The sequence below is a fragment of the Gigantopelta aegis genome, chromosome 3 (assembly GCF_016097555.1).
Source record: "Gigantopelta aegis isolate Gae_Host chromosome 3, Gae_host_genome, whole genome shotgun sequence".
In the NCBI taxonomy this organism is placed as follows: Eukaryota; Metazoa; Mollusca; class Gastropoda; order Neomphalida; family Peltospiridae; genus Gigantopelta; species Gigantopelta aegis.
In genome coordinates this window covers 60,984,253-61,128,431 of record NC_054701.1, presented here as the reverse complement: position 1 = coordinate 61,128,431, position 144,179 = coordinate 60,984,253, and the positions used below count along the sequence as shown (strand labels likewise).

Genomic DNA, 144,179 nt, shown 5'->3' with positions numbered 1-144,179 from the left:
ACTGGCAGAGATCTCTCCAAAAACACGTGCATCCTCAGATGGTCACCCTACAATTAGTAATCGTGGCAGACCAAAGGACACATCTCAAAACGTGGCCGAGAAAAGTCAGATGATGTACAGCATGGATCGGTTTCTTGAACTCTACGATCCCACAAAGTTGAACAGAACAAACCCTCGGCACCCAATGTGGTCATGGTCTTCCCACGTAACAGGTCGAGCAGAAACGAAAACAACAACAACAAAGTGGTATGGGTTGGAAAGCCCCGAAACGGCAGAAGCATTTCTAAACGGACTATGAAAGGAACTACGTGGGTCAGATATCGTCATTTCATTTAGAGTCGTAATGCAGAGCACATGTTCAGAATGTGGTTTCACATTTTTGAGAACAGAAGCCATGTTAAGGCATTTTCAACAAAAACATGCTAAAGGTCTACCACCACCACTACACCAGTAGCAACAGCAGCCACCACCACCACAACAGCAGTAGCAACCACCACCACCACAGCAGCATCCCCAAAGATTGTTACATCCGTTCACAATGATCGTGTCGGGACCCACTTCGTGTGGAAACACATTTTTGGAATACAAACTGCTAAGTGATGATAAAATTTTCCCACCGCCTCAACGCATCATCTAGCTCTACAAACAATGGCACCCCTCTACAACATCATTGGGGCAAACGTTCGAGTGAAAATTGTTCAATGCATACCTGAGAATTTGAAAAAGGATCGTTGTTTGGATCCAAGAGTCAGAAATATCATTGTGTTGGACAAATTTATGTGTATGGTCATATACAGATATATGTTTACTTCAAACTGATCTTCATGTAAAGAAGAAGATGTCATCTTCTAAATTCTTCAAAACAAACAACGCAAACAGCCGCGTTTACTAGGTTTTTGACGTCATGCTAAGTTGTAGGTTTTCGCGTGTGACAGCTCATATATGTTTTAAAACTTCGTAAATATCAGATATTATTGATATATAAATGATAGTGAAAATAAAATAAAATAAGTAAATAAATAAAATAAGATAAATAAATAAGTAAATAAATAAATAAATACATAAATAAATAAATAATTTGTGGATAGACATGTAACATTGATTAGTAGTTGTACGACTGTCTTTTTTTAATGAAACGATAAGGGGAAAATGGAGCTGTGATAAAGGTCTGTGTGAGTTAGGGGTTTTGTTGGGGGGGTTTAGGGGAAGGGAAGGCATATTTTATTAAATTTTAAATACTGATACATGTGGAGAATTAAACATCACTGGTAAATCCGCGTGAATATTTAACTATAATTCTAATTGTTAAAAGTAGCGAACACATTCCACTAAAGTTAATTTTATTGTATGAATCTGTTAATTTTGCGCTGTTAAAATACCCTTGACAGGCGGCTCCAGAGACTTCGTATAAGTTAATCTTTCACTGCTTTGGGTCTTAAACCATTCCGATGTAAACTTTAGTAGACCGTTTTTCGCAGCCATTTTAACATCTTATACAAAATACGTACGTTAGTCGCTTGAGATTCACAACTCCTATGAAGCTACTCACGACGCTCGTGACAACTCTCGATCATGCCCCCCCAATTTGTATATAGCCTCGATGCCGTCCAATTCGGCCAGGGACGGTACTCTTCGCGCACATGCGCAATGGGAATGTGAAAGAGGTCTATTCGCTTTTGTTTTTACAATATTCCGACTTGAAAATAGCGTCCGTTAAACTTTACATATCGCAACAAAAATAAAAAAATAAAAACCGTACCGTAGGCCATGTTTATTTGACTATTCCAATGTGCGGCATGGTGTCATAATCACAACCAGTTTTACTTGACAAAAGTGCGACATGATGTCATAGCCACAACCATTTTAACTTGACAGTAGTAGACGGGCCTACCGGGGGTCATGACCTACTTTTCCGTGATCAACGGAAACCTGACGATAGAACAACCATAAAAATCACTAGAGCACATTGATTTATTAATCATCGGCTATTGGATTTTGAGAGATTTAGAGAGGAAATCCGCTTCATTTTTCAATGAGTAGCAAGGGATCTTTTATATACACCACCTGATAGACAGGCTAACACATACCATGGCCTTTGGTATACTAGTCGTGGCGCACTGGCTGGAGCGAGAAATAACCCAATAGGCCCACCGACGGGAATCGATCCTAGATCGATCGCGCATCAAGCGGTCGTTTTATCACAGGGATAATAACCTTCAAAATCTGCGACTGTCGAAATAACAAAACAAAAATTACAAAAACACACTCTACCACTTAATTAAAAAACGCCTGTAACAGTGACAAATAAACATCAATTTTGTTGTACAACACGTATATAAAATGGACACACATTGGATTAAAAATCAATGGCTACAGGTGAATGTTATTAGTGTTCATTTCTCTTCGTCATTTTCGTCAGTACTTGAATCATCATCGGTATCGTCGACCTCTACTTTGTCCAAATATTCGCTGATCCAGGAACGATACTGATTTAATTTAGAACGAATCTGTGGTCTCACTTCTCTGTTACGATCCACTGACTGCAGAATTTCCCTCGTGTTGGGGCCTTTATCGAAGTAATGTATATACGTGAGGAAGCGGGAGTACGTGTCTTTAAATAACTTCCCCCTGCGCGTGCTGTAACCTCACCGTGGTGCAGGGATGTAACATTCTCTTTGAGAATGGCCGATACAGCACAAAATTGAAATTTCGAGTAAAAGTCAGTATTTATCTGTGATATTTGTATTTTTGCACAGTTCTTTACACTGTTTTTATTTAAATCTTGAATTTTTATATTGATGTTGATCATCACCTTATTTGTTTGCATTACTATAGTTTGACACCCAATAGCCGATGTATTTTTCGTGCTTGGGTGTCGTTAAACATTCATTCATTCATTCATTAAATAACTTCCATTGTAAAGTTCTTTGGGGTTTTTCGATGGCATCTTGGGACATGCTTTTTTCTTCGTAGCGTTTCTTCTTGCTTTCGAAATATATATTCATGATTGATGTCGAATTCACGTTCCACCATGAGACGTATGCCTTCGGTTTCCAGATCGGCCCACGGCTCTTCATTTCCCTCCTCTCACTTGTTTTAAATCGCAAGTGTCGCTGCAAGTCGCTCCCGTCCTTAAATACCGGCCCACACGTATCGCAAGACTGCATCCTCTTGACTTTTTTCAGATAATGTTCTACCTCATCATCTCCTTCGTCGTCACTTTCGTAGGCAGGTATGGTATGCCTGGTAGATTTCTCTTGAATGCGTCCTTTTGCATGATTTGCATGTAGAACTCTTTCTCCGACGGTGGTTGCAACTCTTCTCTGAGATATTCGCCGTTACGTTCGTGCTTTTATACTGTTCAGTCACGTCTAGTTTTAAACCATTAGGTCGAAGGCGCCAATGTTCGGTTTCAAGTCAACCAAGAGATGCCCGTAGGGCCTGTGTGTAAGCTTCCTCAAACCGTTGCATCAAATGACGAGTGTTTTCCGGAAACATCTACCGTGCCAACGTCAGAACTTGCTGCTTGTCGACGGGGTTGTTGAACAGCGCCAGGTAATGGCAGTTTCTTCTCTGTGTCGGGTCCTTACTGTAATAGAGGTTCTGGTTGATGGCAACCACCGAGAGGTTTCTGTGGTGACTTCCTTCCGTGAACAGGTCGGTAATACGAGAATCTTTATTGACCATACACATCAAGTCGTCCAAAAACAATGATATTTCTAACTCTGGGATCCAAATAACGATCCTTTTCCAAATTCTCAGGTATGCTTTGAACAAAGTTCACTCGAACGGTTTCCCCAATGATATCATAGAGGGGTTGCCATCGTTTGTAGAGCCAGATGATGCGTTGAGGCGGTGGGAAGATGTTACCATACCTTAGCAGTTTGTATACCAAAAATGTCTTTCCACACGAAGTTGGTCCCGACACGATCATGGTGAACGGACGTAACAAACTTAGGGGATGCTGTTGCTGCTACTGCTGCTGTGGTGGTGGTGGTGGTGGTGGTGGCTGCTGCTGCTGTGGTGGTGGTGGTGATGGTGGCTGCTGCTGTTGTTGTGGTGGTGGTGGCTGCTGCTGCTGCTGTGGTGGTGGTGGTAGACCGTTACCATGTTTTTGTTGAAAATGTCTTAACATGGCGTCTCTTCTCGAGAATGTGAAACCATTCTGAACATGTGCTCTGCATGATGACTCTAAATGAAATGACGATATCTAACCAAGGTAGTTCCTTTTATAGTCTTTTTTAGAAATGTTTCTGCGGTTTCGGGGATTTCCAACCCGTATCACTTTGTTGTTGTTGTTTCCGTTTCTGCTCGACCTTGGCTGCTCCACCACCTGTTGCGTAGGGGAGACCATGACCACATTGGGTGCCGGGGGATTGTTCTGTTCCTCTTTTTCTTTTTTCCACGTGGGATCGTAGAGTTCGAGACACCGATCCATGCTGTACATCATCTGTCTTTTCCCACCACGCTGAACTGGAAAATGAGGTTGAAGTTTGCCTTCTGCTTGCAGCTTGTCAAAACGGGTCCACTTATCCACGTCGGAAACGCACAATTTGTACTGATCGACATGTTACTTCTCTAAAGGTTCTACCTCAAATGACGAGCTTTTAACACTATTTTACTTATATACCTTCTTCCACCTACAGCGTCCTGTGACTTTCACGTGTTATTTTAACATTTTAACTTGTATCTGTCTGTCACACAAAAGTACCAAAAATAAATGAACTTGCCCTCTCATCTGATTAATAAAATTCCCACTCATGACCACACTCAACCAGCCCAGGGACACACTCTGGGACACATATTTACTCTAGAGGGATACAATTTAGACTGGAGGGACACATGCAGGGACACACTTACACACTACCCTACTTTAGCTATGGATACAGGGGAAAACATCAAGTAAAATAAATGCATTCAGTGTATTCGATGGATGAAATGTCTAACTACAGTCATGCATAACTGTGTGGATGTTTGGACCATCCAAACTACATAGTCTCATAGTTGCATAAATTAAAAATGTACACAAATTATTCAACTTGATATATGTTTAGTATACCCTTAGCAAAGGTACAATAATATATTATGTCGCGGGTATTCAGGGTAGCATTGGACAACACAATCTCTGTATCATTAATAGGTTACATCCAGAGTTCTGTCAAAGCATCTACTACGTCTTTTCCCGTTTTCGACTTGAGTGGTAGAACCCACTGGTACCCGGAGAACAGGTCAATAATAACCATGAGGTATCTCACCCTGTCATTGTATTTAGCCAAACTGACCATATCCATCAGGTCGGATTGCCAGTGACTGTCTATACCTTCCACAACATAGGTATTATGTGGAAACTTTCGTCTTCTTGATGTGTCATGGTATAGGTCTCTTGACGTTTTAACCATTTCTTAATACGTGCTAGCAGGATTTTAAATCTATCCTCTGCCTTGGCAAGTTCCTTTGGTTTTTTGCCTCATATGGATTGGCCAACCGAGCATACGTCAGCATTCGGCATAAAAATGTCTCATTTGAGGATGATGACAGAACAAGTAACGTCTCGAATACCAGTCAACATCATAGGCAGCATCTGTGGCGCACTCACGAGCTGCATCTGCCCATTCGTCTTCGTCTTTAGCGTTGTAGGAAACTACAGCTTTCAGGAACTTTCCCGCTCGTTCATCTTCGCAAATGTCATATTTTTATCTCTCATTTTTGTGTTTCACATTTCCGCAGATTGTGCATTTCTTATCATATGCTGGCCTAGAATCAACTGGAGGAAATCTATGGGTTAGTTTGGACCTTGTTGCAGGGCGTTCATTACGTTCAGGGAGGAATTCTTCTTGGACGGCAGCAGATTCAGCTGGTTGCGATGCTTCTGCTACCAATTTTCGACTCAGAGTCTTCTTATGTGTGTACCATTTATAACATTTATTGTTCACATGATACACAAACTGATTATGATCAACCCTTTCTAGTCTCTCTGAAACAATGTCCTTTCGAATTTTTGCGCCTTCTATGATCTTCTTCTGCGATTCTGAATGTTGGTTCACCCGTGTCTTTTTGACAAATGATGCACTTATTCACATTAAAGTCCTCACGAAGTTCAGATCGGAGCCTCTTCAGTGAAATCCCACAAACACCATCGGAATCCTGTAAAAAAAAAAAAGGGAGAGTGTCATACGGGCCTTGAAATTGCGAGTTGTTACCAGTATAAGTGAGTCGTATGGGAAGGTTACATATAAGTGTAAACGTGCTGCAACTGAACACACAGCTTCCATGGCCTACACTCTACAGCCCTCAGTACAGTACATACAGGATCAGTTCAACCAGTGTCTAGGTCAACATGCTTACTAGTGTTATAGGGGCCTATTTGTACTTGTCATTGGATTTCACCAACTTGTAATAATGTCTTGGGATTAGGAATGGTAACAATGGATTCCTTGACCCAAAAGACCTAGGTAAAGACACAAAAATTGTCAATTTAGCCTAAGTATGTGAAAAGTTACAAAAAGAGAACAATGACGCGGCTGCCATATTGTCAACCATATTGAATTTTGCCATGTTGTAATAATGTCTTGGGATTAGGAATGGTCTCAATGGATTCCTTGTTCCTGAAAACCTGAGTAAAGACACAAAAATTATCATTTTTCAATGTGAAAAGTTACAAGGGAACAATGACGCGGCGGCCGTATTGGCAGCCATATTGGATTTCGCCATTATGTAATAATGTCTCGGGATTAAAAATGGTTTAATTGAATTCCTTGACCCTGAAATTATCCATCTAGCTCAATACCCTGGCAAGTTATACCTGATTTAATGATATGGCGGCCATCTTGGACGCCATCTTGAATTTAACCCCTTCTGCCCATGATCTGCGATGTCCACCCAAGTTTGTTTCTTTACTCTCCTATGGGTTCCCTACTAGGATCAAGAGTCAAAATAAGGATTTCACACAGGACTCACTTCAGCCCCGGACTAGATTAGCAGTAAGAGATATTTAATATGCAGCATCCCACAGACTGGTTGGTACATATCACGTCTTTGCTACACCAGTTATGGTGCACTGTCTGGAACGAGAAATAGCCCAGTGGGCCCACTGACGAAATCGACCACGCAGCAGGCGGGTGCTTTATAACAGGGCTATGTTCCGCCCCGAAAGGTACACTGGATACAATTAGGAGGTGAACTTGTTTACACCATAAAAGTAAAGAAATATAAGAACTGAAGAATTTTAACTTTCGTGATTAAACGTTTTAAACAAACGTTTCATTTCAGTACTAACCCACATTGCTACATTAAAGGGACATTCCTGAGTTTGCTGCAATTTTTAAGATGTTATCGACTAACAGATACTTTTTAACGACTGTAATTACATATCAAATATACTTTTCTGCATAATATATCAGTGGCTGTATATTAAACGTGTTTCTGATCGTTCTAATATTTGTACTAGGTCAAATTTCATTTTATTTCCTAAAATATATTTTTTCGTACGTACGAAATTATTTGACGACAAAATCCAGTTTGTGCTTCTTACAAATATTAAGACGACCAGAAACACATTAAATATACAGATAATGCTATTCTAAACAAGAAAATATATTTAATATGTAAATTTAATCGTAGAACTATTTTATGTTTCGGAAACTCAGGAATGTCCCTTTAAACAAAATCTACAAAAACTATATTTCAGTACACATTATTTCACAGTACTAGTATGCTCTTTATAACCACCTCTGTCCAACCCCCAACCCCATCGTTTTGGACGTAACACTTTATGAATGTCCCCTGTGTACGTACACCCAGAGGGCTGGTGCTTGATAATACATACTTTGCGTAATATGAACCAGTGCGGTATGAAATCCGTCACATTCTAACATTTTAGGGTGTGTATGTGCTTTGCCAATCAGCTACACGGCTTATATATCAAAGATCGTGGTATGTACTGTCTTTTCTACGGGAATGTACATATAAAAGATCCCTTGCATTGTATTCATTATGAGTAACCTATATGGCGGCAGTGAATTTCCTCTTTCTCTCTTTCGAACCAGTGTCACAATACCATATGTAACCATAGTTAAAATGTGCAGAGATGCCGTTAAAGGGACATTCCTGAGTTTGCTGCAATTTTTAAGATGTTATCGACTAACAGAGACGTTTTAACGATTCTAATTACATATTAGTGGCTGTATATTAAACGTCTTTCTAATCGTTCTACTATTTGTACTAGGTCAAATTTCATTTTATTTCCTAAAAATAAAATAAAATACAAATATTAAGACGACCAGAAACACATTGAATATACACACACTGATATTCTAAACAAGAAAATATATTTAACGTGTAAGTTTAATTGTAGAACTCTTTTATTAGTCGAAAACATCTTACAATGTATGTAAATGCCTTCTTCTTTCAGTTTTTTTTCTGTCAATAAATACATGTAACCTATATGCCCTAGAATATATTTCAAATTCATCTGGGTGATCCTTTTTGTACACTTCTTACAATATTAAGCGAAATAAACTAGCTGCAACCAGCTACAATGCAGTTTCAATAAACTCTTATATATTAATTTTGAAAACTAGAACTCCTATGTCCTCGTCCCCTTCAATATCGAGTTATCGAAGTTCGACTTTGTATGTGTGTGTGTGTGTGTGTGTGTGTGTGTGTGTGTGTGTCTTGAACAGTCACACAAGGGAGTTGAGAAAAGCGATTACATGTTGCCACATATATAGTCATTAAAACGTGTGTTGTTTCTTTTTTACCATTTGTACTGCTAAATAATGTGGAACTGAGATGGATTCATTTAACCGTTCTCAATAAGTTTGTTTTCATTTTCCATTTAATTATTTAATTCCTACTCATGCAGTGTATTATATTGTGTATTGCATGAACCTCATATGCCGTTGTATAACGGCCTGAGTCGTAATAAACATTCTGTTTCTGTTTCTGTTTCTGATTATTCATAGTAAGTGAATCTACAAATGCCAAGCTTAGTCTGTCCAGAGGCAATTAGATGCATTCCAGAATCATACTTTCTTAACTGATTCATAGTGGAGATGTCATGACTGAATGGGTATAAGTATTCCAGAAGGTGTGAAGATCCGTTGTTTGCTGCAACTTGTCGCTGTTGTTAAAATATCCCTTTTATGTAATAGTAAACCTTTACTGTGGCCGCTTAATACAGGTATTTTAGCGAATTTAGGATCCGATTTAGGTGGCCGCTGGTCACGTTAGACAGGTGGTCGCTTATTACACGTGCATTTACATTAAAAATCGTTTGGACAGGTGATCGCTAATTACAGGTGGCCGCTAGGTTTGACTCTGTGTGTGTGTGTGTGTGTGTGTGTGTGTGTGTGTGTGCGTGTGCGTGTGTGTGTGTGTACTCGTATCTATATAATAATAATAATAATAGATTTTTATTTCAGATCAGTGATCCATAGAACATATTTAAACATCACATACAAAACTGATTACATATTATACAGATTTGACGTATACATTTGTACACCGCAGGTGGGCAAGTAGGTCATTTAAAGCTGTTTTGATTCTGCTCTTCAGCGAATATGCTGTTGAGCGAAGTAAAGCGCCAAAGATTTGTACAAGATGACTGACAAACATCTTCTGGCACTGTATGGTCGTCGTTGTCCGACCATTCATCGGTATGCATTATTATAACATATGTTAAGATCCTTTATGGTATCCTGTGTAAATTACACCCATAATGTACCCGCGTACAAATTACTACAATAACTCACAAATAATTGTGTTTTAACAGAAAAAAATAAAGGAATGTTTTCTTTAACGATGCACTCAACACATTTATGATATCCGCTGCATGATTCCATTAGTTGCATCTAGTTTTCCACACATAGGAGAGAACATACGGCCTTTGATACCAGTCGTGGACCCCTGGTTGGAACGGGATAACAAAATTTAGATAATAGTAGTCAATGGCTGTGATTAAGTCAATGAAGCGCTTGACAAACTACACTGTATTGTTAACTTATTTTCCTGCCGTTCAGAAAGAAAGAAAGAAATGTTTTATTTAACGACGCACTCAACACATTTTATTTACGATTATATGGCGTCAGACATAATATGGTTAAGGACCACCCAGATTTTGATAGGAAACCCGCTGTCGCCACTACATGGGCTACTCTTTCCGATTAGCAGCAAGGGATCTTTTATTTGCGCTTCCCACAGGCAGGATAGCACAAACCATGGCCTTTGTTGAACCAGTTATGGATCACTGGTCCATGTAAGTGGTTTACACCTACCCATTGAGCCTTGCGGAGCACTCACTCAGGGTTTGGAATCGGTATCTGGATTTTTAATCCCATGTCTCGACTGGGATCCGAACCCAGTACCTACCAGCCTGTAGACCGATGGTCTAACCACGACGCCACCGAGACCGGTCCTGCCGTTCAGATGCGGGACATAGCCCAGTGGAAAAAGCGCTCGTCTGATGCACGGCTGGTCTGGGATCGATCCTTATCCGTGGAACCATTGGTCTCTTTCTCGTTCCAGCCAGTGCACCAGGATTAGTATATTAAAGGTATGTGCTATCCTGTCTGTGGTTCATATAAAATATCTCTTGCTGCTAATGGAAAAATGTAGCGGGTTTCCTCTCTAACTCTATATGTCAAAATTACCAAAATATTTGACATCCAATAGCCGATGATTAACAAACCAATGTGCTCTAGTGGTGTCGTTAACCCAAACAAACAAACTGTTTCTGCCGTTCAGGGTGACATGTTTATATGTTATAGTCAAATGTCAAGACCTCAGTCTTGCCGACTACAAAGGCAATATTCCCCATCACAAATAATCCACAAACCTCTGTTTTGCTACTGCCGGTTTTTTTGCACAAGCTAGTCGCCAGTTGTCACATCATTTGTGATGCATATCTGGAGGGGACTAACAGTTCTGCGTTTATGTAAAATTCACGAAGGATGTCACGAACATGAGTATACCATTGTTACTGCATTTGCTGTTGCTCCATAGACGTTCATTCATAAGAAGCCAGCGTCCGTATTATGTGACCGATTCTGGAATATCGCTTTTAAAACATGTAAGTATATACAGTGCTGGATTTATAAGGTGGCAAAGGGGGCAATTGCCCCGGGCCCCCTGCCAGAAGCCCCCCCCCCCCCCCCGACTAAGGACTTCCTTTATAAAAAAAATGTAATAATTATAAAATCCGACACCTTGGCATTAATGGTACTACTTCATATATGAGGGACATATTTCAACTCTACTACCTAGATTGTGAACGATAAACACCCTGTGAGCAACTAAAGGGGTCATTGTTAAATTGTTTTGAGAAAAAATATGTGCCTTTACAACAAGCGACAGAAAGTCATATTTACAAAACTAACATAAAAGTGTGAAAAACCCATAATTACTTTGCAGGCAGTCAACAGATCCTTACACACTGCCAGTAACAATTTGAAAATCGTTTACCTTTGCTTTAGAAATAGTGATACCAATACCCCAGGACCCATACCACCTAGTGTTGAGGGTAATGCATGTAGTTGTATCATCCCCACTATTACTAGATGTATTTTTTTTTAAATAAAAGAAATGAAATATATAGAAAAACTTATTGAGGAACAATGCTGCAATGACTATTGTGGGTCTTACCATCGTTTTGCTTTTGTATCATTCTATTCTCATAAAATAGTGGAAAATGTTTGTCCATTGCCTTAGGTTTCAACTTTTAATAGGGACCACTTGTCTAAGATGCATTATGATGGCAATCGTGGATTTCCAAGATGGCCGCCATACAATAGCTATTAGTACCAATATCTCAGAATCCTTGCCACCTATACTCTCAATTTTGAGGTCTAACTTTGAGTTTTGAGGTAATTAATGCAGTTATAAAAATTAAAATATCACTAGATGGATTTTGATTTTTATAGAAATAACTAAATATACAGTCGAATTACTCAGGGAGAACGTCAACGTCACTTGTGAATCTTTCCATCTTTTTACTTTGGTATCATTCTGTTAATGCAAGAAGTTTATATTGAACAATTTACTTCGAAGGGATCTGTTTGCATGACTATCTAGTGCCACATCCACTCAGACTCTTGTAACAATACTTAACCAATTCAGTGCAGGCTTTGAAAGCCAAAGTTAGGGTATTCCAATATCTCAGTACTCATCCCACCTAGAGTCACAGCTTGACCTTTAGTCTAACTTAGAGTTTTGAAGGTAATGAATGCAGTAATATCATGCAAATTATCACTAGATGGGTGGTTTATAAAAGGAAAGAAATATTTCGACAAATTATTCAGGAAAAAAGCTGCAATGTATTTGGGGAGTCTTAGTTTACCATCGTTTTGCAGCAGGTTTTGGAAGCTAAATTTAGCTTAAGGCTATTCCACACAGGAACCTTGCGCTGGTCATCAAACGTCCTTCCCCGTCCCTCGGGAGTGGGTGCATGCTGTTAATAGTGTTTACTGGTGACTACTCATATTATTAGCTTGGTAAGCACACCTTTTTGAGTGCTGCAATGGGGCATACTGGGTGAGTGGAATGGTTTCCATTGTCTTCCTATTCTGGCATTACAACATATTCCTTTCTTCGTCAACATCTTCCAGGTCACTGGTCTTATCGTGAGAGTTACTGGTGTAAGAGTTGAGTGCCATTTAGATAAAGGCACGAGTTACACCAGAGTAGCAGTTCCATGCACTCCCAAGACGTCCTTTTATCTTTTTTTCCTCAGAGAAAGCAGGCGTTATGTCATATTATAAGACGCCATATATATAATAGTGCCTATTTCCTCGAATACCTTTATCTTACTAATCTTCTCTAATTATTTGATGCTACTCATAATGCATGTATCCCATACAACATCATCTTTTGGAATGTTCTATGTTATATGAAACAAATACACGGTCGGCATACTCATCAACTGTCAGGTATTTTGTAACCAGGTAGGTTTAACTGATATGATTTTTTTTTTTTTTTTGTGATCGTTCATCACCAAGATTGCAAACTGCCATGAAGTAAATAATCATTATATCTGGTGTCACTGTTATTCGTCGACGACCCAATAGTTCAATGCCACCATGTGACCATGAGAAGGCAGACAATAGACTTTTAATTCATGTGCCTTCCTTAGAAATGAATAATATACTCTAGGTAGATGCGGCATAGATTAACTTAATTGCGACTTAAAATATATAGAGGTATATATATCATTCAAGATGCTTCGCTGGTTCCATACTTCACTGCACATGAAATACGTTTCTATTGAATATTTTACTTCTCACAAACGCACAGTTCAATGTGCTCCGATGGGCCTTTGTGCATGAATATCTAGTCCTACATCCACTCACACTCTTGTAAGCATGTTTAACCAATTCACTGTAGATTCTCGTCTCATAGGTACCGTCCCACATAAGAACTCAGCATTGGCTGCCCCCCCCCCCCCCCTCATCATGGGTGGGTGAAATAGTTTCCATTCTCTTCTTCTTCTTCGTCTTCTTCAGTACAACACCTTCCTCCTTCGCCAAAACATTCCTGGTCGCTAGTCTTAGCATACAAGATAACTGTCAAACGTTTCAATAGAGGAAGTGTAGAGCATCTGCATCTACTAAGAAGAATAACTGCACTAGATCCAATGGTTATTTACATGTGTTCGGGGCAGTCTACGATAGCATTTGTGATGCAAAAAGTGCGTGATTATTCGTTGGATCACAAAAAACAAAACGTCCGCCCAGTTTTCTGGAATGTTGTTGTTACCAGATAACGGACATGCGATGAGTATGTCATACAGTATACAACGTTCTAAAAGACATGCACCATGTGTAACATCACATCATTTTAAGAGAAAGTGAGAAAAGGGTATTCGAGGAAGGAAGGAAGCAAGGAAGGAAATGTTTTATTTAACGACGCACTCAACACATTTTATTTACGGTTATATGGCGTCAGACATATGGTTAAGGACCACACAGATATTAAGAGAGGAAACCTGCTGTCGCCATTCATGGGCTGCTCTTTTCGATTAGCACCATATGCACCATCCCACAGACAGGATAGTACATACCACAGTCTTTGTTACACCAGTTGTGGAGCACTGGCTGGAACGAGAAATAGCCCAATTGGTCCACCGACGGGGATCGATCCTAGACCGACCGCGCATCAAGCGAACGTTGTATCACTGGGCTACGTCCCGCCCCTTCGAGGAAGGAGGCATCATGGTATATAATATGACGTCTTGTATAAAGAAAAACCTCTGGCACTGCATATGTTCCACAACTCTGCTTTTACTGGAAAAGGTAAAAGGTCAGCTTAAAACTGCTACCCTGATGTGACTTGTGTATTTACCAACATGGTACTCAACCCATATACCAAAGTAATAACTGTTAATGCTCCCACTTTTAGCTAATAAAACATGTCACAGTTATCTTGTAAATTAAGACCAGTGACGTGGAACGTGTTGATGAAGCAAGGAAATGGTTGTATTACCAGAATGGGATAACAATGGAAACCATTCCGCCCATAGAATATGCCCTGCTGCTAGTGTTGGAAATTGGTTGGAATTCCATCATCGATTATCAGTTATACTTGGTTCTCACCAACCAATCAACTTTAGATTACATAATCGATTAAAATTATATGAACATGATAAATAATTTGAATTACAAGGACAATGCACCTGTTGTCATGCTCATTGAAATACACCATAAGCGAGTCTACCTTTAATAACTAATTAATAACGTTTTTGTATGTAGACATGTAAACAAACACATACTCCAACATATTTACATCAATTACATCATCTAGACTAGAGGAATAATTACAGTTAACATTTCCCAACACAATCTGTTATAGACTTTTATAATCGGTCATAACACCGACACAGCCAAACCGATCAATTTCCGATTATAATCGATTAATGGAACATCACTGCCTAGAAACTGCATCACTCAAACTGGTTTACCTATCAAGCTAACACCATGTTCCACCAGTGAAAAAAAAATGCACCCACTCCAAAGAGATGGGACGTATCTTTGATAAAGATGGCTAGGTCTACGTTCTTTTGTGGAATACCCTAACTTTTGCTTCCAAAGACTGCAGTGAATTGGTTAAGTGTTGTTACCGAGTGGATGTGGCACTAGATGGGTGTGTAAATAGGTCCCACCAAAATACACTGGAAACTGTATTTGTTACTGTCAGAAGTAACTTGTTCAATAGAAACGTCTTGCATGAACAAAAACAATGGTAAGCACGCAGTTGACATTGCACCTTTTTTCCCCTGAATAATTCGACTGTATAGTTTGTTATTTTTAAGAAAATCCATCTGATTGATTGATTGATATAACTGCATTAATTGCCTCAAAGTGAGTATAGGTGGCAAGGATTCTGAGATATTGGTACTAATACCTATTGTATGGCGGCCATCTTGGAAATTCACGAGTTCCACCACAATGTGTCTTGGACACGTGGTCCCTATCAAAAGTTAAAAACTAAGGCAATGGACAAACATTATCCACTTTTAAATAACAGAATGATACAAAAGCAAGACGATGGTAAGACTTACAATAGTAATTGCAGCATTGTTCTTCAATAAAAAAAAAAGAAGTAAAGTTTGTTTTATTTAACGACGCCACTAGAGCACATTGATTTTTTATCTTATCATCGGCTATTGGACGTCAAACATATGGTCATTCTGACACTGTTTTTTAGAGGAAACCCGCTGTCGCCACATAGGTCACTCTTTTACGACAGGCAGCAAGGGATCTTTTATTTGCGCTTCCCACAGGCAGTATAGCACAAACCATGGCCTTTGTTGAACCAGTTATGGATCACTGGTCGGTGCAAGTGGTTTACACCTACCCATTGAGTCTTGCGGAACACTCACTCAGGGTTTGGAGTCGGTATCTGGATTAAAAATCCCATGCCTCGACTGGGATCCGAACCCAGTATCTACCAGCCTGTAGACCGATGGCCTAACCACGACGCCACCGAGGCCGGTGTACTTCAATAAGTTGTCTATATATTTCATTTCTTTTATTTAAAAACGTTTCCTGGTGTATATTGGCATTATGCTGCAAAATATTTAAAACTTATTTCAATCTACAGTGAAACCTGTCAAGACTGGACTCTCTGTATACTGGAATTCCCTCAAAACCGGACGTTTCACAGAGTCTCTTTTAGAAAACCAGGACAGAACTTAACCTCTGTAAATCGGATTCCTCTTACAACCGCACATTTGTCTTGGTCTAAAGGGTGCCCGGTTTAGAGGGGTTTCACTGTATTTTACAAATATTTTGCACTGTATCATATTTTGTTGATATATTTTAGACCTATGTTTTTATTTTTATTCTTGTTTAAATTCGGGCACTATGTTCATTATGGTTCTCCCTTTTTTCTCATTAATTTTCGTTTTGGTTTTTTGTTTTGGTTTTTTTGTTGGCTTTTTTTTTAGCTGCATATTACCAACCGTGTGCTGTTTTATGACATTCAGCCTCTGTATTTACTCAAGACTTTCTGCCAATTACAGGCGACCTTTTCGGTTTAACGAAGTATGTTGCAAACAAGCAATGTCGGTCATGTAGAATTTCCAGTGTGTATCACTTCGAAAAAGCTTGACAGATCAACAGTTTAAAGGGACATTCCCGAGTTTGCTGCATTGTAAGATGTTTCTGACTAATAAAATATTTCTACGATTAAACTTACATATTAAATATATTTTCTTGTTTAGAATATCAGTATCTGTATATTCAATGTGTTTCTGGTCGTCTTAATATTTGTAAGAAGCCCAAACTGAATTTTGTCTTCAAATAATTTCGTACGTACGAAAAAATCTTTTTTTAGGAAATAAAATGAAATTTAACCTAGTACAAATATTAGAACGATCAGAAACACGTTTAATATACAGCCACTAATATTGTATGCAGAAAAATATATTTGATATGTAATTACAGTCGTCAAACAGGTCTTTGTTAGTCTGGGATACATCTGAAAATTGCAGCAAACTCAAAAATGTCCCTTTAACATTTTCTTATTGCCAGTAATAGGTTATGCGCTGATAACGTCCTGAGAGAGAGAGAGAGAGAGAGAGAGAGAGAGAGAGAGAGAGAGAGAGAGAGAGAGAGAGAGAGAGAGAGAGAGGGGGGGTGAAGGGAGTAGTAGAGAATGGACGATAATGCATTACTAATTCTATTAAAGGTGTATCTAAAAGATTAGAAGTGTTACATATAGTCTGTGAGATTTATTCGTTTACACCGCAGATATAGTCGCAATCGTTATTACAATGATAGTTTTTTTTATTATTATAATTTAACGACACCACTAGAGCACATTGATTTTTAATTATCGGCTATTGGATGTGAAACATTTGGTAATTTTGACATATAGTCTTAGAGAGGAAACTCGTTATATTTTTCCATTAGTAGCAAGGAATCTTTTATATGCACCATCACACAGACATGATAGTACATACCACGGACTGTGATAAATTAATCCTGGTGTACTGGCTGGAACCAGAAAGAGACCAATGGGTCCACGGACGGGGATCGATCCTAGACCGACCGCGCATCAGCCGAGCGCTTTACCACTGGGCTACGTCCCGCCTTACATTAATAGAAAGAAAGAAATGTTTTATTTAACGACTCACTCAACACATTTTATTTACGGTTATATGGCGTCAGACATATGGTTAAGGACCACACAGATATTGAGAGCGGAAACCCGCTGTCGCCACTTCATGGGCTACTCTTTTCGATTAGCAGCAAGGGATCTTTTATATGCACCATCCCACAGACAGGGTAGTACATACCACGGCCTTTGATATACCAGTCGTGGTGCACTGGCTGGAACGAGAATAGCCCAATGGGCCCATCGACGGGGATCGATCCCAGACCGCCCGCGCATCGAGCGAGCGCTTTACAACTGGGCTACGTCCCGCCGGCAAGACGGCAAGAGTAGTGTACGTATGTACATACACTTACACTACACACAGAAAGGCTAATATATTCAAACCTTTGCATTTGAGATACGTGTACGGGTAATAGCCCAGTATATTCAGTGAGGTCAACCAGTCCCGGCGGGTGGTGTAGTGGTTAAGCCATCGGGCATAGGGCTGGTAGGTACTGGGTTCGCCTTCCGTTATCGACTCCCACCCAGTGCGAGTTTAACGACTTAATGGGTAGGTGTAAGGCCACTACACCGACTTCTCTCTCACTAACAACTAACAACCCTCTGTTCTAGACAGCTGAGTTGTATGTGTGTGTGTTCCCAGGACAGCGTGCTTAAACCATAATTGGATATAAGCATGCAAATTAATATAAACAAATAAACTGAGGTCAATCGGTCCTTCTCGTCCCAGCCAATGCACCATGACTGGTATATCAAAGGCCGTGGTATGTGCTATCCTGTCTGTGTGATGGTGCATATAAAAGATCCCTTGCTACTAATGGAAAAAAAAGTAGCACGTTTCCGCTCTTAGACTATATGTCAAAATTACTAAATGTTTGACATTTAATAGCCGATGATTAATAAATCAATGTGTTCTAGTGGTGTCGTTAAACTAAACAAACTGAGGTGTGTGTGCCCATGACTGCGTGCCTGAACCTTAATTGGATATAAGAACGAAAACAAGTTCAAATGAATTAATGAAGGAAGGACATGTTTTATTTAACGACGCACTCAACACATTTTATTTACGTCAGACATATGGTTAAGGACCACACAGATATAGAGGAAACCCGCTGTCGCTACTTCATGGGCTACTCTTTTAGATTAGTAGCAAGGGATCTTTTATATGCACCATCTCACAGACAGGATAGTACATACCACGGCCTTTGTTACACCAGTTGTGGAGCACTGGCTTGAACCAGAAATAGCTCAATGGGGCCACCGACGGGGATCAATCCTAGACGGACCGCGCATCAAGGGAGCGCTTTTACCACTGGGCTACGTACCGCCTCATAAATGAATGAATACAATAAATACACTCGTCACTGACGGCGCTTTGAAAAGCTTCGGTATAACGTCTTAATTACAAGAAAAACTTTGAATGCAACAATAGTTAAACAAATTGCACGGAAGCGTCTGTTGACAGTTCCGTTTGTGTATACATATTTTGACGCCTGGTTATCTCCATTTCACCTGTGTCAAACAGTTTCGACACTTGACATTAAACATGGCCTGCACATGACCTTGACCGGCGCATTAAATCGTCGACCTGTTTCATGAAACTTCCAAATGTGGGCGTCATTATTCAAGCCAAGAATACCATGCAACACCTACAGTTAATCGTAACTTTGTTTCCTGTGATTTTCCTATTAAATGTGAAAGGGAAACAAACGAAGCTTTCCGAAGGCGGAGAAAATGGTGGAATCTTTGGAGATTGGTTTGGTCAAAATATCAGAGGTCTTTTGAATCTGAATCCAGTTTTCCTCGTACCTATCGCTGTGGATTATCGCTCCGAGAAAGCTGTAGTGAGTTAATTATTACAGAACTGTCATTTCAATTCATTTTAACTTATTTTCGTGGTTATAGCCAATTAAGATTCAAGCACGCTGTCCTGGGTACACACCTCAGCTATCTGGGCTATCTGTCCAGGACAGTGGGTTAGTTATTAGTTGTTAGTGGTTAATGAGATAAAAAGAGGATGTAGTGATCTTGCACCTACCCAATGAGTCGTTAAAACTCGTTCTGGGCTGCGAACCCTGTACCTACCAGCCTGTAGTCCGATGGCTTAACCACGACATCACCGAGGCCGGCATAAAACTGTCATGTTAACTGGAATTCAAAAGGACTGTCCTAAATTTGTAGCCATTGTAAGATGTTTGTGATAACAGTTGGCGACTACTAATTCATACTAAATACATTTTCTTGTTTAGAATACCAGTGTGTGTATATCGAATGTGTTTGCGGTCGTATACTAATGTTTGTACCATTCAGTTTTTACTTAAAATTCGTGATATATATTTTATTAGGAGGTAAAATTCGGTTTGGGCAATAGGACAACAACAAACACCTTGTAGATACAAACACTGACATTTTAAACAAGAAAATGTATTTAATTTGTATGTTACGTCATCGAAATGGCTCTATTGGTCGGAAACATTTGACAATGGTTGTAAACTCAGGACTGTCCCTTTAAGATGTGAGGGGTCTTTGCAATGGCAATGACATTTTAATAGCAGAAAATTCATTTTAATACCCTTAGGTGTGATATGTTGTAGGATTTAGCAAAAGTTATAAAGGTGGGGGGTTTTAATGACACGACTAGCGCACTTTGATTTATTGGATATCAAACATTTCGTAATTCTGACTCGTAGTCTTAGATGAACCACGCTACATTTTTCCATTAACAGCTTTTATATGCACGTTCCCCACAGACAGGACAGCACATACCACGGTCTTTGATATACCAGTCGTGGTGCACTGGTTGGAACGGGGGGAGGGGAACAATCAGAGAATGGGTCCACTGAGGTGGTTCGATCCTACAACGCAAGTACCTCGGGCGAGCGCTACAGATACCGACTGAGCTATAGTCTGTTCGCAAGGATTTAGCAATTCAAACATCCCTTCTTTTTAGTTAAAAGTTGATTTTTTTTTTTAATATATTGATGTTGATTATGCATTCATTTATTCATTTATATTTACCATAGTTTGACACCCATTAGCCGATGTATTTGTCGTGCTGGGGTGTCTTTAAACATTCATTCATGGGGCGAGATTTAGCTCAGTCAGTTGAGTACTCGATAAATGTGTTTGCATCGCAGGATCGAACTACCTCTATCGGGTTTTTTTCTAGTTCCAACCAGTGCACTACAACTGGTCAAAGGCCGTGATATGTGCTTTCCTGTCTGTGGGAAAGTGCATATAAAAGATCCCTTGCAGCATTAGGAAAAATGTAGTGGGTTTCCTTTGATGACTATATGTTATAATTACCAATGTTTGACATCCAATAGCCGATGATTAATTAATCAATGTGCTCTAGTGGTGTCATTAAACAAAACAAACTTTAACTTTCATTCATTCGTTCTTGATACTTTTAAAAGTATATAGCCAAATATTAACAATTGTCTCATTGAAGTTTCATTCCCTCTTTTCATTTTTCCTCGATTGGATTTTGTTTTCATCGTGTTAAACGTTTCTGGTGAGCTATATTTCAAATAATGTACAATCTAATTAAAATTAACTCCACTATTACATGTGGATCTAACACCAGCCAGTTGGAGCTCATGTCCACCAATCAAAACCTTACTTGCAGAATCCTGCCAGTGATTTAAAAATAATTTGAAAACATTCCGAATTATCCTGAGGGTATACGACATGTTTCGTGTGAATTACGAATGCCTGAAAACATGTTTTATTTTCTAAAACAAATAATTTGTAATGTAAAACTGAAGACTGATTTAGCTGGGGGGTTTTATAAATAAATAAATAATTTTAAATGTAAAATTGAAGACTGATAACCCACCCCGTACGTATTGGTATGGTTCGCTGTACTGCGGCCACTAAAATAGACTCGCCCGATATTTTTTGAATTTGTATGCTCCCAAATAACGTTATAAAAGGCGAAGTGTGATTGGTCAATATTTAAATTATTATTTACAGACGAAATGTTACCTGGACATTGGGGACTACGCAGTGTTGTTAGTTTTAAATCACTGGCAGGATTCTGCAAGTAAGGTTTTGATTGGTGGACATGAGCTCCAACTGACTGGTGTTAGATCCACATGTAATTGTGGAGCTAATTTTAATTAGATTGAATAATGTACAACTTCATTCAGTGTATTGGACAGAGGTTCTGTTTTGCAGGAATATCTCAAGTTCTACGGGTATTTACCAAAAGATTCCAAGACATCTGACAAGTCGCTTGGCAAAGCCCTCAAAGTGTTTCAGCAATGGGCCCACGTGAACGAAACTGGTAAAATATATATGGATGGATGTATAATGCTTGTACGGACGCATGGAGGGATGTGTATATATTATATATGAGTGTCTGTACCTAATAATTATGTATTTTATGTATGTATGTATTGCTGTATGAATAATATATATATATTATATGTATGTCGGGTTTGTTTATTACATACATAGATATTAACGCACTGGCGCAGGGGATAACTAAATCCTTTCTGACCTCACAAATTGTCTCATGCTGTTACTGTGTGCCGTGTGGCACCGAATCACCCGCAATTTCTAGACTTGCCACTATACATTCTGAGCAATCGAGTCATCCTTAAAGGAACATTCCCGAGTTTGCTGCATTGTAAAATGTTTCCGACTAATAAAATATTTCTACGATTAAACTTACATATTAAATATATTTTCTTGTTTAGAATATCAGGTTCTGTATATTCAATGTGTTTCTGGTCGTCTTAATATTTGTAAGAAGCCCAAACTGGATTTTGCCTTCAAATAAATTTAACCTAGTACAAATATTAGAACAACCAGAAACACGTTTAATATACAGCCACTAATAATGTATGCAGAAAAATATATATGATATGTAATTACAGTCGTCAAAACGTCTCTGTTAGTCGATAACATCTGAAACATTGCAGCAAACTCAGGAATGCCCCTTTAAAACGAATGCTCTTTAACTCAATCATATGCATGGGGCCTACAAGCTATGTATGTATGTATGTATGTATGTATGTATGTGAGTATGTGTGTATGTATGTATGTACGCATGTATGTACGCACGTATACATGTATATGTTGTATTTATGGAAAGACTGACGGAAGAGTCTGTTCGCACGCGCATGTGTATGTAACACACATGGATTCATAGTAAGACTGTGTTATATTTGTGTTAAAACAAAACGACCTGCTTATATGCACAGAAAACAATATTATTTTGAAGAGCACCGTTTAAAACTTCGCATATACATGTACGTCGGCGTCTGTGTATCTAATACTAATGTTTTGGCCGTCGTTTGTATCTCTAATACTAATGTTTTGGTCGGCGTTTGTATCTCTAATACTAATGTTTTGGTCGTCGTTTGTATCTCTAATACTAATGTTTTGGACGTCGTTTGTATCTCTAATACTAATGTTTTGGTCGGCGTTTGTATCTCTAATACTAATGTTTTGGTCGGCGTTTCTATCTCTAATACTAATGTTTTGGTCGGCATTATTTGTATCTCTAATACTAATGTTTTGGTCGGCATTATTTGTATCTCTAATACTAATGTTTTGGTCGGCGTTTGTATATATAATACTAATGTTTTGGTCGTCGTTTGTATCTCTAATACTAATGTTTTTGTCGTCGTTTCTAGCTCAAATACTAATGTTTTGGACGTCGTTTGTATCTCTAATACTAATGTTTTGGTCGGCGTTTGTATCTCTAATATTAATGTTTTGGTCGTCGTTTGTATCTCTAATACTAATGTTTTGGTCGTCGTTTGTATCTCTAATACTAATGTTTTGGTCGTCGTTTGTATCTCTAATACTAATGTTTTGGTCGTCGTTTGTATCTCTAATACTAATGCTTTGGTCGTCGTTTGTATCTCTAATACTAATGTTTTGGTCGTCGTTTGTATCTCTAATACTAATGTTTTGGTCGTCGTTTGTATCTCTAATATTAATGTTTTGGTCGGCGTTTGTATCTCTAATACATGCGCGGATGCAGGATTTCTGAAGGGTGGGGGGGGGGGGGTCCAAATGTGATGACTGATCTCTCCTTTTACACAGAACAGTTGATATAATCACGTTTCCCCTTAAAGGTTATGGTCAGTTTTCAAAAAATGGGGGTTCCGGTTCCGCTAGTGTAATACTAATTTTTTGGTCGTCGTTTGTATCTCTAACACTAATGTTTTGGTCGGCGTTTTGCTAGGTGAACTGGACAACGCAACATGGACCATGATGCACGAGGAAAGATGTGGCATGCCGGATATCATCACAGTCTCGCCTAGACGACGTCGATACGCATTGCATGGTGGGTACTAATGTTAACATTAGTTATAAACCAAGGGCATAGAAATCAAAGCTCAAATATGTTTAAATGTACGAACGAAATGTGCAGAATATAAAATATCAGTACGAGATAGGGGTCAACTACTCCCCAAAAAAACATCCCACGACCCCTACCACACCGCAACCGCCACCCCACCAAATCATCGAATTCGGGCAAAAACTGTGGAGACATTTGAGTGAAATGAGCTCACAATATTAGTTGTAATCCATGTGGAAAAAAAAAATGTAGTGATTCTTGTGCAACTTTATATAGCTGTTTGGTAGTAATTATAACATAAATAAACGTTGTTATCCATCCATATTCGATCATTTTCGATTAATTTGGGCGATGTCTCTCTCTCTCTCTCTCTCTCTCTCTCTCTCTCTCTCTCTCTCTCTCTCTCTCTCTCTCTCTCTCTCTCTCTCTCTCTCTCTCTCTCTCTCTCTCTCTTATTATTATTATTATTATTATTCAGCCCGCCCCATACAAAATGGGATCCCGTACGCCTATGGTCAATTCGAACGTTTATTACATATTAGAAGTAATATTAATTATTATTTCTTTGACACAGAAACTCACTGGAATAAAAGACTGATATCCTATTGTCTCAAGTCTTACCCCGACGAGTTGAGCTTTCCTAAAGATGACGTGCACAGGACTCTTGACAAGGCATTCAAGGTGAACTCATATTTAATATCATATTACGATTTTTCAATGGCGAGATGCGTGAATCCACGCTTGTTTTAGCGCATGTTTTTAACTTAAAGTTAAGAAACGTTTTGTTACATTTTCTCCATCCCAACTGATATATTAAAGTCCGTCTTTTTACGGAAAAGGGGTGAGACGTAGCCTAGTGGTAAAACGCTCCCTTGATGCGCGGTTGGCTTGGGATCGATCCCAGTTAGTGGGTCCATTGGGATATTTCTCGTTCCAGCCAGTGCACCACGACTGGTATATCAAAGGCCGTGACATGTGCTCTCCTGTCTGTGGGATGGTGCTATTACGAGTTTCCTCTCTAAGACTATGTCAAAATTATCGAATGTTTGACATCCAATAGCCGATGATTGATAAATCAATGTTCTCTGGTGGTGTTGTTAAACAAACAAACTGTTTTTTTACGGAAAAGTGGTGAGGTTTTCTTAAAATAAAACATCAGTACTGACCCATAATGAGAATGTCGTCTGCTCATGGAGTTTTAGATTAGGCCTACATTTATAGTCTATTCTACTAAATAATATACTTGATTATTCTATTGTTATTCTGTCTCTACTAGTTTGGAGATCCGTTTTGTATGTATGTATGTATGTATTATAGACAAAATTAGAAATTATAATTTTTAATTCCATGAGCAGATGACATCTTCACTACGGTAGGGTATCAACTGATGTTTTATTTATATACTGACCATGTTTTTAAAAAGTGCACGTAAAATTTAAAAAAAAAGAAATGTTGTTTTCCTTTTCATTCTACATCAGACTTAACTGGAATTACAAACAAAAGAAATATTTTATTGAATTTACTGGAATGAGGGTATAAACAGGCACGGTGGAAGCATGTACACTTCTTTTCTTTCTTTTTTGGAAGGGGGGGGCTGAGATTTTGGGCGCAAAATAAAATGTATAGGGCCCCACCCCCCTCCACAGCTCCTGCTCCTGCTCAGCCGTGCCTGATACATGGTATAATTATATACTGTCCGTTTCTGAGCAATCGTTAGAGTTTTTCAATTATCAGTAAAATGTTGTTCCACTTACAGCCTTTTCATAAATGTTTGTAATGGTATAGGAGGGCGGGGCGTAGCCCAGTGGGAAAACGCTCGCTTGATGCGCGGTCGGTCTAGGATCGATCCCCGTCAGTGGGCCTATTGTGCTCGCTCTAGCCAGTGCACCACGACTGGTATATCAAAAGCCGTGGTATGTGCTATCCTGTTTGTGGGATGGTGCATATAACAGATGCCTTGCTACTAATGGGAAAATGTAGCGGGTTTCATCTCTAGGACTGTATCAAAATGACCATACGTAAGACATCCAATAGCCGATGATTAATAAATCAATGTGCTCTAATGGTGTCGTTAAACAAAACAAACTTCTTTCTTTGATTCTTCTTATGGTATAGGTATGGGCATCCGTGAGTTCGCTATCTTTTCAACGTTTCAAAAAATGTCCGGCCGATATCGTCATAGAGTTTCAGGAAGGGGAACATGGCGACGGCGTGCCCTTTGACGGACGCGGAGGCACCCTTGCTCATGCGTATTTCCCAGGAAATGATGGAAGAGGTATCCATGGAGACATACACTTTGATGATGCCGAGTTGTGGACAATGGCAAAGCACAGACGTGGTTGTAAGTATATGCAATGTATCGGATGATTCATAAATAAATAAATAAGAAAGAAATAGTGTAAAACTTGATATAGGACCAACCTGGCAGTGTCCCCTATTGGCCAGGTGACGTCGCAATTCAAAATGGCCGCCAATTAACTATTTCTCACTCTATTTGTATCACATTTAGAAGTATAAGCTTTTACATATCCTATAACACATTTTAGACAATTTTGTTAATTTTTATTTGTTGCTGTCCCACTTTTAAAGGTTAAATAGCATTACACGTATGCCAGGTAGAACATTATAAGTCTTCACAAAACCAGCTACTTATGTTGTCTATGGGTTCTAAAAGTTTCACATTTATACAAAGTTTATTTTTTAAATGGTGCTTGATATAAAACGAAATGTCAAAAAGCGTGTTAAAAACAATGGTCGATTGGCCAATCACAGAGCCGGTTTAAGGATCCGCGGGGCCTGTAGCACAAATGACAGCGGTACCTTCTTCCCAGGATATATATTTTGCAACCCCCTCGGGGAGAGGGGAAAAATTACCTGCGGAAAATAAATGTGCACATCACCGCGGGGATCCCTGAATCGTGGGGACCGTAGCATGTGCTACATGTGCTCAGTGGCGGATCCAGAAAATCCATTTAGGAGGGGGCAATGACATGAGGTGGAATGCCAATGGAATTTTGGGGGAGGTTTGGAAGGAATCGTAAAAAAAAATTAAATTAATATATAACATTATAACTTCCGCAAAATTTAGGGCCCCCCCCCCCCCCCCCCCCCCCAGATCCGCCTCTGGTGCTACTAGGATAAACCGGCTCTGGCCAACTCCTCGTTTTATGTTTTATCAGGATGAAATGTACTTTCTTACATCTTCGAGAGTTGCTACCAACCCTCATTCAACAATTCAAGATATTCTCTTTTTTTAAGTTCGTTCTATCGTAAACCTGGACTTTAAAAGGAAAGATGATGTTAGTATTTTATTTGCAAAATGAACATTTTATTTATATTTACCATACAGTTGACGGCTGAACATTTTTTTTTTTTTTTGTTTAATGATTTATTCATTCAGACCTACCTTTCCTACCAACAACGCATGTATGCTACGTAAACATACATTCATCCAGGGAACATATTTGTTTTTTTTCCAGTCTCTCTGACCTTTAGCTAATTATAATTATACTTTTATCTCATTATAATATTATCTGATTATATCATATCATATTGTAATAAAAATTTATATTATTTTATTTCAGTTGAAAACCTGTTTTGTACTGCAGTTCATGAAATAGGTCACAGCCTCGGTTTGAGACACACTAGGAAAAAGGGTGCAGTCATGTGGCCATGGGCTCAGTCTTGTAAAGATGGCCCTCTTAGTCACGATGACATCAGTGGAATACAGGCCTTATATGGTCAGTTAAAGGGACATTCCTGAGTTTGCTGCATTTTAAGATGTTTTCGACTAATAAATTATTTCTACGACTAAACTTACATATTAAATATATTTTCTTGTTTAAAATATCAATGTCTGTATATTCAATGTGTTTCTGGTCGTCTTAATATTTGCAAGAAGCCCAAACTGGATTTTGTCTTCAAATAATTTCGTACGTACGAAAAAAATTACGATTAGAACGATCAAAAACACGTTTAATATACAGCCACTAATATTTTATGCAGAAAAATATATTTGATATGTAATTACAGTCGTTTAGAAGTCTCTGTTAGTCGATAACATCTTTATAATTGTAGCAAACTCAGGAATGTCCCTTTAAGAAAGACATACAAATACACAAAACACAACAAAAACAGCACACATACATATGCAAAATCAGATTGGAAAAACACACACAACCCCATCCTCACCCTACTCATATATGTATGGCAATCCTCACCTTACCCTTTTTACGAAAAAAAAAAAAAAAAAGAAGCTCCTTAGAACACATTATATTACACCGTTATCTAAAGTGTTATTTAAAACATACCTGTACTAGTAATTGTCTCTTTAAGACAAAGGGTTGTGAGATCAGTTTGTAGCATACTGTATACTAGTAATGTATATCTATCTTTGTCCAAATCAGTAATAAAATTATAAAATGACACGAAAACTCTAATTTAGAGATGTCTCAGATTGCATGTAAACTGTCTATGATTCACAATCTTAGCAGAACAGTCCAAATCAGTAATAAAATTATAAAATGACACAAAAGCTTTAATTTAGAGATGTCTCAAATTGCATGTAAACTATCTAGGATTCAAAATCTTAGCAGGACAGTAGTATTCGATCTAGTCCTAGACCCCTTGATGTAACTGGCAGCATTCTATTTTTTAAATTACTATACATTTACTTATCAATCCTACCCCTGTCATCACATAGGTACCAAAATTATCACTTGGCTTCCAACTATACTTGACGCTAAGTTCTTACAATCTTACAGGGCCGCCTAAACGCTATTCAGTGCCAACTACATTTGATAGGAGACCTTTTCGACCATCGACTCAACTGAGAGTCGAACCGACGTCTGTTCTGTCGACCTACGACGACAGTGCGACCGATACCATCCCTGCTGTACATCCAAGAGACGTCCCCACGACTCCACCAACAGAACAGACGACAGTGTCTTCAGACCAGGCAGATCCTTGTGATGGAATAATTGATGCCATCACAGTGGCCGCTGATGGAAATACTTATGGTTTTAGAGGCAAGCATTTGTGGGAAAAGGGGCGGGCGTAGCCCAGTAGTAAAGCGCTCGCTTGATGCGCGGTCGGCGTGGGATCGATCCCCGTCGATGAGCCCATTGGGCTATTTCTCGTTCCAGCCAGTGCACCACGACTGGTATATCAAAGGCCGTGGCATGTGTTACCTTGTATGTAGGAAAATGCATATAAAAGATCCCTTGCTGCATTAGGAAAGATGTAGCGGGTTTCCTCTGATGACTACGAGTCAGAATTACCAAATGTTTGACATCCAAAAGCCGATGATTGATTAATCGATGTGCTCAATTGGTGTCGTTAAACAAAACAAACATTTGTGTCTGGTAAAAGATCAGAAACAAGACTACATGTCTAATCACCAGTTCTGAATGACAAAACCATTACCATATTCAAAAATTGTGTCGGCACAATCAATGTTAAAGGGACGTTTTGACAAGGCCTTAATTGTTAACAGGAAATAAGTGTTTTTGCATTGCTCAGATTAACAATAACAAACATCTCCGTATATCTGTCTGTCTGTCTGTGTCTGTGTGTGTGTGTGTGTGTGTGTGTGTGTGTGTGTCTCTCTCTCTCTCTCTCTCTCTCTCTCTCTCTCTCTCTCGGTCGGTCGGTCGCATTGTATATGCGTGTTCAGTATTAAGTTATTACAAACATCAACAATTACTTTAGTTTGACAACACAAATAGTGTTTAAATCATATCTTCATTTATAATTTCACCGTAACCTGCAATCTATCAAATTATGTAACTAAATATTTAACTCGCTTAGTCTTAGCTGCATACATTGCATTTGAATCTAGCATGCACTTCAAAAGCGCATGGTTTCAAAAAGACATGAAGATATAACAATAATGGTGAGAAGTGTTATCTTTGTCTCGCACCAATATGACTAACCGCAACCATCATGAACGTCGCAGTGGCGGATCCAGAAAATCCATTTTTGGGGGGGGGGGGGGGGGACAATGACATGAGGTGGAATGCCAAGGGGACTTTTGGGGAGGTTAAGATCCGCCTCTGCGTTGTCTTCATTTTTAATATTGTTCATATACACGGAGTTGATCGCCATCTCTCTCTTACTTTTGCGTAAACTATGTAGATATATTTACAAATTGTCATTGAGGGGTAGGGGTCAGTCTTCTGGGCTAATAATAAATTATTAATAACCAACTACAACGTCTAGTACCACTAGAGAAAACACTTTGTAAATTATGTTTGTTTATATTTTCTTCATAGGAGAATAAAATTCGTATCTTGTCTTACAGGGTCACAGGTATTTCTCTTCACCTTTACTGCAATTGCAAGTGGCTATCCACGACCGATATCGTCCGTGTTCCCCAAGGGACCAGCAAGTGTGGACGCTGCGTTGACTGTGACACACAGAACATCTTGGTTTCCCTTCAGAATTACCTATTTGTTTAGGGTATGAATTGTGACCACAAAACGTAAACTGGATGTGTAGCGATTTAAACCTTGAGCTTTTGTTATTCAGAATTTATGAAACGAGTTGCAAAGTATTTTATTTTCCGAGCGAGAGCGTGGGGAATAATACAACGGATGTGTATAAATAGAGAATGATAGATAAGTGGCCGTTATATACGTACATGTGTGTGTCAACAACTATGTGTTATCAAAAATGACGCATGGTGTTCTAACCAACGAGTGAATGAATGAATGAATGAATGAATGTTTAACGACACCCTAGCACGAAAAATACACCGGCAGTTGGGTGTCAAACTATGGTAATGCAAACAAATAAAGTGATGATCAACATCAATATAAAAATTCAAGATTTAAATAAAAACACAGTGTAAAGAACTGTGCAAAAATACAAATATCACAGATAGATACTGACTTTTACTCAAAATTTCAATTGTATCTCGAAGAAAACAAGGGGATTTGTGCTGTATTACACCCCTGCACCACGGTGAGGTTGCAGCACGCGCAGGGGTAATCAACGAGTTTATCAGAAACAAATATGTTTTTTACACACCCATTGGTGAGGACATCATTCGTCATTTTTGATAACACGTAATGTACTTGTTAACACATATACGTGCGATAACATCTTAAAGACATACGACTGGCTGCTCCTTGGTGATGACCAGGTCACCAGTGCTATACCATCCAATGGAGGGAAAAAAAGAACGGTCGAATCGATCACCCCGTGACGTACAAGTTAACCTGAAATTGGCTTGTCTGTGACGCACAAGTTAACTATAAGCGCGAAGGCTGTATATAGGGTTTCGTTGGAAAAGACATTTAAATTTATTTTTAAACTGTTTTTATTTTTCAGGACATGTAAGAAATAAAATACAACATTCGTGTCCATTAGATATTATTTATCTTACAACTCGTTGTTTAAAAATGTATTTAATTCGCTTTTGCTCGTCAGATACGTTTTAAAACAATTTCTTGTAAGATAAATGGTATCTAACGGCCACGCATGTAGTATTCTCTATGATAACCACGAAGGCATGAGACACCTGTAACACATCGATGTTATCAAGTTTATCAAACCTTAGAGATATCTGTGATGTTTCAAAAAGGATACATCCATATTTATGAATACAGTGGAATCTGCTGTAAACTATTTAAAAATAATATTGGGTTGGGGAGAATAAAAAAGTACGAATTTGTTATCAAAATGTTCAAGAAAACGATTTTTATTATTTTACTACATTCAGGGTCCATCTGTCTGGGCATATACATACGATCATGGAACGTTCGCCCTATACAAGAAGCCTACCTCCATCATGAACGAGTTTACAGTGGACACAAACAGAGTCGATGCCGCATTCTACCTGTACCGAAATGATCGTTTTTATCTCACCACAGGTAAATGGTTATCTGAAACAAGATGTTCAGCTTTACAAACATATTCCAAAACATGTTTCCCGGCGGAATGTAACGTAATTAACACACGCAGACTTATGTGGCGTGGGTGCAGTGTAATAATAATAAAATTCTACCTGTACAATAATGATCGTTTTTGTCTTAACACAAGTAAATGTTTATCTGAAGGTGTTCAGGTTGGAAAATAATCATTATATATACTCTTCAAAAAAAGAAACGCAAAAGGGTACAAATGGGTTATAACTCCGATTTTATGTTTCCTACCGGTTCATGCTTTGTGAATATAAGGTCATTGCATGTCCCAAACACATTCCCACGGTTACATTCGATAAAACGCAGCTACTGTACAATAAAGTTCCAAAATGTGAATATTCGCAAAAACGCAGCCACGTGCAAACCATGTCACCACTGCACGTGCGTTGTCTGCACGTGCAACATGAACACCGACAGTATAAAAGTGCAGGGTGTTCGCTTGCCTGGCCTCTGTATCTGGCCGACAGTTGACAATCCAGGACATGCCACGTCTCAGTGAACCGCAGAGAAACAATGCCATCGGCCGACTAGACGCAGGCGAATCCAGAACGGCCGTTGCCAGGGCATTCCATGTGTCCCCAAGCACCATCTCCAGACTGTGGGACCGTTACCAGCAACATGGATCAACACGTGACCTCCCTAGATCCGGTCGACCACGGGTCACTACCCCCGGGCAGGACCGCTACATCCGGGTACGTCACCTTCGGAAACGATTGACTACTGCCACCTCCACAGCCGCAGCAATACCAGGTTTGCGCAGGATATCCGACCAGACCGTACGGAACCGCCTACGTGAGGTAGGAATTCGTGCCAGACGTCCAGTTCGAGGTGTCATCTTAACACCACAACACCGTCGACTCCGACTGCAGTGGTGCCAGATTCATCGACAATGGCCTCAACTGCGATGGAGACAGGTGTGGTTCAGTGACGAGTCCCGATTTCTGCTCCGACGTCATGATGGAAGATGTCGCGTGTATAGGCGTCGTGGTGAACGTTATGCGGCAAACTGCGTGCAGGAAGTGGACAGATTCGGCGGGGGTAGTGTCATGGTGTGGGCAGCCATCTCACACACTGGCAGAACTGACCTGGTCCACGTGCAGGGCAACCTGAATGCACAGGGCTACATTGACCAGATCCTCCGGCCACACATCGTTCCAGTTATGGCCAACGCCAACGCAGTGTTCCAACATGACAACGCCAGGCCTCACACAGCACGTCTCACAACGGCTTTCCTACAGAACAACAACATTAATGTCCTTCCTTGGCCATCGATATCACCGGATTTGAACCCAATTGAGCATCTATGGGACGAGTTGGACCGACGCCTCCGACAGCGACAACCACAGCCCCAGACCCTGCCCGAGCTGGCAGCAGCCTTGCAGGCCGAGTGGGCCACCATCCCCCGGGACGTCATCCGTACTCTGGTTGCTTCAATGGGCAGGCGGTGCCAGGCAGTTGTCAACACACGCGGAGGCCACACCCGGTATTGACTCCAGATGACCTTGACCTTGGTGGTGTGTCCTATCACTTACTCACAATGGACTAGAGTGAATTGTGAACAATCCTGCAACATTTGGTAATTATCGGACTCACCATTCAATAATTAAATCAATTCTCCAAATGTTACGACAATGTGGTTTTGCGTTTCTTCTTTTGAAGAGTATATACGCTGATAATAAGGATCATGAAATATGGATTCTTAAATTGCTATAATATGACAAATCGTTTATTTGATTTGTTTGTTTGTTGTTGTTTGGGGTGGGGGGGGGGGGGGGTGTTGTTTTGAGTTTTTGTTGCTTTTGTTGTTTTTGTTGGGTTTTTTTTTTTTTTTTTTTAGGGGAGTATTTTTTTATTTATTAAAAAAAAATTGGGAGTGGACTGGGAGTGCGTCTTTGGGTTGGTAGTATTTGTTTAGGAATTTGAAATGTCTTCTGTGCAAAAATTGAAAGGTAGCTACCTCTAAACACCAATAATTTTAAAAGATTAGTAAGCTCAAAAGTGAAATATTTTATATGAACTAAGAATGTGCATCTGCATTTTTATTGAATTATCATTTTTTGTCTAGTCTAAATTCACAGGTACAATCATGTAATAGCAAAAATGCGGCTTTAATCATTTATGTATTATATTAGACCACAGACACTGTGATTATATATGCATAACCACCATTTATTTCAACTTATTTTCGTGCATATATCCAATTAAGGTTCAAGGACGCTGTCCTGGGCACATACCTCAGCTATCTGTTCAGGACAGTGGGCTAGTTGTTAGTGGTCAGTGAGAGAGAAGATGGTGTAGTGGTCTTACACCTACCTATCGAGTCGTTAAAACTCGCTCTGGGTGGGAGCCGGTACCGGACTGCGAACCCTATGTCTACCTATACCGATGGCTTAATCACGACACCACCACGTTAAATTGCTATAATAGGCCAAATCGTTTATTTGATTTGTTTGTTTGTTGTTGTTGGGGGGGGGGGGGGGGGTTGGAGTTTTTGTTGTTGTTGGGGTTTTTTGGGGTTTTTTTTGTTGGTTTTTTTTTTTGGGTTTTTTAGGGGAGTATTTTTTTATTTATTAAAAAAAAATTGGGAGTGGGGTGGGAGTGCGTCTTAGGGTTGGTGGTATTTGTAGGAATTTGAAATGTCTTCTGTGCAAAACTTGAAAGGTAGGTACCTCTAAACACCAATGATTTTAAAAGATTAGTAACCACCATTTATCGTTACTCTTTTTTTTAATATACAATCGCAGGAAATAGCATTTGGGAGGTGGCCCTGGATACAAACTTTGCACGACTGACAACTGGAAAGCCGCAATCGAAGAATGAACTCGCAGAACTGAAGGATCTACCGAATTTCACCGCAGCAGTTCGCTGGATAAACGACAAGATCTACTTCTTTGAAAAAACAACTTACTACAGACTGGAACGCTGGCTCTGGTTCCTGAAAGTGTCTGGGCCTAAAAACACAGCACGATATTGGTTTGGTTGTATCAACCAAGACTAAAGTTGACAGAATTTGTAGTTTTGATTTGTTTAAATAATCAGTATGGGATATATGCGACATTCATGTACCTGTGTGAACGCTGCATAGCACAGACATATTGGACATATTAGCTGTGGAATAGTTTGAAATTGTTGTAGCCTATTCAGTAGTGGAACCACTGAACATAGCTTTTTGACATCTTCCCCAAAAACAACAAATAGGTTCATTATTTTCTCCCATAAAACCCTGTATATTTGGGCCACTTTGAAGTGTTGTAAAGGCTCCACAATATGACATACACATGGCTGTTAACAAAAGTAAAATGTTGTGACTGAAATTTCAAGGTACAGGGCATTGCCCTGGTTGGGGGTTTAGATGGCGGATGTCAGTGCCATGATTATATCACCATTCAAAATGGTAGTGTTTTACATGACAATTGTAGTCCACTTTAAACATGTATTTCTCCCAACCCAAACCTTGTTTTTTGTTTTTTTATTGGACAAAAACATTAATTTGATGGGTCCTGCAGTGAACCTATATTAATAAAAATAGTCCTATTAGGCTGACATTTGCTGGGGTGTTCTTTCACAAGCTACGGACATTTTTTTTTAAAGTTTGCATTATTACTTGATATTATTTATTTAGGCTTGACCGCCAGCTAATGGACGGCAAATCAAATATTCAAATACATTTACATCGGGTCGCCATAGTCTTATCGCAAATTCATTATGGTCGTTAAAAATTGGGGTAAAAGCCAATGTCTGATACTGCATTACGCTAACGTTGAATAGTTCTCTGTTGATCTCTGTGTCCATTTAACAATACGTAACGCAAAATCTTGCAGTTTTAATACCCCTCTCGCTCGTGTAACGTTTTGTGACCATGTCATATTTTACTTTGGGGTCTTTAGTAATACATATATGTTAAAATAAAACGGCAATGACTGGTTGCATACTTTATTAATTAACATTACGTTGCACAATAACACACACACACACACCCCCCCCCCCCCCCCCCCCCCAATTACGTTTTGTCACACATCCCATAATTCCTACTTGCCTTAGTGCACGTTGAGTAGTTCTCGAATGACCCCATTATTCAATCGTAAATAATAAAGAAGTAACATACCGCTGGTCGGTAAATGTAAATTTTTCACCGAATCAATTTTATTAAGTCTCAATATCTATAACACGCAATCTAATAATCGCCCAGCAGAACTATTACATTATAACAGTGTTCAAACTCGCACGTGCTGTTCGTCACATGGTGTGACATCGGGTACGGCCATTCAAAGGGAGTGAGTAGCACATTTAAATTAGGGGGGGGGGGGGGGGGTCACTTAATTTACTACTACTTTAGTAACGTGTTTTTTTTAGGGGGGTTTAATTACAAAAACGTACCAAACATGATTTTAATTTTTTTTAAATAATAATAAAATATCTGGAAAAAAAGTACGAAATATATGTACACCTTTTTACAAAATAAGATTGTCTGCTTAAAATAGCACAGCAAGTAGTAGTGCAGGATACACATTAAGTCAATACTTTTACTTTCTACGTCCGTAAATAGCGGATTGGACGTGTTGCGATAGATCCCAAATATGTGTTAACGCAAATGGATGGATTAAAACATAAAAGTTATATTCTTCTACCAAAAATATATTATATCAGACAATGTGGCATTATTACTAAAAACTACGATACAACGGACTGTATCAAAACAGGATACACCTAATTTGCATATCCAGGTCAGAGTTGTTCATCACGTGTTCATAATTGATCGGAAAACCAAAACGAAACTTTTTCGATGTCATTTTAAAAAAATATATACAATTAGCTAAATTTGTAAACATTTTTATGAGTTCAAGTGTCCACGATAAGAACAACTTTGGGAATCTTTATTGGGAAACTGTTGGGTTGAAGGGTCTAATTGGGGAAAAGTTTGATATTGGATTGGGAATTTACGTTAGGGGAATGGGGCCGTTCACCGGCCCCAAAATGTATAGTAGTTTATACCCTGGGATGGGTCCCTAAAGGGGGTCAGTGGGGCAAAGAAAACGTCCGAAGCGATCGGGTTGACATTACGGAAACCGAAAACGGCCGAAGTGATTCTCATTTTAAAAAAAACAAAACAAAAAAACCCGACTGAAAAAATAATTTCCACAATTTCTCTCACGACGGAAATCCGTCTCACGACGGACAGTTAACAGCCATGCATACATGTTTGCACTTGGTGATGCAAGGGATGCATATAATTGATGAGCAGTTATTGCTCAAAGTTCCAATAAAGAATTAAAATTAAAATACATGGTCCGCTTTTTAACTGAATATAGCTTCTTTTATATTAGGATTTGTTTGTTTTGTTTAACAACACTACTGGAGCACATTGACAAATCAATCATCAGCTATTGGATGTCAAACATATGGTTATTCCGACTTGTAGTCATCAGAGGAAACCCACTACATTGTTCCTAATGCAGCAAGGGATCTTTTATATGCACTTTCCCACAGACAGGAAAGCACATACCACGGCCTTTGTCCAATTGTGGTACACTGGTTGGAGTGAGAAAAAAAACCAATCAACTGAATGGATCCACCGAGGTGGTTCGATCCTGTAACTTTTATGTTAGAAATGCTAACAAACTGGTTACATGACCTGCCTAAAGAGAGATTCACACCAGATAAAGAATGGTCTTCAAATGTTTATCATATACATGTAGTCCATAAACAAAAAACAAACATTTATTGATATGAATTATTTATTACTGCTTTAGTACTCAAAAAAGCTCTATATTTTTGGCAAATGACACAAATTTCCATTCACAAGGACGTTTTGATTGATGCATGCAAATAAAAATTGATCAGAATTCAAAATATACAAAATTGTCTTCAAGTTCCTGTTAGCACAATGTTAGAAGAAATAATAATAATAATAATAATGATAATAATAACGAAATAAATAATAATTTTTAAAAATCAGCATTTCAAATGGGTGGGGATTTACATATTTTCTTTTTTTACAAACACACTTAAGATGTCTGTATGTATATCTATATAACACATCACATCTAGAATATACTGACTACAGATTATGTGATAGTACATATAATGGACTTTGTGCCTCTGCAATTATGGTAAAGATACCACCAATAAATATATGGGTAACCACTCACTGTACTGTATTCCAGTCACAATTTGTATTGCATTAATTTCACAATGGCCTCAATGCTATTCTGAGAAATGGTGACACGATAGGGAAAGTTGAATGTCCACACCATGTAATATTAGTGTTAACTGAACAGACCCACCTCTTCCTCTCACTGATTAGCAGAAAGGCCTCACCCAATACTTCTCCAATGTAGATAAGCACAAACTCCACCCCACCACCTTTCCAATACTGATCACAAAATGTTCACCTCACAGAGTACCGGTGCTGACCCGCAAAAGGTTCATCCCATCACCTTTCAAATACTGACAAGCGAAAGGTCTATCACATCACCTTTGAGAAATTTCACATCACGTTTTCCACACCATGTTTCTAATATTTTTAAATGGTTGAAAATCTATCCTTTCATGTTTCACATATTGAATGGCAGAAAATCTACCCCATCATATTTCAAATATTGAATCGCCAAAAATCCACCCCCATCGTCATATATCAATATTGATCATTCCACAAATCTTGTGGTGATAACTGATTTTCAGAAGAGACAGCAAAATCTTGTAACAGTAATTGTAAGATCTTTCACACACAAAAAAAAAGAGAGAAACACTTTCAAGCCCTGATACATTAGGTCAATGGAAAACAATAGTTGCTTGCTGTAAATATCTAGTGATCAAACCACTACCAAATTATTAGAAGAAAATGATTTTGGTTAAAGAATCTTTTTCATCAAAGAACAAGGCAGGAAGGCTTTTCGTTTGGTACTAAAATCCTAAATTAAAAAAACCCACACATTCAGTTTTTATTCCTTTGAAATGACAGGATGGGTACCAGTATGGTGAAAACAGTTTGAATGATGATCTTGATATCCATATGCATGTATTTATACATTGAACTATACTGTGTTCATGGAACATTCAGCCCCCATTTGGGTTTTTTAAAATAACCCCTATACAATACTCCCAACACCAAATGTACACCATAACAGAGACAAAATATATACTTAATTAGTGGAGCATTTACAACCAGTATCAATACACCCAAAACAAACATATTTTGGCAACTAATGTAGAAGTACGTTGTTTGGTGGTAAATGTCTTTTTTTCATGTTACAGGCCTGGACCCAGTTGTTCAATGCATGATTAAGCATAACCGTGTGATCGTATATTATTTATTTTACAAATACTTTCAGTCTGATTACATATGGTTACCTTAGATTATTGTAAATGTACATGTAGTTCCCACATCTTGTTAATTGCTGTTTGGGTGGGCGGGTGGGTGGGTTGTTGCTGGGTTTTTTTTAATGTATATCAACAGCTGGTTAAGCTAATGCAGGGCTAGCTCTGCCACTCGCCAAATTTGCAAATTTCAAGAACAATTGGCGAAATTTTATTTTGATTTGGCGAAAACATTTCATGTAATAATCGGTATTCTGTTGAAAAATAACAGTGGAATTTTGCATATTTAAAGATAATTTGGCAAATTGTTTTGCTAAACAACTGACCTCTTTAAGTTAAACAGCATTTAGTACTTCCAAGTTATTTGTAGCTAACATACACGTACAATGTATATATCATTAGGAAAACAAATAGACCATTACTTGGCAACAAGCATAAAATCTGGTGTAAAGTTCCTCACAGTAATTACTAAGACAACTTCGTATCCTTAGAAACAAACAGTCCTTTCCTTTGTGCTCATCACTCAAAGCTAAATATGATTGGATACTTTTAGGCTTTCGGTGTTCACTGTGAACCATAATGTGAGGCTAGACTTAAAGGATCTTGGCGTGGTTTCCCTAAAACTAATTAATGCAAACTGGAGTTGCCCACAGGGTGGGGTTTTCCTTAATACTAGTATCTAACTAAAAAGGTTTTATTAGTTAATTAATTAAAACGGAGGATTTAGTTGTTTTTTCCAGTCTTACAAGCTCTAAAACATTTTTCAGACACTCAGGTAGTATTGATTTTATTTAGTTCATTGTAAACACTTCTCTTTGCCATCACAATTTTTGACATTTAATAACAGCATTCTTTTTTAGATTGATATGGAAATTATAAATAAATTAGAAGGATGGATGGACAAACTGAACAAAGCAACACAAATTTTAAATATAATACAGACTTCACTGTGGATTTCAAATGAGTAGAAGCATGATATTATTAATGCTTGCAAAAAAAAAGAAAAGAAAAAAAGACAAGAAAAACAAAACGACTTGCTATGATATAAATACTACCACCTCAAATTATTTTTGTAAAACTTCATAAGAAACATGAACCAGTGAACAGATACATACATAATAATTGTTTGAAGCAATTGCAAGACCAGCTATACAAGAGTGAAATATTTCCAGTTCCCAGTAGTAAATTTGGGAATGCCACGTAACATTTATACATCGACATAGGTATAAAATTAAATTGTGGTGCGTGTAATGATATATGATGTATATACATTATCTACATGACTTTGTTTCTTTGTGCGGCAGCATACTAATTTTTTTTTTAAAAGAAAAAAGAAGAGAAAAAAGTTAAACACTCTTCTTCTTCGTCCTATATGCATTTGATAGCTCAATTAAAAAGTTCTGATGGCAATATACTCATAGGACCAGGGCAAATCTTTCTTTTTTTCTCAAGGAAGGAAATGTTTTATTTAACGACACACTCAACACATTTTTATTTATGGTTATATATCCGTCGGACCCCAGAAAAAAAGAACCCTACAGCATTAAGTGATATACCGGAAAAGTTGTCTAATTAAATGCAAAATATCCTATAACCAGACACTTTCATGGTTTTTGTTGTGTGGTTGTTTTTTTTTTTTAATGGGTTTCAAGTGGGCACCCTCAAAAATAAAAAACCTTGAAAATATCTGAAAATATCAACAAAATATTAATTGTGATCATCATAATAAATTGACTATTTACTACAATATTTTGTTTGCTTCCATACTAGCAAAGCTAGCAAGGGAATAGTGTATTATTGAGAGAGGAAACCCGCTGTCACCACTTCATAGGCTACTCTTTTCAATTAGCAGCAAGGGATCTTTTATACGCACCATCCCACAGACAGGATAGTACATACCATGGCCTTTGTTACACCAGTTGTGGAGCACTGGCTGGAACCAGAAATAGCCAAATGGGTTAGTGTATTCAAGTCACCAAGATATTATACAGTAAAATGCATATGTGTGCTATGCTGCTATACCAAGCCAGCTTACTATATGAGTATGAGTGGAACGTGTCAAGCTCAGATTAAACACTTGGAAAACTTCTCACACAAATTTTACTCAACTTTACATAAAATCAAATACTTATCAGTTGTCACGCTAATAGCATACCTTATTTAATTGCAAATAAGTGCTCTACTGTTTAACTTTAAGCACTGACGATATCATGCAAATGGAAGCTGACGTGAAACTTTTAATGTTGATTACATATAGAACAGAATATTTAATATGCTAAACCTAAACAATAAAAACAGTCATTTTAGAGTTGCCAAATATTGAAAGTGAGAAACCTTGAAATGTTTTTAGCCCTGAAACCACGAACATTCTAGACCACAAATATGTCCAGTTATACGGTATTGATATAAAACTGACCTATTTAACACCAAGTATCTAAAAGGAATTGTTAATCATTTGACATATACAGATAATATGATAAATTATTATTCACATAGTTCAAGATATTCAGTGAAATAGAACCAGTATGACACACGTGTCATAATGATTTCACGTGCACAACGAATGACGTCATTTCGGGACACAACGTCATAACATAATGCGGTTTCCCTTGTCTTAGCTCTGTGTAAACGCTCACCAAAATGACATCGTTTCATAGTCTCCTCTGTTAGTTGGAAACGTTCTGACATGGTCCTAGCTTTTTATTCATAAAAATAATATTATGAATAATAAAGAAATTATTACACTCGCGTGTGAATCAACTGATTTTAAAAAACTAATGTCAGGATTCATGTATTACCCTTGCTCTGGCACTCATTTTGTAAAATCAATATAATTATTTCTATTTATGAGTATTTGGTACATAATATATTTAGAGCATAGTTATAGTGGAGGATGTTTTAAAAGTTAGATCTGCTAAATTATTTGCTTTTATATACGGAATGAACTAAAATATGGGGAGGGTATCCCACCTCCCCACCCAGAAAAAAATACCAGTTTCGTATTAGTGTTTTGTTAATTGTTAAATAATTACCCTGATACATCTGTTTTAACTTTTTTATGTACCTATTAACATTTTCATTTCTGCAACGTTTTACATTTAGTAACAAATTATACATCTTTAATATAATGTCTTTAATCGAAGTCCAATCATTTTAGCTACATGTAGTTTCAATTTATGACCAGGGACCAATTTTTGAACATGCAGTAAGCCAGGTTTTGCATGTAAATGTAAATCATAATAAATTTCTAAATACACTGTACATATAATTTTCTTTCGTGATCCGCCTTTTCTAGTGGCGCAATATTTTACGTGAAATAGATTTTTAAATATATCAAGGTACCACAGGTGTTAAAAAGGCTAACCATATACCGTACATAAACTTACAACCTTTTGTGAAATTGGCTCGAGGTCGATAAAGGTTTTGCAAACATCAGTTACAGTATCTTTTTAACACTATACATCAAGCTAAGGGAAGATGATGCAGATATGTGACACAGATGTGGTATATTATACTTGTCAAGAGAACGCTGCGCTGATACACAATTTCTTCATACAAAATTAAGATGCTTAATGTTGATATGAATAATATCGGCAATATGAGATATGGCACCATATACCAGTTATACACGTGTGCATTCATCAAATTTGTGTGAGCATACAGGTACCAAGTATACAACAGTGACTATATATTACACACACATATATGTGTATATATTGTTATCTACGTTACACGTCATCCATTATTTTCTTTTTCTTGTTACAAGACCTACCCGTTTATTATAGATATAAGAAAACAGGGACTATCCAGCATCTCATTGTCTCAGCAAACAATGCTCATTTGTAAAAATGATAGCAACAAACCAACGCCTTCTCATGGTTAGGCAATTTCTGTCATTAAATCTACTTCTGCACACAACAAATGTGTGTATAAGTCACATGTTTCATTCAGAATGTTGTGGGTTTTAAAAGAAAACCTGATACAAAAAAAATTAAAGTTTGGAAAAAAACCTAGCAATTTCACATATACACTCAGTATCATTCATGTTGTGCACAATGTTTAAAAGTCAGTGGGATTGTTCGGTTGCTTTTTTACCCCCTTTTATATTTTTTTTTTTTTTTTTTGGGGGGGGGGGGTTGAAGAGGGTGCTTTTGTCATTTAATATTTAGCTGAAAACACGGTATTCTAAAGAAGCTATGTAAAGTGTCATAAACTACAGATTCTCCATACTGTAAGCAGCTTAATAACATTCATATCTAACACATTGATATCTAGTATCTCATGTTCACACTCATTACATTATAACAATATTTGTTTTATACTGCAAACACTGTCAATGAGCAAATAAAACACCTTGAATTTACATGTGGCAATAAATAAAAACAGACAAAATAATAATAATAAAAACAAGTAATTATTCCTCTGCGGAATGATGCCAACAACATGGTACTGTATTCACTACAAATAAATACAACAGACTCAAACAAAAGTATGTAAAACTACAACTCCTAAATTCAAATAAATAGGGGGCAATTTTACATAAATAAACTAACATGTACACGGTACATCATATCACAATATGTGTGGGATGTAATAATTCACTAGTATCCTTAAAAAAAATATAACAAGCCGTTCACAACTGTCACCATTTTCACAAATAAACACAAACCCCCAACTAAAAGCATACACCAAGGCCTACATTAAAAATGTTAGGTTTCGGAGTGTGGTTTTTTTTTGAAGCGTAAGCTTGTTTTTAATATATCAACTGTTGAATGTCATACAGTAGTGCACATTGAACATTATGTGTGCACATACTATACGATTTATTTAAAGTACTAATATTTCAAATGCGAAATGTGGTTTTCTTCGTTTGTCCTGTCATTTGTAAGTGACAATTTTAATATTAATTTTCAACTTGCCATTCATTTAAAAGAAACCCCACATTATATTGATACTATAAAACAATTCTTTTGAATGAGTGAAATGCTTTTACGTAACTATGAACATGGAGTACCATTTAAGAAGACTGTTAAAATAATTTGAGTTTTTGTAATCACAAGTCAATACCCCCAAACATGACGTTAGCCTTGGGTTGTCAGAGTTATCTACTCTTGAATACAACACCCATAGAAATATTTTATTTTGCCTCTGCCAATTTGTCAGTTTGATACTTCTAACATGATATTTAGCTCCATTCCTTCTCATTGTGGTATAATTTAATACTATAAATCTTTTGAATCTGTGAAATATCTATCATCCCCATTCTACCATTTGTCGTTCGGGATAACATTCAGATCATTTTCAGTTCTTACTCCTCATATAGATCTTTCAACAAATATTGATATTACAAACAAAAAAAACTAAAAAAATGCAAATGTGTAAAATGCTTTTTAAAATTGTTTGTCCTATCATTTTTCCATTAATGACAACTTGAGTATCATTTCTAACTCTTCTTCTTCCTGTTTCCGCTGTCTCTCGGCATCGTCCTGCTCTTGCTGGGACATCTCTAGCACCAGACGCATTTGGTCCTCTTCGGACAAAGAGCGACTCGGTTGTAGTATATCTGTCGGAATTATTTCGGCTGGTTCCATCTTGCCCAGGCTCTCTGCTATTGCTCTGTGTACAGAATAAAGACAATCTAATCAATATCTAAATTTCAATTACAGTGTTTAAAAATTTATATTTTGCATAATGAAGGAAGGAAGGAGATATTTTATTTAATGACGCACTCTAACACATTTTTTATTGACGGTTATATGGTGTCGGACATATGGTTAAGGACCACACAGGTATTGAGAGAGGAAACCCACTGTCGCCACTTCATGGGCTACTCTTTTCGATTAACAGCAAAGGATCTTTTATATGCACCATCCCACAGACAGGATAGTACATACCACGGCCTTTGTTACACCAGTTGTGGAGCACTGGCTGGAACGAGTGTACAGAATAAAGACAATTTAATCAATATCTAAATTTCAATTACTGTGTTAAAAAAAAATATATTTTGCATAATGATACCCAGTAAATGAAAAAAAAGAAAAAAAAACTATTCAAGAATGCCCAAGCTGAGTGAAATGAAACATTATTAGATGGCAGTGACAGGGAAATATCCTTGTGTTGGGAAAGTAAAGGAATGAAAGATTGTTTAATTTCATCAATTAATCATTGGCTATTGGACAGTGAACGTTTTGGTCAACATTGCATTGCGATTCCCTACGCAAGGTTTAGAGGTCGCTACGCAATTTAAAAATATTGAACAGCAGTTGCTAATTAATTTTCAGTTGACGAGAAATATTGCTAATCAAGATTTTGAAAACCAAATATTCCCTGTTGGGTGTTGAATACCTGGTAAAAATGACAGGTAGTCGTCAGAGGAAACTTGCAACATTAGCAGCAAGGAATGTTTTTTCTCTCATCCTCAGGTTATATGGAACAGAGCTATCCCATGAAAGAAAGCCATGTAAGAAATTTCTATCTTACATGGGATATCACGCGCTTACGTTTAACATGAAGTCGTTGGTAAAATATGACGTCATATTAATGGGAGGTGGTGACGTGAGGTCATTAGACACAGTTTTAAATTAATGTTTTGTTATTAAAACCTTCTATCTAGTTAATTTGTAGTGTTAAATTTTATTTAACACATGAAACAAACACGGTAAATACGACAGTGTAGTTTATTTATGATAAAATGGTCAAATAAACAAGTTACTTGTTCAGCCATCATTGACTGTTTGTGTAAAATAATGGTTTATTTACCGAATGAATGAGAGAAAAAGACTCCATCATATGTGGTCATGTGGGATAGAAAAAGTACACCCTCGGTGGTGAAAATTTCGACCTTGGGATATCTCGGCAAGCCTCATCCCAGGTCGAAATTTCCACCACCTCGGGTGTACTTTTTCTATCCCATATGACCACACATGATGGAGTCTTATAAGCTTCCCACAGTAAGACCAACGGTCATGGGACATCAGAAAATAAATCTGCCATTGGTGGCTGCCAATTTCCATCACACAGGTGATGCGCAACTGACCCAGGTGATAGTTCATCAATCACAGTCCATGATATTACCTAACTGTGACTAACTGATGAAACATTAAAATAATTTGTATGTTTTCAATGGTACATGTATGTCCTCTGGCGACATTTTCCTCTTCGACATTTTTGAATTTTGTGTACTTACTTTTTTCTTACTCACCCATTGGTGAGAACATCATGCATTATTTTTGATAACACATGGGTTGTTTACACACGTATGTGTGTTAACAATTTCAAGACATACAACTGGCTGCTCCTAGGTGATGACCAGGGCATCAGTGTCATGCATCCAATGAAAAACAACACAGTGAATATAGATGAAAGACTGATCCTGTCAAACAAAGATCAGTGGTTGCAAAACAAGGCGTCGCATGTCACATGCGATGTTTACTACCCTCATTTCCGACGTCTATTTTCGCCAAAGTTGCTCAGACTCCAGTTCATATTTTCTTGGCTCTTGTCTGAATGTATAGCTCTGCTTCAGAGTTCTATGGGTTAATTTCTTCAGGAAAACTGAGTTTCCCACAAATACAGCGTCCATTACTGCTCATTGCCTTTGTTATTAAAATATATTTTGTTTTGATTCATGAGCATAGTAGACCCAGTGATTTTCCGCGATCGCGGAAAACAGACGGAATTCCCATTGTGAAACGGAATTTACATTTGGAAACGGAATTACGATTTTCCGCAAAGTTAAAAAAATTAATACTATTTTACTATTGCCTCACTGTAATCTGACGATTGACCCATGCACAGTACTATTGGCAAATGCTAGACTGGATTATACGCTTCACAGTAAACCAAATGGTGACATTGGGAACCAATCAAATACTTCGCGAACGTTAGCGAAACATTTGCTAGCTGAACTTGGGGCTGGTTTACTGCTTAGTCTGTTGTGCCTATGCAGATGGGACAGGGTTTTTTTTTTCCAGGAGTAAGTTTAGCCAGCGGTTTGTCGCTAACGCTTGTCTTGAAAGACAGATTTTTACGCTACACATTAAACCGAATGACCATTTCTGGAACCACCAGTCAAAATGTGTTTGCAAACGTTTAGCAAAAAACAGCTGCCTGAACGTTGCAATGTTACTTTATTTCCGCTGTGTCATGCGCATACTTCAATTTGCAGATGACGTTAGACTGTCACAGAGATGAAAATATAAATGTTTATGTTTTGTGAACCCTAAGTGCAGTGTACTTAATTGTTAGACAATCATGCTTTATGTAGTTATTATAATTGTAGCCTTTGCTTTGATTTTTCGCTACTAATATGTAGGGTTACTTTGATTTAATGACAAATAACGACGTCATATTAAATTTATTATTATTATTATTTAATGATGCCACTAGAGATCATTGATTTTATATTAATTATGACACATACTTTGGAGGCTTTCACCCCTCTTGAAGAGTATTCCATAAAGAAACAAAATGGCAGACAGCAGAAAACTGCATGTATTTTGCCCTATGCTATATCAGCGAAGTCAACACTGGCAACATCATTACAGTCTCGTATGTGGAATCTGTATCACTGTAATGGGTTTTTCGCAACTGGTGTCTAAACAACATTTGGGGGAAATGTATCGGCAATTAAAGGTAGGAGAGTAATTTATTGTAGTTGTTAACAATTTGGTTCGGACTTTAATTTGTCACAACTTGTGTTAGTTCAATTGTTAATTGCATATTGTAGTCTGAAATGGAAATGAAACAGAATTTACAAAAACATGAAACAGAAAATAGCTTGTTTTTAAAACGGAAAACCACTGTCATACTTGTTCTATTCTTGGGCCAACAATTTCACCAACTATATGCATTACAAGTGGACTACATCGCACACTTCTGTGGTAACAGACTCCGGCCCATAGAGCCCCCCCCCCCATCCCCCCATTACTGAGTGTGTAGCTCTCGATAAACCCCCAACTCCTACTCTGTCAGTTCCAACGTCTACTAGTACTTTGTTTTGCAACCGCTGAAGATGGCGGACCATTGGAAAGAACACGGGTGTTTAATTTATACTGTGATTTATAATAATAATAATAATAATAAATTCTTTATTTAGTGAGGGTAACACAGTTAGCAAAAGCTAATCTTCCCTGAGGCCCTCAGGTACAAACAATACAGAATTACAATGCATACATTTATGAACAAATAGAAAATACATATATGGCAATAAACATATGTACAAATGATATTATTTTAGAAAATATTTCTTGAGTCTATATTTAAAAACAGCAGTATTTGGCGATGATCGTATAGCTTTAGGCAATTTATTCCAAAGTACTGGTCCAGAGTAACTGAAAGCATGTTTAAATAAAGACATTTTAGGTTTTGGAATTAATAGATTTCTATCCTCTACATTTCGAAGGTTGTAGGGATTGTTTTCTCCAACATATATTAATAAGTTTGAAAGATAGTTTGGGGCTTCATTGTATAGACATTTATAAATTTGTAAACATTTGTGATAGTGGATTCGTGTTTCCATTGTCATCCATTTTAACTGTTTAAATAGTGGGGCAGATGGAGTAATAGGATCTACATCTAATATCATCCTTGCAGCTCTCTTTTGCAGTTTTAGTAAACGTTCTAATCCATCCTGATTACAGCTTCCCCAAATTACACAGCAGTAATCGATGAGTGGTAAAATATACCCATTGTAGAAAAGTTTTCTTGCATCTAATTTAAATACCTAATGATTTTTGATAACAGATACAGACGTTTAGAGATCAGGGAACACACATGTTTAACCTGATTTGTCCATTTTAAATTATTATCAACTTTAATTCCTAAAAGTTTTTCGCATTCAGTGTGTTGCAGACGTTCTGAATTTATTATAAGAGAAATATCATTTTGGATTGTAACTTTTTGTCTTGTTCCTATAGTCATATATTTGGTCTTTTTTGTGTTTATGAACATTTTATTATAGGAACACCATTTTTCTACACTATTCAGATCTTGCTGTAGTTCATCTTGAATTTGAGTAACAGTTTTCCCTGACATGAACATTGTTGAATCATCTGCATACATACTTGTGGTACAATGTTCAATGTTCAATGTATAGTGGAAGATCATTTATGTACAGTATAAATAGAAGAGGTCCTAGTATGGAACCCTGTGGAACACCATAAATAATGGATTTAGGTTCTGATGTTGCCATTCCTATAGTGACTTGCTGTGTCCTGTTAGTTAAATAAGATTGGAACAAGTTAAGAGAATTCCCTTTGCTGCTATAAATGTTTAACTTTTGAATCAGAATTGAATGGTCCACAACATCAAAAGCTTTTTTGAAATCAAGAAATATGACTCCATTTAGATTTCCTTCATTCATTTCATGTAACCATTTATCAGTTATATCAATAAGTGCTGTTTTGGCATGAGTGTTTTGGTCTAAAACCTGATTGAGATGAGTGTAAAAGGTTAAATTTTGTTAAGTAATCATAAAATTGCATGGAGATATGTTTTTCTATTAATTTGGACAGTGTTGGCAATACAGATATTGGCCTATAATTTGTAGCTTCAGTTTTGTCACCAGTCTTGAAAATTGGAGTAACTTTAGCATTTTTAAAACATTGTGGATAAATACCACTGTCTATTATTTTGTTAAAAATAAATGTTAACGAAGAAGCACATTGCCAAGGCACCTAACTTAAGTATTCGTGGACCTAAGTTGTCATCTCCAGATGATTTATTGACATTTAAGTTCTTAAGCTCATTATAAAGATAATTTATTTGTACAGGAGCTATCTTAAACTTTTCCTCATTTGGGAGTCTCTCTTTTACAAAACGTTCCACTTTCTCGAGATTTGGCATATCATATCCAGAATTAGTTCTCAAATTTTCAATACAAGAAGTAAAGAAGTCATTAAATTTGTTTGCTATGTCGGTCTTATTCTTAAGTGTTGTTCCATTGTCAGATTTCAGCTCTGCTGGACTTGATACATGTGGAGGATTTAGCTCATGGATACATTTCCATAATGATTTTGGATCCCTAGAGTCATTCACCACAGCAGAATAGTAGTTTTGTTTATACAAGAAGAAAAGAGTACTGTGATTTATACAAGAAGAAAAGAGTATGATGGGGTGTTATTTATACTGTAATGGGGTGTTTTATATATAATGTGCTGTGAAAGTCTTTAAAGGTCAGAACAAATTTTATAAGTCGCGGTCGGGAGTGTTTTCGATCAAGATTTTATTAACCAATTTGTTGCCTCTGTGAATAAGCCGACTCTCTTCTTTCGGAAAGTATTTATAGACTAAAACACGGCAATATACAGTATTTGATAGATCCTTGAGTTATTTTTGTTACTGTTACCTGTGATTGTTTACATTTATATTTATGTTTGTGCTATGTACATCTTATACTCAACTTGCTTTCTGTAGAACACTAATCACTTGTCTGATATTTATAACACCACTAAAGCACATTGATTTATTAATCATCGGCTATTGGATGTCAAACATTTGATCATTATGACATACAGTCTTAGAGAAAGAAAGAAATGTTTTATTTAACGACGCACTCAACACATTTTATTTATGGTTACAGTCTTAAAGAGAAAAAAAGAAATGTTTGATTTAACGACACTCAACACATTTTATTTATGGTTATATGGCGTCAAACGTATGGTTATAGACCACACAGATAATAATAGAGGAAACTCGCTGTCACCACTTCATGAACTACTCTTTTCGATTAGCAGCAAGGGATCTTTTATATGCACCATACCACAGACAGGATAGTACATACCACAGCCTTTGATTTACCAGTCGTGGTGCACTGGCTGGATTGAGAAATAGCCCAATAAGCCTGATATTTTGAAATGAGAAGGCTTGTTGTACACAGGCTTACCTTTGAAGCTGTCGGTCTTCATCCTCTCCGAAACCGGTCGCAGACGGCTGGGTCCTATTCAAGGCTTCCCAAAACGTCACCTGGTCATTCTCCGAGCCTGCGTCTACTAGACTTTGCTGTATTGCAAACTGCAAGAGTTCGTCGTCCTCATCATGCAGGCGTTCATGGTGCGCATCACCTGGAAACATAACAAACTCAGAGTAGAGTCACGTGGCTCTGTAGCTCAGTGGAAAGGAAGGAAATGTTGCTGCCAATGTGCAATTGTTCCAATTAGCATCAAGGGATGTTTTATATGCAGTATCCCATAGACACGACAGTACATGTACATACACAGACATGATTGTGCACCCTTCCAAAAAAAAACCTGATTTTACTCGAACATAGCGATGTTAATGCAAACTGAGAGATGGCCACTCGTTAAAAATTATAACAGACGGAAAATAAAAATAGATAATGGAATATTTAAAAAGCAGAAAATAATCATGTCTGATACATTCGTACCATGTAACCATGGCCATTGTTACACAATTAGTTTTTTTTAGCAAACCTGCTGTCGCCACATAGGCTACTCTTTTATGACAGGCAGCAAGGGATCTTTTATTTGCACTTCCCACAGGCAGGATAGCACAAACCATGGTCTTTGTTGAACCAGTTATGGATCACTGGTCGATGCAAGTGGTTTACACCTACCCATTGAGCTTTGCTGAACACTCACTCAGGGTTTGGAGTCGGTATCTGGATTAAAAATTCCATGCCTCGACTGGGATCCAAACCCAGTATCTACCAGCCTGTAGACCGATGACGTCTAGGCTGTAAACGCAGGCCATAGGATTTCAAATTTCATGGGCAACACTTTTTCAGTTCCGTGTCTTGTCATCATGGAAACCCATCGGTAAATGTTTTTAAAAAATTATTATATATACAGTAGAATCTTGTTGGGTCGAACTCGAAAGGGTTGAATACATCGCAACGCTCGAACCAAAAACAGTCCCAAGTTACACTTACATGTTGTTGACTGATTGGTTAGCTTGAACTACCCGATGGGTCGAACACTTTCTCGAGCACCGACGGGGTTCGAGCCAACGGGATTCAATTGTATATTATTTTTGTTGAATAATCGTACTCAATATAATAATCATGGGAAACGAAATTTCGGTTCTGTGATTTTATTAACACAGTACCAGAAATGACCATTTCTGTGAAATCCGAGGGCCTGTAAATGTAAAAAAATAACCAAAAAAATGCCTACCTAACCGTCCGTAAGTGGGTGGTACCTCGAAGCAAGCCTCATTGACGACACATGACATCTTCCCCTCCTCCCCAACACACGTGACCATCTCCACGGGCTGGTTCATCGCAAATATGTTGCCAAACGTTATTCTTGCATTGAGGACGTGGAATATTGGAATTTCTGCAATAATACAAAGTTACATAATATACAGTCGAACCTGTTGTAATTTAGTACATGCATGACAATCACCTGAAAGTGTATACAACTGGTACATAACACAAACATTTACCAAGAATTCAAAGGAATTATATATCTCATCTACCATAAACTTACGTCATTTCATTAACAGAGCTACACATTTACAAATGCAGATTTCAATGTGTATTTATAAAAAAAAGAAGAAAAAAAAAAGAAGACAATAATAATAATAATAATAAAAACATTTGATAAAATAAATGTAATTAATTTTATTTTTTATTTCTTGCCACATGCATTGTGATGAACACCCATAGGTGCAACTATAAATATATAGTTTGAGAGAAATGGAGCTAGACAAGAAAATGTAATGTTCAGCTAAACACAAAAGTTTGCTGTCCCAACTGCCGTTGATTAAAATAGTACCTACATCTTGCCTTTTTAATTTGTAAAGACAAAACCCACATGATGATTCCTTAACATTCATCTTCTACACAATATGATTAAAAGGCAGGGTCACATAAAAGTTGACCTACCTGTACTGAAGGCAGGGTCACACAGATTACAAAACTTGGAATCTACACTGTGTGTATTTTTTCTTCATCTAACACTCACAACAATAAGCCACAACTTTTAAACTGCTAGCATTTAGCTTAAAACAAACCAACTGGGCTATTTCTCATTCCTTCAGTGCACCATGACTAGTATATCAAAGGCCATGGTATGTGCTATCCTGTCTGTGGAATAGTGCATATAAAAGATCCCTGCTACTAATGAAAAAATATAGTTTCCTCTCTAAGACCTAACTACCAAATGTTTGACATCCAAACACCGGTGATTAATAAATCAATGTGCTCTAGTGGTGTTGTTAAACAATAAAATAAAGAATATGATATGAAAGGTAGCTGGTAGAACAAAATACTTTTCCTGAAAAATTAATGTATTCAGATTTTACGGCAAATATTGTATTGGCTCATGGAGGTTAAAAACATATGTTGATAATCGGCTACCTATTTTAACTGGAAAACCTGCCGGGATCTGCAGGGTGATGAAATCTCGCAGCTTCTTGAAGTGTGCATTGCTAGCTGCCATGAGGTCTATGATGGGGATAACCTGCTCCTGGAGGGACAAGGGGAATGCTTCGCACAGCCATAACGTGCCCCGGAACTTCTGTGTCTTCGTCGTCTGCTCTTTAGGCCGACCAATGTCTCGGCCTTCCAGATCAACGTATTTATTAAAATAGTCCTCCGCAGAAATATCACAAGGGTTGTAAGACACTGATGTAATAGACTGTGCAAACAGAAGAAAAGAAAATGATAATTTAGAGGGAGAAAAAAAAAAAGAAAAAAAAAGAGAGAAGAGAAAACATTATTTAATAAAAACAAAAAATGAAATCTGAAAAAATCCATAATAATTTCGAATTTTAAATTACCAAGTAGGAAATTGTCCACTATTAACTTAAAATTATCTACCATGTTTCATTACATAGTTGTTAGAGCATTTAAGTAACTTGTTGCCAAATAGTTATCTTAAAAGAAATCTGGTAATTGTTTTTAGTTAATAATTTAGCATTAAAGGACACTAACTTCCAAATATTATCACAATTTGCTACTGTACTTGCATTTATAAAGAAAAGTTCACTTTGTTTACACATGACATAAAAAGACAATATATATTTACAAACCCATCAGAGACAACAATGTGTGAGACTTATGGTATATACATTTTGGAGTTCAATTTAAAGACATCTGATTGATCTCTTCATGGTGATGACCCAAATGTTAAACCCAAACCGACCAATAAAATGAACACTAGTGATGTTTCTGCTATCAGTTAGAATCAAAAATCAATTGCTTTGGCTCTACCGATGTGCTGATCATCAATAAAAAAACACATAATCCATTGTGTAATTGTTTAGTTTCGATTATGGTATAGATATAAATATGTTGGGATTGGTGTTAATTTTTCATACATAAAGAAAAAAAAGAAGAGATTAAATAGGTAAAGATAAAATTAGTAATTTGTAGGGTCTATCACTGTGACCACAACAGGTGCATGGTATTTATAATTCAAATTCTTCTTATATTCATATAATTCTAACACTTATGTTCATTAGATACCATTTATTTTACAACCTTCAGTTTTCACTCATTAGATAATACGTGAGGCCATTTTAACAGGTTAAGAATCAGATCATTCTGATCACTTCTTTTCTTTTGACATGCACTGCCAACAGCCTTTCTTTGTACTTACCCAATACCCAATGCCAAGCTTCACAAGGATATTTTTGCATTCAGGTCCAGTCAACTATCGTAAACACATCATGCTAAATATTATTTACAAAGATGAATTCCATAAATACAACAGCAATGAATGCTGCCATCTTTGTCATTTAACATAGAAGTGGCTATGTATGTGATGGGCATGTATACAGCGTCGGCTAATGAGGACTGGCTACCTATATGGAGGTTGTATTTTGGGTGTAAAGCCCAGTTTAAGGCCACCCCATCGAAACGTTTCAATGTGAAGCAGGGGTTACCTCTAGTGATATATAGAGGATACTCCCTGAGTGTCTTGTTATATCATAATTTATCAGCAAGAGTTGATAAAAGTATGAAATTCGAGGCTTGCAGAGGATTTGTATACTTTTATCAATGAGTGCTGATAAATTACATTATCACAAGACACGAGGGGGGTATTCTTTTTATCACTAATGATAGGTTCAGCAATGAAACATACACAGTGACATAACAAAAAGAAGCAATATCTCTTAGGAGAATATCGCAAATTATACTGCCAGCAATATCTCCTACAAAAGCCTTTAATGCATGATAAATAATATTAACGGCCACTAGAATAGTATTCTCTATTGACATAATCTAAACACAACCCACATTCTCACCCCATTTGACATACTGTTAGTTTTAGTATGTTCTTCAGCTACTCCGAGAAACGACTCCAGTGGTGTCTTGATGACTTTCTTGCATTTCTCTTTGTCTTGCTGCGATAAATGTTCGGTCCTCGTCTTGGTGACCAGTTCCACATTACTTGCACTAAATACCTAGCAAAAACATTACGGATCCACATTACCTTCACTAAATACCTAGTAAAAACATTATGGATCCACATTACCTTCACTAAACACCTAGCAAAAACATTATGGATCCACATTACTTGCACTAAATACCTAGCAAAAACATTACGGATCCACATTACCTTCACTAAATACCTAGTGAACATTTTAAAAGTTCCACATGAAAATTATTATATGCAAAAATAAAGAGAGCAAAATCACATCCCTGACATTACTTTCACTAAATACTAAAGGAAATGAAAAATCAGCTACCTAGCAAAAATCTCATAGCTACACTATACTATTTACTAAATGCTTAACAGCAACACACATTACATTCACTAAATACTTAGTGAACATTTTAAAAGTTCCACCTGACTACATATCCAGTGAAAATTAAAGATTCACATTACAGGGATGCGATACAATTTAACAATAATCTTTAAAACGGTGTCAGATCACATTAAAATATATTTTTGAAAATGATTTTATGCAAAAATAGAGACTGCAAAATCACATCCCTGATATTACTTTCACTAAATACTTAAGGAAATGAAAAATCAGCTATCTAGCAAAAAATTCATAGCTACACTATACTATTTATTAAATGCTTAACAGCAACACACATAAGGAAAAAAAACATTACAAGTAGCTATTATTTAATGAAGGTAGTACTAAACCAAATAACTTCCAGCTGGGTCAAAGTTCGAGGTGCACCAAACTTTTGATAGAGAAGTGAACACCACAAGTCCTGTGATTGGTGATAAATGTGTGTTGGTTGTAAAAAAAAATAGTTTCATCTGGGCAAAAAAGGTATGCAATTTTATTTCATCTAGTATCACTGTGTCAAGTAGCCTTGCGCATGTATGGGGTACCTGTAAAAAAAAGTACTCGAATTTTGTGCGAAACTAGGGTAGTCATAGACGCTACTCGTTATCTCAGAAATGAGCAGCTTGACCCCCTAATTTCTTTTTTATTCACAGGGTGAGGGTTGGTAGTATTTATATCTGTGTTGTTTTTGTCGACTGATATGCTGCAGGTAGGAGTTTTAGCCACATATGTTAATACTGTCGTCTATGGGATTTGATTTGGTAGTAAACACCCTGAAATAAGCCACTTTATTTTCAGATGTGATATGTTTACTCAATCGTGTATTAATAAATATATACTTAGTCCTGTATTAATAAATATATATATACTATCTAAAACTGTATCTCTTAATACCAGTAAGACATACTTTGCATTCATAACCATTGACAAACTCAGTTTTGTCACTTCTCCAGCCCCATATTCCAGACTTATTCCTGCAAAGAAAAAAAAAAGAGAAAAAAAATATAGAGGTATAAATAATTGTGTGTGTGCTTGCATGTGGGGGTGGGGGATGGGGTTGCATGTGTACATGTACATTCACAGGTGTGTGTGTAAATGTATATAATCTAATAAATTTAGTTCAAGCTGTACATTCAACAGAAATAATTTAACTGTGAAATACAGATTGCAGAATTGGTACAGCATGGCTTTTTATTACATACCTATTCAATCTTACTATAGTGATAAAGACGTTTTCAAACCATGTAATAAATTTATTTTGTATTACACATATGTGCAATCTGGACCAGAACTTACAAATGGGGAATTCCCTTTTCATTTTTACTGTAGTTAGCGCCTTTTATTTACTGACGTCATATATGATTTACAAATTACGTCACATCGTATTTGAAACATTACAAAAGGCTGCTGCAAAGTATGATTCTTAATGTTAAGCAAATCCATGAAAGGAGTTTTGATCATAGATTTAACAGTCTTGCTATGATGTTAAATTACAAAACCGTTTTTGTAAAACATAAAAGAAGGTATGTAATAAATACAGAACTTCACATACGTTCTTTTCGCTTCCTATTTATTGCACTCGTTTATTTTGTGAAAGAAAGTAACACTTGACCTCTACGCGGTCTCGTGATATATATTCCTGCGCAAAACAAACTTGTGCAATAAATAGGAAGTGAAAACAACGTACGTGAAGTTCTGTATATTGCATATACAAAAGCGGAGGAGATAAAGGATGTGCGCAAAATAAGTAAGCCAAAATTAAATACAAACCTGCTAACCTCAAAACAGTTCACCTCAAAATCGATGGAATGTTCTGCCGTAATTAGATTAAAGTAACATAAAACGTACAGTGAAACCTCTCAAAACCGGACCTTCTGTAAACCGGAATTCCCTCAAAACCAGACGTTTTTCGAGGCCTCTTTTTAAATGGCTGTACAGAAGAGAACCTCTCTAAACCGGATACATCTTAAAACCGAACTTTTTACTTTGTCCCAAGGGTGTCCGGATTAGAGGAGTTTTACTGTACCACTATGTACCAGCTATTATTAACATTAAGTACTGCACTAAAGAGACCTTTGTGTGCTCAGAAGACACCAAAAAGCCTGATGTGTCCACATTACTGAGATCTAAAGCCAGGGCTTCTGGAATTTTTATAAAATCCAATAGCCATGGGATCAGTGATTTAAAACATTTTCTAGCCAAGATTCACAATTCACTAGCCCTACTTTACTTTATGTTAATACAATTTTACTAAATAATAGTAATAATCACCTAATATGTCACCTAAAGAGGGAGATAGAGCTTAAAAGCACTAACATTAGGGGTTGGGGTGGGAGCAGGATATTCATATTTTACAAAATCGACTTAACTGCAACATTTGACCAAAAACAATCCACTAGCCGTTGGGCATGGCTATAGCAGTTATTTACTAGCCCAACATTGAATATCACTAGCCATGGGAGAGGGGCTACCATAATCTAGAAGCCCTGCTAAAGCCCCATACAGAAGTGGTCTCATTTTGACACATTCTTATGACTGAACAAACAAACAAGTGAATGAATGAACCAACCAAACAGACATTCTAATTCAAATGACTGAACAAACAAACAAACAAAATGAGTCTCCAACCTTTCAAAAGAGATTTTGTCCGTATCTATGAAGGTGGTCACTATAGGGGATGTGAGTCTGGCTGCCACGGCCTCTTCGGACGGCCTCGTGGTCTGTAAGGGCTGGGTTACGTCGGCCAGTCGCATCACCTCGGTGTAGACTTCTTTCTGATCGTGGTCCACCTCCATCACAGTCGCGGTGCCAGCTGAAACATCAGTTACAGTTGGTTTGTTTTGTTTAACAACACCACTAGAGCATATTCATATACTAATCATCGGCTTTTGAAGGTAAAACATTTGATAATTTTCACATATATAGTCTTAGAGAGGAAACCCTCTATGCTTGTTCATTAGTAGCAAGGGATCTTTTATATGCACCATCCCACACACAGCCTTTAATATATATCGTGGTGCACTGGCTGGAACGAGAAATAGCCCAATGGGCCCACTGACAGGGATCGATCTGAGCGCTTTACCACTGAGCTACATTCCACCCTCTGAAACATGACAGAACGTTCATAAAGGTTCAAACCATGAGGATGTTATTTCAATGTTTGCTTATTTTACGGAACTCTATATTTGATAATTCTATTTATTTTTTTAAATCTGTCATTAATAGTTGGGAGGTCAGTTGTGAAAGATGTGTAAGATAAACCAATTGAGAAACAACAGGCCACAGGATTAATCATTTGCATAACCCATTTACATATTATGAGAAAAAAAAATTAAAATGAAAATTAATTTTTGTGTAACCCAATACAACTATATAAATGATGATATAAAGTTAATGCACAAACAAAAAATAGGTTACATAAAACTAAGACTTGCTCACATAATTTTCACAGGACTAAACTAGAATTTAATTCTTCTCAGAACAGACAGCAGTTTTTATTAAAAGTGGCGGCACGTAGCCTAGTGGTAAAGCGCTCGCTTGGTGCACTGTCAGTGTGGGATCAATCCCCGTCGGTGGGCCCACTGGGTTATTTCTCGTCCCAGCAAGTGCACCACGACAGGTATACCAAAAAGGCCGTGGTATGTGATATCCTGTCTGTGGGATGGTGTATATAAAAGATCCCTTGCTACTAATGAAAACAATGTAGCAGGTTTCCTTACTTTGACTGTGTCAAAATGACCATATATTTAACATCCAATAGCCGATGATTAATAAATCAATGTGCTCTAGTGGTGTTGTTAAACAAAACAACCTTTAACTTTTTCATTAAAAGTATTAATATCTTGACCAAACATTTTACAAATTGCTCATAAAAATAGGACATATTTGTACAAAACCCTTTTCATTTCTTTTTATACAATTAAAAATACTGACCAAAAAACCCATTATGTGGATGCTGCGACAGAGTACACATTTGCAACAGCACAAACTCTGAAACTAGTCTAACCTGTTCCTTTAAAGATGTAGGATCGGCTTCCTCTTTGCCAGGTCATGTTGTCGAATCCAAGGAGAGTCGTGTCGATCCTTACATTGGATCCTGTCACAACACAAACAAAAGCTGTCGGATTATCATGAACAAGGAGAGTCGTGTCGATCCTTACATTGGATCCTGTCACAACACAAACAAAAGCTGTCGGATTATCATGAACAAGTCAGGAAAGTGAAAAAACAGGTTGATATAAAATCAAGTCAGAAAATTAAAAAACAACAGGTCAGGGGTCGAATTTTACGCTATTCCGCAAATAGTAAATTTTGAAACGGAATAGTAAAACAATTCTTCCAATATTTCATCATGAAAGTGGAAATAAAGCACGGAATACCGAAAATCACCTGCGACTATTCCGCTTACGCTTTTTCTTCAGCTACATTTTTCTGCAGAACAAATCCTCACACTACTAAGACTTTCTCATGCACTTACCGGTAAAAAATAAACGTCTTTTTGATCGAAACTAATGTTTGGAGTGAGTTCGTTTGTAATTCCAGCTAGTATGCAGTAATGTATAGACTGGTATATAAACAATTGTTTGTTATGCAATGTTGTACAAGGCAACGTAGCACAGTCAGGAAAACTAGTGGTACATTAATAATTGAAGGGATAGTACATTTTTAGACGGAATAGTGTTTTTTGAAATTCACTATTCCTTTGTGATAGTGGGAAAAAAATTAAATTTCAACCCCTGCAGGTTAATGTAAAATCAAGTCAGGAAAATTAAAAAACAACAGGTTAATGTAAAATCAAGTCAGGGAATTAAAAAACAACAGGTTAATGTAAAATCAAGTCAGGGAATTAAAAAACAACAGGTTAATGTAAAATCAAGTCAGAGAATTAAAAAACAACAGGTTAATGTAAAATCAAGTCAGAAAAACAAACAAAAAACCAGGTTAATGTAAAATCAGGTCTGGAAAATTGAAAAATAGCAGGCTAATGTAAAATCAAGTCAGAAAAACAAACAAAAAACCAGGTCAATGTAAAATGATGTCAAGAAAATTGAAAAACAACAGGTTAATGTAAAATTAAGTCAGGGAATTAAAAAACAACAGGTTAATGTAAATCAAGTCAGGAAAATTAAAAAACAACAGGTTAATGTAAAATCAAATCAGGAAAAACCAAACCCAAAACCAGGTTAACATAAAATTATGTCAGGAAAATTTTGGAAATTACATATAATATGCCATAAAGATAGTTAAGACCTTATTTCCTAATTATGTAATAGAGATCAAATTCAGTGTTGGATCATATCTGTATCTATAAATATTTTTATATTTTTTAATGTGAACAAAAACATTCTGGTAAAATACATAACATTAAGTACTGTATGTCAAATCTACATACCGTATTTGACCGGAAATAAGCCCAGGGGGCCAAGACAACTCATTGTGAGCTTGGCATGGGGTGGGCTTATTCCTAGACAAGGGGCCAGTTTTGTTGAAATTTTTTTTAATAATAATAATTAAAATAAATAACAATATTTAAATGAACTAGGAAAAAAACAAAAAACGTTCAGTAGCACATCTATTAATTAGTGTTCCATTTGTTATTAATAAATAATAATTGTTTATTAATTAAATTGTTTGTTTTTTTACTAGTATCTAATTATCAGAAACACACCTTCTATGTTACAATTACTTACCAGTGCTGTTTATTTACATCCAAAATTTAATGCTGAGAAGACTTAAAACAACAGCAATTAACAACAAACTCAATAGCCTATACACACGTTTCTGACACGGGCAGCTAGCTTACACTGCAAAGAATTGTCAATCTAAGGTCATTGTTCTTAGCCAATCAGAATACGGTATTTGCTTAATTAGCATTAACTGCGGACCCAGTGTGGTGGTAAAAATAGACACTGGTTTTTAGTTCATACTTGGCTTGGATACTTCAGAGAAATACTGAAGGCATGAAATTGAAAACAATGTTACACACTGTTATTGTTAGACTGCTAAATCTCACTGGTGGTAAAATATTGTGTTACATTTGTGTTTAATTATCTGCAGGAAGTATGACCTTTTAAATGAACTTTGAGCAAACTTGCAATTTCATGTTATTTATAAGGTGACGAAGTTGGGGGTGGGCTTATTTACGAATGAGGGCCTAATTTCTTAAATGCTATCAAAACGGAGGTGGGCTTATTCAAAGACATGGGCTTATTTCCGGTCAAATACGGTCAATAAAACTGACAGCTAATTTTAACAAGTAAACCTGATCATACCACTTTTCCACACTTTATATGTATCACTTGGGCACATTCTGGATACCAAGGGTACTGAAAAAAATTATATATATTTTAATATTATACATCTTAAATTTTCTAAGATACACGAGGTCAACATTTTTAAAAAATCTTGTTTTATACTTTTTTTTTATAGGTTCTAGCACAATTTTCTTTTTTGAAGGAACTATTGATGTTGTGATTTATTATTACCTGTTTATGCTGTGTATACAATATACATCATGAATGATGTTGATTAAACTACATGTATCAATACCACATTTTGAATGACATCGAATGTTAGTGAACAAAAATATGGCACTGATCATGGTAATCATACTAACAATGAAGTCAGTGTTAACACATTATCAGACAGGGCTTTGGCACTCGCCAAATTCGCTCATTGTGAATTTTAATAACAATTGACAAATTTTAGTTTAATTTAGCAAAATAATTTGATGTAATAATTGATATTTTGTTGAAAAATACCAGGGTTTTTAAAGTTTGTTTTCTAAAGTTTAATGGATAATTTGCAAACTTTTGTGTTCACCCAGAGCGAGCCCTGTCAGTAACACACAAAAAAGAGATATGTCGCATTTGAATCAATAAAGAACTGCAATAGACATGCTATTTATTCATCACAATCAATGTTAATATAATAAGAAGAAATTATGTCTTAGATTCTTTGGCATACACAACATTTCAATCTTTATCACCTATGAGCTCTCGGACTAGCAATGCCATTCAGAAGCAAGCACTTGCACACAACTATTTCCTGAAAACACCACAAGGTTTTTATTTTCAGCCAGTTAAATGGATCAGCAATTTTTACTGACATCAGCAAAGTTTTATATCCTGGATTTCTGTTATCAACAGCTTTTCCCTGCATTTTAGCATCTATTTTTACCTACTGCACATTTGTGACCATCTACTTTTAAAATGAGAACCTTGATATACATCAGACAGGAATGCTCTTTTACACACCACACAAACAACTTGATAAGCTAACAGCTGCAAGTACTTACCCCAACTAGCAAACTCCCATTTCATTTCCACATAGAAATCTGGAGACTGCAAAAGAAAAAAAGAAATAATAACAAACAAATAATCAAAACAATTTAATGGATCTATTTGACAACTTTCGTAAGATTTATAAAGAGTATTCAGCTACAGGTACATAGTTTGTGTAATAAAAACATCAGAGCAGAAATCCACTGAAGACACCACAATATAATTTTACTGAAGAAAAAAAAACAATCCAAGAAACATCCATGTTTTTTTTTAATATGATAAGTAGGTTTGCAGTAAATATTTCATTGAAAACATTTATATTTTTATGCTACAATGAACGCTTTCTTTAGTTTTTTCCACACTGAGTTGATAGTGATTACAATCTAATTAAAATTAGCTCCACTATTACATGTGGATCTAAAGACAGCCAGTTGGAGCTCATGTCCACCAATCAAAACCTTACTTGCAGAATCCTGCCAGTGATTTAAAAATAATTTGAAAACATTCCGAATTATCCTGAGGGTATACGACATGTTTCGTGTGAATTACGAATGCCTTAAAACATGTTTTATTTTATAAAATAAATAATTTGTAATGTAAAACTGAAGACTGATAACCCACCCCGTACATATTGGTATGGTTCGCTGTACTGCGGCCACTAAAATAGACTCGCCCGATATTTTTAGAATTTGTATGCTCCCAAATAACGTTATAAAAGGCGAAGTGTGATTGGTCAATATTTAAATTATTATTTACAGACGAAATGTTACCTGGACATTGGGGACTACGCAGTGTTATTATTTTTAAATCACTGGCAGGATTCTGCAAGTAAGGTTTTGATTGGTGGACATGAGCTCCAACTGGCTGTCTTTAGATCCACATGTAATAGTGGAGCTAATTTTAATTAGATTGTAGTGATTATTCTTGAAAGACACCTGGTCAAAGTAATCTTGAGTACATACTAAACAAATTTCTGTAAAATGTTAACACCACATGGCTACCCGTATTGCCATTTAACAAATCAAGTGAGTGGTGAAGCAGTAGAAATTCATAATACTTGTCACAACAAAATACAGCAGAATAACAATGAGGTAGTGTTATCTTCCCTGGCATTGGACTTAAATAGATGGTAGATACTGGGTTCGAATCCCAGTACTGGCTTCTGCCTAAAGGGAGTTTTAACCCTTCAATAAAACAATACCACCGACTTCTCTCTTACTAACCACAAACACCTAATTATTAACCCACAGTCTTGGACAGACAGCCATGTTAGCCATTTCATGTGCCCAGAGCAGTGTGCTCAAACCTAAATATGAAAATTAAGTTAGAAATGACAGGAGACAGCAGTTATTTAAACTGACGCCTAGGAGACAGCAGTTATTTAAACTGACGCCTAAGAGACAGCAGTTATTTAAACTGACGCCTAGGAGACAGCAGTTATTTAAACTGACGCCTAGGAGACAGCAGTTATTTAAACGGATGCCTAGGATAAGACATCTTTCACATCAAGCAAATACTCTAGCACTGGAAAAAAAAGAAAGAAAGAAAGAAATGTTTTATTTAACGACGCACTCAACACATTTTATTTACGGTTATATGGCGTCAGACATATGGTTAAGGACCACACAGATTTTGAGAGGAAACCCGCTGTCGCCACTACATGGGCTACTCTTCCGATTAGCAGCAAGGGATCTGTTATTTGCGCTTCCCACAGGCAGGACAGCACAAACCATGGCCTTTGTTGAACCAGTTATGGATCACTGGTCGATGCAAGTGGTTTACACCTACCCATTGAGCCTTGCGGAGCACTCACTCAGGGTTTGGAGTCGGTATCTGGATTAAAAATCCCATGCCTCGACTGGGATCCGAACCCAGTACCTACCAGCCTGTGGACCGATGGCCTGCCACTGGGAAAAAAAAGACAAAAAAAAGACACACATATAATAAGTACTGACTGTTTTACAAACCTCCTTCAGTTTTTGTAACAATTCTGGTACCCCAACTGTTCGTTTGTTGTACCTCTGGCAGTCACGGCATTGTAGTATCATCTGTACCAATTCAGGGTCACCAGTACCCACACTTTCATGTAAAACTGAAATAACAGGAGAAATATAAAATATAAGAAAAATGTAAGTACACATATCCATCTACAGGTATATAATAAAGAAATGTGGACATACACATGCATATATAAAATATATATGCCACATTATTCATTGGGAATCAGTAAATACATGGGGCCAATACGGTAATAACAGATTCAAGCCATCAAAACTGTTTGCTGTAACCCAAACCACCATTTCTGTATTTACCAGTACATGCTGAACAGAGCTCAAATATAATAATGTGTTACTGCTACTGAACAATTTTGCTCAGTTTTTTTTTCCCCATAGAGCTAAAACCTTCAACAATTATAATTGTTAGCATGCCTACAGCAATTTGAAACAATTAGGATTTAGTATTCAGTTATCACTCCCACTCCCCTCGATATTCGACTGGAAAGTTTTAGGAAAGTAGCAAATTAATCACCTTACAATAAGACTTTTAATACATTTTATTAGAAAATTCATGTCATTTTTCCCCTTTCCCCATTTCACGAGCGAACTTCTGCTTGCCTTCACTTTGCACATGGCGAAGAGTGCGATTTGTAAATAACTATCCCACAAAATGCGTAATTTTGTGGATGGCAGCCAATGACAGTAATTATTATACAGTGGCAAAAAAAATGACATTAATAAAGGTCATCAGGTGATACAATTAAGTTCAAGCCATGTAAATGACATTTTTTCTTCAATTTAATGTAAGATAGTTTCATACATGTGATGGTGGGTAACAGGCATTTAAGTAAGTCGAGAACAGTCAAATGTATGTGTACATGTATGCACATGTATATAACAGGGTTACCTTCATGCGCAAATTAGATTGTAAAATATCAACATTCAGTCATGGGGTTACCAGGGGACAATATTTCGAAATCTGAGGTTACCGAAGTCGGTTCACGTGGTTTTTACCTAGGTAACCAATTTTTTGGTTACGTGAATTATATTTGCGTAACCTGTGGATTACCTGATCGGTAACCTCAAAGTTACGTTGAAATTATATTTTAAATACAATTTTTTTAGCTCAAACATAAAGTTAAAACAAAATACAAAAGAAAACGTTTTATAAAACAGTTTCTTTAATACTTGTAAATCGAAAGAAGTGACTTGTAGATGTTTCTTTTGTTTTCGTACGATCGTAGCGTTGTAGATTTTTTTTAATTATTATTAAATTATTATTATTATTATTCACCACTTGCCATCGGGATCGCAAAAAGTAATTTTTAGTTGCCCGAATCTAAAAACCACTGTCCTCGGACATCGGGCCACCGTATTCTAGAACCTCTGTGCAGTTTGCGGAAGTTAACACTATTGTAAAAGGACTAAATATCAGCCCAGTACTGAAACAAAATAGATACATTTGGAGGAGAAATGCCCATTCCATTATTAGACTAATAATTTTCTTTTATAAATAACAAATAAAGGCTACCATTTGTCACTGATATAACATATGTAAAATTCAGTATACAGCAGATTAAAAAAACAAAACAAGCAACAAATGTCCAGTTCCTCTGAACTATAAAACAGGCTACTCATTGGTGCATGATTAGATTAATAAAAATAAATCTTATAATAACATAAAAAGAAAGACCACAATTTGACACCGATATTTTGCGGTGGCGATGCTACTTTCACTTTATGGCTGGTACTTCTATACTACAGTGACGTTCCTAATGTTTGTTATTTAAAGCTCATTATGCGATGTTAGTATTTTTCAGCTTTTGTGACATTTTTGCATTTTTGTTTACGTTAAAACCATTTTCAACCTTTGTAAAATTATAGGCAATCCAATATTATGTCTACATATATTCCTTTAGAGATAGAATAGCAGCAAATAATTTAGGCGCCTTAGCGATCCGTGCCCATTTCTTTAAAACTTTTGGCTCGACTCTATACTGAGTCTTCGGTCAAAAGTTACAACCGTTGCAATATACCGTTGGCTACAGGTTTGCTGCACATCAAGTATTTAAATATAAGATACACATATATATATGTACAAGTATTTATTGCGTACAATCAGAAAGGTAAATAAATGAATCAGTGTGTCTGTGATGAGGCTTTTTTTTGTTGTATTTTTAATAATTAATGTGTCCGTCGTAACTCACAGTTTACAACCTATAGGTAACCAGGCCTATATTTTGTACCTGGATTATCAGATAGTACATGCTTGCTTCAATATTTTGGTTAATCCTTTTAAAGCATGACAGCGCAAAACACCTCATCAATATAATTATGTTGTGGACATTATGGTGCACATTTAGTTTAATGTTACAAAAAGGCTCAGTCCATGATGTCATTCCTGCACAAACACAAAAAAGTTACTTTAAATAGAAACATTAAGTGTCATTATGAAGAAACTTGTTTTTGCCATGCAGCAGATAGCAGATGTGTGTGTAAGAAAGGAAAGGAAATGTTTTATTTAACAATGCACTCAACACCTCTTATTTACAGTTATATGGAGTCAGACATATGGTTACGGACCACACAGATATTGAGAGGGAAAACCTGCTGTCACCACTTCATGGGCTACTCTTTTCGATTAGCAGCAAGGGATCTTTTATATGCACCATTCCACAGACAGGATAGTACATACCACGGCCTTTGTTACACCAGTTGTGAAGCACTGGCTGGAACGAGAAATAGCCTAATGGGTCGGTCCACCGACGGGAATCGATCCTAGATCGTACCACTGAGCTACATCTCGCCCAAGGTGTGTAAGAATGAAATAAATGTATACTAACCAGTCCAGTATGCACCGTTTTCGGCAGTAGCGTTAGCTCCATGGCGTAGAAGAACACGTGTACTCTCGATGTTACCCAGGGTCACAGAGAGCATCAGAGGTGTCCGACCTCGAGGGTCAACCAGTTCTAGGTCATGCTAAATGGAAGGTAAAATTACAAAATCATCTTGTCTGTAGGTTATGAGTCACACAGAACTTTATCAGTGTATGTAATATTGAGAGAGGTTTTCAAATAATGTATAATTTTTTGTTAATAAATAAAATTACATTTTTCAAACACTAGTAAAGTTCTACAGTGTACTGTGTGTATGTACATGAATGTATATACATGGAAATCCTGAATAAATACATGTAAAGGTGTGCTGCGAAACAGTACATACTAATGACACAATATACAGTGCTGTTTGATGTATAGGCCCTCCTAAGCATTCAAAGATCGGAAAGATTTCCACCAGCACCCCCCCTTTGGGATATTGAATTAGCGATATCAAGTGAACATTGCATTAAACACCACAAACAACATAGTGCTAGGGTCTGGATTCGAACTCCAGACCATCGGGACCGTAGCCGCTCACTGTAACCACTCGGCCACGAAGTGGATCAACAAGTGAGACTGCATTAATAGTTTATAAATCTCATAGGGTGTATTTTGACGGAACGAACCGAGCGTCTACAGAATAAAACGAACCTTTAGTCCCATTGTGTCTTCTGCACTATATTTCTATCAAAAACACCAACAAAAGCACCTTTGTGGAGGAAATTTTACACAGAATGGTTAAAATGTAAAAAATTTCAGACAAAAATGTAGTGATACTGGATTACTTTTATAGAACAAAATGTTTGAAAAGGTATTGTATACATGTATATAACTAACCCTAAACTTACACTAATTCTAACAAATATTGTCAGGGGGTGTGGGCAGAAATTATACCAAGGAATTTAGCCCGAGTACTCTGACTGTAAGAGAGCTAGACGGACATTTGGACATAAATACGCTCTTATTACAGTCAGAGACCAAGCTATGTATTTTTTTGGCAATTCCCGACAACCAAAAAGTTGGCAAAGATTTCCACTCTACTACCACAACAATCCTATGATTGACGTCAAATACCTTTACATCGATCATTTTCGAGTTAACTGATTAAAAAAAATCCACATATTAATCACTAATACACATAGTACAGAAAGAAATCCGACAGCACCCACATTCAGCTACACTCCGTCTCAAGAATTACAAAGCCCGGTGACCTATTTCGTGATGTGGATCACGTGATCGCCCACTGGGCGATTCCGCCTAGTAGACGGAATGGCTGAGTGGGCGATCATGTCACGCAACGTCACGATATAGGTCAGCGAACTTAGAATTCTGCTGTCCGGAGTTTGCCGAAGCGTAGCTGAATGTGGGTGCTGTCGGGTTTCTTTCTGTAGTGTGTGTATTAGTGATTAATATGTGGATTTTTTTTTTAATCAATTAACTCGAAAATTATCGATGTAAAAGTATTTGACGTCAAACATAGGATTGTTGTGATATTAGAGCGGAAATCTTTGCCAACTTTTTGGTTGTCGGGAATTGCCAAAAAATACATAGCTTGGTCTGACTGTAATGAGAGCGTATTTATGTCCAAATGTCCGTCTAGCTCTCTTACAGTCAGAGTACTCGGGCTACAAGGAATTGAGCTTTAATTTGTTTAAGAAAAACATTGACAACATGATAACTTCTTAAGCGTACTTATGCGAAATACCAAATCACTGGACGCACCGATACACCAGACTCAGCTGTATCATTATTGTTAGAATGCTGTGCCCTCCCCTCCCCTCCCCTCCCCCACACACAATCCTGAATTAAAAGTAATTAACATGATGTACAATACTATAAAGAGTTATTCAAAACATATATATCTGTGGACATTATTCCAAACAATATTGATAAAATAGGGTAATAAAATGGAAGTGTTTTCAAAATGTCTAGAAAATATATTAATGAGATCTAAAAATGGGCCAAATAAATAAAATTTTAAATTTTATACACACTATATTTTTGGCAATTTCTACATCGAGTTTCTCAACTTCATTGTGCCACACAAGCCAATGCAGAGGAAAATCTCTTTCAACCGTCTTAGAAGCCATGCGTCATTAACGACAAATCATAGTAGCTTCCCAAACTACAACTAGGAAATGAAATGCTTCATTTTGTGACTCATTTAAAATTCGGAAACGAGACGGTTTGTGGTTGTTGTAAATTGACTGCATAATTTTATAAAAGTGCATAATCAAACACATACAACATATGATTTATGTATAAACTGAATTCAACATACATTTTCATGAATTACTGTGTTATCTGTTTCATTGAAATATTATCCGAACGTCATATCACGACATTGAAATGGTTTGCAGTTCAATCGCGAATGCTGCCTGCAGAGTTTTTGAGATAAGGTTACATTTTATCTAGATTTTCGCAAAATTCGGACATCGTAGTTGTATCTGTTACCTCAGACTATCTAAATGTTTTAGCATTTGGCACAGAGATTAGTGTTATTAGCATATATGATGATTTATTTCTGTAAAAGTGGCACATGAAAGGGCGGTGTTATTTGACAGCACTTGTTCCAAAAACAGGGCACTCTTTGGATTTCTTGAGATCAGGAAGTTGGATCATATCGGGTTACGGCCAGGAGGCTGGGCCTGTCACAGATGTCAAGATCAACCTTGTATTCCTCTGTGTGTGCTGACTGTTCTTCTCCAGGTACTGTTGTAAACGTGGGATTATGTTTGATACACATCAATATTTATGTATTCAAAACTGTTTATGCATGCAAATTACCAGTTTTAAATTTTGAATTATGTATCCACGACCTATCATTGTATGATAATGATTCAAACACTGTCCCATTATTTATTAACAGGAAAAAGCTACTGTGCCTGCTCATTGCAGTCATCTGACACATTTATTAGGGATTTAACAGCATTGTTATTTACTTAATTTAGTGTCAAATAACATTATTTAACAACAAAATGTTGCTATTTTGTTTTAGTTGTTTCTGATCTTAAAATCCTATGATGTGGTCAACAGTTGTTATTTTTTAGCTTCTATCAAAAACCATCCTGCATGGCAGACAAGGATCATGCATAGTCCCATCGAAAATGTACCTTCTACAAAACAAAAAGTTTTGTTTTTAACATGTATTATCATTTGTGTGTTGACGTTTATTTTAGAAGATGTCTATTTTCAATATCACTTAACAGTAACATGGTCTCTTTTGTGCCAAAACACAAAAACCCTCAATTACATGTACACTGGCCTTGGAAGTGGTGGGCATGTGCCCCCCCCCCCCCCCCCCTCCCTTTTCTTGATCCAGTAGCAGCAGTTATGGTTTATATGTGTATGTGTGCGCATCTCTCCCTCCCCATTTTTTAGCACCTTTCTACACCACTGATGTAAAATAATTTTTGAGTTTTCCTAGACACTTTTTTTTAAATAATTGATTGTAAACAATCAAAATATGATGTAATGATGAAATCAAAGATTGTACTTGCATGCACAGGTTAAGTTAACAGAACATTTCTAAGTGAAATAGGACAGTTTTCATTGAGGGACGATTTTCTTTTACTAATATATGTGTGTGTGTGTGTGTATTAATCTATATGTATTTCAGTATATACATTTATATCTAGCAACACTATCAGAATAATTTGTTATGATCAGTTTGTAGTGTTTTTATACATGTATGTATGTTACTTATTATAGATTTTCCTCTCCCATACCTAAAAAAAATAGCGTAACATAAAAATTGAGAACTTTACTTTCAGAAGCAGTGAAACCATGGATCATTTTGTTTTGAAAATCTCGTCTAGCGATATTTCTAGTCAATTGAAAATTGATTAGCAGTTAACTACTGTTTAATGTTTTAAACTTTTGTAGCAATCTCTGAAATTTGTATAGCAAATTGTGACCGGATACTGAACAGAATGTTCCCTGGAAACCTTTCAGGACCAGAATTCTCTTAAAACCGGACATGGCCCTGTGATTTATGCATCTTTTAATACTAAAGTTTACATCTAAACTGAATACCGGACAAATAATTAAGTCAAAATGTCATTATTTAGTGCAATTAGACCGTTATCAATCATGGTGTCAGTAATATTTGCTTCATTTATTGTCACTTGCTGTTTTTTGACTAATTCAATGTTCTCGCTACGCAATCTCCCACCTGGCCCACCTTTCAAAAAGAGGGGTGGGTGGGGAGAGAAGGTTACCACATATTGTTGTGTGTTGGTATCTGGTACAAAAAAGTATGTTCAATATATATATATATATATATATATATATATATACATGTATGCAAGCTGACTCATATTTTATATAGTTGAATCAGATATATTGTCAGTCCAATATTCACAGGCATTCATTTTGGTGAACCAATCAAAGTTTTAATATTATTATTTTAATATAATAAAGATTTTAAGATATATCTGAAAAATAAAGAGTGGGATAACAATTTTTTTTTTTTTTTTTTTTTTCTATTTGCTTCGAAATAAATCGATCACATCAATGCCACTACAAATGTAGCTGATACGATAAAAGTAGTTTTGTTTTCACTAGAGTATATAGTATTTGGCACCCAAGATAAATGATTTTAATGAAGACCAGTACCACTTCTATTGTTTTTATAAGTGGCGATATCCCTAACAAAATGAAAAGTTTATAATTTATTAGGAATTGTTGAATAAACAAATGACAGTAAGTAAAAATCATCAGATACAACCAATTAAATCTGTAATTGAGGACAAATTTGGTGCCATATAAGTGTTTTTTCAGTCAGAGATAGTTGAAATGATCAAAATCAAATGTTTCCATTGCTAGGGTTCCCCCTGGTGGGCTCAAAACCATCGGAAAAGTATTTCAAGTTTGTTTTAAATCATTGAAATTTTTTAATTATCCATTTATTTTAAATAAAGTAATATTGATTTGAAGAACCACTTCTAGATAGCAAAGATACTAATATACATGTATGATACTGAAATTAAATGTTCTGAATGGTTACGAACTGGACCAGGAGCTCTTTGTTTTATCAAGACTACACCTACATGTACATGTAACTATATCCTGTCTATAAAATCAGTGTTTATAAATGGATGTTGGCAAATACGGTATGCCGATACATTCAGGTTTGCAAACCACAAGCAAAATTTTAATGTGGAATAAATGCTTCTGATGACAATTATTAATAGTGGCTCATATGTTATAGAAGGAAGGAAATGTTTTATTTAATGACGCACTCAACACACTTTATTTACGGTTATATGGTGTCAGACATATGGTTATGAAACCACACAGATATTGAGAGAGGAAACCCGCTGTCGCCACTTCATGGATTAGTCTTTTCGATTAGCAGCAAGGGATCTTTTAAATGCACCATCCCATAGACAAGATAACACATACCACGGCCGTTCATGTACCAGTCGTGGTGCACTGGCTCATATGCTATAGAAAGAAGATTACACAAATAATATTTTTGGGCAACTAACGCCATTATTTTTTAATATTTAAAGTCACCCAAATGAGACTTGGGTCAGCGACCTAGCGACTGGAAGTTTCGAGCCTTGCCCTGGTCATTGCTAAATTAGTCAGTTGCTAATTTTTATACGAAGTGGCTACAATATGTAGCATTTGGTTAATTTCATTTGGTTTAAATTAGCCGCTTTTAACTCTTTTCAATGAAATGCTCTTTATATATATATCTTATAAATGGCTAAAACAAAATTCTTTCCACTGTGAGCCCTACATGTATATTGCGCTATTAAATATAAATTATATTGTGTGTATCAAACATACAAATGGATACTGGTATGGGATACAATAGAGGCTGTTCAAAATACTGTTAAACTGTGTAAGGATAACTGTCATAAGCTACTGAAGTTTTTCGTCAGTTGCATTTCCGTACACACCGCAGCATGTTTCATTTAATGTCCATAATACGTGTGCAGACAGATCAATGTGTTTCACTGTGTGAAAAAAGTGCACATTTTGAAATGGCATTGATGGATATGGGGAAACAAGGGGGGACGACAACTTGAAAGGGGAGGACACGAAAGCAGGGCAGCAAAAAAATGCAAAACAATCACACAAACGTTTTTTGGAACAGTCTGTTATATATGTTTTTTTTAATTTAGCGTTTTGTATGACCTCACTAAATTCGCTAACATTTTATGCTTGCTAACATTTCCTAATTTACAGTAATTAACTAATGCATATGCTACTAATTGAATAATGGAGCTGTTTTTCTCTCTAAGACTATGTCAAAATTACCAAATGTTTGACATCCAATAGCTGATAATAATAAATCAATGTGCTCTAGTGGTGTCATTAAACAAAACAAACTTTTTATTTTTGTGTAACTTATAAATTGTCAGGAGGCATATAATGATAATTGTTTATATGTAAAAAAATATTTGTACATCCATCCAAAGAGCTTCATGTTCTAGGTGGACAAAAGCTTGACAGATGATCTAACAGTCAAGCTAAATTTCATCTGAGAAGCACAGGCAGGGCTTCTAGAATTTTTATCAAATCCACTAGCCATAGGATCAGTGATTTTAAAAAGTTTACTAGCCACAATTAAAAATTCACTACCCTTACCTTACTTTAAGTTAATACAATTTTACTAAATAATAGTAACAGTCAGATATATGTCACCTAAAGAGAGAAATATAGCTTAAAACACGAACATATTGGAGGTGAGGTGGGGGGCGGATATTCATATAAATTTGCAAAATAGACTTAACTGCAACATTTGACACTTTTTTTTCACTAGCCGTCAGGCATGGCAATAGTAGTTATTTACTAGCCCAACACTGAACATCACTAGCCATGGGAATGGGGTTACTATGCATAATCTAGAAGCCGTGACAGGATACTGGTTCAAGCCAGACCCCTTGGTATCTAAGCCTCATCACCCACCATGCTACTGTTTCTTACATGTGTGTAGATTATCTGATAAGTAGTTGGCACATATTAAATAAATATTATAAACATAGATTCAAAAAAAAAAAAATCTTTCAGCTTCCATCTTATTGGGTGGGAGTTTGGCTAGTCTGTGCCAACAATTTCTTCATTAACAGGATGAAGACAGTGGCACATTGATGAAACAATAATTTATGAATATGCATGTGCCTATTCAGTTAAGTTCCATGCACAGCACAGTGTCCTGTTCATATGGTCCAAGAGTGTGGACTAACTGACGAGACATCTTCACTGTAAGTAAGTTGTAAAGATCTGCCAGTCTCGGTTGCACCACAGTGCTATCATCTGTAATGTGAGATAAATGAAGAGACCAGGAGATTTAGTTCAGTCTGGGGTCAAGATGTAATCTCTGATATCCCAAATGTGTATTGATGACCAGCTAGTGTGAGCTGAAACATCTGGGTTTTTTATCAGACCCATTAATTAGCAGCATGGATATACATGTATGTAGTATTTGTACATACATGTATAAATGTACACCTGCATTTATATGCACAACCATTGCAATTTCCCCACAGCAATCAGTTATGCATTGGAGATTGCCATGGAGTTTTTAATTCTCCACAGCAATCAGTTATGCATTGGAGATTGCCATGGAGTTTTTAATTCTCCACAGCACTTTTTTGCCTTCAACTCTATACTCTTCCAAAAACGTAGGGGAACCTGAAATATTAATGTTAATGTCAACTAGTAGACCGAACATACGTTTTGACCACAGACATCCTAGTAAAGAATGTTCAGGTCTCTTTATCAACACACTGAAACACATTCCATAGTTTGCACGTGCATCACGCAGTTACCCCATACACGTGCGTGGGGTGTCATTCTCGATTTTGACCATTTCCAGGAAGGTTGCTTAATCACTGTGGAACATTATTTCTGTCAATCTTTTACATTCTGTTTTGTTTTTAGTCATTTTATTGTTTGAATTTTTGATTTACTGAAAAAACCCCCGTCAAATTTCAAATTTCACTTCTGACCCCAATCTCCTATAGATCTCCTTCAAGATCTTTGGTGGTCATTAAACCTACTGTAATACTGAACTTCCGGTTGTAATGTTTGTCCAATTAATTCACTATTATCAAATAACCATTCCCCACAGCTAATATACCTACAATTTTAGCAATTGTAAATTCTTATTGGAGTTCCCCTACTTTTTTGAAGAGTATATATATATTAAACAAAATTTCAGTGGCATGTGGGGTTTTTTTATGGACGTAAATTCTTAAATGTAGGTCTTCAGGGGACTCAAAGTAAGAAGTAAAATATGACCTGCTGTTACTTTTTTTAAATAGTGAGCCAAGAGATATACATGTATGTTAGAAAAAATATGGCCTACTAGAAATAGGACATGATCATAGGATGGGAAAGGGATCGAGGGGAATTCGAAACTATAGGACCCCTAATATGGGTGGGTTTTTTAGCATTATGGAATTAAAATATAACACAATAAAAAGCTAAATAGCAGATGAGTAAATCATATAAACATTTGTCATGAAAAATTACCTGCAATTTGTGGTCTCTAAAAACGACTTTTTGCTTTTCGCAGGCTGCTATATATCAAGCTCTGACACATACATGCATACATGTGTATTTAATTACATGTAATGTAATATTTAAATGTCAAAATCAGCTGCTATCAAATATATCTGTATGTCTGTAGTCTGTTTTCATCATCAGTCTGAGACTTGCAGCCTAAATCGTACTGACTTTGGGAATTTTAATCAATTTAAATTGCAAGTTTTATTTATAACTCAAAAGGTTCTTTATCGGTAGTTCTAATTAGCTGAAATGAAATTTTTTAAAAACCGTGCACATTAGAAATAAAGAAGTCAAGCACAATATGCACGTATGTAAAGGAAGGAAGGAAAAAACGTTTTATTCAGTGACACACTCTCAGTATATGGCATCAGATGTTGGTTTAGGACCAGGCAGATACATGAGAGAAGAAACCCCCTGATGTCACACCATAGGCTATGTTTTATTAGCAGCAGGGATCTTTTATATATATATATATTATATATATTATATATATACTAGTGGAAAAAAGTAACTGTGTAACCTAAAAAATCGGATGAAAATAAAACCGCTCAATATTTTAGCCTGATGTTTTGTACATGTTACCAGTGAACGCACCGCCACACAATAGCTGGGTCAATGCCGTATTTGCACGTGCAGTTTTGCTTCTGGGACATGAACATGTTTTTCCCATTTTTTTCTCCCAACATGTTACTTTTCAAGTTTTTGTCGACTTTTCAACTGTCGGGTCATTGCATGCCAACCGGGGGTACAGAAAAGCAGGTTATTTCTGTTGAAAATTGTAGCAGAGCAATGCCCAGGCTAAACGAAAATGACCGCCTTCGCGCAATTGGCATGATTGGTATGCACCATCGCGCTGTCGCTACGCATTTGGTGTACACATAAAACATATTCAGGCTTTGTGGAGACGTTATCAACAAGAACGTGCAGGCACGTCCACGCGTGACATCACGACAGCAGGACAACCACATCAGACTCGTGGCACTGGATTGCGTGCCATTAATCCCAGAACTGTACGGAATCGATTACGTGAACATGGTATCCGTCCGCGACGCCCGGCTGTCCGTTCAGTTTTGCTAAGACGTCATCGTGTAGCACGTTTGGCTTGGTGTAGAAGACCACTTGCACTTTAATCACCGTGACTTTTTGACTGGGCGGGTATACTGTTTACGGACGAGTCCAGGTTTCACTTGGACAGCAGTGACGGCCGTTCAAGAGTGTATCGTCGTGTTGGAGAACGGTTTTAGTGACGCCTGTGTTGTGGAGCGACATGCATTTGGCGGAGGCAGTGTCATGGTTTGGGGTGGCATCACGTCAACTGGACGAACACCTCTTGTGGTCATCGATGGCAATTTGAACACTGTACGCTACCGTGACGACATTATTCAGGCTCACGTCATCCCATTTGTGCAAGGACAGCAACGTCACATCACGCTTCAGCATGACAATGCTAGACCTCACGTCGCCCGGGTGGTAATGGATTTTCTAGCACAGCAGAACATCGATGTGTTGCAGTGGCCTGCGGTCTCACCCGATCTTGCACCAATCGAGCACATCTGGGATGAGATGCAACGTCGTGTACGTGCACTGCCTAACCAGCCGCTGACGTTGAGAGCGCTTTGTCAGACGTTAGTACAGATCTGGAACGGCATTCCCCAGGCATTCTTCAACAATTTGGTAGGCTCTATGAGGCGACGGTGCCAGGCCTGCATCGACGCAAACGGTGGCCATACGCGCTATTAACTTTGTGAACTGTTTTTTTACCCCCCATGTCTTTCATCCCCAATACCGATGAAATGACGGATGCTGTGACATTTTAAATGAATTGACGTTTTGCTTAATTGCCTAATAAATAATGCTATTTTATCGTTTTATGTCTTGAAATTATGTTTTTATCAACATGATAACCATACACAGTTACTTTTTTCCACTATACATGTACGTATGCACAATCCCATACACCGGATAGTACATATGATGAGCTTGTAAACACCAGTTGTTGAACACTGACCAGAATGAGAAATTGAGAAATAGCAGATCAGGATAGTGCTTTACTACTCGGCTATGTCATTTCCCCTCACACTCTCCCCTCCTCCTCCCCCCCCTCCCCCCCCACCCCCACCCCCACTACCTGTGTATAAATGTTACAAAACTTTTAAATTCACGCAGTCTTCTGGGTCACTAGAAATTAATGTATTCATAAAGGTTTCAGTGTTTTTGTGTTTTCAGGTAACTTGCACCTGGTTTACACCAATACTTAAAATAATCAAAGATCTGTTCATTAATGACTTGCACTATAAAGCATGTTTTGTTTGTATTTTGTATGAACTTACAATATCAGCTTTTTAAAATATAAATTCAGTGCCTACATGTATTTGAGGCAACTGATACGGTAACCCACTAGCAAAACTATAATTCTAGTAACTGATAAAAATGATGTGAACTGACTTCCAGTTATGGGCCATTCCATGGCATTTGGTCCACAGATGTGGAAATTTCAAAATGATATGTTAAACTAAGATTTTATTATAGCTTAAAGTTAACACCCTTAAGCATATAAAATATATTTTTAAAGCCAATTTACTTATAAATGTTGTATAGGTTTTAATGAGTTTTATTTGGGGGGTGGGAGATTGTAAGCCAGAATGTGACAATTGTTTTTTGGTAGTATTTCATTATTGTTATTCTATTTATTACCCCCAGCTGTTTCTTTTTTTAAAAGCCTTTATATTCGATATACATCGGCTACATGTCCATGTATATAGAAATGATGTCAGTCTCTTTACACTGTTCTGGGTATTACTTTAACTTTGTATTTTGGGGGATGGGATTTAGCTCAGTCGGTTGAGTGCTCGCTTGAGGTGCGTGTGTCGCAGGATCAAACCACCTCGGTGGACCCTTTCAACTGATTGGCTTTTTTCTTGTTCCAACCAGTGCACCACAGCTGGATAAAAGGCCGTGGTATGTGCTTTCCTGTCTGTGGGAAAGTTCATATAAAAGATCCCTTGCTGTATAAAAAAAAATCTGTAATGAATTGCATTAAACTACCATTTTATTACAAGTTTAACACTGACAACTGAAAGACGTAAATGCAAACGCTTTAAACTATGTGACCGGCCTCGGTGGCGTCGTGGCAGGCCATCGGTCTACAGGCTGGTAGGTACTGGGTTCGGATCCCAGTCAAGGCATGGAATTTTTAATCCAGATACCGACTCCAAACCCTGAGTGAGTGCTCCGCAAGGCTCAATGGGTAGGTGTAAACCACTTGCATTGACCAGTGATCCATAACTGGTTCAACAAAGGCCATGGTTTGTGCTATCCTGCCTGTGGGAAGTGCAAATAAAAGATCCCTTGCTGCTGATCAGAAGAGTAGCCCATGTAGTGGCGACAGCGGGTTTCCTCTTAAAATCTGTGTGGTCCTTAGCCATATGTCTGACGCCATATAACTGTAAATAAAATGTGTTGAGTGCGTCGTTAAATAAAACATTTCTTTCTTTCTTTAAACTATGTGATGCCATTTTGTGTACTTTACCATATCGTGATGACGTCATCTTTAGTATCGACAAGGTGATTGGTTTGTTGGCGTCACCAATGCAGAGTATTTCCTACTGAGATAATATGAAAAATATTTTTCCCTGTTATGAGTGACCGCTGGGGTAATAAATGTATATAAGTTACATTTTGATGAAATCAGTCAGTGTGACATTCTTTTTTCCAGACCCGACATGGGCTTCAATTAACCGTGGTGTGCTCATCTGCGATGAATGCTGCAGTGTTCACAGAAGTCTGGGTCGACACATCTCACAAGTGAAATCTCTCAGGAAGGGACAATGGTGTGCAACACAGCATGCTGTAAGTTTGAAGTATTTATTATTATATCTATTTTTACGGTATACATATAGTTTGATTTTCCAATAACGAGTGAAAAATCTTATTCCTACTTTTGCTTTCACTTTAGAAAATAAACTTTATAAAAAAAAAAAACGACACCTTATATAGTGTGATGTAAGTTTAATGTTTATTAGTACATGTATATACACAAAGCAAACAAATTTATGTCACTATTTAAAAGAAAATCGTACAAACCATGTCATTATTCAAAAGAGTTAACTCTTGGTCTTTTTTCCTTTTAACTAAAAAGCAAATTTAATACTTTAGCTTTAAAAAGTAACTTTCTCCTAAAACAACGACACCTTATGCATGATGTGATTTGAATGTTTTCTGTAGATACACACACACAAATTTATGTCAGTATTTTGTTTTTAAACCTTACAAACCATGTCATTTAAGAGAGTTTTAGCCTAACATAGGCGTCGGAAGATGGCAGCAACTTGGGGGGGTGGGGGGACTTATTAAATGCGAGTGCATATTGTGGCCCCCCAGTTTCATAGTTGGGGGCTAGTGCCCCCTGCCCCCCCCCCCCCCATTTCCGATGCCTATGCCTAACCCTTGGTCTTTTTTTCCTTTTAACTAAAAAGCAAATTTAATGCCGTATTTTCAATATTTGTTATAAAATTCAAATAGCTTTTATTGGAAAATGAAAACATATGTGTACATAATGTTATCTTCTGATATTTGACTACAACTTGCAAAAAAATAAAATAATTCTGGTTTTAAATTTATTACAAAGTTAACCTTGAAGAATTCTTTTAGAACAAAAGAGTTTGACAATAACACTAAAATGTTTATTCTGTAGATATAAAGTTATTTTTAGGAACTCAGTGTTGCTGTGTATGTGTACATGTGTGTAAACTATAATGTAATTGCTGGTAGTTCTTACTCATCTTGCCTACATGTATGTTAGGTTTTTGGTACTTAATATTGTGGATCATTATGTTTCTCATAGTAAATGAAAAAATATTTTTAGTAGTTGGATTGATTGATAAATGGGCTTAATAATATGCCATATATTTATTTTTAGATGGTGTATCAGCTGACCAATCAAGGGGCAAATAACATATGGGAGCATGCTTTGCTGGATCCTTCACAGAACAAACATGGTCGGAGGAAACCAAATCCTCGAGATCCACTTCAGTAAGATTGGATTTTTGTTGTTGTTTTTTTAACTCAATTTTGAAAATAAAATGCAGTCAGTATCAGGGTTTCTGTCAGTTAACCTTTTGACAAAATTAATGACTGATTTTCTTAACCCTACATGTAACTCTAAAACTAACCTATTTTCTTTCTGGGGGACAGCAGTGTCATTCAGCACACACATTGTTAATATTCAATTCCATAGCGCCATACCCAAAAATTTCTTTCTGGCAGAAACCCTGAGCATGTGGAAGGAGTGACATTATATCATTGCATACAAGCCACAGACTTCAAAATAGCAATACTAGTACCTAAAAGCATATAGTGTGTGTGTGTGTGTGAGTGAGTGTGAGTGAGTGTGTCTGTGTGTGAGTGAGTGTGTGTGAGTGTGAGTGAGTGTGTCTGTGTGAGTGAGTGTGTGTGAGTGAGTGTCTGTGTGAGTGTGAGTGAGTGTGTATGTGTGTGTGTGAGTGAGAGTGTCTGTGTGAGTGTGTGAGTGAGTGTGTGTGTGTGTGTGTGTGTGTGTGTGTGTGTGTGTGTGTGTGTGTGTGTTAGAGTCATCAAAGGAATCCTACAATGAAATTACATGTAGGGCTGTCTCATATGAAATAATAATATTGCAAGTGGTTGTTTTTTGGCCATTGTTTGATTACAAAAGCTGGGGTAATTAAGCACTTTGAAAACCAACCATGGTCATGTACTGTATGATAGTTGTTATCAGTACTGTAGTTGCTGTTTTGTTATTGTTTTTCAGTCCGAACAAGTCTGATTTTATTCGTGCCAAATATCAGTTTCTGTCATTTGTGAACAAACACAAGGATAGTGATGTGAGCTCAATTGATGATGTTAGTAAGGTAAGACCAATATTCAGAACAGAGATGTTGTTTTTCTCTATAGTGTTGAAGCTGTCTTAAATTGTCTTATTTCCAAAGCCAGATAAGATGATTGTGTATTACAAATATTTGGTATGAGTGTTAAAAAAGTCTTAAGGTTTTCAAAAACATTGTGTTTTGGGGAAAGGTGGCATAAAAATTAGATAGTGTAGGTAAGTTTTTGTTTTTTCTCTGCTTGCTTTTTTTCTAAAAGTACATTCACCCCCTAAATGTCCAAATAAAATGTATATTTATGTACTCTTTTTCATTTACGTATTAAAATTTTAAAATAAATAATACATTGAAAAAAAATTAAGTTATCAGGTTCCTGGAAACAAACATTTATTTTTAGGCCTATGTGAATACATTTCATATTCTGTTATATTGTTTTGTGAATTGACATTAAAGTGAATAATTTGACAGTGAGTATTCGTATGCAAATAGTTAATATTAAATTCTTCCCCATCAGTTTTGTTCATTTTTTATTATAGCAAATCAGTTTGTTACAAATGTGCAGGTACATGTAGTAAATGTGTATGCCACTTGTTTTGAATTTAACTCAGTGTGCGATTTTGAGGAGAGTCCGGGAGCCCGAGGCTCGCAAAAATCATATAGGACTCTAGCTTAGCTAGCATACGAGCCTGCATGGCTCATAAAAATTATTTGTACAGATTACATTGATTCTTCAAAATGACACAGTCAACATATATCTCAAAATCCTGGGAAACCACAGTCTAGAATAGCAATCTTTTTCATGGTTTCGTGCAAAACATTTAGTGTATCTTCTGTTCAACTGGAGACGCACGACAGGGTCGCTGGGTTGGTGGCGGGCTCTAAAGATTTGTAAACAGGGAGTCCTTATGTCACTTAAATTTTTTAAACCAAAATTGCAAACTGAAACTGCTGGTCTGATTCCACATCAGAATTGTTTATACACCTGTTTTCAGTGGAAGCAAAGCTAACAAAGAATCATACTGACTGTTATGTTAAACAAATGTAGATTTCTTTTGCATAATGTCTTAGTGAATTAAGTAGCAGTGCTATTGAATTAAATCTTGAGTACTGTCTATGTTGCATTGGTCAAGTTAATAAAATGTCTGACATTCTTGTATCAATTTGTGTCACCCGAGGTGGATCCAAGGGGATATCAGGGGATCTGTCTGTCTCCCCCCCCCCCCCCCCCCCCCTCCATATACTCGAGGGCCTCTTGTCTTTATTTTTTTCCCCGGCTTTTAAAAACAAAATTCATTGGGTCGCTCTTTTTATGAGTTTGGTTCGTGTGTCCACCCATTTCAGATCACATTTGTCTTTAATTTTAAATGGTTGCATTTTTCAAGTAGATGTATATTTGTAACAGCATTATATTTGTTTATATAATGGTATATGTATTTTGTACATTTCTAACTGATCTTTAAAATTAATGTGTCACTAATTTATTGTCATAGGAGCTGCATTCAAGTGTCCGGACGAACAATGTTGAAACATGTTTACGGCTGCTGTCGAAAGGAGCAGACCCAAACTATTTTCATATGGTTAGTTCTTTTAAATATTATTATGGAGCAGTGTACTTTTAAGGAACATTTAGTAAAATGGGGTAAATATATATGGAATAGTACATTTTTCACAGATTTTGTTGATGATTCATTCAGATAGTTTATAATTTGTGTGCAATGAATTGGGTTGTGTTTTTTACCTCAAAATGACTGTATACAGGGAAAATATCGAAGTGTATAATGTCAGTTGAAGTTTATTTTTTTCATTGTGCACATCACTTTGCACACTGAAGTATTTACAATAATATTATATATTTTAGTTTGAAGACAAAATTACAGACAAAATTATATTTTTATTTGCTAACACAAAAAAAAGAGTTAACTTTTTGTCTCGTAGCAAATAATATGCTGTAGTGTTACTCAGAGGTTTTTTTCATCTTGTTTTCTAGGAGAAGGGGAATTGTCCCCTCCATATTGCAGCTCAGGCCGGGCAGTCCTCCCAGATGGAACTTCTAGTCGTGTATGGTGCAGATCCTGGTGCTCTAGATCTAGGGGGCAAAACTCCAGTAGATTATGCCAGGTAGTTATTATCTCCCCTGCTGTGACAGGATTTTTTTTTTTTTTTTTTTTTTAATGCCAGTTAAATTACAGTTATTCAGGGCTGATCCAAAAGTGATGACATTATTTAAATAATAGTTTTTATGCTTAAAAGGTCAGCTAATTATTTAAATAATTGTTTTTTATGCTTAAAAGGTCAGCTAAAATCAATTTTATTTTATCCATGGTAGGTTTTGATAGATATTTGTATGTGTGTTTGTTAGTGTGTGTATGCATGGAGAAATATTTTTTATCGGTGAATGCAACATATTTTATTTTATTCTGTGTCTGATTTTGCATTCATTGCCAGTTATCTTCATCTCATCTGTCTCCCTAATATGCGATCATTTATTGAGACTGCAAGTATTTCTCATCTTATTGAATTCTGATAATGTTGGAGTTACAGTTCTTGTCATCTGAATGCCAACTCATTCTTTTAACACATTAACGTTTCATAATCTGTAGAAGTAATTTCAGTTTTAAAACTGAAATTTTCTAAATAATATAAGGCTCTCAAAAGGTGTCCAAGACTTAAATTTTCAAATCTGTCCTCACTTCTTTGTGTTTGGAAATTGTACTCCATGGTAGTCTTATTTTGATTAAAAAAGGTATGTGGAATTTGGAATACTTTTCTCTAATAGTTTGACTAGTGTCCTCTGAAAATCCTGAAAGATGTTGCAAGGCCTGATTTAACTATATCAGTATCGTGACAGCTGAAGTTTGACCCCCAATAATCTGTTTTGATTGTTTTGTGTTTACTCAAAATGTATTGTTTATCAGACTTGATTTGTGTAAAATGTGTCGGCTTGTTTCTACAGGGTGGAAGGTCATAATGATTTAGCCGACCGACTAGTCGAAGCCCAGTATGAGCTCACAGATAGATTAGCGTATTATATATGTGGTAAAAAACCGGGTAAGTAGTATTAGTTTTCTTTTATACCTGTATATGTAGTTAGAACATTATCCAAGTTAATTATTGTTAAACAAAAATAGAAAATATTTTATTGCATAAGACAGAAAATGTAAAATGTAAGGATTCCAGTTACATATATGCTAGCATTTAGCTTCAAAAATTAAAATGAAAAAGTGATATATATTTCATGGGATACAAACAGTACACCATATTTGAAATGTCGTTCTAGAAAATCTTTTTTCTTATTCACAATGAGATTATTATATGTGAATTTGGGTCTTTTAGAATTTATGTTGACTGTTGTTAGCTTCAAAGTCAAATAATCATATAAATATAATGGTTATTTAACCTTATAAATAGAGTACATTTGTGTTGATTTACTTGCAATCAAGTTAGATTAACTTTGTAAAGAATTTCTTTTTGTTTTATGTAGTATTTTTATATTTAAATATTTTTTATTTCCATCTTGTAGATCACAGAACAAATGTACATTTTATAATTCCTGAAATGGGAGACAGGTAAGCATTTCTCAATTTTATCTCAATTGTTTTCTTTAAAATGTCAGTATGAATGCAGCAGAATGTGTGTGTTTGTGTGTGTGTGAGAGAGACAGAGTGACAGAGAGACATAATACATCAATAATTATGTTTGACAATGTTATTCTTAATTTTCAATTTATATGTTTTATTTTGCTTTACGTTTGCATCAGTCCAAAAACGGGGGCATACATGTAACCATTGTTTATTTTTGGTTAATATGATAACTAATATACTCCTTGCTTAATTGTTTTAACTGTTATTGTCCAACAAGTATCACATATGACACATATAAACACAATACTTATGTTCTGGTATCACATATGACACATATAAACACAATACTTATGTTCTGGTATCACACAATATCACATATGACACATATAAACACAATACTTATGTTCTGATATCACACAGTATCACATATGACACACATAAACACAATACTTATGTTCTGGTATCACACAGTATCACATATGACACATATAAACACAATACTTATGTTCTGATATCACACAGGTATGGGGTGGGGGTGGGATGTAGCCCAGTGGTAAAGCGTTTGCTTGATGCTCGGTCGGTCTGGGATCAATCCCCGTCAGTGGGCCCATTGGGCTATTTCTTGCTCTGCCCAGTGCACCATGACTGGTATATCAAAGGCTGTGGTATGTGCTATCCTGTCTGTGGGATGGTGCATATAAAAGATCCCTTGTTGCTAATCAAAAAGAGTAGCCCATGAAGTGGCGACAGCAGGTTTTCTCTCTCAATATCTGTGTGGTCCTTAACGATATGTCCGACGCCATATAACTGTAAATAAAATAAGTTGAGTGCATCGTTAAATAAAACATTTCCTTCCTTCACACACTTATGGATAACTCTTAGATTCAAGTTTCACATTTATGCACACAGTTGCTGTGTTCAATTATTTCAAACCTATAGACATAATACTTACGTTTAATATTGTTTTGTTTTACAGTAGCTCAGATTTATCAGAACTTGCAAAGCAGGCAAAGAAAAAATTACAAGCAGTAAGTATTCATTGTTAATGAAGTATTTTTAACCTAAAATTTAGGAGATATCAGTCCTTGGTTTTTGAAAATTATAGGTGAGTAAAAAATCGCACATCTCAATATGCCAAAATAAATACAAATAGGCAATGTAGCTCTGATTGGATTTTGACTGGTACGTCTACAAAATTGTCTATTAAACCAGTATTTCCCGATTTGTTCAATAAAGAGAAATACCAATTTAACGACTGCATGGAAGCCACTGCCATGTTTTTAATTCTATTGTTTTAATAAAACGACCTTCCTATCAGCTAAATGAGCTTTGAAAACTGTTGTTTTTTGTAAACAGTGGAAATAAATATACCCATCTATTTTACGTGCGCCGTTTGTTGAGTGTAACATGCGCTGTTTTTCACACTTGTCAGATTGAAATTATGTGCGCTGTACGAGCGCGATCGCACCCGTGCACCTTAAAAAGCAAGGTCTGAGATATAAAACGTACAAAGTTGAGGGAAAGGAAGATAACCTTATAAATTTCTTTGATATTCTGTGCAAGATTATATGCACTGTGGTTATCACATAATTATTTACATACCCTTATATGGTTGATATAAATTATTCAAGTTATAATTGTTTGACGTATAAAAATATAAAACATAGTTTTTCTGAAACTCCAAACTTATGGACTTTGTGCATTTTATAAAAAAAATACTCTTATAATTTTTCTCTAATTTATCATTAAGAAAAATTAACTTGTATTTGTTTTTGTTGTTCTGTTTTAGCTACCCAACCACCTGTTTGAGGAACTTGCAATGGATGTTTACGATGAAGTAGACAGACGAGAAAATGACAGTAGTAAGTCTTCGTTCTTGCTGCCTCTGTGTACACACCTTTGTTTATTGAGTGAGCGGGGTTGTAACTTGGTGTTCTGGTGCACGCTCGAGGTGTGGTGGATTGTAGGATCAATCTCCCACAGGGTCTCTTAAAGGGGTTTGCTGTCCCAACCAGTCTACTATAACTGGTATATTAAGAAAAAGAACCTTTGTTTAATGAACCTCAGCATGTTTTAAACTATGACTGTTTGGTGTCTAATATATGGTTATTTCAACACCTTGTCTAGATTAAAAAACCACCTCTGTCCCGGGTTGGGTCTCTGGTTATCCCGATGCGGAACCCGGGACAGACATGCTCAAAACCTTCATGGTATATGAGCATGGAAAAAGTCACACACACACACACACACGCTCAGGACTCGCGCTGTCGGTAGCCAAATTAGCCATTGGCTAATTTAAAAAAAAAATGGCTAATAAAATTTGCAAGTGGCTAAAATTTTGGCTAAGCCATTTTCTGTCTTCTGATGTGAACAAACGGTTACATAATAATACTACCAAATATTCAATTAGCGTAATAGCGATCTCGCGACAGGTAACGAGAAACGGTGTCATGCAGAATACAGCGTAGGCCTTATAATGTTTGCTTATTTTAATAATCACGGTTATTAATTTTAACGGCATGCATTCAACATGTATGATAGCAATGTCTGGAAGATCTGTAACTTGTTATTTTTACTTTGTAAAATCTTTGAACCAAAGTAATAAAAACAGACCGACAATGCTTGTCAATTTGAATACACATGCCAGTTCAGGGCCAAAAGACATGTAGGCCATCTCAAGGTCCGAGTTCAGCCAGACCGAGTGAAAACAAAACGTTCGTTAGACTGGTTTGTGCGCTTCACGTTAAACCAAATGGGACACGACGAACACCAATCAAATAGTTCGCGAACGTTGGGAAGAATGTTCGTTGGCTGAACTGAGGACAGCTCTCGGTGCGAATAAACGCCACGCTTCAGTCAGCTGACACCCACGTGTCAAGAGACATCATTGCTGACATTAAACAATACGATTACACAAAAGTAAATCTTGATGTAAATTTGTAGAAAAACAATAGTTATTCGCATCAATGAATACCTAACTGCAGTTTTTGTTTATTCCTTTGTCTTTGTTAATTTTGTACCCATGGTCAAGAGCACGCATGCAGATCGTGATCGTCGGAAATGAACATGCAGTATTTAAATTATACAAATTGCAGTTAAATGTACACTGAATAAAATTAGTTTACAATAATCATATTTGTTAGATAATTTTAGATATAAATTTGTAAGACTGTGAAGTGACATTTAATAAGTTAGCTGGATTTTAAAAAGACCGTAAATATTAATTTTATTAAAGGATTTTTTTAGTTTTTTAATAACCATATTTCTGTATGTTTGTTAATTTAATGTCATGTTAGAAGTGAGGGTGGGTGTATGGGGTACTGGCTTCAAACTCTGAAGATATTGCTTAACCCCATCCCAACCCCACCCCCGCTGAAAAAACTCGAAGTAATATATTAACTGCCCCTACCCCCATTGAGGTTTTTTTATTCCTATTTATTCCAGTTTGTACACAATTAGCTGAAAAAGATACATTTTCATATTCACATATAAATACTCTATACAGTACTGTATAAAACAAATTTGGCTAAAGCATTTTCAATATGGCTAATAAAAATTCCATTTGGCTAATGTTTTGGCTACAAGTATTTTTGATCCAGGGTGAGCCCTGCACGCTGTCACATAGGCTACTTTTAGAGATAAAGCAGCAATGGATATTTTTAATATTCACTTTTACCAGTGTCTGCTGCATGGAATAATCAGTTGAAAAATCAACATGTATGTTGGAGGTGGTGTGTATATTAAGGTTTTCATTGTGATTTGTAAGGTTAGTAGATATGTGTATGTAGAGAATACATTATACTATTTGAGTTACCGTTAGATATTGTTTATCTTATAACGAGTTGTTTTAAGACATATTCAAGCGAAAGCTTTCTTACAAGTTGTAAGATAAATGGTCTCTAAAGGACATGAATGTAGTATTCTGTTTCTTACATATCTTCAAAACACCAAGTAAAAAATCTCAACCCCCCCCCCCCCCCCCCCCCCAACATCTTTTCCAACTAAAGCATATTTACAGTCCTACTGCTTAACTTATGCCTCACAAACAAATTAGTTTCAGGTTAACTGATACTTCACAGTAATTGATTTTGATTGTACTTTTTTCACATTGGAAGGTGGTGCAGTGACAACTTGGTCATCATCTAGAAGCAGCCAGTCGTATGTCTGTAAATTGTTATCACACGTACATGTGTTAATAGTGTATGTTATCAAAAAGAATTATGCGTTCTTACCAACAGGTGTGTAAGAAAAAAAGTGAAAATACTGGTTTTTATGCGCCCGTCTATGGTATGGCATTGTCCGTCCGTCCATCTGTTAACCGTTTCTTGTCCTGAACATATCTTGCATACAGGACCATCAAACCTCAAATGTAGAAACAACTTTGGATGATGGTGTGTCACATACAATTACTAAGTCACTGTGATAACGGGCGTATCATGTACCTCACCCGTGCTCTTGTTTAATATAGTGCTGATGATTGTTTTTATATAAAACTATGACATAGTTGTAAATGATTTCTGGAATTAGGGGATTGTAATAATAAAAAATAATAAAAATGTTTTATTATTATGCAGTGGTTTAAGACACAAAACAATTGTAACCTCTTACTGGCATGAACATGTTTCATTTGTTGTTGTTTTCCTCTGTAATGTAAATACGGTACATCACAAATGATGCTGTGTATATTTAACAGTTTGGTCGGCAACTCATGACCACTCGACAACTGTCAGTGATAGACAGACTGTTCCGTTTCTTCCTGTAAACCCAGATCTGTCCACCACTCGGAATCAGGTCAGTTCAACATCCACAGGTTTTCCTTTATTAGTTTTATTATTTTCCTTTGTCTTACATCTCTTTACATAATATTTCAAATAATGCTGTTTAAGTGATTTCTGGCTTGAAAATTTGGAATGTATTTAAAAGCTACAGCTTGTTTGAGGTTTAACTTGTTTACTAATTATTTTATGCAGAAATGTTTGGTGTGTGGAGGGTGTTTGTTTTTTAGGGGGGTAACTGTCTTATGGCTCATATATTTGTGAATTCGAATCCTTTATTGCAGATTTAGACCTTTAATGGGTTTTTTTTTATATTAGTTTTATAAAGATCTACTTTATCTGAAACTATTTGATAATTACACTTAAAAAGTGGCATATCCTATAACTTGGGAGTGATCATTTGTATAGAAAGTTTTTAAAATGTATATGCAGAAAATTGTTACTTTACATTTTACAACAGAATTAAAGGCTAAATTTAAAATACTTCCAATATTAGATTTTTAGGCTTAAGTAAATCTTCAACTAGTTCAGTGGTCAAGGCTATGTAATGGTTTAATTCATTAGTATCCATGTATAATGCCAATAATGGTCTGCTTTACATTATATTCTTGTTTCAGGGAAGGCAAAAACTAGCCCGGTTTAATGCGAGGGAATTTACAACACTAATTATTGACATCCTCAATGACGCAAGGCGGAGACAGACTGGAATTGCTTCTCCTACTCAGACTCCCAAAGAACAAGGTTAGCTAGCTTATTTACTGTATTGTTACTGTGCATAGTCAATTGTTTTTTATATGGTTGATCTTTTCATATATTCAGGATGTGAGAGCTATGCGGAAATACATCAATACGCTTTTCCATTTCGTCTTAAAAAACCCCAAACAAAACATGATGTTCAATACTGTTGACCACACATGGTTCATTTGCATGTTTTCGCGGTTTCAAGTTTATGATGTGTGCCTTATATTATAAGTTATAACCAATTTAGAATTGTTACCATTGAATGCAATTTTGGCAGTTCCAGGGGTTGCAAACAACAGTTTTCCTTCAGGGGCACTTGAGCGGCTTGTGGACCCCGGCTGCAGTAAGCTTTTTTATTCCAGCCCCCTCACATCCCTGTATATTAAATTTAACACACTTCATCACATTTTCTCCCATCTAATAAAACATTCAGACCATAAGAATGAAGGCGGAAAGAAGGAAGACAATGTCACAGGCCTAGACGTAGGGACTCGGGATATACTGAAAGAGTATAGCCATTTAATTGGCTGTTAAGATGGCTGGACTCTCTCCAGTTGGTTGGAGGAGGGAATGCATAAGTATGTTTTTTAAATGAAGGTATCTTTAGTTTTGCTTTCTTTTCTTTCAGCTTGTCTATATATAATTTACTGTGACTGTACAGTGCATTTTAAATCTGGGTTGAATTTTTAAAATTGGCAGTCGCTCTGTTGTCCAAGGCAACCTGTATTTTCTAAAGGTGTTTACTAATTTTACAAAGAGAGACCATAAAATTTACAAAAATATGTATCTTTTCCATACGCAATATATTAGATAATAAAAATGCTGAATGTTATCATTTGAGGACTAGTGGAATCTGATAAAGGCCAGTACAGCTCTGTAGGAACTAGGGTGGAGGGGTGAGAGTAAAAATGTATGGGTTTTTTTTTGCCTCTATTTAAATAAAGATAAAAATCAGGCTTGTGCCCCCTACTAGAGACTTTCCCACCTCCCCTAGAGATTGTACCCTCCTCCCCACTGCAGTAACAGCATAGGCGTACAGGCTCCCATTTTTTGGAGGGAGTCTGCGGCAGGCTGGCTTTAGCCCGAATTAAACGAAAATGCCTGAATCTGCATAAAAACATTTATTCATATTAGCATTACTACCAAACAGTTAAATAGGGTTGCAAACGAATCATTATGCATTTTTACATGGGTTACAACTAATTTTGACAGTAGAATGATGGAAATATATAGTAAAAATGTCTCAGGTTAGCACATTTTACCTGAATATCTCTATCATTTTTGCCAAATTTGAAGTTTTGCTCCAGATCTAGGCCCTACCCCCTGTCTCATACGCTTATGAGTAACAGTTTGTTTTAATTGACTCTTCTTGTCACCAGTTTTTAAAAGTTAAGTTTCAATCCGGTTAAATTCTTTAGAAGTTATGTCTGATTATAGCTGTTGACACATGTACGTCATGTTGCATGAAAATCAGCTGTATCAAAACAACCCAAAAACTGTTGGGATACTTTTTCAAATAATTAATACCATGAAAGAAATTAAAAATTTACTACAGTAGAAGAAAAAAGCAGAGGTTTTTTGTTGTTGTAGTTTGTTTGGAGGGATTTATTTGTTAAAAATAAGTTTGTTTTAACAGGTTTTAGTGTGAAAATAAACCAAATTTGGTTCATAATAATAATCAAGAATTGAAAATTATGCTTGACATAAAGAGACTTCATAATGTTCAATTTTATTGGCTAAGATCATGATTGGTTTGACTTTTAAAAGTACAATCTCATTCATGCCAGTACATCATGACTTGTATGTGCTATCCTATCCTGTCTATGGGATGGTACATATAAAAGATTCCTTGCTACTAATGGAAAAATTAAGCAGGTTTCCTTTCTAAGACTACATGTATATGTCAAAATTACTGAATGTTTGACATCCAATAGCCGATGATTAATACATCAATGTGCTCTAGTGGTGTCATTAAACAAAATGAACTTTTTAACTTTAAAAGCACAATAACCATCTTCAAACGTGTACTCTACAATACTCAGTTTCTTCCTGTTCACTCATCAGTAGATCTATTTCTCGCTCCAGCCAGTGCACCACAACTGGTACATCAAAGGTGGTGATATGTGCCATCCTGTCTATAGGATGGTGCATATAAAAGATCCCTTGCTGCTAATCAAAAAGTGTAGGTCATGAAATAGTGACAGCAGGTTTCCTCCCTCAATATCTGTGTGATCCTTCACCATATGTTTGACGCTATATAACTTCATAAAATGTGTTGAGTGCGTCATTAAATAAAACATTTCCTTTCTTCATCGTAGATTATGTTCAGTGCAATTTATTCTGTCACAATTTAATGCTGACTCAGTCTTATGAGTTCTTTTGTTGTTTTACAGTGTTCACCTACAATATTGACGATCTAAATTACTTTTAATGATTTATATACTCTTCAAAAGAAGAAACGCAAAACCACATTGTCGTAACATTTGGAGAATTGATTTAATTATTGAATGGTGAGTCCGATAATTACCAAATGTTGCAGGATTGTTCACAATTCACTCTAGTCCATTGTGAGTAAGTGATAGGACACACCACCAAGGTCAAGGTCATCTGGAGTCAATACCGGGTGTGGCCTCCGCGTGTGTTGACAACTGCCTGGCACCGCCTGCCCATTGAAGCAACCAGAGTACGGATGACGTCCCAGGGGATGGTGGCCCACTCGGCCTGCAAGGCTGCTGCCAGCTCGGGCAGGGTCTGGGGCTGTGGTTGTCGCTGTCGGAGGCGTCGGTCCAACTCGTCCCATAGATGCTCAATTGGGTTCAAATCCGGTGATATCGATGGCCAAGGAAGGACATTAATGTTGTTGTTCTGTAGGAAAGCCGTTGTGAGACGTGCTGTGTGAGGCCTGGCGTTGTCATGTTGGAACACTGCGTTGGCGTTGGCCATAACTGGAACGATGTGTGGCCGGAGGATCTGGTCAATGTAGCCCTGTGCATTCAGGTTGCCCTGCACGTGGACCAGGTCAGTTCTGCCAGTGTGTGAGATGGCTGCCCACACCATGACACTACCCCCGCCGAATCTGTCCACTTCCTGCACGCAGTTTGCCGCATAACGTTCACCACGGCGCCTATACACGCGACATCTTCCATCATGACGTCGGAGCAGAAATCGGGACTCGTCACTGAACCACACCTGTCTCCATCGCAGTTGAGGCCATTGTCGATGAATCTGGCACCACTGCAGTCGGAGTCGACGGTGTTGTGGTGTTAAGATGACACCTCGAACTGGACGTCTGGCACGAATTCCTACCTCACGTAGGCGGTTCCGTACGGTCTGGTCGGATATCCTGCGCAAACCTGGTATTGCTGCGGCTGTGGAGGTGGCAGTAGTCAATCGTTCCCGAAGGTGGCGTACCCGGATGTAGCGGTCCTGCCCGGGGGTAGTGACCCGTGGTCGACCGGATCTAGGGAGGTCACGTGTTGATCCATGTTGCTGGTAACGGTCCCACAGTCTGGAGATGGTGCTTGGGGACACATGGAATGCCCTGGCAACGGCCGTTCTGGATTCGCCTGCGTCTAGTCGGCCGATGGCATTGTTTCTCTGCGGTTCACTGAGACGTGGCATGTCCTGGATTGTCAACTGTCGGCCAGATACAGAGGCCAGGCAAGCGAACACCCTGCACTTTTATACTGTCGGTGTTCATGTTGCACGTGCAGACAACGCACGTGCAGTGGTGACATGGTTTGCACGTGGCTGCGTTTTTGCGAATATTCACATTTTGGAACTTTATTGTACAGTAACTGCGTTTTATCGAATGTAACCGTGGGAATGTGTTTGGGACATGCAATGACCTTATATTCACAAAGCATGAACCGGTAGGAAACATAAAATCGGAGTTATAACCCATTTGTACCCTTTTGCGTTTCTTTTTTTGAAGAGTATATTATTTGTCTGTTTGAGACAATATCTAAACAAAATTAAAGTTCATTGACTTAAATGAAAAATGCTTGTTTCTCATTTACAATTAGTATTGTTAGCTCTTGTGTCTCTTTCATGCATCATACTTGTTTTTGTCAAAATATGATTGTAGTCCTGATATGGAAGCTAGATTAGTGATAACCAACGAAAAGATTTTTGGTTTTTAAATAATGTGTGGAAAATGTTTTCCTGTAATGAGGTCCAATATTGATATCTGTTTCACTTTAATAATTTGGACACCACAACTGATTAAAGTCTGTGGTATGTGCTTTCCTATCTGTGGGAAAGTACATCTAACAAAATCCCTTGCTACTAATGAAAACATGTAGCAGGTTTCCTTTCTGAGACTAAATATCAAAATGACCAAATGTTTGACATTCAGTAGCCGATGATTAATAAACCAACATGCTTTAGTGGTGTCGTTAAACAAACCAAACTTTATATTATTGGTCAGTGAATGAAAATATAAAAATTTATTTTAATAGTCATCATAACTTGTCAATATACATGTATATGATTGCAGAATAAAAAAAAATATACATGTTTGCAGCGTCAGCAGGAATTTTGACAATATTAATTACTCTTATCATTACTGTATGATTTTCTTAACCCTAACCCTAAACTTAACCCATTTGCTTTCAGAAGTAGTATGTACGTTTCTTCATAATTTGCTGTCTGTGTGGGAAGATGTGAATTCTGGTGTAATGAACAGAATAACATTGATGTACATTAAATTTTGCGTCCGATAATATTTGGTCATATGGTGTAAATGTCAGTAACGATGGTATGACTGTACATGTATCACAAAATATTTATAATGAGCAGTATTTCTATATACATGTATGATTTTGTTTTTCAAAGACCATATAGAGCTGTTTTGACCAAACACTAATTTTCAAGTACTTTTCTTCTTTTTTGTGTGAACATAAAGTTTTGTCTCAAAGTAGCTTTTTCATTACTCACTTTGAAATGTTTTATACATAATAAATAATATGTTTTTATTACCAAGAGCTTTAAAACTGTTTAACTGTATCTCTAGTAGGGTCTCCATGAGTACTCGGCACAGGCCAAGTCTAGCATGACTCGAGTCCATTTACAGGACTCGATTACCCATGCAATGAAGAGCACTATCATTTAATTATGTTGTTTGTACGTCATTTTGCCATATTATGCTTGCCGCCTATTACTTTATAGGGCTGTGAGACATGGAGGAAAAAGAAAAACTGAATGTGACAGTGTGGATTGCAATATAATGGGCCATTGTATCAATGGCATGATTTGGCTTCCATGTTCAGCACTGGAATTAAGATGCATAATGCTATGTTACTTTATTCCTTAGTCTCATTATTATCTAGTATTGGGTACTCATGTCTGGGTCGAATACGAGTCCAATTCATGGTGGCCCTAATCTTTAGATCGGAGGCGTGTTGAGAAGACCAAGTAGTTGTGGTGTCTCGTTAGTCTGGTTGTTATCACCTGACATTAAGTACATTTGATATATTAATAGGATTGAAATGAAATAAATTTGTTTTTCAAGCACTCAGTTTCCAGAACATGTTACTTTTAGTTAAAACAATTTAAGCTTGGGTTAAAGTTCAGTAAATATAAGATATTTTACGATTTAGTCTTGAAGAAATATATGTCTAACATTTGGGTTGAAACATCGCACTGAACACTTTGATTGTGCAAAATATCTCTGATAGAGAACTGGAAGGACAATTATTTAGCAACACCCCAGCACCTTTTGAACTGCTACTAGGTGTCCCGTGATAATCGTAGGTTATCCTATGTATGTGAAAAGTGAGAAGAAACCTGCAGCCTTCACATGGACTACTGTCAGTTTACAGCAAGTGATCTTTAATGTGTCACTCCCACTGCAGGATAGTGTCTACTAAAGACTTTGAGATTAACAGCAGTTGTGGAATACTTGTTGGGGCTATAATCTGTGTACCGGCCTCGGTGGCATCGTGGTTAGGCCATTGGTCTACAGGCTGGTAGGTACTGGGTTCGGATCCCAGTCGAGGCATGGGATTTTTAATCCAGATACCGACTCCAAACCCTGAGTGAGTGTTCCGCAAGGCTCAATGGGTAGGTTTAAACCACTTGCACCGACCAGTGATCCATAACTGGTTCAACAAAGGCCATGGTTTGTGCTATCCTGCCTGTGGGAAACGCAAATAAAAGATCCCTTGCTGCCTATCGTAAAAAAGCGACAGCGGGTTTCCTCTAAAAAAAACAGTGTCAGAATGACCATATGTTTGACGTCCAATAGCCGATGATAAGATAAAAAATCAATGTGCTCTAGTGGCGTCGTTAAATAAAACAAACTTTACTTTTTTTTATAACCTGTGTATCTCAACAGACGAGGGTCAGGATGTAGCCCAGTGGTAGAGAACTTGCCTGAGGCATGGTCGGTCTAGGATTGATCCCTACCGGTGGTCCAACTGGGCTTTTTCTTGTTTCAGCCAGTGCTCCACAACTGGTGTAAGAAAGGCCATAGTATGTACTCTCCTGTCTATGGGATGTTGAATATAAAAGATCCCTTGCTACTATTCGAAAACCGCCCGCTCCCCCTCTTCCCCCAACGGACCCTGGTCGGGCTGCTGCTGCTGCTCTCATGCACTTACCAGCTCAGGCGGTCCCATCCCCAAACCATTTCCCGTCCTGAATAGAGGAGCCGGCATAAATCGACACCTGCACCCATGACAGGTGTGCGTTACAACAGCTTTCTGTGAATGTGCACGTTAAGCCCTATGACGTGACCTGACCTGACCTATTCAGAAAGAGTAGTCCATTTTATATCAGAAGCGGGTTTCCTTTCACATCTGTGTTGTCCTTAACCTTATGTCCGACACCATATACTAATTAATTAAAATGTGTTGAATGTTAAATAAAACAGCCTTGGTAGTGGCTTTTCATTTAAATGCATCCTGGAATCTGCCTATAGTCTGCTTATTCAGTTTAACATTTAAGCAAAGCACGTCCGTCTCATGTGGAGTCTGTGCATGTGAATCATGTGTATGTCTGTGTTTGTTGACAGTTTACCACTCAGCAGACCAGTGATCTCGTGGAAACTTCTAAATAAATATACACAGGGATTAGACCACAAGTACAAACGAGGTTGTTTTGTGAGCGAGACACTACATAAATGTTACAAAAGTGGTCAATTTTAAATAGTGATGACTGAATTATATTGTAGAAATTGTAATACTACATGTACATTTGTTCATGGCAATAAATAGATCAGATAAATTTGTATGACTTTGTGACATTAGAACAGTATATTTTAATTAAAGTATATTTTTAAGCAATGGTGGATATGTATGGTACATGTAAGTGTTGCTTTTCTTAGTTTGTTTTGGGTTATTTTTTTTTTTTAATGTTTTGGGGGGGGGGGGGGGGGGGCGGCAGGGTTTGTTTGTTTTTTTAAACTTAGAGCCTTGTGTGTGTGTGTATATATATATATATATATACACACACACATTTGTGGAATGAAACCAGATTGGGTTTTTTGGGGGAAGGGTGGCAGGTGGGGTTTTTAAAAAAAACTTAGAACCGCATTGTTGGATCAATCAGAGGAGAGACAGGTGGAATGATGGGTTATGGATGAATGCGTGCATAGATGGTTGGATAATAAAAAGGAGAAAATTATATAAACTTGCCTCTTACGCCCCCACCTATATATGTTAACAAACCACTTTGATATTTTCCAAAATCATCTTGTAGTGTACTGACCTGTACTATGCAGCCACCAGACTTAAGCAGCCAATGTTTAGTGTTATTTAGGTGTCTGCTTAACACAGGTTTGATTACAAAATATATTTATAGCTGTTAAAACTGGTTTAAGTTGCCTCACATTATCATGTCAAAAGACACTAGAAATTATATAACCCCAAGAAGCCAGGCTAAATGTCTCTGACCAGAGGTCAAGCCAGTGTTTTTCTTTACTTGGGTCATCCAGGTGTTATTGTTTCTCAAAAATTTACCTGTTTCATGCTCCAGTGATCACAAATGTACTAACAACACACACACAAACACAGAGAGACTGCAGTTGCTTGTTATATGGGACACATTACTTTCATCACAGTATCTCTGACGTGAATACCTGTAGCCCAACTCTGCTTCTCAAACAAGGGTTAGGGGAAAAAAAGATGAAAATAAATGTGGCTTCAGTTTTAATGTAGCAGGAGATTCATTGCATGGAGGATAATAAACTATAAGGTTTTTTTTTTCTTTTTTTTCTTTGGCCTTTGGAATGTGCTGTGGAAAATGGGTCGTCGGCACAAAAGGTTTGTGTGCTTTTTAGACGTATATTTGAAGATTATCTCATTGTGTGTTTCTTTGTTATGCAGTATTATTACTACATGTATGTCTAAAACTGGCAGTAAGTAGCATTGTTTTTATATGATGTATGTACATGTAGGTCTTGTGGTATGTGAGTGTTTTTTTAAGTGCAGCCACTTATGTACAATTAATTTTTATGCTGATGGGGGTTTTTTTCTATCTCTGTCTAGCTGTTACAGGGCAATCTGACTAAGTTTTTCAACAACTAAAAATTGGAATTTGTTTTGTATTCAGACTTGTAAAATAAAACAATATTTGGAAAGAGTTTGACCTGTACCCCTCTATATCAAAGGCTCAAAAGACTAACCCTATCCCTAAAACTACCCTAACCATTGAAAGGGGGTATGCATCAAACTCATGCCCAATATTTAACTTTGCATTCTGTATGAATTTATTTCAGTTTATTTCTGTAATTTGTTTAGGAAATTAATTACATTATCACATTTTATGTGAAAAAAAAATCTTTTTCAAAAGAATTTAAATTAATCAAAATCCAATTTCGACATTATAAATATGTTGTGAGGTGGTTTTTTTACACATATAGTAATTAAAAATGTTACCTTTTCTTTAATGTTTAACATGCATTGAGATGAACATCCATAGGTGCAACAATGACTGACACCAAATTAATTTATGATGACTCTTCAAATTTTTGGTTCCACAGAATTTTTGTTCATATTACCGTAGTGTTTTCCCTAGCTTGTTTTAGCATGGTGCAGCACCATGCCTCAACAGTCTAGCACCATCTTGCCTTAATCAGCACCATGCTGCCCTGAATTTAAACAGCCTTTTTCACTAATTGATTCTAAAATTGCCTTTATAAAACACCAAAAAAGGTATTATTAACGAATGAAGTATGCCTTTTATATATTTTGCCATTTATTTATAAAAGCAAACATATGAATTACCTGTATATCTTTAAGGTAATAAAGTTTGTTTGGTTTAATGACAGCACTAGAGCACATTCATTTAGTAATCATCAGCTATTGGGTGTGAAACATTTGGTAATTTTGACAAATAGCCTTAGAAAGGAAACCCGCTACATTTTTCCATTAGGTCAGGTCAGGTCAGGTCAGGTCATATGGCTTAACATGCATACAGGTATTCATAGCAACTGTTGTAGCGCACGCCAGTTATGGGTGCAGGTGCTGACTTACATGTATGCTGGCTCCTTCATCCAGGACAGAATTTCATTTCATTTCAACTTATTTTCGTGCTTATATCCAGCCTTTATACCCGATGGCTTAACCACGACACCACCGAGGCCAGTAGGACATAATTTAATTGTTTTCCAGTAATGGCAAGGGATGTTTTATACATGTATGCACCATCCCACAGACAGGATAACACATACCACAGCCTTTGATATACCAGCCATGTTATACCAGCCATATTTTACTGGCTGGAACGAGAAATAGCCCAATGGGGACAGATCTTTGAGGTAATAGTACATAATACATAAAACGCGATAAACACCACTATACACACCCAGTCCTAAAAACGTTTTATTCCAAACCACCATAAACACTACGCCAGTTTCTCTGCAATCTGCGATATATCCTCAGACAATCGTATCGCGTTTTGCTGAAAACTGAATTTGAACTTTTGTTTGTCTATGTCTGAACAGTGTTTTGTTTCATGTAGCCGCCTGTGTGTATTTTCAGACAAGTCTAACTTGAGTGCGTTTCAGTCGCGGATCTCGAAGACGGGCAGTGCGTTCAGCGATGACGAACCTCTGTACGACAGCGTCGCATCTGACGAGGACTACAGCAGCATCGACACACAGAGCATCAAGAGTGTGCGTGAGGAGATGAAGAAAGACAAACCAGCTGATGTAAGACACTGTGGGGAAATACAACCAGAATTGGGGGGGGGGGGGGGGGTAGTGTATGGGGAGGTTGTTTGTTAGTGGGTTTTGGGTGAGAGTAAGTAAGGGTATTTGTTTTAGGGTTTTTAAGGCTTAAAATACAAGCAAAATTCTTTCTTTTTGATTACTGAGGAGAGGGGGAATGAATACGGGTAAATGATTAAAGTTTTTGGGGTTTTTTTTTTACTTGAAATACAACCAAAATCCCTTCTTCTGTTTATTGTTGGTGGTCAAAGGAGAAATAATTTTGATTGTATTTCATTTTCCAGATGATTTAAATACTGAGTTTTTTAAAAAAATCTGTATCTTGTCACAGATCAGTTTATGGGTTCACATACGGTGTACATACATGTAGATATTTGCTATGGTTATATTCTAGTTACATTGTATGTAGCATGATCACGTACTGTGGTGAGTAGATAATTAACTCCAGTTAGATTGACAATATAATCTTTTATTTTTAAATGTGATCTCACTTGCCACTTCACCATGGAGGTACGGTCTGTTAGCAGATCTGTCATTTGACCGTTTGTCATGAGCTATCATTCCCAAGCACATCAAGTGCTGGGATGTCATTAAACATTCATTCGTTTCGTCCATCCACTAAATGTGTACCAAGTCATGGGATGTCATAAACATTAATTAATTCCAGGTGCATTAAGTGCTAGGTTGTCATTAAACCTTTATTTATTCATTCATTCATTCATTCTAAGCAAGGTTCGACAAATCCACTAACCTTCGGAAGTGGCTAGTGAATTTTTGGTCAGTGTTGGTGTAAATTATCATCTATATTACACTAGCCAAAGCTTCTATGAGGGCTAGTGACATTCTCATACATTTGTCGAACACCGATTCCAAGAGCTAGGGTGTTACTAAGCATTCATTCCAAGTGCATCAAGGTTATTTTATGCTTTGAAAGGTCGTCTCGACATGGGATTGGAATTGGTTAGGTTTGGGGACATGATGTGGTAAAGCACTTGTTTGAGGTGCAGTGGGTCACAGGATCAATCGCTCTTGATGGTATTAGGTTTTTCCTTCCCAACCAGTGCCCCACAACTAGTACATTGGACGCCACGGTATGTACTGTCCTGCCATGCAGCAGGTTAGTTATATTTTTTCCAACCAAGTGTTGAAATGACCATATGTCAGACACCAAATAGTTGTGATTTAAATGTGATGAGTTGTGGTCAAACCAACATTCCGGTCCTGTGATTAGGTCTGCTAGTGGGATTAGGTCTGCTGGTGGGATCAGGTCTGCTGGTGGGATTAGGTCCGCCAGTGGGATTAGATCTGCCAGTGGGATTAGGTCTGCTAGTGGAATTAGATCTGCTAGAGGAGACCTTCGGTGTGGAGTGGCTGCTAAGATCTGACTTCAGTTAAATGCATTGACAGAGGTACTTAACCGATATTAATTATTAGTATATATAGTGTTACGTTTAATGTGTATGAGGAATGCATATTTTACAGTTGTTTACAATTTTTATTTTATTCAGTTTAATGTGTATGAGGAATGCATATTTTACAGTTGTTTACAATTTTCATTTTATTTGGTTTAATGTGTATGAGGAATGCATATTTTACAGTTATTTTTAATTTTTATTTTATTCTAGCTGAAATTAATGATACATTAGACTAATATTATTACATGTAACAGGGTTTGTATGAATAACATTATGTCACTTGAAATCCAGATCTTAATGGTAATTTAGTACAAGTAATAACCATGTAAATATCCAACGATGGTAACTACATGTGTATGCCATCAGAAGTTTATCTAGTGATGTTACATTGAAATGTGTCATATTGAAAATGATTATTTACCATTCTCAGTATCAGAATCTGGTCCTTCTAGTATCTTGAACTCACTCAAGTGTCTTTAAGGATAATTAATACAGTAACGAATAATGTAATGATTAAAATAATAGCTTTTAAAAAGTAAAATAGAAATATACCTGCAAAATCCTGTTATATTTTAATTCCATAATGCTCTAAATTACATCTCCTGTTATATTTTAATTCCATAATGCTCTAAGTTACGTCCCCTGTTATATTTTAATTCCATAATGCTCTAAATTACATCTCCTGTTATATTTTAATTCCATAATGCTCAAAATTATATCCCCAGTTATATTTTAATTCCATAATACTCCTAACTTACATCTCAGAAGTCCTCATTTTTCTCATACAGTCCCAAACCTTCCCCTTCACCCTGTCCTGTCTTATTTCTAGCAGGACATATTTTGTCTTAGTATAGGTTTTTTTTACCTGCTACTTAAAAAAAAACCCACAACAGCGGGTTATATTTTACATCCTATCCTTAGCACTGAATAGTTTATGGTAAATTTGGAGCAGGACTTTAAGAAAATTCAGTAAAGTGATCCCTTTAAAATTGGGAGGGGTGAGGGTGGAATGGGGGTAATTTCACGCAGTTCTCCACAGCTTAAATGATTAAGAATATATTCCAAAGGCCATGGTATGTGCCGTTTCATCTGTTGGCAAATGTGTCTGAGTCCCTTCAAGTGGGAAATCTGAAATAGTGTTTTTGGTACACAAGTAATTGTAAATTAACTGTCACCGAGTGTGTTTAATATTATACAGAGAAAATTGTAAGATTAATGTGAATCTTGTAGGATCAAGCATTGAAGCGATCTACTCCAACTTCCATTATTTCATTCACGGAGGTGAGAGTGATAGTGGCATGGCAAGCTGAAATTAACTTCACTAATTTCCACAGCACATATAACCTCTAGTGATCTGGCTCCGTGTTCATAGAGGTACTTACGTCAACATATGATAATTGTCTAACTACTTTATGTAGATTAGTATCGTATGATAAGTATGTCTAAGAACATGGAGCCAGAATATAGATTACATGTAGTTGTCCATAACTGGTCATGGATGTGTGTATATGGGCATGTTCTAAAGAAATACTAATAAACTAAAAGTTGTATATTTATATTTAGTCTTAAAATTGTGATAATCCAATCCAAGTTTTTCACATTTGATGCTTTTTTTAATGGTGGTTTCTTCTATGTGTAGTTAGAAAGCTTTTTTTTTAAACTTATTAATGCAGTAATTTAGTTGCTTTTTAGATACATGAACCTCATGATACTAACTGGAATGTACTAATTACTCTCAGCTGAATTCTTTATTTCTGGGGAAAGGCTGTAGTTAAGTGTAGGAACCACCCCTTCAGGCCAGGGGTATTTTTGTCTTAACTTACAGGTGCTCTAGTTCTGGGGACAAATTCGCAAAACATCATAATTTTATGCTTATAATATTGCAGTCAAACTTTTACATGTGTTTGTTATCTGTTTTACACTGAAAACTGAATAATTATGGAATGTGGAATTACGGTATAAACATGAAACAAAATGGTTTCTGTACGTTTCAAATTGACTAAAAGGATTGTTTTTAGTCATGAATTTACATAACTTTACAACTAAAAAAACTATTGTTATAATTACAAGCAGTGCAAATAATCTATTTCAAAATACACATTTATAAATCACTTTGTTTTTTATCCTTATTGCAACTCATTTTCCATATTGACATAATTTTCTCAGTGAAATAAATGCGAAGTACTTGTAAATCTATAAGGGGCAGGTTAGTCTAGGATTGATCCCTATCAGTGGTCCCATTGGGCTATTTCTTGTTCCAGCCAGTGCTCCACAAGTGGTATATCAAAGGCCATGGTATGTACTACCCTGTCTGTGGGATGGTGCATATAAAAGATCCCTTTGCTACTAATCGGAAAGACTACCTCATGAGGTGGCGACAACGGGTTTCCTCTCTCAGTATCTGTGGTCCTTAACCATATGTCCGATGCCATATAACCTTAAATAAAATGTTTTGAGTGTCGTTAAATAAAACATTTCTTTCTTTCTTGTAAATCTATAACTGCTATTAGTAAGCATAAAGTTACAACATTTTGTGAATTTGGATATGGTTTATCAGAGCTTTTGATGGTTTATCAGAGCTTATGGTTTATCAGAGCTTTTAATGGTTTATCAGAGCTTTTAATGGTTTATCAGAGCTTCTAATGGTTTATCAGAGGTTGTGGTTTATCAGAGCTTTTAATGGTTTATCAGAGCTTTTAATGGTTTATCAGAGGTTGTGGTATAGTCTTATCATGCCTCTGGAACATGTATACCGCTATAAAAGTTCCTTTGCTGCTAATCAGATGAAAATGTATGTGCTAGTAGCAGGTTTCTTCTCTAATCACAGTTGCAATATCTTTCACACCCTTTACAGTATCAGCCACTAATTAGAAATGTGCCACATTCCTTTCCTATCTGCGATTGTGTTCTGTTGTGTGGCAGTATTTATATGTGTTTTCAAAACACATGATGGTTATCCGCACACTAATAATGAAAATCAGTCAGACAAATAATTAAATTGTTTTATAATTAAATTTAAAGAGCATGACTAATGTATATGTACGTGGACACTAATAATTTTTTAATGGTTTTTTCATACAATGAGACATTTCGTGTCTTGTTTGCTTATTTTGTAAAAGAAATTATTCCATACTACTTGTAATTTAAAAGTAATTTTGTACCATGCTCATTTTATACCATTAAGAAGTAATTTCGTATGATAATATATACTAAAGTGTGTGTGTAAATATGGACTTATTAATAGTGTAAGTAGCGAATACATGTAGGTATATTTTGAACATCACCTGTACATTGTGATCATCATCTGTGCACTGTGAACATCACTTATACATTGTGAACATGGCCTGTTCACTAAACATTTTCAGTACATTAATCTGAACACTGAACATTGAACATAATCCATATACTGTGGACATCAGTACTCTGTGAACATTTATCTGTAGTTTATAAACATCGCCTGTACTCGCTGAGCAATCCAGGATATGTATTGTGAACATATCCTATAAATTGCGAACATTGCCTGAATACTGCAGGGATGGGATTTAGCTCAAGCAATTAATAAAAGCACTAGCCTGAGGAGCATGGGTTATACATGTAGTATCGATCTTGTTCATTGGATCCATCCATTGGGGGGTTTTCCAGTCCCAACCAATGTCCTGTAACTGGTATATGAAAGGCCATGGTATATGCTGTCCAGTCTGTGGGGAAAGTGCAAATCATTTGCTATTAATAGAAACAATGTAGTGGTTTTCCTCTGAAGAGTACCTGTCTGAATCACCAAATGTTTGACATCCATTAGTTAATGAACTAAACAAACTTTAATTTTATATACTGTGAATAATACTTTTACAGTGTACACATCACCTGTACACTGAACATCACCTGTACACTGAACATCATCTGTACACTGAACATCACCTGTACACTGAACATCACCTGTACACTGAACATCACCTGTACACTGAACATCATCTGTACACTGAACATCACCTGTACACTGAACATCACCTGTACACTGAACATCATCTGTACACAGTAAACATCAGTTTTACTCTGTGAGAGGCGGGACGTACAGTAGTCCAGTGGTAAAGCGGACGCCTGATGTGCGGGCGGTTTAGGATGGGATTCCCGTTAGTGGGCCCATTAGGCTATTTCTCGTTCCAGCCAGTGCACGACAATGGTGCATATGAAAGATCCCTTGCTGCTAATGGAAAAATGTAGCGGGTTTCTTCTCTATGCCTGTTTCAAAATGACCATATGTTTGACATCCAATAGCTGATGATTAATAAATCAATATGCTCTAGTGGTGTCATTAAACAAAACAAAATTTTACTCTATGAATACTTCTACTAGTGTTATGTGTACGCCTTTAAAAAACCCACCTTTATATACATTGAACACCACCTGTATACTATGAAATCACCTGTGTATTGTGAAATTGCCTGTTTATTGTGAACATCATCTGTGAATACTAGTACACATATCACCTGTACATGTATCTGTTATAAAATATCACCTGTATAATTATGTGAATGTTACCTGAACACTGAATATTACCTGTATACTGTTAACACCACCTGTACACTGAGCACACCAACTGTTGGAGTATTGTATAACTATGTTTAGTCTTCTAACAAAATTAATTAAAACTTAAATTAATGCAGAGGATTCAGTTGACAAAAGGTATTTATCCTTCACCACATGCAACTTTCCTTAACAGTTGTATATTTAATAAATTTTTTTTATTAAAGCAGATGTTTAGCCACGTACATCACATGTCATTTTTTGTCTACATTTAAGACTTACACACATTAAGCTAAATGCAATGTCCTTTGGTGAATTTTTGGACAAGAATCGTTGCCTTAGTGAGCTATTAAATTAAGTTGAGCGCTCGCCTGAGGTGCTTGCTTCACAGGATCAAACCACCTCGGTGGATCCGTTCAACTGATTAGGTTTTTTCTCATTCCAACCAGTGCACCGTGACTGGTTTATCAAAGGCCGTGGTATGTGCTATCCTGTCTGTTGGATGGTGCAGATGTAAGATCCCTTGCTACTAATGGAAAAATGTAGCAAGTTTCCTCTCTATAACTGTGTCAAAATGACCATATGTTTGGCATCAAATAGCCAGTGATTAATAAATCAGTGTACTCTAGTAGTGTCTTTAAACAAAACAAACTTTAAATAATTGTATTGGTGAGCTATTAAATTGTGTCTTAGTCATTGAAATTGTTATTTGTTATGACAGAGCATGCTAGAGCAGGTTGAAGGGCCGGTGTCTACAGATGAGTATGTGGAGGTGAAGAAAGCGCTCGCTGTATCCCAGTCTAAAATACAACTTCTAGCACACGACAAACACGACTTGGAAAAACGAGTTCAGATTATGCAGAGTACGGTAAGCATAATGTGCCACTTTATTTGCTGCTTCAAAGTTGTTACTCCATCTAGCATTTGCTCATTTTCTATTATATTTATTTTTAAATAAACAATAATAATATAAAAAGTTGGGGGTTTTGGGGGATTTTTTAAATAAAAACTTATGAAATTTATGATTTTTAATGTGACTGACTACACCCTGATACTACCCTATTTGTTTCGGGGGCTAATAAACTTTGAAAATAAAAACATTTTAAAAAATAAGAAAAGCTAAATAAAAAAAATATGTGAGTGTTACTCTGTCAGTAAATAAGAAAAACGGAACAGCATTGTGGTAAAAATCAAACCATGTGCCCACAGTCTATGTGCTTGGACAGACTGGATGAGGGTTATATTATTCACATGCAGCTTAACAATGTTTCTCCACCCTCACCTGTTCTGGAATACGTCTTTGCTGGCTATCACTACAGACCAACAGCTTACGTTTCAGCTTTTGTCTTTGTTTTTATTATTTTATTTTTGCCATGTTGTTTTTTGATGATCTCTCTATATTGTCATACTGATACATTATCAATTTCAAGTAGCAGCGGTTTCTCTACTCATTTCATTTTCAGGCATTGAATTGGGGGGGGGGGGGGGGGGGGGGGGGGGGGGGGGGGGGGGGGGGGGGGGGGGGGGGGGGGGGGGGGGGGGGGGGGGGGGGGGGGGGGGGGGGGGGGGGGGGGGGGGGGGGGGGGGGGGGGGGGGGGGGGGGGGGGGTGTGTGTGTAAGGATTCCACTGGAATCACAATAATGATATAATATAGATATTTTGGGATTCTATTTTATATACTCTTCGAAAAAAGATGGGGAACCTGAAATATTAATGTTAATATCAACTATTAGACCGAACATATGTTTTGACCACAGACATCCTAGTAAAGAACGTTCAGGTTTGTTTATCAACACACCGAAACACATTACATAGTTTGCACATGCATCACGCATTTGCCCCGTACACATGCGTAGGGTGTCATTTTCGATTTTGACAATTTCCAGGAAGGTCCATTAATCACTGTGGAACATTATTTCTGTCAATCGTTTTCATTCTGTTGATCATACAGTTGTTATTATTTTGTTTTTAGTCATTTTTATTGTTTGAATTTGCGATTTACTGATTAATTTTTTTTTTAAACTTTTAAATTTCACTTCTGACCCCAATCGTCCTTCAAGATCTTTGGTGGTCATAAAACCTACTGTAATACTGAACTACCAGTTGTAATGTTTGCCCAATTAATTAACTATTATCATATAACCATTTCCCACAGCTAATATACCTTACAATTTTGGCAATTGTAAATTCTTATTAGAGTTCCCTTACTTTTTTTGAAGAGTATACTTTTATGCATCTGACCCGAAATCTGGGATTGGCAGAAGTACAGAATCCTGCTTAATTCGTAGCCTGATTTCAGTTAATGTCTATGTTTTGTGTTTTAGATCAACACATTGTTACGGGAGAATCAAGCGTTACGAGTGCGAAACCTTCGGGAGGCTGCTTGTGCATCCCCTCCACTTCCAAATGGTCTACCCACCAGTACTAGTCCCCCTGTTGAAAACCAGGACGACGAAAGTCTCCAGTCACGGAAATCAAAGACCGGTGTGAGACCACAGTCAATGTTTGAACCCCGAGAACAACTCAAATCATCATTACAGAAGGTGAGTGTTCACAAAATGAAGGAATCCGTTTTTCAAAGAACTGATATGTTGGTATTAAAAAATCCTACCAATTTAGAAAGTCCTATAAATTTAGTTAATTTGGTCAGATAATGTGTAGCCGAATTCCAAGTTTTAGGTAACCAAATAAAAAATGTTTTAGGCTCTTTAAGTAATTGTATTTATTTTATATTCTAATTAGCTTTATGGCAGTTTAATAATAAAATTACTATAGCTAAGCCTTCAGTGGACATCTTCTATTCTTGACTTTTAAAGTTAATTTGGAACGTCACAGTCAGCGTACCCTTTAGTCTAGTTTTGTTTAAACACTGTAGAGACTTTCTGCCAGAAAGAAAATTTTGGGTATGGCGCTATGGAATTGAATACAGCCACAATGAACAGGGGGTATGGGGGACCTCTCCCAGAAAGAAAATGGGTTAGGTTTGGGGTTAGGGATAAGAAAATCATACAGTAATGATAAGAGAAATTAATTTTGTCAAAAGGTTAACTTACAATAATAAAACCTGCAAAGAAATTTGGGTATGGCGCCTTACCCGTTTTACCTCTGGCAGAAACTCTTGACACATGTATGTTGTGTGTGTTGTTACGTCTGAGATGATGTTTGTCTTGTAGGGTCCAAGTAAAGAGGATGTGATCGCCACAGCATCGTCAGTGGCCAATATCCACATCAATGCTGATGGTCAGGTATGACTTCAAGTCGGTGCTCCAGTGGTACAGCATTCGCTTGATGCATGGTCGGTCTGTGGTCGATCCCCATCGGTGGGCCCATTGGGCTATTTCTCGCTCCAGCCAGTGCACCACGACTGGTACATCAAAGGTCATGGTATGTGCTGTCCTGTCTATGGGATGGTGCATATAAAAGATCCCTTGCTGCTAATCGAAAAGAGTAGCCCATGGAGTGACGCAGCGGGTTTCCTCTCTCAGTATCTGTGTGGTCCTTAACCATATGTCTGATGCCATATAACCATAAACAAAATGTGTTGAGTGCGTTGTTAAATAAAACATTTCTTCTTATTAGTCCATGGCTCAAATTAAGAAGTAACTTATGGCTTGCTGGGTTTTGTTTTAATATCAGGTCAAAAGGGAAATAGCCTTCTAAAAAGAAATATAGCCTGCTGGTAATAAGACAGAATGTGAGGGGAAGGTTTGGGACAGTGTGTGGAAAATGAGTACCTCTGAAATGTATTTGAGAGCATTAAGGAATTAAAATATAACAGAATCACAAGCTTAACAGCAGATGAAATAATAGTACCTACATCTCTATCTTGAAAATTGACCTGCAATTATTTTTCGTATGGTTTTGGCCAGTGAATTTTTGTTTCACCTGCTAGGTCTAAAAAATGGACTGCATTTTGCTTTTCATAGGCCGTTATTTCAAGCCCTGTAGCCGATACCGGTCAAAAGCAGAGGGGATTCTAGGTTTTGTCTCCTTCCATCTGTCTGTGTGTCTGTCTGTCTGTCTCACAAATAGTTTTCTGGATTGTTTTCACAAATGTATTGAGCTGAAACTTTGTGCATAGATTTATCATGTAGAGTTACAGATCAAGTTTGACTTTGATGGGTTTTTCTAGTTTTTGGCAGAGTTATGGAACTTGAACTTGGAGAGATATTAAAAATTTTTGAAGCCAGTTGGAAAGGAAAGGAAGGAAATGTTTTATTTAACGACGCACTCAACACATTTTAATTATGGTTATATGGCATCGGATGTGATGCTATAGCAGTGCTTCCAGAATGCTTGTTCTTTCTTTTAATAGTTCAGTGTGTTAGCTGACATTTTGGTGGATTTTACTTTTAGTTATTTATTAGTCCGTTACCAGTCCAACCAGAAGGGACTATAGGTTTCACCTCTTTCCTATCAGTCTGTCTGTCCATTTGTCTGTCCGTCTTTCCTATGTATAGTTTTCCAGATGTTTATTTTTTACAATGTCTCAAGATATTGATCTGAAATTCTGTTTATAGCTTTATCAAGTACCGTTATAGATCACATTTGACTTTCATGATGATTTACCCATTTTTAACTGAGTTATGACCCTTGAACTCAGGAGATATGATTTTTTTTTTCCCAGACATTTGTTTTGGAATGCCACAAGATATTGAACTAAAATTTTGTAATACTACATAGCTTTATTACATACTGTTACAGATCAAGTTTAACTTTCATGGCAATTTACCCATTTTTCACAGAGTTCAGCATGAACCCTGGACTATTTCTCATTCCAGTCAGTGCACCACGACTGGTATATCAAAGGCTGTGGTATGCGTTATCCTGTCTATAGGATAGTGCATATGAAAGATCCCTTGCTGCTAATGGAAAAATGTCTCTAAGACTATTTGTCAGAATTACCAAATGTTTGACATTCAATAGCCAATGATTAATAAATCAATGTGCTCTAATGGTGTCATTAAAACAAACTTTAGCTAAGTCTGTAAATCTTGTTAAACAGAAAAATCATATTATTAAAATTGTAAATCTGTTTATAATGATATGAAATGTCTTTCTCGGACATAAGGGCTTTTTTGTTGTTTGTTTCATGCTGGTTTATCTAAATGTATTTTTCTCTAGGCATCAGCTGCATTCTCTTTGCCAGAAGAACCACCAGACCAGGATCTGCTCAACGCTAATATCCCTGAACCCGATTACGATACTATAGTGCCAAATTTAGAAGACAGGTATGAATAAGTAATGTGATAAAGAGCACCTTGTATCCTAACCACCTCAATGTTGCTGTGACAGCATGGAACTGGGTGTGTAGATTTATGTATTAAATGTCTTTGTACTCTAGTAAAGATATACTACATACTTTTTAAACAACAGTAAAATGCAGTGTCCTTGACAAATTGTTGATATTGTAAGAGTCGTTTTCCATTGTGCGGTTTTGATATATAGTGCATATGCGGTTTAAAAAAACAAACATGCCACACATATGGAAACACTTGATAATGGCAGAATTTGTTGGGGGTTTTTATGCCTCCATTTTCTGTGCACACACCACACCAAAAAGCATGCATGTAAAAAAAACGGCCCAAAATAATACAATATTGTTATGAAAACCCCCCAGCTGAGGACCATAACATATGCTAAAGGTTGTGGTCACTATATTTTATTTGGAGCACTCCAGTTAATATACTCTTCAAAAAAAGTAACGCAAAAATGAAATTTTTCTAATAAATATGGATGTGTGGAAACTTTGTGTTCCGAACGCTAAGTATGTTGTGTAATGGAGCGTACCAAATGCATTTTCACCAGCAAAGTTGTTCGGAATTTGATGACCTTGAAGACAGGTGTGAAAAAGTTAACAATCGCAAAACAGCACCTGCGGTCAATTCAGCGATTTGAACGGTCGGCATGGTGTGCACGTGCAAGAGGCACACGAAGTCCTATAAAAGTGCAGGGTTCAGGACTTAGCTGTACTCAGTTTAAAACTGTCAGCGTAGCTTTCACAATGCCAAGATTGAATGATGCACAGAGGAACAACGCCGTCGGACAATTGGAAGCAGGTGAATCCCAATCAGAGGTTGCGAGGCTTTTCAATGTGTACCCTAGCACCATTTCAAGATTATGGATCCGCTACCAGGCGCATGGATCAACACGTGACCTTCGCAGATCCGGTAGACCACGTGTCACCACTCCTGCCCAGGATCGCTACATCCGGTTGCGCCACCTACGCCAAAGGATGACCACGGCTACCTGCACTCAATCTGCAATACCGGGACTGCGTAGGATCTCTGACAAGACTGTCCGGAACCGTCTACGAGAGGTAGGATTGCGACCCAGACATCCTGTTAGAGGCGTGATTTTAACCCAGCAGCATCGACAGCTTCGACTACAATGGTGTCAAGCACACAGGGTATGGCCTCAAAGACGATGGAGACACGTGTGGTTCAGCGACGAATCGTGATTCGTGCTCCGCAGACAGGATGGAAGGCACGTGTCTACCGCCGAAGAGGTGAACGTTTTGCACGCAATTGCATACAGGAAGTGGACAGATTTGGTGGAGGAAGTGTGATGATGTGGGCAGCCATCTCTTACAACGCTAGGACAGACTTGGTGCACATCAGGGGGAACTTGACAGCACAGCGCTATGTGGACGAGATCTTGCGCCCGTACGTCGTCCCCAACATGGCCAACGGCAACACTGTTTTCCAGCAGGACAATGCCCGTCCTCATACAGCGCACATCACCACAGCCTTCCTAGCAAACAACAACATCAATGTTCTTCCATGGTCCTCCAAATCCCCAGATTTAAACCCAATCGAGCATTTGTGGGCTGAACTGGATAGACGTTTGCGACGACGACAACCCCAACCTCAGACACTACAACAGCTGGCTGCCGCTTTGGAGGCCGAGTGGGCTACAATTCCACAGGATGTCATCCGTCATCTGATTGCTTCGATGGGCAGGAGGTGCCAGGCAGTACTTGACTCTCATGGGGGTCACACTCGTTACTGACTGTACGTGACGTCAAACGGGACCTTGGGAACTTGGATGGCTGTTACAACAGCCTCTGTCAATGTTGTTTATCTGTGTCAAATTGCAAGTTTCTGCCATGTTTCTTTCATGTATTAAACGATTTAGAAACATACAATGAAAATCTGGCTTTGCATTACATTTTTTTAAGAGTATAGTAATCAACTGATAGTATTTAATAGTTTGAAATCATCAAAACGCAGAGGTGTAAATTCTCTGGAATACCAAATTTTAGCAAAATGCCTCAAAATGTATTCTTTATATTTAATTAAAAATTGGTTACAGGAGCACCTTACTTATCAAGTTTAATTGATTTTTTGTTTGTTTAATCCAGTGTCATTTTCATCTCTAAATATGTCATATGTATGGAATACACTAAATGTTAGCATTGACAATATTACTCTTTTTTTTTCTGGATCCAGATATCCATTAATGCTCAACTACTGATTAAAACCACTAAACCAGAATCATGTTAATGCTATTCTGTACTTCGTTTTTCAGACCCCAGTCTGAAGTTTTTCACGACTGTTCCTCAATGCTTAATGACGCAGGAGCCAAAGCCATGTTGCCTGCAGATGATGCAATAATGGAGCTGCCATCTCAGGAGGAAGTTGTACACAAAACGGAGAAGATTACCAAGAAGATTCAGGAGTTGTTACAGACAGCACAAGAAGGCAACCTCGACAGGTTCGTATTTCTCGTTTATCGCATATCTACATGTATTCAGTCTTACTGTAGTGATAAAGACATTTTGAAACTCTGTGATAAATTTACTTTGTATCGCACATACATGTATGTGCGATCTGGACCAGAACTTTTAAATGGGGAATTCCTTTTTTATTTTTACTGCAATTAGTGCCTTTTATTTACTGACATCATATATGATTTACAAATTATGTCATATCGTATTTGAAACATTACACTAGGCTGCCGCAGAGTAAGATTCTTAACGTTAATAAATCCATGAAAGGAGGTTTTTTTCCTAGATTTAACAAAGTGTTCTTATGACGTTAAATTAAAAACCGTGTTTGTAAAATATAAAAGAAGGTATGTAATAAATACAGAACTTCACATACATTGTCTTCGCATCCTATTTATTACACTCATTTATTTTGCAAAAGAACATACCACTCGACCACTATGTGGTATATATTCTTGCGCATAAGAAACTTGTGCAATTAATAGGAAAACAACGTACATGTATGTGAAGTTCTGTATATTTATCACGGAATGCAGTGGATAGAATGTTCATCTGAGGTCAGCCTGTAGAATATTGGGTTTCTTCGTTATCAGTGTTGCTAGAATTTTCTAAAAACAAAATCCACAAAATCGTGGTGCACTGGTTGGGAAAATCTCAATCAAAGAATGGATACACTGTGGTGGTTTGATCCTATGATCGATACACCTCAGGCAAGTGCTTTACCAACAGATACAGATCCTGACCCTATGTTTTTCATACTCTAGTAGTAGTGCAAATACTCAAGTGCAAACGTTACAATAACCATGCATACATTAGTACGAAATAGACATAGACTACAATGTGCTGAGGTGTCATTAAGCAAATATAGTATTCCCTTATTATTTAAAACTTGGTCTAATGTACAATAACCATACATTAGTACGATATAGCAGGGCTAGAAATGAAAAAAGAAAATCTACATGCACCAGGTGCATGCTGAAAAAAAAGTTACATGCACCATTAAAATTCTGCATGCACCAAAAATAAGGTAAATCCTGTTAACAATGAGGAAAATACTATTTTAATTACCTTGATTACAGTGTTGATTATCATTTTCTTTTTAATTTAATTTAACTTTTTTAACTCGATAATATCTGTTGGTATAATATAAATTAGCCTACGGAATTCGACGAGAAGTTGCGATTGAAATAATCACTGGCTGACTTCGAGTCAACTACGCGAGTAACGCACCTGCACGTTCGCAATCATCTGATCAAGTGCCCATATCTGAGGTCGAAAATGTTCAAGGCAGTTACGGTACTTTGTATTGATCACAGATCTGGCAGAGTTCAATTTGTCGGTGACAACAACAACTGTGTTATGCGCGTGGATACCCCAAAGTCGGTCTCGACCACCTTCCCTAATACCGTTCACGGATATAACCGAGATATTGCCAGCAATTTTCACAAATATGTTTGACGGAAATGACCGAAAGGGCGCCATTGTTGAAAGTAGGATTATGGGATACAAAATGTATGCGCTCATAAGATAAAAGTTATCGTTTTCATGTGGCGAACAGATTACGAAATGCATACGCAAAATTCAACAACTTGAGTCTGAATCTGGTAGACAACAGGATACTAGTATACGCAATACACTACTTGAAAAAATATTAGCATGCACCGCGTGCACCTAGTTTTAAACGTTACATGCACGCGCAAAAATCAGCATGCACCGGTGCATGTACTAACACTGCATTTCGAACCCTGTATAGTCATAGACTAAAATGTGCTGAGGTGTCATTAAGCAAATATTGTATTCCCTTATTATTTAAAACTTGGTCTAATGTACAATAACCATACATTAGTACGAAATAGTCAGAGACTAAAATGTGATGAGGTGTCGTTAAACAAATATTGTATTCCCTTATTATTTAAAACTTGGTCTAATGTACAGTAACCATACATTAGTACGAAATAGTCAGAGACTAAAATGTGATGAGGTGTCGTTAAACAAATATTGTATTCCCTTATTATTTAAAACTTGGTCTAATGTACAGTAACTATACATTAGTACGAAATAGTAATAGACTAAAATGTGCTGAGGTCTCATTAAACAAATATTATATTCCCTTATTATTTAAAACGTACACAAATTGTCACAGTTATCTAATGGCAGCTGATTAAATAATTAGAGAAAAGGTGTTGCAAATTAAATATTGCTTTCCTTAACTTAGTGATTAGGATTTTTTTTTTTTTTTGAAGTGGATTTGCAAAACTGATATTATTGTCTTTCTTTCTAGCTATGGACCCTGTTCTGACAAGATTTATTTAGCTGTTACTGAGATGGAGTCAATTTTTCCAAAGGTTAGATTAAGTAGTTTCTAATTTCTTGGTATATTTATAGATACAGGCACTAATTATACCAGACTGTTGATTCATTATATTAGGATAAGCTTAGAGGTAGTTTTCAGTTGAAAAACATATTGCAATCTTTGACTGTCAGTTAGAAATTTGAAGTTATTCATAAAATTTCTCAGTTATATGGTTGTCATAGTAACATACACATGTATTGACAGCTGAAAAGTGCAAAACATTATGATACCCCAAAATATGTGGTATTTTTGGTTTGTTAAATAATTAATACTGAAGAGGTATTTAATAAAATGTGTAGAACAATTTTTGTTTTCCTACATTCAAGAGAAATGTTTTTACTATATGCGTACAAACCATTTACGTTTTTGAAGAGGTATTCACTGAAATGTGAAGAACAATTTGATTTTTTTTTTTTTTTTTTTTTTTTCAAAACATTTACATTTTTGTTTTCCTATATTCAAGAGAAAAATTAATACTATATGCTTCATTATTTGCCATTTGTCATGTTATGGATTGAAGTACTTAAACAAAAATATTGTCTTATTTTTTGGGGGTTTTTCAGAATGTTAAAACAGATACTGTCAGTGCAGCTTTACAACTTCTGACAACCAGTGCCACAAGACTGAGGGCAGAGTGTATAGACTGTCTACCCCTCGCGGGAATCAATTCGGAGTATGACCCGGCACAAAAGACGCACCAGATCATTCAGTTTGCCTACGACATTGCTAAGGCTGCAAAACAACTTGTGACGTTGTTTCAGTGATGATACTGGTCACTTGTCCTCATGTGGATTATGTTATTTAAAAAAAAAGTAAAAAAGAATTCATCAGCATGTGTTAGATAGTTTCGAAAGTGCGTGGAGCATGTGGCATGCATTCGGTGTTTCTTTTCACTTAACCCTTTCAGTTCTGCCTACCAACTTAGACCCAGACAATCTCAATAGAATGTATAGTACAGGGAAGAAAAGTTGGGGAGAAAGAGTTAATTGACAGTGAAGATATGTTTTTTTCTTGGAATTAAAATGAAAGTGTTGGAATCTAACCATTTGAGATGTTGCTGGAGGAACCATCCTGATTATCTGAAGCTTTTTTCTTTTCTTTTTTTCTTTTTTGTTTTGTATTCCTAATTTTTACTATTTTGTTTCAGTCTAATTAAAAATCTCAGGTATTCCAGTTGATGGATATCAGCTGATATGTGGGATGTTATCAGTAAGTAAAAAATGTCCGTTATTAAAAAAAAAAAAGGATAATTAGTACAGAAAAGTTGCTTAAACTCTAACAACAAGATTTAGGGATATACCTGTAATTTTAGGAACTACAGAAAGCTCCAGCCTCTGTGTGTGTTAAGTTAACAAAAGAAAGATTTTAGTCTTAATATGTAAGATTGATTAAATTCCATCTCATAATGCTAATGCATTGCTGTTGATTTATAATTATACAGGGTGAAAGAAAAAAGTACATACAGGGCATGAATATTCAGCATCTGAAAAGCCAGAATTTTTGTTATATTTCAGCCATAAACCGGGTAACTTGATTGTTTACCTGAAATATTATTAATGAGATCAGCTTTGTGTTGTCAATGCAGCAAACGAGTGGTGGTTAACTGAATCAGAAGACTGTTTTATGGATAGCAGTATTTATATTGCATATGGCCGCTGTAGTTACAGATTCCAGATTGGAAGTTGCATAACTTGCGTGTGAATTGAAGGATCATTTCTATGAAATTTTGTGCCCTGATGTACATATACTCTTTCCATATACCAGGTTTCAAACAAAAAAATGCAACTCACTTGGAAGGTGTCACACCATATTTTTTTTCTTCTTCTACATGTACTTTAATATTGTGTTGCATGCAATATCATTGATTGTGATTGCATCGTCTGATTATGGGATGAAAGACGGATATTAGACGATGTGCGTCAGTGCCACAGATACTTCTTGTTGAAGTTTCATCTACCAATTTCTGCTGGACAGAAGTCTCCAGTGATCATTTTGTCTTATGCATGCTTAGTGCTTGACTGTACTGTAGACAATAGCAGTCATAGATTTTTGTGTACATAACGTATTTACATCATGGTGCCTGTAGCCTTTGAGATTTTTATATATATATATATATATATCACTGACATAAAGCAACCAACGCTGACTCTGTTGTATCTGTAGCCAAATTAAAGTTTTGAGTTGGCCAAACAAAATATAATAAAATGAAAAATTGCTTCTCTTTTTTTTTTAATGCTTTTTTTTTTTTTTTATGCTTTTTTTTTCTTCAATTTAATAATGAATAAATATATTCACCAAATTCAGCTTTCTCACCTTTGGCAATTTGGGGAGTGTATTTTCCTTAAATTTGCCAATGTTTTAAAGTCATTTCCAGAATTCATTATATGGGGGAGGCAGGAGACAATTGTTTTATGTACCGTACCCAGTGCTCATAAAATAGAATTTTGTTTATACCATGTATATGCATACATAGAGAGAAAAAGTTGCAACATACTTACCAGGGGTAAAGTAATGATTGTTGTGCCTCCAGCCTACCCTATATGATTGATTCTGGCACAGCCCTAACCATAAAATTTAATGTTTGAAAGTTGGCAGAAACAAAATTTAATTCAGTGTGTGTCCTGTTATTATAATTTATGATGTCTCAATACACACACCTTGCCTACATTTGTTGATGTAATCTTAATAATCAACAAATCATATGTGATGTATTAATTTGAAATTATGAGCAGGGCTAGAATTTAAGAATTTGTTACCTTCGGCAATTTTTTTTTTTAATAAAAATTTTTTGACATAGGCAAAATGCTTACCGACAGCAGTTTTGAATCTGCCTATGGCAATTTTAAACCAGTAACTTTGACAACAAACAATAAAATCAAGAAAGAGTCTTCAACCAATGGCAATAATTTGTATCCATCTGCCAAAAACTGCCATCGGTCAAGCACTGACCAACGGCAATTCATATTGCACTATCATAATACTTGTTCTTGGCATGAGACAAGCATGTTTTGGCTTAGTCTGACATCTTATTGATGAGAGTAAATGTTTTGTTAAATTGAAGTACCTCATTTCAGCAGAATGTGTAGAGGTTGCATTTTTATTTAGGCATGGGTATAGTCTGCGTAACTTGTAACTAAATTGATCCCTGATAATTGGGAAGTTATAGGACACCACTTTTGAATATGTAACTTAGCACAGCTATAATATTGTATTGTTATGCAAGTCGATAGATTAACAAATTCAAAGCATGTTAAATTGTTTCCAATAATAGTGTAGATCTCGAATATCGATTGGGTTCCAGCAGGATTTTGAAAAAAATACAGATGCACCACATTTATTCAAGTATTCACTGTTGGGGTGGGTGCGATAGGGGCCTTACATAAAGATTAATTTATCAATTTGTGCCAGCTCTATGTAAAGATATAAATTTATTTTATAGTCCTGTGGTTTATTTAATCTCATGGGCCATAGGGTTTATGATGGATTTATATATTATAAAGACAAAAGATTCTGGTTGTGCCAAGAGAGTAGTCAGTCATAAGATATCTTGATGTTTTAGTGATGATGCAATGTTTTCTTTTCAACATTACCTGTCCTCAAACAAACACCTCATGTTTTCTCCAATTTTGTTGTACAAACTTTTTTTTCTTTTTGCACTTGTCTGGCAAACATTATTTTCTTTCATCCCCCAATATTTTATTTATCACTGATACCTTTACCTACATATTTTACATTTTTCTTTTGCACATAACTTAAAATAAAGTGGACATTGATAGGATTTGAACCTCTGGCCTGATTTACATTTCAATGAATAGTTAGTGGTCTTAACCTCAGCCACAGTATCCATAAACAAACAATTTCCTATAAACCAAAATAATATCAATATCATTTTAGCATTCAAAATTAGTTCTTTGCCTTCTGACTTGACTTCAAATAAGCTGCAAAATAGTGAAAACTTGTATTGATAATCATAAAAGGATATTTCAGTCACTATTAAATGGATATGTGTGATTAACTCTTTTTTTTTTTCTTTTTTTTTTCCCAGTTTAACAAAAAAAAATATTTCTTTGATTAAATGTTTTTAAACATGAAAGTACTAGAATGAATTCTCATTTCTGTATAATTATGAATATGAACAGTTAACAAATAAACGTTTTCTACAGTTACAGTAAAGGTCTGGTCAGTTTTGGTTTAGTGACTAAATCGATGCAGCCATTATAATAATATTCATACATGTACTTAATCCTAACAGTCATTTACACACATGATAATTCTCACTACAAAACAATGGGCTTGAAAACCTATAAAACTAACAAAGAAGCAAATGATACAGAAGGTTGAATTCAAATGTTTCAAACTAATGAAACTGTGACTGATGTAAATTTTATGAATCGCAAAGAAGAATTCATTTTAAAATGGCATTGTTGAATGATGTTTTTAGTTGTATGAACCTTGTGGACTTGTGACTACTTGGTCCAAAATATATGTGTTTGTTTCTGACGATTTTGGTCACCATGTCACACTCTTTGTCCGAATATCATTTGTTTTGCACAGTTGCAATTTTTCTTTTTGTTTTGTTCCATGAAAGCATTGGCTACCAAGTAACAAACTGATGTATGTTTCCTGTCAAGTAGAAATATAACTGCCCTCCTGTCTCCATACATAAAGAAACCCAATAGCCGATGTATTTTTTTGGCTGGTGTGTCGTACATTAAACATCTATTCTATTCTATTCCATAGAGAATCATCACAGTTGTACCCATACATGTACATGTATATGTATGCAGTTGTCCTGGTGGTATCCTGCTTGGCCTATGTTTATAAAAGTCAAACTGCCTTATAGGCACAATGCTAATCTCTAACTTCATATAATGAAAATAAGGTTGCCCTAACCAACTTTGTCATTGGAGGTGGTGGGGGGGGGAGGTGTTTGTTTGTTTTGGGATTTTTTAAAATATTGTATGATCAACAGGTGTATCAGATTGCAGTAAACCACTTTGTTACGGTTGGAATCAATCTAAGTAGAACCACAATTGAGACTTAGTTTTGTTAGCACTGAGCTGGTCCAGTGAAATTAGGTAACATTGTTGATTCCCCGATGCGCGGGTATTGGCTACTTTATGTGTCAGTGTCTTTTAATGTCTAGTCAATATATCTGCAGTTGATAGGGAAAAAAGGTTGAGCCAAAAACCTAAAGGGAGCTAAAACTGTATACATACTGATCCTGCATTAGCATTGAAATGCCAGTCAGATGGCAGTGGAAAGAGCACTTGAAACCTAAGTCTGATGCAGCACTTCAAAGTGAAGTCTGGTTCAGTACTTCAAACTGAAGTCTGGTTCAGTACTTCAGAGTGTGAAATCTAATACAGCACTTCAAATTGAGGTCTGGTTCAGTACTTCAAACTGTGATGTCTGATGCAGCACTTCAAACTGAGGTCTGGTTCAGTACTTCAAACTGTGAAGTCTGATGCAGCACTTCAAACTGAGGTCTGGTTCAGTACTTCAAACTGTGAAGTCTGATGCAGCACTTCAAACTGAGGTCTGGTTCAGTACTTCAAACTGTGAAGTCTGATGCAGCCTTTCAAATTGAGGTCAATCCCTGCAATTGCCCATGGCAATCGGCAGTGCCCATGGAGATTGCCATGGAGTTTTTGCCTTGAACTATATTCTTCTTCTTTTTTCAAAAGCATGTGGTGGTTTTGTCATGGACATTTTCTTAATTGCAGGGGTTGCATGTTAAAGCATGGCGTCAGATGTGGCACTTATTACATGGGACTCAATTATGTAATATATACATTGCTGATGTATTGTAAGATTAATGTTATTGTAAGATTAATGTTATATTTTTTAGCAAATAATTGATGGAAGTGATGTGCAGAAGGTTTTTAGACCTTGTTTATGATACTCAGTTGACTGGCACTTGGCCTGTTTCCCCATACCTTACTGTGTTTGAGCGTATGCAGTGTACATTTAGTGTAATTATATTTTAGTGTTGTCATAGTTTGTAGCACACAGGATATGTTACAGTATAGAAAACGTTCAGCATGAGAGTGTGATGCATGTGTGTGTTACTTTGAAATAAATGTGTGTTGAGCATGCTAGACTATTGAGTTAGACAATGGCAAATGCATGAGCTTTTATGTTGATTTTGTTTTAAAAGACCTGGCTGAAGTAAGATGAAGTGTTTTACAAAATATTTTAAAACAATTAGTTGAGCTTTAAAATTATCTCAGGGTGATATTGGTGTATTACTGCATTGGAGTTTTTCCCTTCTATTTACTATGGGAAAGGGGATTTGTGGGGGTTTTCTTCTCTCTTTTTTTTTCTTTTTTTTTCTTTTTTTTTTGTCAGAGCAGTCTTAAATTGTCTATAACATTGTTTAAAAATATGATTTTTGAGAACGAAAATTATAATTTTTTTAAATATGAATCATTAAATAAATTAGTTTAAAGGGACATTCCTGAGTTTGCTGCATTGTAAGATGTTTCCAACTAATAAAATATTTCTACAATTAAATTTATATATTAAATATATATTTTTGTTTAGAATATCAGTGTCTGTATATTTAATGTGTTTCTTGTCATCTCAATATGTGTAAGAAGCCCAAACTGGATTCTGTCTTCAAATAATTTCATACGTACGAAAAAAATATTTTTAAGAAATAAAATGAAATTTAACCTAGTACAACTATTAGAATGATCAGAAACACGTTTAATATACAGCCACTAATATTTTATGAAGAAAAACATATTTGATATGTAATTACAATCGTTAACAAGTCTCTGTTAGTCGATAACATCTTAAAAATTGTAGCAAACTCAGGAATGTCCCTTTAAAAAAATATATATATACATTATGAATTAATAATATATTATGAATTATCTTAATTTAAAAAAAAAAAAATCTGGGTAAGAATAAAAAACAAGCATATGTGAAGCCATTCACACAAAAGAGATTAAATTGAAAACCTACTTATTAATAAAAAGACCAACAAGTTCATATTTTCTTGTGAATTTTATTTTGGTTCTTGAGCAGTAACACTAAACTGACGTCATCCGATATGACATTCCATTACGATGTCATGTGATATGACATTCCATTTCGATGTCATGTTCACGTTCATCGAGAAATGAACAAACTTGCATTGCTCTGGCTGGACCAATAGGGTGCCTTAAAGCTGTAAGGAATAAAAAAAGAAATACAATTATACTCAAATGTTCAAATGTTGCATGTCTCTTTTATTTCCAATGAAATATGTCAATTTAATTGAATAGTGTGTGATGGGGCTATTTTGGGGAGGTTTCATGTGTTTGCCATGTGAGTGTTGTGTGTTGCCATGTGAGTGTTGTGTGTTGTCATGTGATATTTGTTTATAAAATAGATTGTGTTGATATTGAGTACTTGTGATATTGTTTTGGTTTCTGAAATTTAATTCTTTTGTTTTCAAAGCTGACGTACATGGTTTGCAACAAACCGGAATACTAATTTTATTTAAACTGTATCTATAAGTAAATACTTTAAATTAGAATCTAAGAAATAATACATATAATATATTTTCACAGTATATGCAGTGGAAATCCCCCAAATAGACTTGAATTTTAAGGGTTTTACAAGGTTTGACTGAAATTAAATTTTAAAATCCACTTGTTTTTCTCTGTTACACTCACTGACAGAATGGTTTACTGTAATAAATACCACTTAAATTACCATTATTTACTCTTAACAAAATGTAGTTTTTTTTGTTTTTGTTTTTTTGGATGGCCAAATGCAGGCTTCTGAGAATTGAATATTTGCATAACCCCAGGACCATTAAATGATATGTCCTAAATATAATGATCAAATAAAAAAAAAATGGATTATGCAAAACTACCAGTAGATGTGTGTGAGTGATGCATAAATTAAACAATTGTTAATGCAATTTTCAAAGGTCTGCTAATGGTCCAAGATCACCTTTGTGCCATGCCATGTCGATCCAAGTCCGTCTGTACCTCAACTTGATCTTCCACTGAATGCCCCAGTCACTGGGGTTGAGACCACAAACTCTTCAGTGTCATGTGAATTATTGCTAAAGATTTGAATCTCACTAGACGCTCACTTGATTCATTAGCCTGTGCATTGTCTTTTAAGTGATAATCAAATTTTTAAATATTTAAGATCAGTTTAAAAAAAAAAAAACATTGTGTGGAACAATCATCTTCATCAATAGTAGAACAGTTATTACATGGCTTTCTATCTCATTGTAAACTGATGGCGAGTGTTCTATATTGTGATTGGTTAATTACATTCTTTTTCCGGGATTAAATAGACAATAACACCCGGAAAGCTAATGACGTCATTAGAAAGTGACGTCATTAGCTATTGGAACAGGCAAAGTTGACGATTCAAGGGTCTACAGTTAGATTGTAGCCAGGTATTTTTTTCAAGAAATACCAAATATACAGTTAGTTCTGTTGAAAAACAATCCAGTTTACAATGGACATAACCATATTGAGTTTTTAGATTTGCTGGTGTTATTGTCTATTTGATGCCCGCAAATGTTTAATTGTTTACCACGGGCTAACACCTTCGGTCAAAAATGACATTTGCGGGATCAAACAGACAATAACACCTGCAAATCTACAAAAACTCTATATGGTTATCTCCCAAATATTGAACAGGGATCCCTATCACGTGACTCAAAACATAATACATCATACACTGGTATTTTGATCAATCAGTTCTTTTAAATTACTGAGTTTTGTTTCACCTTAAAAAGTAAAAAGGCGAGATATAGGTCTTGCCTTTTTGATGGCGGTGGCAACAACTTTTGCATTAAAAAGTTTCATGTAAAAGTTCTTCATTTAGATCAGCTTCTCACAAGCTATAAGTCGTCCTTGACGTAGGTCAGTGAATCATGGTTAATAATAGCATCTATGAATGTTTATCACAGTGCACTGAAAAAGTTTATGGTACACTTGCAGGCAAGACATTTAAAGTCAAGACCCTAGTTTCAACGCGTAACAAATGAACACTTAAGTTTAGTTCATCTACAAAGTGGTAACTCATTTGGATAATGTTACAACAGAATGAAAGAAGAGTCTGTGAGGTTTAAACTGGGAAATATCCTTAACAAATAGACTAGAACTCTAATCAATAAATGTTACTTCTCAGACGAACATGCATTTTTAAAAATATGAAAAATGTAGTTTGTGTATTTAAAAACACCAAGATGAATACAAACACTTCAATTCTACGGAAATGGATTATCTAAACAATAAAATATTTTTAAAATTTGATTTCGGTGATCATAAACGGCTCTAATAGTCAAAAATATGCTGTAGTGTTTAAAAACTATATAGCCATAAATCATTGTTATACCACAATGTGAAATAAGATGATTATGTATCTAGGTTAATGAAAGTAATTTCCATGTCAAATCAAAATGTCTTTATTTTCACAGAATACATTCATGTAGTATTCTTTGCTGAGACATATTTTAGTAAGTTTACTGTAGCATTGTGCCAATAAGCATCTACGATTACAATAGTGACTGGTGTATCAAAGGTTGTGACATGTGCTATCCTGTCTGTAGAAAAGGTCAACAAAAAGACCAATAGCTGTTTATTAATACATGCAGGATTTCTGCCAGACGATACAGAGAGTAAAATTATGGACCATAAAATCCTGGAAATTAATGGATATATATACATGTATATTGGGGGTTTTTTGGTGGGTTTTTTAGATTGGTGATAGTAAGAGAACTTGCTGTTTACAATTTGTCAAAGCACCTGAAATGAAGTGTCCAATTTTATAATATTTAAATACATAACCACCTGGTACAAGCACTTATGGTCTATTTTGTTTATATTAAGTACATGTACCCAGAAATTATTTTCTGGCAGAAAGCCTGATATGGGTTTGTCATGAACACCATTGAATCACACCATCATTTCATAATAATATGAAGCATTCACCATTACCATAGTTTAGTTAGCACATTTAATTTAGTAAATGATATTACACAATGTACATGAGTGTCATTATTTTTAATGTGTCTTATAATAGTCTGTTTCAATCTGGCAACATGGTTGTGAAAAAGTGTGCATTTGCAAGAAAAGAAAAAAATGAGACTTTCTATCAATTTACCATATTATGGCTGTGAAAACCCCCACATTAATTGTTAAATGTCATGCCTACATGTGAGGGGAATATCACTTTTGAATGAAGTAGGAATTTTGCCAGATAAACTTCTATTCTGTATTTCTGCCAGATTTTGTTTTCCTCAATACATTTCGGCCAGATTTTTTCATATATATTTATCCAAGATGTGCAATTAAGTCATAGAATTTCAGAAATGTCCAATGTACTTAATTTGTTTGTGTGTTGTGTATACTATTATATGTTGTCATAAGTAACCTGTTATAGTAAATCATTTCTGTGTTATAGGTTTTATTATTCTTCCCATGCAATGATGTTCAATGTTATAAATTAATTTTTCCTCCTGTTGTTTAAAGCTAAAAAGGGTAGTACCTTGAAACCTACCAAAGCAGCCATATATATATATATATTCACCACACATGTACTATTTTGTTAGATAGTCTCATGGTTTTATCACCTATGTTTCTAGACTCCCCACCATTCTATAGAGGTTATGTCATTTTTTATTCCCAATTTTGGAGAAAAAATTCCCAATCTGAATGTAGATCTCATTCACTTGGCAAACCTTCCCTCCTCAATAACATTTTATAATGCACAATAGATATATTTATTTGAATACACACAAGTACATGTATATACATATATATAGCATTACTTTTTTAATTCTAACTTGGCTTAATAGGAAATGTTTTTATTTAACGACGCACTCAACACATTTTATTTACGGTTATATGGCGTCCAATGGTTTATAAGATGTTTTTGAAAATGAAACTGAAAAATTCCTAATTTTTCGTAAAACGATGCTAAAATTCCCAATTTCAAAGCCATGGGTGTCAAGTCAAATTTTAGAAATGAAACCCTGAGTCTAGCATGTTGTCTTGATTGAGGTCACTTGGTGAATTTTTCTATCCATTATGACTACATTTTACTTGTGGACATCTATAATTTTGCTCTAACATTCTTGCATTTGTCAGTACAATCTATGTAACAAATTACACACAAAACAAATAGCATTTACTGATAATTCATAATATATATTACATATAATACAAAATCATACTCATGAGAATTTTGCCTCTTTCTCACTTTTATTTGTTTTATCTTTGTCATCTTTTCCCCCCTTTTTCCTTTCTGTTTTTTAATAGAATTCTTAAATACTGTTACATGTAATTTCATTATTTAATTGTAACCATCAAGGCTTAAGCTTGAAGCAAAATACTATTAGCAGTTTGGCAACTTTGAGTTCAGTTAACCAAACACAATGTGACACAGTTACAACTCTGAAAGAGTTGCATTTATTAGATTTTTTAAATGAGCTTTTTGGCAATTTAATAACCAATACAACATTATCTCTTTATTTGGCATTTTGCTTAAACCATGAACATTAATATCATTGTTAGTTTAGTGCCTTTTGTAATCATCATATTTGGTTTCAGTGTTTGGAATCACTGTTCAGAATTGGACCTAACACTAGATAAGAAATCCACAGTCTCCATATTTATTATTATTCTGCACAGCAAGGTGTCTTTATATTTATAATATGCACTATTGGATATGCAATATTTTGTAAGAGGTGTGTTAATTATTGTTAATGGGATGAGGTAAGACTGTGTCTGGAGAATAAGGCCATGAATCCATTGCATCTGCACAGACATGCACATTTTACAGAAGAAAATGTTTTAATTTCTTACGTTTGTAAAAGGTACATGTCTGAACATATGTGTGTGTGTGGATACAGTGAAATTGTGGTCTAAATCTACAGAGAATCGATGATTTCTAATGACTGGTAAAAATCTGTATTGTTTTCATGTATGCTAAGTATATTAACAAACTGAACACCTTGTCTTGTGTATACAAATGTCTGCCTACGACTATAATTAGTTTTGAAAGTACATGTATTTCATTTTCATTCTGTAAACAAAATAGTTGTACCTTCAGTGATGTCCTTACCAATAATTTAAAAATGTGTTTACAGAAGCAAATCTAGGATTTTACTTGGGGGAAAAGGGTAAAATTCAAAACGGCACTTTTCTGGTTGTCAGATTTCTCTAAATTCATCACAGATGAGTTGTACTTTTGTGGATGCAGATATCTAGAATCCCTTTGGGGATGCCTGTGTGTAATTTGATCAGATCTTTGTTATTCTAATTTCAGTTGAATTGTCCGTGAAAGTCAAATTTACCTTTGATCAAATGTAGGAAATGTTGATGTTTTATATATACTGTACATGTAGGATGATATCTAGGATTGCCATATTCTAGTCAAATAATTACTTCCATCAAGGCCTTTTTGTGTTAGTACTTAAACATGGAGTTTAGACTTCAGAATCATATAAATTGCATGTAAAGTCTACACTATATGTTTAATCGTTTAATGAAATATCAAGTATTACAGGAACAGTAAAACCAAGCGATGTCCCATTAATATATTTGGTTATTAGAAATTTGAATGAAGACTGCACACTTTATGCTTTTATTTGACTTTCATTTTGTTTGGATTCCATCATTAAAATAAAGTAGAATTAACCTGGTTTAAAAATATATTTCCTGCTTTCTCCAGGCTTAGAATACAATTTTTAAAATTTACAAATTGAGATAATAAGTTTAGCATCATACATGGCTTTTATCATTTCACATGTAATGACACACTATAGCTGACATAGCAAATTTAATTTTTCAGGCAGTAATGCCTGGCCATGCCAGAAACTGGACCCAGGATAGACATGCCTCAAACCTCAGTTGTATAGGGGCATGTACAAAGAGTCCGTTCTCTCTCTCTCTCTCTCTCTCTCTCTCTCTCTCGCTCTCAGGCAGTAAACAGTAACAATACTGCTTTGATCAAGATTTTGTCTACCCAATCTCTTACTAACTGCTTACCTGTTGTCCCTTAATGGTCATCGGCTTTATTAGAATTTTGCATATGCAATATCCTTACAATGTAAACCAGATCAACATGAAACTAGTAATCAGCTGCTTTTACTTGGTAGGTTTGGTGGCTCTTTTTTTTTTCAAGCAATTAATTATGTCTTTGTATAAAGTTGAAACCATATGGTATGGGTGTCTCGTAGTAGAATAGCCGATTCCGTAGCAACTGATAAAATTGTAATGTCTGTGTCGTAAGAATTAGCTATTCTCCTGGCTATTGAATAATTTGCGTACGAGGCACTCGTATCATGTGATGTCACCGTAACATTTGTGAGTATTCTAGATTATCAACAGCACTGACTACCGTACATTAATGTTAAGGGCCTCCCTATTTAAAATAATCCATCAACATCGCTGACTACCATACATTAATGTTAAGGGCCTCCCTATTTAAAATAATCCATCAACATCACTGACTACTGTACATTAATGTTACGGGCCTCCCTATTTAAAATAATCCATCAACATCACGGACTACTGTACATTAATGTTATGGGCCTCCCTATTTAAAATAATCCTAGATGCGTGCCTGACTATCATACATTAATGTTACGGACCTCCCTATTTAAAATAATCCTAGATTCGTGTCTGACTACCGTACATTAATGCTACGGGATTCCCTATTTAAAATAATCCTAGATTCATGTCTGACTACTGTACATTAATGCTACGGGCTTCCCTATTTAAAATAATCCTAGATTCGTGTCCGACTACCGTGCATTAATGTTACGGGCCTCCCTATTTAAAATAATACTAGATTCGTGCCTGACTATCGTACATGTGCTTATAATTGAGATTTTTGGCATTGTAATAATGCAGCTGAACAGCCACACTAATGTATTGTGTATGACAATGCTTAAATTTATTTATAAAAATGGGTTTTATGGGTGGGGGGTTTTCTGTCTTTTTTTCCCCCAAGGGTGTTGGGGAAGAGGGGGCAGGAGATGATGGGTAATATATAACAAATATATTGGGGGGAGGGGGACATATTGTACTAATAATTGTAATAACGGAAGCTGGTTCCTGTCGGACCAGAATTAAATGAATATTATTATTTAGTAAACATTTTCAATCACTGTCATAATTTCAACATGTACTTGATTATTGTTGCTCTATCTAGTGATTATTTTTTTTTCTTTTTCATTACCGTCTTCATTTGTGTCATTTCAGTCAACAACATTTGTTTATTATCACAAACATTTTTACCATTTCAGTCATACGTGTACACCATACTTTGTTCATTGTAAATATATTGCATGTGATATTCGTCTTAATAATTTTGTACAAACATATTTGTTTCAATAAATATGCTATTTACAACAGCTTTTGTTTCACTGGCTTGAGCTGCATTTAACAGTATACCATTCATTTGAAAAATACTTTCGTGCTTATATCCAATTAAGGTTCAAGCATGCTGTCCTGGGCACACACCTCAGCTATCTGGGCTGTCTGCCCAGGACAGTGGGTTAGTTGTTAGTTGTCAGCGGTTAGTGAGAGAGAAGAGAGTGTAGTGGTCTTACACCTACCCATTGGGTCGTTAAAACCCATTCTGGGTGGGAGCCGGTACCGGGCTGACTGGGGGAAAAAAGTAAATTGTCATCATGGGTGAGGGCTGAAGGCTTGTAAACATAATCATATTTTGACAGAATTATGTGTCTTGGGGAAATCTCTAGTGAGAGGCAATAGTCTAATAAAACCACATTTTTATCTTTATATAAAATTGGATTAAAAAATTATTATTTTTGAAAAGAACATTTTTGTCTTCAAATGGTGGTGGGATGCAGGATTTAGCTCTGATAGAATAGTTGCCTCATAGTGGAACCTATGATAGTTTTCCTTCCCCAATCAGTGTCTTACAACTGGTATATCAACTAATGTATGTTTTATTTAACGACACTACCAGAGAACTTTATATAAAATCATCATCTTTTGGATGTCAAACATTTAGTAATTCTGACTGCAGTTTTCAGAGGAAACCTGCCACATTTTTCTCACTAGCAGCAAGGAATCTTTTTATATGCGCTTTCTCACAGACAAGACAGTCTTTGATATAGCAGTTATTAATTTGGGGCAGGAAAAACCCAGTGCGTCCACCTAGGAAATTCATCCTACAACCCAAACAGTCTGTAACCTTTAGTATATTTTTTTAATCAGTATTATCCAGGCCCGTAGCGAGCGGGGACGGGGTACAGGGCCCCCACTTTAGAACGAAATTTTATTTTTTTTAATTTTATTTTTTTTGGTCATCTATATCAAGGTAAAATGATGGTAGTCCCCCCCACCCCCCCACCCCCACCATATATATATTGTTTTTGCGGGCAAATATCAACACAATTATATAAATATATTATTTATTGATCAGATTGTTCAAAAATTAATATTATATAATACAGACTTGTATGCTCTTCAACTTTGGTTTAAATTTTATTTGAGTGACAACTACACACACAACACCATCATTCAGTTATTTCTCCATCCAGAGCTACGATTAAACATCATTTTCCGCCATGGACTTCATAAAATGAACGGTTCGTGTATGTGGTTGTCACACGGTCGTTGGCTTTGTTTATCCGACTATTATGCGCCCATGTTTCGACCATTTTGATTTCCCGGAAGTCAATATATCAAACGTTGCGCCATCTGGCGGCGGAGAAACACCACTGTCATATTCTGCGGGAATGTCGGCTGTATAACCAGATTTCCTATAGAAGCCAATGTCTCTCAACATGGTTCGAATATCTTCTAGGTTAAGATGATTGAGGTCTATTCTCTGAAATAAGAAACATTACAAAGTCGTATCTTAGTACGATATAGTACAAAAGATATTTATATAAGACTACAGGGGCGGATATGATTTAAAGGGAGTGCAAAAGCTTTGGTGCACCAAGTATAATGTCGAATGCGCATTACTTACATTTTCTAAAGATTTCTTCATTGTGGTAAAATACAGGGTATAATATATAGCCAAACGTCGATATCTCGATGTTTAAAGGTCCAACCCAAATAGATGGAGATAACAACACATGTTTGTGAAAGTATTTCACGGGACCATGATGATATAACAAGATGAGATAACGACGTTTGTCTACATATGTTATAGTGTTTGTTTAGTGGTTGTATTTAAAGCAAGCTCAACACCTTTTAATTATGGTTATATGGCGTCGGGTATAATTAGATAGGAAACCCGCTGCCGCCACTCTATGTAATTAGCAACAAAGAGTCTGTTTAAGTGCACTGGCTAGGACGAGAAATAGCCCAATGGGCGTATCGACGGGGGTTGGTCCTACCAGGCAAGCGCTTTACCACTGGTCTACGTCCAAACAAAATTGGAATTGTTTTTTAAGGTTAATTTTACATGTTAAATTGTTTACGTGCGAACACATATAATATATCTACATGCACGTAAAAATAAAGCCTACTTACATAAATTGGATGCTTTTTGTCGTCTAGGAGTAAAATGTGCGGGTCTTTGGTGTCTCTGTCCCCTTCAGTTAACAGGGCTGGCGCACTAAGTACGTGTTAAGGTTAAACATAGTATTCAGGCAGACAGTTACAGTTTGCTAGGAGAAATCAGATAAAACCAACGTTAAATGAACAAGTAAATCACACAGTCTGAAATAGCACACCTGGGACAGACAATATGACGTCCTGAGTTGGTCCTGCCAGGACATGGGCGTACATAGCGGGGGGGGGGGGGGAGTCGATGGGTTCGACCGAACCCCCCTGAAATCGTTTTTTTATATAATTTAATATATCTGACATTGATATCTGACATTATTATATTTACTCAACATAGAAATATATGCCCAATATCGCTGCAATCTATTTTGGAACCCCCCTTTTCAAAACTCAACATAGAAATATATGCCCAATATCTCTGCAATCTATTTTGGAACCCCCCTTTTCAAAATCCTATATACGCCCATGCCAGGAATACCCCACCCCACCCCCATCTGTAACCACTTATGTCAGAAGTAAAAATTGGTTATATATGTATATACTCAGACCCGATAAAATTCTTTCTCTTTATTTTCTGCTTTGCTTTCCCCCTTCCTTCTTTCATTTCTTCCTTCCCCTTCTCCCTCTCTCTCTCTCTCTCTCTCTCTCTCTCTCTCTCTCTCTCTCTCTCTCTCTCTCTCTCTCTCTCTCTCTCTGCGTGTACAGACTGGTGTGTGTTTGGGGGGGGGGGGGGGGGGGGGTACTAGTATTTATATTTATGTACAGGTGAAGGATACTAAAGTAATGCTTCCGATCTGAACTGTACAACCGAAGGGAACCGATCGCCAAAATCTCAGCTCAAGCCCATCTGTAAAAACAACCCCCAAAAGACACATAATTAAAACAAGTTGATAAATATAAAACTGATAAATACAGAACATAGAGAATTAAAAAAGAAAAGAAAAAAAAAGTTGATAAATACATTTACGAAATGATTAATACAAAACAATTATGCCCTTTAAAATATATATCGTTTAAGATCTATCACGTTGTAGGCTATTGTTCGTTCGTCCGTCCGTCCGTCCGTCCGTCCGTCCATCCATCCATCAATTTATTTTATCGTTATCGATTAGTTTAATGTTTACATGTATCCAACAAAATTAAAAGATACAGAGGAATTTTATATTGAAAAGGTTTCTTTACCGCTGTTTCAGAATGACCATTGTCAATCTGATTAAAATTAGCTCTACTGGTCTACCAGTAGATCTAACAGCATTGCGTGGACTCCCATGTCTAGGTGACACTTCATCTATAAATAACAGTTTAAATATCGACCAATTACACTTCGCCTTTTATAGCGTTATTCGGGAGCATACAAATTCTAAAAATAACGGGCGAGACTTTATGCAATAGGCAAACTTGTTGGTCAATTTCAACATTGAAAAAACCCAGGGGGAAATAGTGCAGTAATAAACTTTGGATTGTATACTAGTATAAACAGATTTTATGGCTATACCATCACGGTTTTATTTTTCGTCTTGAAATTTTATATTGAAATTAGTTTCCGGCATACTTCGTAATTGACCGGCCTCGGTGGCGTCGTGGTTAGGCCATAGGTCTACAGGCTGATAGGTACTGGGTTCGGATCCCAGTCGAGGCATGGGATTTTTAAACCAGATACCGACTCCAAACCCTGAGTGAGTGCTCCGCAAGGCTCAGTGGGTAGGTGTAAACCACTTGCACCGATCAGTGATCCATAACTGGTTCAACAAAGGCCATGGTTTGTGTTATCCTGCCTGTGGGATGCGCAAATAAAAGATCCCTTGCTGCCTGCCATAAAAGAGTAGCCCATATGGCGACAGCGGGTTTCCTCTAAAAAAAAATACAGTGTCAGAATGACCATATGTTTGACGTCCAATAGCCGATGATAAGATAAAAAATCAATGTGCTCTAGTGTCGTCTTTAAATAAAACAAACTTTACTTTTTTTACTTCGTAATTCACCCGAATCATTTCGTGTACCCTCGGCATAATCCCGAATGTTTTCAAATTCTTTTCAAATCACTGGCATGATTTTGCAAGTAAGGTTTTGATTGGTCGAATGAAATATCAATTGGACATGAGCTCCAACGGACTGCTGTTAGATCCACATGTAATAGTGGAGCTAATTTTAATTAGACTGGACCACTGTAAGTCAAAATATCACATTTTAGGGATAGGGGTAGTACAGGCTTTGATTTTAATAATTTATATTTATATAAGCGAGGGACAGTCGCCAAAGAGGGGTCGCCGTCCAAATCTGCACCTTTATTTTTTCATTTGCATGGATATGTGTATATGGGAATAAGTAATGCATAAATATAAATATCTTTGCCATAGTACAGAGGGCTGGAGGACAATCCATTTTTTATCCCGCACTAGACAAAAAAAAGAAGAAAAAAAAGAGTAGATTTTATGTTCATCATGTGGAACGTGCGATGGGGTAGAGAGGAGGTGGTAGGAAAACAAGATTCCCGGCCCTCCTAGCCTAATAATAATAATAATAATAATAATAATGAATGTGATGATGATGTTGATAATTTTTAAACAGTGAACTATGGACTCGTGACGGATGTCACCGGTGGAGCAGAATATCATCAGTTTTTACAGTTATTCATGTGTATATATATATATATATATATATATATATATATATATATATATATATATATATATATATGTATATATATATATATATATATATGTATGTATACTACTCAAAAGAATTTAAGGGTCAAAAATTTATAACCAAATAAGTTTCAGAGTGTATTAGATTGATGATGTAAACTACACCAAATTTTTTATTTATTGTTCCATATTTACAAAAAACCCCACAAATAAACGTCACTGTATACAAGAAAGTCACATGACATGCTGTCAAAGTTGAAGGTTGTCAAACATGGATTTTACACATTAGAACATTCGTTTAATAGTGTGCGAATCCAGCCCTGGCGCGAATACACTCGACACATCGTTGCCTCATGCTGTTGATCAGACGTCTGAAGAACTCTTGGGGAATGGCCTGCCACTCTGCCATAAGAAGTTGACCCAGATCATGAAAGTTGGCCGGAGGGGCATGGTTATCCCGAACTCTCCTGCCTAATTCGTCCCAGGCGTCTCTATTGGGGCCAAGTCAGGCGAATATGCTGGCCAATCCATCCTGGCGATACCTTGTTGTCTGAGAAAGTCCGTTACCACCCTGGCGCGGTGGGGTCTGGCATTGTCATCCTGCAGAACTGGCCCGCCGCCAATCTGCTGAAGGCCTGGGAGAACCAACGGCCGGATAATCTCATTCAGAAAGCGGATTCCATTCAGACTGCCATCCACCACATACAGGGGGGTCCCGCCCCACACCATGACGCTGCCGCCACCGAAACGGTGACGTTGTCTAACGTTAACGTCAGCGAAGCGCTCCCCAGGACGTCTGTAGACACGAACCCGACCTTCGTTGAACTGGAGACTAAACCTGGACTCATCAGTGAACATCACTCGACCCCACTGAACACGTTGCCACCGCAGATGAAGTGTGCACCAGTGACGTCTGTCCGTTCTGTGACGTGGTAGGAGTGGTGGTCGAACAGCCTGGCGACGGCAGCGTAGATTATTGGCTCTCAGACGATTGCGTATGGTTTGATCAGACACTCGAGTTCCAGTCGCAGTCCGCAGATTGTCACGTAATCGGCGTGCAGTGGTTGTGCGTTGACGTAGAGCCATATTGGTGATGTAGCGGTCCTCTCTATTTGTAGTGCTTCGGGGTCTTCCCGAACGTGGACGATTTCGAACAGAATTCGTTGCTTGGTACCGTTGCCACAGTCGGCCAACGACACTCTGACTGACACCAAGTCTCAGAGCAACATTTCTTTGCGTATTGCCATCCTGAAGCCAAGCAATAGCCCTTCCTCGATAGTCAGTTGACGTCGTACCATTGTCGAATTTGGAGTGTGTCCCGTACCCGAACGCAAGCTCCAATTATACGGAAATTCAGCATTGGGAACATGGAATACACGTGCAAAGCGTGCAAATGAAGCGCTTTGTGAAAAAGTAATTTATGGGCACTTAGCAGACCTTTCGCTTTCGCCCTAATTTACGTGCAAATGTAAGCATGTTTTCGCCATTAGAACTAGTCGACAGTGTCAATGACAGTGGATTTTAATTCATTTATGGGTTGCTTAGACCCACTTTCGTCAAAATGGAACAATACCATGCGTGACATTTGGTCTAGCTAATATAATTGACATTCAGAAAATAATGTCGAAAATATCGTCTGACCCTTAAATTCTTTTGAGTAGTATATATATATATATATATATATATATATATATATATATATATATATACTCTTCAAAAAAAGAAACGCAAAAGGGTACAAATGGGTTATAACTCCGATTTTATGTTTCCTACCGGTTCATGCTTTGTGAATATAAGGTCATTGCATGTCCCAAACACATTCCCACGGTTACATTCGATAAAACGCAGCTACTGTACAATAAAGTTCCAAAATGTGAATATTCGCAAAAACGCAGCCACGTGCAAACCATGTCACCACTGCACGTGCGTTGTCTGCACGTGCAACATGAACACCGACAGTATAAAAGTGCAGGGTGTTCGCTTGCCTGGCCTCTGTATCTGGCCGACAGTTGACAATCCAGGACATGCCACGTCTCAGTGAACCGCAGAGAAACAATGCCATCGGCGGACTAGACGCAGGCGAATCCAGAACGGCCGTTGCCAGGGCATTCCATGTGTCCCCAAGCACCATCTCCAGACTGTGGGACCGTTACCAGCAACATGGATCCGGTCGACCACGGGTCACTACCCCCGGGCAGGACCGCTACATCCGGGTACGCCACCTTCGGGAACGATTGACTACTGCCACCTCCACAGCCGCAGCAATACCAGGTTTGCGCAGGATATCCGACCAGACCGTACGGAACCGCCTACGTGAGGTAGGAATTCGTGCCAGACGTCCAGTTCGAGGTGTCATCTTAACACCACAACACCGTCGACTCCGACTGCAGTGGTGCCAGATTCATCGACAATGGCCTCAACTGCGATGGAGACAGGTGTGGTTCAGTGACGAGTCCCGATTTCTGCTCCGACGTCATGATGGAAGATGTCGCGTGTATAGGCGTCGTGGTGAACGTTATGCGGCAAACTGCGTGCAGGAAGTGGACAGATTCGGCGGGGGTAGTGTCATGGTGTGGGCAGCCATCTCACACACTGGCAGAACTGACCTGGTCCACGTGCAGGGCAACCTGAATGCACAGGGCTACATTGACCAGATCCTCCGGCCACACATCGTTCCAGTTATGGCCAACGCCAACGCAGTGTTCCCAACATGACAACGCCAGGCCTCACACAGCACGTCTCACAACGGCTTTCCTACAGAACAACAACATTAATGTCCTTCCTTGGCCATCGATATCACCGGATTTGAACCCAATTGAGCATCTATGGGACGAGATGGACCGACGCCTCCGACAGCGACAACCACAGCCCCAGACCCTGCCCGAGCTGGCAGCAGCCTTGCAGGCCGAGTGGGCCACCATCCCCCGGGACGTCATCCGTACTCTGGTTGCTTCAATGGGCAGGCGGTGCCAGGCAGTTGTCAACACACGCGGAGGCCACACCCGGTATCGACTCCAGATGACCTTGACCTTGGTGGTGTGTCCTATCACTTACTTACAATGGACTAGAGTGAATTGTGAACAATCCTGCAACATTTGGTAATTATCGGACTCGCCATTCAATAATTAAATCAATTCTCCAAATGTTACGACAATGTGGTTTTGCGTTTCTTCTTTTGAAGAGTATATATATATATATGTGCCATTGAGCTCTAATCTTTTCATTTCATTTTAACTTATTTTCGTGCTTATATCCAATTAAGGTTCAAGCACGCTGTCCTAGGCACACACCTCAGTTATCTGGGATGTCTGTCCAGGACAGTGTGTTAGTTGTTAGTGGTTAATGAGAGAAGAGGGTGCAGTGGTTTTACACCTAAAACTCGCTTTGGGTGGAAAGAATTTTATTTTTTTTATTTAACGACGCACTCAACACATTTTATTTACGGTTATATGGCGTCAGACATATGGTTAAGGACCACACAGATTTGGAGAGGAAACCCGCTGTCGCCACATAGGCTACTCTTTTACGACAGGCAGCAAGGGATCTTTTATTTGCGCTTCCCACAGGCAGGATAGCACAAACCATGGCCTTTGTTGAACCAGTTATGGATCACTGGTCGGTGCAAGTGGTTTACACCTACCCATTGAGCCTTGCGGAGCACTCACTCAGGGTTTGGAGTCGGTATCTGAATTAAAAATCCCATGCCTCGACTGGGATCCGAACCCAGTACCTACCAGCCTGTAGACCGATGGTCTGCCACGACGCCACCGAGGCCGGTCGCTTTGGGTGGAAGGCGGTACCGGGCTGAGAACCCAGTATCTACCAGCCTTATGTTCGATGACTTAACCACGACAACACCGAGGCCAGTGCTCTAATCTGTGCCAGTTTGGGTTTATTTGGGAGTGGCTGTCCTCCTACGGGCGGTGCTGGAGGGATGAACCATCCTGTTAGTCCGTCCGTCCGTCTCTCCTCCTAAGGACGAGCACTTAATAGTGCATCATGGAAGCAATCACGACTTTATCTAACATCCTTTCAACTGCATTATGCAGAGATACGATTTTGATGTGGGAATACGGTTTATAAACATTTTAAAAACCACATTTCTTCAGTGAATGAAGTGAATTCGTAAACAGGCGGTAAGCCTCGCCACGTGATGACGTTACATACGGACACTACTAGAGCACAATGATTTGTTAATCATCGGCTACTGGATGGCAGACATGGTAATTCTGACTCGTAGTCATCAGAGGAAACCCGCTACATTTTTCCTAATGCAGCAAGGGATCTTTTCAGTGGCGGATCCAGGGGGGTTCATTCCAAACATATACTGTTACTTCAGTTTTATTTAGAAAGATGCAAATAAAGCCATTCCGTTAGTGAAAATAATATGCCTCGCCCTGTTGTCAATCAGGTGTACAATTGAACCGAGTATGGCTTGCATCGATAAGAACAAAATTAAATCGTTTTCTATATATTTTGGTGTGAATGCGGAAAGCGGCAAAACTTTATCAACTTTAGGGGATTATTAATTAGGAATTAGATCCTCGGAAATCAGTGAAATAAGGCTCTAAAATGTCCAGAAGGCCGAAACTTCAGGGGGCTTTGTCCATCGGAACCTTCGCCATGGCTCAGCCCCCACCTGTTCACTCCATCCCAATCCAGCCACCCCCTCTTATTATTGAAAATGGGCAGAATTTTTAAAATAGCAATTAGTAAAAAAGTTAATAGAATAAATAAAAATAAATAAAAAGATTACAAGCCAAAAATAAAAAAAGAATTGACTGCTCGACCGAATATTTATATAATTTGGAGCATTTCAGAAGGACAGTCCAAAATTAAATAAGAGAAAGAAGAGAGGATCGGACTATTTAATAATATTTTTAAAAAAAGAAGTAATTTCGACATAAAATTTTGAACGCAGATCTAAAAGTTTAAAGTCCGATCGATATGTCCACGTGAGTGGCCTCGTTAAGGCTGTTTCGGTGCACAGCTTATTGGGACGAGATGGGTTGCATCCCGTCAAGAAAACCCCTAGATTGACAGTCGATAGACGTTGAAGGTGTAGTGCTGTGCTGAAATACAGATCTTGAGAAGCCGGATCTGTTTGAACGAAAGAGAGTATTAAACTAGGGTATAGTCCAGTCGTCATGGGTTGGTATAGTGGTGCGGACGGGCCCGACTCCGGAGGATACGAGATGGTATCACAATAAAGCAAGGTAAAGTCTAGAAAAAGAGTAGTAGGGGCCGACCCCGCTTCCTATTTCTTAGGGCGGTCAATCTTCCAGTGCTGCTAGGACAGGCTCGGACATGTAGAGACTAAACGCGAACAACCGTGGCGTTCTGCAGAATGGCCGTCATACGAGTCACGAAAAAAACTAATCGACAGTCTGACGGAGAAATGACGTGGAGGCAAGGAATCTCGCTAAAAAAGAATCCAACATGGTGGTGCAGGCTGTCGAAACGAGAAGCGTTCCAGCGTTCAATCAGTTCCAATGGCCGCATACATCCCAGTAGAAAACTTCATTTCGCTGACAAAAACAACGAAATGAAGGACCCACAAGTCGAGCACACGAAAGTACGTGCAGTGTGCACAAGCGAAACAAACACGTCTTACCGCGTGGAGCTCCAGACTGGGAATGGATTAATTAGAAGCAATCACCACACAGAAGTGCGAGGCATACCCTTAACAATAAAGTGTAGTTATACTAATTACACTACTATAAGTAATTAGGGCTTCCTGGTCGACCCGCCATGCGATTAGCTTCAGGTTATGTAGTAGCTGTGAAAACAACTACTGACTTTTTTAACATGAAAGATGAAGCCCAAACAATATAATAACAACACAACTGTGATTTTTATGTGATGTGGACTTTTGCCCGACGCATCAATAAATATACGCATTTTTGTTCACTCATGTACGGACGCAATAATATCATGACGTATTAATTACATGATTTACAGTATATATATATAGATACATACATACATACATACATAAGCTACATTTAAAAACTATACATAATCATAATTATAAAGCGAAACATGCAAATGTTGACCGGACTAATATTTATAATATACCGACCAACAAAAGAAACTTGAATGTTGTTATTATTATTATTTTGTAATTTACCCCAAATCATCCACCTTGAATCCCGCTAGTCTTTGTGTCTATCAAAGTTATCAGTGTCTTATGAATATTTTAGGCTCATTTTGATAATATATTCACCGAAATCATCATATAATGAAAATATAAATATATTTAAATAAATAAATATATAAATGAAAATACAAAGAAAATTAAAAAAAAAAATTAACAAATATTCGAGTCTCTATTGTTGCTCGGTGTAGTACAATTGATAAATTGTTCAGGTCGGTCTAGACTGTTGCGATCAAAGCTTTTAGGGGGGTTCGGGTCATGCTTCTCCGGAAAATACATTGTAAAACAGATAATTTTCTTGGAGCAGAGAGGGTTCGAACCCACCACCACCGCCTGAAATACTCTGTATGTGCTTAATTTTATACCTTATGAACTACTGACAAAATCATTGTCATTGTCTCACATACCTTAAATGTCCCATAAGAGATCTTTCTCCCGCTTGTGGACATTAAAACACTCATTAAAATACACCATGACAGGCTTGCCTTGGCCGCCATGACTTACAGTGCCACGTGTTGTCTTCTTCCGACTTCTAGTGTATTGATCAGCAGTGCAGACCGTCTGTGGACTTTATTAGCCGTACTTTAATGTCACAGCTGAGCTTTTAACAAATAAAAACAGATAAATAGTTTCTAGCAACAGATGGTTATTTGTGAAAATGGAAGTGTGGGGGTCATAGTTAACTGTGTTTTTTTGTGTGTGTTTTTTTAAACATCAAGGTCATTATTTGTCCTTTCCCCACCATTACATCCACACTGACACATCGATCTCCACATTCAACATCGATCTCCACATTCAGCCTATGTTAAAGTTTTTTTGTTTTTTTTAAACCCATTTTGAATATCCCATGATGTACAAATTGTACGTAATATACCGCATATACCGGTATCGATCCATCCAATGCATGGTGCATCGTAACATGTATTCGTCCTGAACCCTATGTCCGACGCCATATTATAACCGTAATTAAAACCTGTTGAGTGCGTCGTTAGATAAAACATTTTTTTCTTTCTTTCTTTTCATCCGTCCATCTGTCCGTCCGCCAGCTCGTTCGTGTGTCCGTCCGTCCCCCCTTGCGCTCTTTGCCTTCGTTGCCCCGTATCATCTTTTCTGCCTTCCCTCTTTCTTTCTCATCCT

The 144,179-nt window shown here is 36.9% G+C and overlaps 5 protein-coding genes across 5 annotated transcripts in view; 3 read left to right on the top strand and 2 right to left on the bottom strand.

Annotated features, from left to right (window-relative positions):
- Positions 1-15,400: 15,400 nt before the first annotated feature.
- On the top strand, positions 15,401-28,988 carry LOC121368758 (matrix metalloproteinase-16-like). The gene is made up of 8 exons (XM_041493505.1): positions 15,401-15,539; positions 19,312-19,454; positions 21,790-21,898; positions 23,813-23,914; positions 24,504-24,610; positions 26,045-26,270; positions 27,514-27,669; positions 28,693-28,988. Exons 1-8 carry the CDS (start codon positions 15,401-15,403, stop codon positions 28,986-28,988), a joined length of 1,278 nt encoding a protein of 425 aa, XP_041349439.1.
- Positions 28,989-31,708: 2,720 nt separating this feature from the next.
- LOC121368757 lies at positions 31,709-34,852 on the top strand. Its single transcript, XM_041493504.1, has 2 exons — positions 31,709-31,803; positions 34,599-34,852. The coding sequence occupies exons 1-2, from the start codon at positions 31,722-31,724 to the stop codon at positions 34,850-34,852; spliced, it is 336 nt and encodes a 111-aa protein (XP_041349438.1). The 5' UTR covers positions 31,709-31,721.
- Positions 34,853-37,571: 2,719 nt separating this feature from the next.
- LOC121368375 (ankyrin repeat domain-containing protein 13B-like) lies at positions 37,572-70,193 on the bottom strand. Its single transcript, XM_041493069.1, has 13 exons — positions 70,038-70,193; positions 68,008-68,143; positions 65,135-65,259; positions 63,182-63,227; positions 62,157-62,210; positions 59,891-59,980; positions 58,513-58,696; positions 56,792-56,858; positions 55,384-55,542; positions 53,492-53,771; positions 52,305-52,466; positions 51,056-51,233; positions 37,572-44,787 (listed from the first exon to the last, which is right to left on the bottom strand). The coding sequence occupies exons 1-13, from the start codon at positions 70,131-70,133 to the stop codon at positions 44,580-44,582; spliced, it is 1,785 nt and encodes a 594-aa protein (XP_041349003.1). The 5' UTR covers positions 70,134-70,193; the 3' UTR covers positions 37,572-44,579.
- A 255-nt stretch (positions 70,194-70,448) lies between these two features.
- LOC121368374 (ARF GTPase-activating protein GIT2-like) lies at positions 70,449-124,202 on the top strand. Its single transcript, XM_041493068.1, has 21 exons — positions 70,449-70,752; positions 80,288-80,421; positions 81,491-81,603; positions 82,358-82,457; positions 83,921-84,007; positions 84,418-84,548; positions 85,384-85,478; positions 85,951-85,996; positions 86,988-87,039; positions 87,801-87,873; positions 90,705-90,802; positions 91,404-91,527; positions 101,511-101,680; positions 104,344-104,394; positions 108,359-108,505; positions 109,963-110,181; positions 110,812-110,883; positions 112,763-112,869; positions 115,169-115,354; positions 117,649-117,712; positions 118,284-124,202. Exons 1-21 carry the CDS (start codon positions 70,701-70,703, stop codon positions 118,482-118,484), a joined length of 2,322 nt encoding a protein of 773 aa, XP_041349002.1. The 5' UTR covers positions 70,449-70,700; the 3' UTR covers positions 118,485-124,202.
- An 8,916-nt stretch (positions 124,203-133,118) lies between these two features.
- LOC121368373 overlaps positions 133,119-144,179 on the bottom strand; it is a 39,877-nt gene continuing 28,816 nt past the window's right edge. The window contains exons 2-5 of the transcript XR_005957511.1: positions 143,450-143,643; positions 135,017-135,087; positions 134,205-134,289; positions 133,119-133,551 (exon numbers count right to left, since the gene is read on the bottom strand). The gene's annotated coding sequence lies outside the window, so the exon portion shown is untranslated. The remainder of the gene's footprint in view (positions 133,552-134,204; positions 134,290-135,016; positions 135,088-143,449; positions 143,644-144,179) is intronic.

Excerpts from the sequence above, each read along its gene's own strand:
- LOC121368758 (XM_041493505.1), top strand. The coding sequence starts at position 15,401 with ATGGCGGCCATCTTGGAAATTCACGAGTTCCACCACAATGTGTCTTGG. Across the intron at positions 19,455-21,789 it reads ATCGCTCCGAGAAAGCTGTA|GAATATCTCAAGTTCTACGG; the intron begins GTGAGTTAATTA and ends TCTGTTTTGCAG. Across the intron at positions 24,611-26,044 it reads CTCTTGACAAGGCATTCAAG|GTATGGGCATCCGTGAGTTC; the intron begins GTGAACTCATAT and ends CTTATGGTATAG.
- LOC121368757 (XM_041493504.1), top strand. The coding sequence starts at position 31,722 with ATGAACGAGTTTACAGTGGACACAAACAGAGTCGATGCCGCATTCTAC. Across the intron at positions 31,804-34,598 it reads TCGTTTTTATCTCACCACAG|GAAATAGCATTTGGGAGGTG; the intron begins GTAAATGGTTAT and ends ATACAATCGCAG.
- LOC121368375 (XM_041493069.1), bottom strand. The coding sequence starts at position 70,133 with ATGGCTTCTAAGACGGTTGAAAGAGATTTTCCTCTGCATTGGCTTGTG. Across the intron at positions 55,543-56,791 it reads TCAATGGTTATGAATGCAAA|GTATTTAGTGCAAGTAATGT; the intron begins GTATGTCTTACT and ends TGTTTTTGCTAG. Across the intron at positions 52,467-53,491 it reads AGGTTTTCCAGTTAAAATAG|AAATTCCAATATTCCACGTC; the intron begins GTAGCCGATTAT and ends GTATTATTGCAG.
- LOC121368374 (XM_041493068.1), top strand. The coding sequence starts at position 70,701 with ATGTCAAGATCAACCTTGTATTCCTCTGTGTGTGCTGACTGTTCTTCT. Across the intron at positions 80,422-81,490 it reads GGTGTGCAACACAGCATGCT|ATGGTGTATCAGCTGACCAA; the intron begins GTAAGTTTGAAG and ends ATTTATTTTTAG. Across the intron at positions 110,182-110,811 it reads TCAAATCATCATTACAGAAG|GGTCCAAGTAAAGAGGATGT; the intron begins GTGAGTGTTCAC and ends TTTGTCTTGTAG.